The sequence below is a fragment of the Microchirus variegatus genome, assembly GCF_963457635.1.
Source record: "Microchirus variegatus genome assembly, chromosome: 19".
Taxonomy (NCBI): domain Eukaryota; kingdom Metazoa; phylum Chordata; class Actinopteri; order Pleuronectiformes; family Soleidae; genus Microchirus; species Microchirus variegatus.
Window position 1 is genome coordinate 19,643,275 of NC_139820.1, and position 144,179 is coordinate 19,787,453.

General features: G+C 41.5%; 4 protein-coding genes and 1 long non-coding RNA gene across 5 annotated transcripts; 4 read left to right on the top strand and 1 right to left on the bottom strand.

Annotated features, from left to right (window-relative positions):
* Positions 1-25,182: 25,182 nt before the first annotated feature.
* LOC310941027 (uncharacterized protein) lies at positions 25,183-77,542 on the top strand (the record flags this gene model as incomplete). The annotated part of the gene is made up of 14 exons (XM_083906098.1): positions 25,183-25,187; positions 26,423-26,601; positions 65,324-65,418; positions 66,496-66,530; positions 66,804-66,893; positions 69,871-69,960; positions 72,127-72,216; positions 73,163-73,241; positions 73,385-73,610; positions 73,694-75,497; positions 75,594-75,767; positions 75,882-76,055; positions 76,170-76,390; positions 77,016-77,542. The coding sequence occupies 14 exons, from the start codon at positions 25,183-25,185 to the stop codon at positions 77,540-77,542; spliced, it is 3,789 nt and encodes a 1,262-aa protein (XP_083762224.1).
* A 13,124-nt stretch (positions 77,543-90,666) lies between these two features.
* cfap96 (cilia and flagella associated protein 96) lies at positions 90,667-94,013 on the top strand (the record flags this gene model as incomplete). The annotated part of the gene is made up of 7 exons (XM_083906099.1): positions 90,667-90,766; positions 91,201-91,420; positions 92,453-92,590; positions 92,831-92,906; positions 93,372-93,557; positions 93,657-93,820; positions 93,959-94,013. 7 exons carry the CDS (start codon positions 90,667-90,669, stop codon positions 94,011-94,013), a joined length of 939 nt encoding a protein of 312 aa, XP_083762225.1.
* Positions 94,014-95,418: 1,405 nt separating this feature from the next.
* On the top strand, positions 95,419-96,560 carry LOC310941362. The gene is made up of 4 exons (XR_014593083.1): positions 95,419-95,464; positions 95,792-95,838; positions 96,141-96,205; positions 96,458-96,560. It is a non-coding gene; the product is annotated as an uncharacterized lncRNA (long non-coding RNA).
* Positions 96,561-97,596: 1,036 nt separating this feature from the next.
* On the top strand, positions 97,597-101,789 carry hvcn1 (hydrogen voltage-gated channel 1). Its single transcript, XM_083906518.1, has 6 exons — positions 97,597-97,622; positions 99,554-99,761; positions 99,861-99,965; positions 100,028-100,259; positions 101,506-101,618; positions 101,702-101,789. Exons 2-6 carry the CDS (start codon positions 99,585-99,587, stop codon positions 101,756-101,758), a joined length of 684 nt encoding a protein of 227 aa, XP_083762644.1. The 5' UTR covers positions 97,597-97,622; positions 99,554-99,584; the 3' UTR covers positions 101,759-101,789.
* Positions 101,790-102,302: 513 nt separating this feature from the next.
* On the bottom strand, positions 102,303-109,572 carry tctn1 (tectonic family member 1; the record flags this gene model as incomplete). Its single annotated transcript, XM_083906100.1, has 14 exons — positions 102,303-102,449; positions 102,529-102,660; positions 104,809-104,962; positions 105,042-105,179; positions 105,317-105,405; positions 105,531-105,656; positions 105,771-105,905; positions 106,876-106,896; positions 107,042-107,154; positions 107,534-107,636; positions 107,731-107,882; positions 107,969-108,102; positions 108,295-108,412; positions 109,326-109,572. 14 exons carry the CDS (start codon positions 109,570-109,572, stop codon positions 102,303-102,305), a joined length of 1,809 nt encoding a protein of 602 aa, XP_083762226.1.
* Between the last annotated feature and the right edge of the window lie 34,607 nt (positions 109,573-144,179).

Consider the following 144,179-nt stretch of genomic DNA (forward strand, 5'->3'; position numbering starts at 1 on the left):
TACTATAGTAATATATTATATCATATATATATATATATATATATATGATATAATTCCTGGACGGCTGGGTAAGCAAATTGAGTGCACCTTTTTTCCCGTGCACTAAAGTAACGATGGCTTCGTCACTCTGTGCACAAACTGCTCTGAAATCCCCCAAAAACTCTGCGGTTTTTAAGAAGCAGAAAATATGGCCGGCACAACGACGACACGAGTGGGATAATGAGATTTATAGAGACACTATCTGTTGCTCTGAACATGTTTCCCGCTGCATGCTGTGCACACAGATGGATGGCGGAAAGTAAATTGACATGCATCTACAAAAGTCTGCGTTGATCACATCACCGAATGGCAGAGTGACACTCTCGTATTTACAAGGAGAGGGTGTATACTGGAACATATGGCGGCGGTAATAAGCATGCACATATATAATGCTGCATGCCTACTACATACAGGGACCGCTAACATTTGAATCGACTACAGACGGATTGATTTTCCTTCAGGCAGGAGTTTTAAGTACAGGACAGATTGCAGCCCACATTAACGGCCTGATGCAGCAAGATCCAAGCCTGAATACCTTTATTACAGAAAGAATAAAAAAGAAAACACTACTGAGCTCACTGTGCAGGTTCAGTCCCACACTGCGAATCACTCGTCCCGTAGCTTCCGTCCATCATCCGAGAAGCTGCATGTTAGTACTGGCCTGATACAGTAAATATAAGTTCAATAGAAACGTGTTCAAAGTGGATATGTGTTAACAGCCTGATGCCATGAGAATTACTCCCGTCAAACTGTGATGAGAGTGAGTCCAAGAGTGTTTTAATAGAGCCTGTCAGTGTGGGACTGATGAAAACACACTGATATCTGAAAACTCATTTGATGTTGGCACAAAGAAAACAAGTGCACCCACACAGGCTCAAACACCAGCAGATACACGAGGGCATTTCTATGCTTGCAAGGACCTTCCATTAATCACATTCACTGCCTCATCCCTGAACTACACAGTCAGAGAGAATCCTCACCCATCGCCTCTGATTCCAAACCTACAGAAAGAGTGGAAAATCATTATTTAAAACAGAATGCAGAGATTTACCCAATTTTGTTAACCATGTTCGTGTTGGTATAGTTTTTGTTACTTTGAAAAATGTCAATTCACTGCTGGTCTTGTGAATTTGGTCAGATCCCATAAAGGTGAGCTAGAAACTGTCCATCTCCTGCTCCTGTCCCTGCTGACCTGCTCCTTCACTCGCCTCCATCTACCTGGAGGTAGCGTCACAGTTACTGGGGCAAATACACCAGCTCTGTCTGGCCGCGGCTTCCCCTTTACCTGCCCGGAGGCAGCGTTGCAGATGCTGTGGCAAATGTGGTGGCTGGAAGCCTACTTTGCGTTGTCATCGAGGACCCTTCAGGATCAACGTGGATAAGGGTCTTTTTCTTTGTGTTTTCTGGATCCCATGTGCACCGATCTTGTACCAGTCGCTGGTGTTGTTATCCATATCGGGCCTCTGAATCTGCTCAATCTGAGGCCGGTGAACTGGGTTCCTCTGACTACCTCTGTTCAAGCTCCGGTTCCCATCAGGACGACCCTGGTAAACGGCAGATCCTTAACCAACCTTTGGATTGTAGATATTTTAATGCCCTGAGGAAAAGTGACTGTTTATAAGAAAAAGATTTGTTGCATACATTTCTTGAATTCTTCTTTCTGTAGTTTAGAATCCCTTGTGTTTGGGATTGTTTCAAGAGAGGTGGAAGCCAGACAAAAAGTTTTCTTTGGTGGTTTATCGTCTGGCATAAGCAACAAAAGAAAAAATGTGTAGTGGCACAGCGTCACAACTGCTGTGAATGCAGTTGGGTCAGAGAGGCGCACTATGGCGGAAATTAAAAAGAAATGGTCCGTCATAAAGGTGGATGTTAAGCGGCGTGTCACATTGACAGAGTGTGGCAGCAACCGGAGGGCGTCCAGTCAAGTGCCCAGAGTTGATGCCACATGAGGAGAGGGTGGCGGCCATCATTGGGGAGACGAGTCTCACTGGCATTCTGCCAGCACATGAAGGCGATTCAGATGCATGTTTTACCCAAGGTAAGTACATAAAGCACATCCCCAGCCTTCCATTTGCAACCCGAGTCAGGCAGAGTCTGAGAGAGGGGAGGACCGTGCCTGTGAAGCTGGGACTTCCACAGCTGACTCTGCGCCATGCGTCTCGTCTGCAGGGGGGAAGCCAAGTGGTCGTGTCCTCACCAAAGAGGTTCTGGACAAACAAAAATTTGAAAGATATTTGCAGGGAATTGCACAATACAAACCAAATACTAGCAGAAATGAGTCATACCCTGAAAGAACTTGTAAAGAAATCATTAAATTACACTTTACCTGGTTTCATATCATCTGTATCACATCTAAACGTTGCTCTATTGCTGCTGCATGTGCAGGAATGTTTGCTGGTTCCAGTTCAGGCTTATCCATCCTCAGCTCCTGGGGCACAGGCTCTCCACGTCTGACTCCACATTGTGTAGCACGCCGCATGCCTGCACAATGCGACATGTCTTCTGTGGACTGTACAGAAGAACGCCGCCACTGTTTCTAACCAAACAGCGCCAACGTCCTTTTAATTGACCTATGGTCTGCTCCACCACGGAGCGAGCCCGAGCATGGGTGTCATTGTAGCGCATTTCCTGCACAGTCTGCGGGTTGGTGAGGAGCCAGGTTTGAAGTGGGTAACCGCGGTCACCTAGAGGTTCAGATTAGCCACATTTCAAATGGAATTTCATGCGTAATGACCTTTTGTGTGGGGGGGTGGGGCGATGACAACAATGGCCTGTTGTCATTTTACCACTCTGCCACTGAGAGAAGACCTTGGATAAGTTGGTGAGGAATATACTATTTACTCTCTTGGCCTCTACCTCTACTATATTGGCCTCTGCCTCTCTTATGGACATCTTCAGGCGGGCAGCCAGGACTCTAAAGTTTTGTCTCTCGGGCCTCAGGATATATTGTGATGGCCCCCCTGTTGTACTTTTTGAGTTTTTCCTGGTTCTTGTGTGTCCGTCTTGTTGGTATCTGGGCAGAGTAATTAGCACAACTGGGAACACAGGCCCGTCTCCCTGTTGTGCTTAAGACCTGGCAGTCACACTCATCACTCTCTGATCACCACATATCATTCTTAGTTGACCTTTTTTCCTATGCTTTGTGTTGCTTAAATACACATTGTTTGATTGTAATTCTGTTTGTTGTGTCATTTTACTTCATGTACTACCCTCCCCTTCCCCGAGTGTCGAGTTTACTCACCTGTTTTCTCCCCATTGTCTTAACTTGTTCTTCTTATGAATATATGTCAGTGTTGCAGCAGTGTCCTCTTAAAGCTCCCATAGAGTGGTCCTGTTGCACATATATGTTAGTTATGGAGGTCTACTTACATATATTAACTTGTTTTTATGGTCAAAAACCTCCTAGTTGCTGTAAACGAGCCGATAGAAATCTCTCCTTACTGAAGCTCTCCTCAGCCACGATGTTTCAGAGTGAACTTTCACCCCCAGAAGACAGAGGCTTGTGATTGGCCAGTACTATTCAGCACACCTGCTCTCAGAAGCACAGCTCCCCCCTCTGGAACAGTGGATGCACTGCTACTCATTATCAAAACATTGTTTTAACAGTGTTAAAAATAGCTTCTTCACGACTCCCCGCCGCAGTCCCTTTGACGACCTTTGACCCGGAGTCAGAAGACACTGTCGCTCGTGAAACACCTCCACAACAGACCTTATTCTTCTTCTGTGGTTCAATGTACGCAACCAAATGTGCCCGGACTAGTGCCCGGAGCAGGAGGATCTGCTGCTCAGGAGAACCGCTGTTTATGTAACCGGACCGGGTTTTTCAGAGATCTCGCTGAGCCCGAGATTACAATAAAACACAGCGTTCTCAGCAGTGGCTGAACTGTTTGTTTTGAACCTTCAGGGCTTCTTAAACAAGGTAATGACGCTGATACACACTAAAAAAACTGCGTTAATAGGAACTTCCGGTCGAGTTACGCTTTATGTACGATTGTTTGCTGATCCGTTTACTGTTGCTCAACATTTTTGGATACTGTTGCCTCATCTGACTGTCATGAACCAAACCTGAACCAAGCTGCTTGAGGGTCCTAACCACTCTAATCTATAACAACAATTAGAGTTACATATGTGAAAATCCAGACACATGACACACATATTATACTCCATCATATAACGATACGCAGTCCATTATTTTAAAGGGTTATCTTATATCTATTTACGTATGATAATGATGACTCAGCTTGTACTCATGGGAGCTCACTGATTCCCATCTAATCAAGCGTTGCCGTGCCAACCCTGACTTTTCCATTTAGATGCACTACCTCCGCAGGGATGAACCTGCATTTCTTTGGTCACTCCCTCTTCAGCAGCTGCCCAGCATCACATAATGGTTCAAACATTTATGGCCTCACTACAAACGTCCTCTTTATCATCCTCTTCCTCAGAATCATTACTCTCAGTTTAAGATACTGGCATGAGTGGTGACAGGAAGAGAGAGTGGGCCGTCTGCTTTGTTTACCTATGATGTCAGGTTTTGTCATTGTTGGAGTGGCATTACCGGATACTCTGAAAGCCGATATGACAAAGGGAGCCTTTTTTTAACATAAATACTCCAATATGCCCTAATGCTGTGTTGATGTAATGGACTGTAAACAACATTAGGTTCTCTTTTGGTTTCTTTTGGAGGGCACGTGTCATAGATTAAATGAAACACATTATGTAGAGGCACAAAAAAAGCTATTTTATTTCAAGTAGACCATTAACAAGAAAGTGAAGACAGCCCCTGCAAGTCATGTGTCTGCAGTGTGAATTATTATCATCCACTGATCACTGTCATTATGTCCACAGATAGTGACCTCATCCTCTATTAATTCACATTTGCTGCATTTAGCAGTGGTTCTCTTACAGCTCCAGTAGCACAGTAACTAAATGGTCTGTCTCATGAAAAGATAATGACGTTAAAATGGCAACTCTGCACATCCATCGGCACAAGGACGTCTATCAGATATAGCTCCTCTTTGCCCTGGAAACACTGATTTCACTGAAACAAAGGGGGGGGTAATATGATTGGTCATCACCAACATCATCAGCTGTTAACATATCGAGGCAAAATCCCATGTTTGCAACTGTGCCGCAGTAAGGCCGTGCACCTCCGGCCAAGAAAATTACCACATTTCACTCGCCACACCCTGTGCTCTTCTTACACTGTGCACCATTGATTCATAACAATAGAGCCTGAGGTGTTTGGAGGAGCGAATATGAAAGCTTTCATAAAGTGGGTTCTGGTTGAATTCCCACTGTGGTGCAGCAGCTTTTGATGAAAAGCAGGATTTGAGCATTTATTTGTGTGTCATAGGTTATTATGACCAAACAGGTTTTCTTGAAGGTTTTTATTCAGCCAAAACACACACATGGACACAGAGCTCCTTGTGAGGTCCATTCTGAGCTGATTAAATAATCAGATGAGTTTCTGCCCCACTGGCAAAAATCAGAACCGGCTGCTCTTCAGCAACGTCTGTGTGTGGCCACTGGTACATGAACGCAGGAGGGGGGGGGTTCATTATATGTCTGTGTGTGTGTGAGTGAGAAAGAGAGAGTGTGTGTCTGTCCCTGTGTTGTTTGTTTCCTCCAGTGCTGCCATTCAGCCTCTGAGGAGCAGCTCTCGAATTAGCGCCGAGTATTTTGAGCCTCTGCAGCTCATTCCGTTTATCTCCAAATCCACCTCCATCCCTGTGATTTCATAGGACTCTACCCCCAGGCTGCTGGCACAGAATATTCAGCCATTGGAAGGATCAAGAGAAGCAGCGTGGTTATCACCATGCTCTTGAACGAGTGGACCATTATTTCACATTTGCTTCTTTTGAGAAAGGGTCATGGCATAGTCCATTCTCATCACCATCACCCTTTACATTACAATTCATATATCCTTGAATCCTGAATGTTCCACATTTGTACCAGCGTGTCAGTGCAGAGCCGTGTTGCTGATCCGCTGCCTCTTGTGCACCTGTTGTTTACAGAAGTGTGGTCTTGCAGACGCAAATCAGGAACCAGTTCTAAAAGTAAAAGGTGCAAACACATCGATGTAAACCGTATCAATATAAATGCGCTGTGAACCAATCAGTGTTGCATCTTTTATTGTTATGAATCAATAGCCGTTAGCTGAAGGTATACAGTATCTTCATGAGCTAAAGCTTTCCTGCTTTTTAGAGCTCTGTATGTATGTATATGTATATGTGTGTGTATATATACATATCGCAGTACTTGACAGACTGAATATATCTGTAAGTGGGTAAGTGACGTTGGGTAATGTCCAGTGTAATGTACAGAATGTGCAGTGCAGACTTGTATGTCAGTTAGACTGAGTCCAGTATTTACAGAGAGTTAACCAGGAAATCTGTTGTTTGGGTTTGTTTCCAGTCTTCTTCTGCTCGCTTGTGAGCATGTTTCATAGCAGCGATTCACCTCCACTGTCTCTCTGAATCTGTGAGCCAGTAAAACTCCCTCCCATTATCCTGTCTCCAAGTTTTTTTCGGCATCCCGGGGCTCAACAGCGATCCACTATCTTCACTTTTATGATGAAAACAACTGGGGGATAAGATGAGTTGTCTGATTTATGTGTTGCATATATTTAGATCTATAGAGGTGAACAGCGTAGTATCCTGCCAGAGGGCATCACCTTGGTTTGTGACACGTCATCTACGGCAGCTCTATTCCCCAGAATGTGGTCTGGAAGCACAGGAGAGGTGGTTTCTCCAGAGACAATGATGGAGCTACTCAATCTGGAAGAGTCTGGAGCGTTTATTTCTTCCCACTGGCACAGAAGATGACACGTACGGGATATGCCTTACTTTGGGCTTTACCATTCCACACTATACCACACTGTGACGTGAAGGAAACACAGCAATATGTCACGATCTCACCTGCACCTTCCTCTCATTTTTATTGTTAGTGTTTTTTGTTTTGCTGCTGCTGCTTCTTTCCTCCCTCACTCTGACTCAGCAGGGGGGCGTGGCTGACCTACTTCCTCCAAGACGCCGGTGATTGACTACACCTGCGCGGCTCCGCCTCACCTGCTCCAGATGAGCAATCAGCGGGGCTTAAAAGCGGAGCCTTTCCTCGTCACCGGCGTCAGATCGTTTTTCATGCTACATGGTACCAGTCATGCTAGAAGTCAACTCGCTGTACTTACCTGCCTTGAATACTCACCTGCTTTTCTCGCTCCAGGTTGCCACGTCTCCTGCTGCTCCATGAGCTCACTGGTCTTGCTCCTGTTTCCCTATGCTCCTGGGATCCTCGTCCCCAACTGTGAGTTCGTTCCTCGCTGGAACCCTGCCTGTCGAGCCACCCCCGCAGTAGCTGCAAGGACAATTTTCCCCCTGTCTCTATATCTGTCCCCTATCGCTTCCTCTAGTTTTTGGAAGTCGCTTTTTGTTATCTCGTTTTTGTAAATAAATACTCTTTTTGTTTTGAAATACCTTGTCTCCGTCTGCTTCCGGGTCCAAACCTAAACGAACTCTACGACACAATAAACAATTGTCTGAGTCACTTTTTGTGATACAGATGCTAAACATGACATCACAATGGGATGAGCAAAACCCCACAAATCTTTTTTAGTTGAAACATCTAATGTTAAAGTATAAATATTTGTCATGCACTGTATGAGGTCAGTGTTGAAGTGCTGTTAAAGGTGCCATGTGTAAGAATGTGTGTTACTACATTCAAATTCAAAATACTGAGGTCTTTTAGGTTACGTTTTCTGATGTAACTGGCAACCCGTGGTTGCTCGGCAGCTGAGACTCTACTGACTGCAATGATTGGTATACGGCGGTGGGTGGTGCCACATGACGCCAAAACATGATTTCAAAACATAAACGTTATTTGCAGTCTGCAAAAAAAATATTTAAAATGAAAGTACTGTTGTTGTTGGTGAGTTCAGTTTGTTATGTGAACATTATTCCTGAGTCTGTGACATATTAGGAGGATTTTATGATTTATTACATAATGCACCTTAAAGGTCAATAAAGTCAGAAGTTATTTGCACGTCTTTCACAGGAAGTAATCCTCTACTGTATTAAATGTGGCTGTTCAGCGTGACCATTAACCACTTCCACACTGTGTCAGTATAGCTGTGCTTTGCGTTTGTGTCTGTGGAGACACAGAACGACGTGTTTTCCTTCATGACGGTTGCAATGCCAACGAACTTGAGTGAGGTGAGCATTTTTTGGAAAGAGAACTTTAGTTAGTAAGATACAGAAACAAAATGTGGGGATATGGAACTAGAGTCATCATTCCAGAAAGCTCTGCAGGCTCACCTGAGGTGTGGGTTTGACAACAGAAGTTACACACCAGAGCTTTAATTAATGTTGGGCTTTACAACAGCCTGGTTTGTCGACCATTCTGCCGGATTATTACAACCACCGTCTTGTATTTGAGTTTGAATGAGAGTGAGAGAATCGTTCGCCTGGATCTGATGCAGGACTGCTAATAAGAGAGTCCATCTGGTTTCATCAAACTGTAACCGCCAGTGCTTTTAGCTGACTGTTAACCAGCTGGAAGGAAGGGGATCATTTTTCATTCTGAGGCCAATATACTATGCTCGGAAACTGTGTCAGGCAACTTTTTGGCTCTGCAGTTTCCCTGATGCTTGAAATGCACCAGTTCATTTCACATGTTGCTCAGCCATGTCTAAAGACAAACGTCCTAAAGGGCTGCAATAGGAGGCAGGAATCCGTGAATCCGTGTCGCTTGATCATTTGTGTTTACGCGCTTGAGATTAACCACATCTGACGACTACTTGCCTGTAGTGTCATGTAGGCGCCCAGTCCGCGTACAAGATACTGAGAATAAAGTACATGTTAAAGGTGAAGTAAGTAGTTTATAGTGACATCTAGAGGAGAGGCTGAAATTTACAACAAAGAACTGCTCCTCTGCTCACCCCCTCCCTTCCCTGAGCGCTACGGTGTCCTCAGCCGGTCAAATCTCGTCCTCGTCGTCTTTCTCTGTGCTCCTCCGTTCTAAACGCGTAAAACGATCCGCTCGGGTCTTCCGCTACAAGTAAAGCGACGCTTGATTTGTTCTCTCTGGTTTTTTCCTTACAGGCTCCCGTAGAAACATGGCGTCTCGCTGCTAACAGTGGCAATGCAACAGCGGCCCGCGACCATGTTATTTTACATGACTTTTTGAAACTTCTACGAAAATGAAACAAAAACTATTATACAGCGACTAGACAATGCAGGAGCACATAATATGTATAAAAGATTGGATTTTGGGTTATATAAACCCATAAATACTACGCAGTGACCCTTTAAGTACTCAGAGAACTACAAACATAAAGGAAATACCTGCACTCAAACAGAAACTGAGACAAATTATAATTAGAATTGAACATTTCAGTTTAAACAAATATAGAAAAGCTTTCTGATACTACTTAATTATATGTGTGTGTGTGTGTGTGTGATGGGCTGCAGGTCTGCCTGTTTATCCTTGGTCCTGCACAGGAGGTGAACCCAGGATTTGGACGAAACACCGGGGCTAATGCTGAAGCTAACGAACAGCTAGTGTGGCCAATAGCTTTAAAATAGCTGGAATGGCCTATCACAAAACCCAAGTGACTGAAACAGCTGAGGATGATTTGGCGTTGCATGACACACGTGAGGTGACTAATCTTTTCTGCACAAAAGATACACTGTTCTGTGGTTTTTTTTTTTCATAATTTTCTAATGTCCATCTGTCCATGCATACTGGTTGTCCTTTGAGGGTCACTCATGGTATAGCGGGAGCCAATCCCAGCTGACAGTGAGCAAGTGATATAGAGCACACTGGGGACAGGTTGCCATTCTGTTACTACCTTTTCTTACCTACAGGCAATTTAGTCTCCAATTAACCCGCATGTCATGTGAGAGGAAAAACGACATAAGAGCACACACTCAGGGAGAACGAGTGTCCTTCACACACAATGACCTTAACCTGTGTTAAAATGAGAGTCAAGGTCGTTCAGAGATACCTTGAGCTCATTTTGTTGATGGAAACAAAAGGATTTGTATTGCGGAAAACTACATTTGAACATTTGGATTTTCTTTACATTTTTTAATGTATGTACTGCATGGTTTATGTACAGTCTTCAAATTACACTGAGACATTTGGGGGAGTCCAACACAGTGAAAATAAGTTCTAGACGGAAAGTAACACGTGCACCACCATGCAAAGGTGGCTACAGCAGGAATTGTGTTTGTTTCTTAGTGGAGACATTGACAAAATTCAGAAATTGGTATGTAAAGAGCCACATAGTTGCCATAGTGGTTAGCGCTCTTGCCCTTTGCAGCAAGAGGACCTGGGTTCGAGCCCTGCTGGTCGGAACAAGGGTCTTTCTGCATGGAGTTTGCATGTTCTCCCTGTGTGTTTGGGGGTTTCTCTGGGTTCTCCGGCTTCCTCCCATAGTCCAAAAACATGCAGATTTGAGGATTAGGTGAATTGGTCACTCTAAATTGACCGTAGGTGTGAGAGTGTGAGTGAATGGTTGCGTGACCCTTGCGATGGACTGGTGAACTGTCCCGGTGTACCCCGCCTATATCGCCCGGTATGTCCGGTGGAGGATAAAGCGTTAGATAATGAATGGATGGTAATGAGTGGATAAACATATTGTTATTTTACTATTAATAGGTTTATTTCAGGGACCTCATTGTACAGAAAATCACAAAATTCACGAAAAATGGACGACATTTCAGAGCTCCAGGGATATTTTGACTTTTAACAGATTCTGAAAGTGTTATTTCTAAGCTTTCCAACAATGTAACACATGTAAACAGATAATATTTGAAGAAGATATGGCCATTGAATGTAGGCACTGCTTTAGGGAGAACGTTAGCCTCAAATATTTACACCTTCCGAGAGCCAAGAGACAGAATCATCACATTTACGTAGAACAACCCCCTCCTGGTCTAAGCTGTCAGGTGAAACCACACCCTGCTCTGTATGAGCTCCTTCTCATCACATAAAAGAATCACAGTGGCTACATGGTGGGCACTTCTCTCTTCATGATTTATGATTGTTTTGGGAATAATGTAGTTCCTTTGTACCGTAAATCTCGACGTCAATATTCCACAAAAAAAAAAAAAAAAAAACGTCCCAGCGGCCGCAGTGAAAACGAGGATTATCAGAGATCAATATAAATGCAGGTGGCGTCATATTTTTTAATCACCATTACGCTGTGCATCAATTTTAAAATTCTCATGACAAGTTTAAGCCAAGCACAACAATCTCTTTCTCATTGCCTCATCACACCAAAAGGATACGACACTGTGTTTATCATCGATGTCAAACCCATTATTTCACATCTTTCTGATATGTTTGTCTTAATTTTTGCTTATTTTTTCACTGTTTTACAAGAATATTTGCTTTGTTAAAAAAAATCAGGAACATGAGGGGTTATAAATGATTTTATTATATTTTACAATTGACTTATCACTTCTTTTATGTCCGCGACTGCACAGCAATATAGTCTTATTATTGTATGACCTTTTTATATGATACGAATAACGCATTATATTTGGAGGCGCCTTTCATGACTCCACACTCTGCCCTCGGATCAGCAAACATATTTTTAACAAGAATTTTCACTCTTTAAGCCAATTAAGTTTCATTTGCGTCATCCCAGATCACCTCAATGTTCTACTAATATGGTTATTCAGAAAGAGCAAGCACTTGTGATGCATTTATTCATGCTTTCTAATTATGTTTGTACAAGACATTACTTTGAACTCCATTAACAGCTTTTAAATTGTCCAATCGCACTATAACGTACTATGTATAAAGCCTGTTGACCTTCAATACAATGATTTAATCAGACTTGAATATAAACCGGCTTCTTTTCTTCACTTCCATCATCTACCTATAGACAAAAGTGATCCTCCAGAGCAGGAGGAGAGCTGATGGTGAGCGAGGGGAGGAAACAAAGTAAAGCTTTTAATCTGTAAATGGAGAAGGGTAATGGTCATTTAAGCATTAAGATATCCCCTCTGTCCGTCTGCTCCGTTTGCGTCTCCTTAATGCTCCTTAAACATTTATGAAGGCTGATAACAAAGAAAGACCGTAGCTACACACGGTAATCGAATCACTGCTGGTTATACGGCTCTACTCGGAAGAGAGGGAGGGAGGAGCTCGTAATTAAGGGGTGAACATGCAGTGACAGTAATAGAAATAGAATCAGAGCTGCGGGAGAAGACGGAGAAAAAATATATTAGCTCTCAAAATAGGCGTCTGGCAACGTGCAAATAAACTGCAGTGTGTTTCCGTCACGGAGGATCTACGGCGACGTACGGTGCACTTTGACTAAACACAGCTCTCTGAGTGGGTGCCTTTAAAAACACTGCACGTGGAGTGTTTTCGCAACAAAAAAAAAAAAAATCATGACTTGCTACTTTTAGCTGCTGAAAACACAAGGTTTTCAGATGAAGTTACAGTTTTATAGTGGTACACCGCGGCGCTGCGTCAGCAAATAATTAAACGTATTGACTCGAGGCCTGCGAGACCTTTTTGAAGGTAGGACACGGACTGTTTACAGTGAGCACGAAAAACACGTCTTTAAAGTGCAAGGAAATGCACAAAATATGAATCCACTAACATTATCATGTAAAAATATGCAGCAAAATAACTGTGTGTAATTTTAAAATAATGTTTCAGATTACTCCACATTTAACAATGCTTTAGAAATGCAGCATCAGACGCAGGGCCGTAACAAGCCTTTATGGGGCCCCCAAGCAGAATTTGATTTTGGGCCCACCTCCAAACAACTCTTTTGTCTCCAAATGAGGTCACGGACCTGCAACCACCGTGTCCCTTTGGGATAAAACGTATGATTTTCTTTATACACTTTGGTGTGGGGAGTGAGCAGTTTACAAACCAGCTCAAACTTCACTTTCCTGCAGGATAAAGTTACATTAATTTGGTAAAAGAACAATCAGTTTAGCATGACTAATGTGTGATCACCCTGATTCCCCTGGTTATTAATCCTCTGTGAATGTGACAGTGTGGGTCACTCTACATTTAAGGGAAGTAAATCTACCTTATCTGACTTTATTATTATTTATTTCTCTTTTTATCATTTATTTCTTTATTTTTTTTGCTCATGGCTCCATATCTCAGTTTTGACCCTGATATGAGGAGATGCAGAGTAACAATTACAACATAATAGATGTCACTTTCTACACGATCTGGCACTTTCTAATGACTTCCTACCATTTACTCCTTCTCAGTGTGTGTGTGTGTGTGTGTGTGTGTGTGTGTGTGTGTGTGTGTGTGTGTGTGTGTGTTCTTGTACTTGCGGCATCCTGATGACCATTGAGGGTTTTTAACCAACAAAATGAGGTCATTTTTACAGAGTGAGGACATTTTGGCCGGTCCTCAATTTGTTTTCATTGAAATCACTTCCTTAGGTTGCTATAACATGCTATACTCAATTTGTCAAAAAAAAACAATGACTTTTTTGTCAAATTTTGGACCAAAACCAACAAAAACAAAAAATCGCAAAAGTTTTCCAGCCCTTTTTGCTCTGGGGCTCCACCTGCAGACATTTTATGGTACTGCAAACCAGTAGTTCTTTGTAGATGTCATTCATGAAGTAGATATTTGTAATTGTGTTGATTTATAAAGTGGAAATGCTGGTCCTCGCTTTGTCAGCAACCCAGTCCTCAGTATGCAGTGTGTGTGTGTGTGTGTGTGTGTGTGTGTGTGTGTGTGTGTGTGTGTGTGTGTGTGTGTGTGTGTGTGTGTGACCGACCTGCTGACGGGTTCTGGTTTCTGCTGATTCACAGTTGCTGGGGCTGAGACAGCACGGCCAGGTAAGTGCCAAATGTCCGGGAAGATAGAGATGAATTCACCTCTCCAAAGCAGGTAGAGATAAAAGGGGGAGAAAATGGATTTATACAATCTGTACAGTTTGGTAACAGCTCAGTCATCCAGCTGGATCTGGGCGGGGGGGGGGGGGGGGGGGGGGGTTACTCAGGGTTAAATGGAGCCAATCACTGACAGAAAAACAGCATTACACACCACATTAGGCATCATCTCACCGCTCTCTCTCTCCCCCTTTCTCCTCGTCCTCCCTCACCAGGTGTGCGGCTCGCCGATAGCGTCGGCTCCATCCGCACGTTCGCTTGAAATTCTCCAGAACTAATAGATTCCTCCAGATTCAAGTAACCCAATACTGCTGATCTGCAGCTTATTATTATGAACGACCGGGCCAACTAGACAATCACTCAACCGACCAGTCAACCAGCGCGCCGAGGCGTAAATATAATATGGATATGAACTCTGCATCTGGTGCATAATCTATAAAGTCAGTCCTTCATTATTGTTTTACGATAAGCTGAGGCGACGCACAAAGCTTAATAACGTCTCCTGGATGATTGCATGCTGCATGGTGAACACTCTCAAACGAGTGTATTAATATTATATACTGCTGTGCTCCGGTGGAGATACGGCTCACCTGCAAATCGTAGGAGGGAAAAAATACTGTGGAGATCAGCAGGCGTTTTGTGCACTTTCCTCCGTAATAATGAGGGAAGTTCCACGAGTGGTGACACGTACATGAAGTCACATGTAACAGTGCATGTTAAACTGTACGCAGTGAGCTGCTGTGCCTCTGTGAAAGGGTTTTGCAACAAAAGGAGAGTTTAGTTTGGTGTAGATCAAAGAATGGTTGGAACTTTAACTAAAACATACTGCGCACTGAGATAATTATACTGGTCAGGGGTCTCTGAGATACTGTATCATGCAATTTGTTCAGCTGTTGTGAAACCTGCAACTGCAATACATTAAAGGTGCATTATGTAATAAATCATAAAATCTCAGACTCAGGAATAATGTTCATACAACAAACTGAACTCACCAACAACAACAGTACAGACAAAATATTTGCATTAAAAAAAATCTTTTGCAGCCTGCAAATCATGTTTATGTTTTGAAATCATGTTTTGGCGTCATGTGGCGCCACCTACCGCCGTCTACCAATCATTGCAGTCAGTAGAGTCTCAGCCGCCGAGCAACCACGGGTTGCCAGTTGCGTCAGAAAACCAAACCTAAAAGACCTCGGTATTTTGAATTTGAATGTAGTAACTGTTTTTGGCCACATTCTTACATATGGTGCCTTTAATAACGTCATCTACTACAACATTAAATCAAAAATTGTGCACACTGTCAATGTAAAAACAATGCAGTGTAAAAATAATAATGCACTCCAAATCATTCTCACAAAGCCTTCCTGTAAAATTGGGATTTGAGTGATTTAAAGATTTAGCTGATGATCTCAGCTCCTCAGTCAGCGAGTTCCATAGCTGTGGATCTCTAAAACACCTGATTCCCTTCAGTGACCAGACAGGCTGTTGGTCCTGTCTGAGGAGAGTGGTGCAGTGGCTGTAGCTTCATAAGGTTCAGACAAAACAATCAAAAAGGTATTTTATTTATCGACCAAAAGACTAAAGACAGTTGGAGGTCACAGGAGGCTGACTGACTGACTGACTGGAAAACAAAGGAGTGACAAAAGGGGGAGGAAGAACCAACAAATGGCATAAATAATTCATGCTGGTCTTTAATTTACTGTGCTACAAACATTAAAAAACACCAATGCATATTGGCTGGATGTAAAAGGCGAAGACGACGACGACGACGATTTGCTTTCTCACAGCGGTGTGGAAGTGCACCTCGCACACTGAGACACTTCCCTGATCTGTATCCTGTAATAAAGAGTGTATTTTTGTCACCCAAAAAATTGTTCTCAGTAAAAAAAAATCCCCAATTTTGACAGTGCAAAGAATAAAATCCTAAATTCTAAAACAGCCCTCCCCCGTTCCTCTTTTAAACCTGTCCTAGCCACACACTCAGTGCGTTTACATGCACACTAAAAAAACGATTACTGGCAATAATCGGGTCAATGGAATAAACCGTTTAAGGCAGTGGTTCTCAAAGGGCGGCCCGCGGGCCAATGGCGGCCCGCAGAAACATTTCTGGCGGCCCGCAATGAATTACAGTTGATAGTTTTAATCCAGGTACTACTACTTGTTAAATGTTTATTGGACATTACTGGATACTATAAGTGTAGAACTGCAATCTGGTCATTAAAATGATTACAAATGGGATTTATTTCTGTTCTTTTCCTCTTTTTTTTTCCTTTGGCGGCCCTCAGTCCAATGTTGGGTTCCTAAATTGGCCCTCAGGTATCAAAACTTTGAGAACCCCTGGTTTAAGGTGTATACGTGTCTCTAAGAAATCAGATTATTGACAGAAACCTTGGTGTGTTAAACTACAAAAACCCAAAAATATATATTTTTTTAGTGTGTGCATGTAAACACACTCACTCACTAAGGAAAGTAGCTGTTGAAGGTAAAAGTTGCTAGAAGGCAATAATGTCATTGCCTCATTTGCATCATTGACCATGTGTATGTCATTCCGGTATCCATCCATCCATCCATCCATCCATCCATCCATCCATCCATCCATCCATCTTCTACCGCTTTATGCTCCACATGAGGGTTGCGGGGCTGCTGTGCCGATCTCAGTTGAGCCAAACTGTGTAGGAGTGATGGTGATGAGTATGAACACCAAATCAGGTGGTTGGTAACAGAAAGGGTTAAAAACCATCACTAACAAGAGAGAGGGGGCGGAGCCACGACCATATGGAGGTTGGTGAGTAATGGGAACCAGGTGTGCCTTGTCAGCCGGGCCACGCCCCCCTGCCAAAGGACATCGGGAGAACAAAACAAAGGAGGAAACTGAATCCTCACAAAACAAATCTAAACGCTGCATCAGGAACATGTTTATGAAACACGAGAAAGACTTTGTTGTATTTCCCTTTAGAGGATTAGAACTGATTATCTGTACTGCAGTAAAGGTTTACTTCTTACTAAGGTTTTATTTATACCTGCACTGAGTAAAATAGGTGTTGGGTTGATGGGTGGTTGTAATGGATTCATACAAATCTGTGTGAGTGGAAACTACATTACCTATGGACTGGATGAGATTGCATTTATAAAGTGCTTCCATCCCAGAGAGCTGGAGTATTCTTCACTTCAGTTTTTATTGACCTATTCATACAGAGCAGCGGTGTTCAATTAAAGTTCAGACAGGTCCAGATAGAAAGAGAAAACATTTTCCTCAATATCATCGCATCTAAATGCAGTTTCATGATTCAGTGCAACAAACAGTGTTTTAATATGTGCAGCAGCATCTCTGTGTAGACAACAGCTGACGTTAAAAATCAAACAACTGCATTCTAACAATATGTTTTGCTGAGTTTTGATATTGAATAAAAATAAATAATTAAATCAAGTCACAAATAAGATGAGGCTACATAAGAAACAAATACAATGTGCATGTATTTAAATCAGACCTAGACCGGAAGTTCCTATTAACGCTGTTTTTTAGTGTGTATCTGCGTCATTACCTTGTTTATGAAGCCCTGAAGGTTCTAAACAAACAGTTCAGCCACTGCTGAGAACGCTGTGTTTTATTGTAATCTCTGGCTCAGCGAGATCTCTGAAAAAACCTGGTCCGGTTACGTAAACAGCGGTTCTCCGGAGCAGCAGATCGTCCTGCTCCGGGCACTAGTCCGGGCACATCCGGTTGCGTACATTGAACCACAGAAGAAGAATAACGTCCGTTGTGGAGGTGTTTCACGAGCGACAGTGTCTTCTGACTCCGGGTCAAAGGTCGTCAAAGGGACTGCGAATGTTTTGATGATGAGGAGCAGTGCATCCACCGTTCCAGAGGGGGGAGCTGCGCTTCTGAGAGCGGGTGTGCTGAATATGTCACTTCCGGGGTACTGGCCAATCACAAGACAGTTGGGAAGCCACTACGATGGCTGGCCAATCACAACACACTCTGTCTTCTGGGTGAGAGTTGAGTCTCAAATATCGCGGCTGGCGGACAGCGTCAGAAAAGATGATTTCTATCGGCTCGTTTACAGCAACTAGGAGGTTTTTGAGCATAAAAACAAGTTAATGTATGTAAGTAGACCTCCATAACTAACATATATGTGCAACAGTAGCATGTAACCTTCCAATATCAACTTGAGAGTTGAGTTTTGATTTAAAACTCAGTTTCCATCTGTCTGTTTTCTCCCCTTGGTCTCACTGGTATGAGTCTTCAAAATGGTTTGGGTTGTTGCCTGGATTTATATGTTGTTTTTCTTCCTGGTTGATGTACAATTCCTCCCTCCTGACTGTCCATGACTTAAAGGCAGGGTTGGAGATCATGGCTACATTTTGAATTAAAAAATCCAAGCCCCTTTCTTCAGACTTCCCTCTGAAGCTATGCCTCCAGAGCACAGGAACGCACAACGAACGTAGAACTTTTTTGGATACTTGTTTAACTGACGACGTATTGATGAAAAACAACAAAGTACTCTAGACAGAGTTTAGCTGCGTTTTATTCCAAACCAAAAGACAGTAAGTTGAGCATTTGAATGCACAGACCACATTTTGACGAAGTGACTGTTCATGTGTGCATGACAGCTGAGTTTCTTCATTCAACAGGCTTTTCTTTGTATTTGGGACGCATAGTCACTGAGTGACGCCGCGAGGCATGAAACCGATGAATTACACACAGATGAATCACACACGCAAGAACTCTTGCGCCATATTCTCAATTTTAAACAAAGCTCTAGTCATTTTTCCAACAAGGCATGACTATGGAAGGTATTTTTAAAACACAGGAGAAGCCACTAAAAAGGCAATGAACAGAATTAACATTGCCAGTAGTTGGTCTGAAGTGCGTCATGCGTCTGATGGATGTCACGTTACAAGTCAGAGGGAGAACATCAACATCACAATGGAACTCAGTGACAACGTTGCAGTCATAGTTTGTATCTTTAACTTTGGTCGCTCATTCAAACCCAACAACTATTTATAAATCATTTTTAGGGGTTGATAAAGAAACCCATGGCATAGTTGAAACATAAGATTTGCTTATAGCTGGAGGGTTGCTGGTTTGAATCCCAACAGGTCTAGAGCTGGGGTGTCCCTGAGCAAGGTACCTAATCCCCATTGCTCCGCATTGATTGGGTTAATTGGGCACTCAGCCTAAGCCTAAATGGTAAAAAGTAATGTTCGCCCAAACACATGCATGGCTAATGACTATGCTAATGGCTAAAAGGTAACTGTGAGCATCACAATTCACACCACGGCTAAAAATGAAGCTGACAAAGAAGAAATTAATGCATTCACTCGAGTCTTGAGGTCCCAAGTCCCCGAGTTCCCAAGCCGATAAAAACCCTTTATGCGTTGCAGTCATTGGACCAGGGAGTGAATGCTGATTTAACACATTATCATTGACCAACATTTAAAATCAGGATTACATTGGTTTTGGTTTTATTGAGTAGAAATAGTGTATAAACTTGACTCATCTGTCTATGAATCTATTTTTCTCAATTCTGCATCAAGATGACTCAAATAGTCCATTTCAGCCGAGGCATTCAGCTGCTATTCTGTATTTTGCCAAGAGCAAATGGTTTGATCCGTCTCCACCATATGTCTTTCAATGGTTCAGCTGTGCCGTGCCAGTGAATTTGTTACCAGGGGAACTGCTCAACATGACTCAGCAGAAACATTAGTTTTTAATGTCGCTGCACAGAGATATATTTAGGAAAATAACGAGTGGTGCATTTTAACATCATGGAAGTGTCTTTATACATCGTCTTCATTCATCCATCCGCCATCAAAGAACCTGTGAATTTCTTTATTTTTTTCACCTCTCCTAATGTATTAATATTCTTTTTTTCTTTTTCCTTGTTGATTGTATGCTATTTCTGTGCAAAAACTACGGTGGCCCTGAGGTGCAAAACGCAAATCACAAAACACAACACAAATCAAAAACACAAACGCAAATCAAAAAACACAAATTAAAATCAAAAAACACAAACGCAAATCAAAAAACACAAAAACATTAACTCACAACGCAAACACAAATCACACAACGCCAACAAAAAAGCATGTTTTTGTGTTTTCTGCTTTTGTGTTTGCGTTGTGAGTTAATGTTTTTGTGTTTTCTGCTTTTGTGTTTGCGTTGTGAGTTAATGTTTTTGTGTTTTCTGCATTTGTGTTTGCGTTGTGAGTTAATGTTTTTGTGTTTCCCGCTTTTGTATTTGCGTTGTGAGTTAATGTTTTTGTGTTTTCTGCTTTTGTGTTTGCGTTGTGAGTTAATGTTTTTGTGTTTTCTGCATTTGTGTTTGCGTTGTGAGTTAATGTTTTTGTGTTTCCCGCTTTTGTATTTGCGTTGTGAGTTAATGTTTTTGTGTTTTCTGCATTTGTGTTTGCGTTGTGAGTTAATATTTTTGTGTTTTCTGCATTTGTGTTGTGTGATTTGTGTTTGCGTTGTGAGTTAATGTTTTTGTGTTTTCTGCTTTTGTGTTTGTGTTGTGTGATTTGTGTTTGCGTTGTGAGTTAATGTTTTTGTGTTTTTTGATTTGCGTTTGTGTTTTTTGATTTGCGTTTGTGTTTTTTGATTTGCGTTTGTGTTTTGCACCTCAGGGCCACCGTAAAAAACACTAAACTGATCCAAACCAAACCAATACCATGTACCTTACTACATATAGTAGTGTATACTATATGTGTTAATACAGAACGGCTGAACAGTATTTTGCATTTTTGACATTTATTGTGTGTATTTTTCTTTGCACAACATTTTGACAGAGGCAGAACTGACAGAAAAGACGTGGGCTGTGTCTCAAAATTACCCAGTGGATCTTTATTGTAACTGTACAAGCGTTTGCTTTGCAAATCTGGCATCAAATCTGGCATCTCTACCACAGACAACAACGCTTTACACTTACAATTTTTATTTTTTAACATAAAAGAGCTTCAGTATTAATCTTTTCAATGGAGAAACTTATAGTCATACTGTCTTTCTCGTCTCCCTGACTCAGACTTTCAACTACAGTTACAGTTTTCTCTCCCTCATGTCATCTGTCCTTTGAGTTCCATGACATTTTTTGTATCGCAGCCTTACTCTGTTCATCTCTCATCAAAACATGCCGGATTACTAATCTGATCCTCGGGGGGATTTCAAATTGATCTTACGGAACATGAGCTCGGGCGCCTGTAGCTCAACTCACAAGTGCCCAAATTACATCCAATAAATAAGATCCAGCTGAGAGACTTATTAGCTTAACTCGGCAGGAAATCTGCTCCATGTCTAACCAAACAGAAGGCAAATTCATTCATTTTAGAACTTACATCAAGGTTCCTCGTGACACTCCTGACCTGACAAAAAGTCAGTTCATGCACTGGAAATATCTGCTGTTATCTGCTTCTATACCAAGGGCATCCAAGTGTTTCCATCATTCACAGATGTTTGACCATTCAATTTAATGTAAAACTCACAACAGGGTCCATAGCAGATACAAATAAATAATCTCTAATTAAACCAAAGTTTAGAGGGAGATTTTCCAAACTTTTATCAAACTCCATTTCTCATCATCACATCATGATTACAGTGTTTGAAGACTCTAACACATCCCATGACGATCTACTTCCTGTCTGCTCAAAATAAATGTATTCTTACTTCAAAAAGCCCCGTCCTTTTTTCCTCCCTCTATTAGTAGCTCTTTAATGAAATGTTGGAGATAAATGAAAATGCTGCAGTGGAAATATGTTCCTGCGACAAAGCTCAATTTGTCCAGTTGAGAAATGGAAACGAGAAGAAAAAAAAGAGTAGAGAGTAATGAGAGATGAAAAGCCACAGATGAAAAAAAAGGAGTGAGGAAAGAGGGAAAGAAGAGGGAAGAAGAGTGGAACGTGACGCAAGTGAAGACGAGACGAAAGCAGGTGCAGGTAAAAGAGGAGCAGAGGAGTGGAAGAAGGCGAGGGGAGTGTAAAGATGTAATGAGGGGGACAGCAGGGAGAAGAACGACTACAACGCTCATTAAAGAAGAGACGAGCTCCATTAACCAGCAAACTGTCCGTTTGTGTGTGAGTGTGTGTGTGTGTGTGTGAGTGTGTGTGGGTGTTTATGCACTCCAGTGGCCGCAGGGCTGTTGTCTGTACCTCATAAGTATAATGATGGCACATAAAGGAACGTCATGCACTGTGCTCACACACACACACACACACACACACACACACACACACACACACACACACACACACACACACACACACACACACGGCCGGTCTAGACTGCAGTGGCTCCTAGCTTCTAATTACATATTGATATAGCAAACAACACAAAGCTCGTCTCTGCAAGCTGATCATAAATGAATGAAACGCAAGCCGAAAGAATCCAGTTCAGTCTCACTTAATCACACACACACACACACACACACACACACACACACACACACACACACACACACACACACACACGCACACACACACACACACACACACACACAAATTCTTGTACTCACTGCATACTGAGGACTGGGTTGCTGACAAAGTGAGGACCAGCATTTCCACTTTATATATCAACACAATTACAAATATCTACTTCATGAATGACACCTTCAAAGAACTACTGTTTGCAGTACCATAAAATGTCTGCAGGTGGAGCCCCCCAGAGCAAAAAGGGCTGGAAAACTTTTGCGATTTTTTTTTTTTTAATTATTTTTGGTCCAAAATTTGACAAAAACGTCATACTATACTATGTCGACCAAAATTTGAAAAAAAAACATTTGACCCAAAAGTTTTGGTCCAAAATTTGACAAAAAAGTCAAACTATACTATGTTGTCCAAAATTTGAAATTCTTTTTTTTCGACAAATTGAGTATAGCATGTTATAGCAACCTAAGGAAGTGATTTCAATGAAAACAAAGTGAGGACTGTCCAAAATGTCTTCACTCCGTAAAAATGACCTCACTTTGTTGGTTAAAAACCCTCACTGGTTCTCAGTATGCCGCAAGTACAAGAACACATACACACACACACACACACACACACACACACAGATACTCAAACTAGCAGCAACTATTATAATAACCCAAAATTAATGAGCTGAATTGGAAGTGTAATATGAATACGGCTTTGCCTCCTGACGAGAATCCATAAAGCAGATCCTTTATTATGGTTGTATGAAGAAGTGAAGCATTGCAGAAAACTTAATAACACTATTTGGCTGACTGACTGCCTGCGTGCCTGACATCTTAGCTGCACGGAAAGAAATATTGTGATTGAACTACTCGTGTTCAATCTCAATTTTTTTTCTTTTCTTTGTCTTGCCCCAAATCAAGTGAGGCAAATTCAGAGTGAAAATGCAGCCTGGAAACAAACTTTAATATCTATAACGTTCCAGGGATAAAGACTTTAAACATCCGGAGCCTTCTGTCATTTTTTCTGGGATCTATGAAGGTGGATCGCTTATCGTGGATAGATTTCACCGTGCGTAGTTAGACGACAGTCAGTAGTTACTGGCTCATATCACTGCTGATTATTCGGATTATTTAACGTTTAACAGCATTTCAGTAAGAAAAGGCATTGAAATTATGAGTGAGTTAAAGAGTTATGATTATAAAATATAACATTTTTACAGGCTAAACAGTATTCTTTGGAGCTTATAACATGAAGTCAAACCTATGCAGTAGATTATTCCATTATAACAGAAATCTCTATTCTGGAAATCATGTTGCCCTCTTAGGAAGTAATTACTAAAACACTCCCACTGTTTCTCCATGGCCTACCATTTCTCTCTCTCTCGACCTCCCCACTCACACTCACACCTGAATTATTTCTTTTTTCCATGTGAAGTGTTACCCATCCAGACTGCATCCCGGACACTTGGAGCTGCGTTGTGCCGGAACAGCAGCATATGTGATTGCCACTTGCAGGCATTCAGTCAGACAGTTGTATTTTTAATATTAAACAATCGCTTACATTTAATCATGAAAAGCCTTACTACTGAGTAATGTTCATTCAGCATTATGTGAACTTGTGACACCTACATAGACACCTTATGTGTTTTTCTATGGATTTTAGCAAGTGTACATCTCTTACTCTACCACAAGGAGGGCTGTTGGAACGGAGGTCACCACTTTTTAAGTCCTGAGCAGGCAAGAAGTACTTATATGTTGCCTCCCTCCACATCACTGGGTTTACAGCTGCTCGTCAGAATGCTATTACGGACAAACTGGTACGCTTTATTAGCAAAGACATGATGCCGATTAATGTCTTGCAGGGGTCTGGTTTCAAAGCCTTCATCCAAGAGCTTGAACCCTACACGATTCTTAGCTGCGCGACCATCAGGGACCATCACCACACATTTCATTGACGAGAAATGGGAGCTGAAATATTCTCAAAGTGTACGCATACATTACAGTTAAATAAGAACTGTGCACAGTCTGATTCCATGTGGAGCCCGTGTTAATCCATCCACACAGGGCTCGACAGAGCGCAATCCCCAGTGATCTGTGTTGGCATCTTTTCTGTTTTCTGCACCTTTCAATATGCAAATCTGACAAGAAAAGACTCACATCATTTTTTTATTTATTTTTTTGCTTTCTGCTTCACCCTCTGTAGGGGTCGCTACATCAAATCACCTGCTTGGTGATCCACATATTTGATATGGTAAAGATTTATTTTATTTATTTATTTATTTTGTCCTTCTTGATGCAATATTACAACACGCCAACACTAGGAGTAGACTGGATGTGCCCCTCCCCATGGATGGGGTCAATATACAGTGTCCAATAAACCCAATGGGGAGCAGTGGAGATTGTGTACCTTGCTCAGAGGTACCCCAGCCCCTTGACCTGTCAGTATATTCAAACCAATTCCCCCTTCCAAGATACCATGGGCTGCCCCACAGGACAATACAAATGTGTATCCCTTGTGTATATTGCTCTTCCTCTTACTCTCCACTTCATTCACCTCATCTCTCTACTGTATCCATCCACTATATGAGTGGTACCTCATGCTGTTTTTGTGTGTTTTTCCAATATTTCTTCAGCGACATGCACAGGTGCTATGGACAGAATCACTGACAGACGTCAGCAGAGAGTGGTTCATGCCCAGAAAGACGGTGTTCCTGTCTAACATTTAAGCACAGCTTCATTTTTAAGGCGGACAATGCACACCCACTAATCAGGCAAATTCAGGAGTGTTCAACAGCACTGTGTATAATAGACAATTAAAGCTGAAATAGACACTTGTTTGTCTTAAACTTGCCATTATGAGGTTAGAAACGATTGCAATGTATTAGTGATAGAGCAACTGACACCGTCTGCATTTATTTTGATTGAGTCCCCATTATCCAAGTCATGATCCCCCCCTTCATGACACCAGTCTGAGTTTGTGTATATTTTCTGTCTTTTCAGTGGGTGTGATAAGTAGTGGAGGCTCCAGGCTCCCAAATATACTGGAATGGACACTGTTTTCAACTTTCTTTCCCTGTGAAATATACAGTAGATGTCCACTGTGCTTTAGTTTGTAATTGTTCTGCATTTGCAAGCGGTTGCACATTTCAAATGTACTGTATATATTAAGATATAAACAGTTCCCTTATTTAGGTTAAAGGTGCATTATGTAATAAATCATAAAATCCTCCTTATATATCACAGAGACTCAGGAATAATGTTCATAACAAACTGAACTCACCAACAACAGGAGTACAGACAAAATATTTGCAGACTGCAAATCATGTTTTGGCAGGTGGCGCCACCTACCGCCGTCAACCAATCATTGCAGTCAGTAGAGTCTCAGCTGCCGAGCAACCACGGGTTGCCAGTTACATCAGAAAAGGAAACCTAAAAGGATTTTGAATTTGAATGTAGTAACTGTTTTTGGCCACATTCTTACATATGGCGCCTTTAAGTTACTGTTTCGACACTGCAAATCGGTACTTATTTATTCATTTATTTTATATATGACACATAGGTAAAATGTTTTGGTAAATGATCCAAATTATTTTTTATTTTCATTTTTTTCTTATATATATCATATCTTAGCTAATATCTTAATATAGACTTGGTTGGAGTAGCTGTAACAAACGCGACAAAAGCAACACAGGGATTAATGAAGTATTTCTGATTCTGACTAAATGAATTGTATTCTATAATATTTGTGTTTTGAACCAGTATTTCCAACAATGGTTGAAGTGTGGATAGTAATAATAATAATGTCCTCTTCCCTCTGTTGATTCCAAATGTTATTATCTGCTAATGAAAAGTTGTTGAACATGGTTTGATCCAGGGACTGGGGACAGAGGACACACGACGCTACAAACACAGAGAAACTGTCAGTTTTCTGTCCTCCATTCCCATAATGTCACCTCCCTGTCTCCACACACCTGCCTGCCATCAAACCATCACCTGCCAACTCCACCAACAGCCAGCCCTCACCGCATCATCATGCAGTCCTTGGGTTTTCATGCTCTGCCACAAAAGAATCAGTTTGTTTTTTCCGTGTGCCAGTCTTCTCCTACACCTGTACACCTTCTTCATGATCACCAGTCTGCCAGGACCTGTCAGCCTGCTCGCCTGTGTGGGCTCCTCTCTGCCAAAGCCTCCCATGGATTACTCCTCCTCATCAATCTCCCACCTGCCACCATTCTCCCCCTCATCATCATCATCATCATCATCATCTTCTACCTGTGAGTGAAAATGAAGGACAAACTCTGTCAACCCACCTGTTTGTCGTGAGGCTGCACTGGAAATATAACGATCACACCAGGATTTGTGTGAGTATCTGGACAACAGTGGTGGAAGTTCTTATATTTTCCTTTTACTTAGTGAAAGTTAAAAGTCTGATGAGCTAAGTAAGTATAACCATTTTTTGACACCTCTGCTCTGTGCCTTCACTCAAAACAACAAGCAGCGTTAAAGCTCCCATAGAGTGGTCCTGTTGCACATATATGTTAGTTATTGAGGTCTACTTACTTATATTAACTTGTTTTTATGCTCAAAAACCGCCAAGTTGCTGTAAACGAGCCGATAGAAATCCTCTTTTCTGACGCTGTTTCCCAGCCGCGAGATTTGAGACTCAACTCTCACACCCAGAAGACAGACCTGTCTTGTGATTGGCCAGTACCCTGAAGTGACATATTCAGCACACCCGCTCTCAGAAGCACAGCTCCCCCCTCTGGAACAGTGGATGCACTGCTCCTCCTTATCAAAACATTGTTTTAACAATGTTTAAAAATAGCTTCTTCACGACTCCCCGCCGCAGTCCCTTTTATGACTTTGACCCGGACTTTGTACGCAACCGGATGTACCGGTGGACTAGTGCCCGGAGCAGGAGGATCTGCTGTTCAGGAGAACCGCTTGTAACGAGTAGGGAGAATGGACAAGGAAAGGAGTGGTCAATCAAATTTTTCACCTGAGCAGGAAGTAAAGGGAGGCGGGAACTGATAAAAAGGTCACACCTGAGAGCTGAGGAGGAGGTGGGAACACACAAATGCAGCTGGCAGGTGGAATGAAAGCAGGAGAAGGAGTGCTGACCGATTAAGGAGATTTGGAAGTTTTTGGACAAATAAGAAAAGTAAAATGAAAGACAGTTCGGTGTGTAACGAAAAACGAGAGGAACAAGCTGTTCCTAGGAGCAGGAGACCGTGAGGATCTTAAAAAAAACCTGCCTGGATACAGTGGCTGACGTCTCAGTTGGACAACACCTACCAAGGGCAGATAAGTCCAACTTTTCTGGAACTCTCCTGGCTTCTCCTGGCTTTCCCCCCCAAGCTACAGATTCTCTTAAACCCCCCCCCCCTCACTCTCTCTCACACACACACACACACACTCTCTCGCCCCCCGTGATTAATTCAGATCCCCCTGAAACGGCACTGATGCGAAATGACTGAGATATCCAACCCCCGATCACGTCTCTCTCTCTCTGAACTGACTGATACGTCATGTCCCCGTTTTCCCCTTGTCCTCCTCCTACTGAACTGAACTGAAAATACTTTATTAATGAGAAGCATTTTTTTACATTTTTCCTGTTTTCTCGGATTGTTGATTTTGAATTTTGTTTGAGTTTGTGGATGGTCCAATTCAATTATTGATTGAATGTTCTAATTTTGTATTGACTTTTAAGGTCTAATTCAGTTATTATTTCTAATATAATTTCCATGAAAATATGATGATTGGTTGTCTATTTATTTGATGTTGGCATCTTTTGTAGCTTAGAGACAAGCTAACCGGGTAACCTCTCCAAAAAAATGAATATTTAAAAATTATAAAAATTGACAGGTTCGACTTTTTAATAGTCCTGTCTGGCGCCCAAACTTACTTTCGTTTTGAGAGGCTTCTGCTACGCTACACGCTGTTTACGTTACCGGACCAGGTTTTTTCAGAGATCTCGCTGAGCCCGAGATTACAATAAAACACAGCGTTCTCAGCAGTGGCTGAACTGTTTGTTTAGAACCTTCAGGGCTTCTTAAACAAGGTAATGACGCAGATACACACTAAAAAACAGCGTTAATTGGAACTTCCTGTCTAGGTTCGCTTTAAATAGCCATAGATTCAATGGTGTCTGACTGAGGTCAGTTATATCAGGTAACACCAGTTTTATTGTTTTAAATCGATTTGCATCAGTTTCAATAATCCACCTGAATTTAAATTTAAACAATGGCTGTCTACACGTGTGATTAACAGCTGTTTTTAAATTAAAAGGAGAGACTCTTCTGTTAAAGATGCATCAGTGACTGATTGACACAGTGTTAGGAAATGAGAGACTATGTAAATACATTTGTGCTGTAGCTGCGTGTCAGTGTGATATAACAGCGCGTTGTTAGTCGCACTGAAGCATCTAATCTTGTCTCTCATGGCCAAACCCTTCGCTAATGTGCTGCGTCAGCACCTGAGAGCCATTATCATTACACTGTAGTCTTCTTTAAAGTCATCGCAGTTGCTTTAATGGTGGGTGTGGTGGAGGTAGAGATACATGATTTGGTGGAACTGGAAATCATAAAAATGATGATGTTTATTATTATAAGTTTTACTAAAAGGTAATATTGTTAGCGAACACACACGGTGTGTTGCTGTTTTCTGTAACAAAGGGGATTTTGAAAAACACACATGAGACAAATCAAAGTGACACAGAGTGCAGGTAACTTCACAGGCAGTTCAAAGTGTTCGCGATAATATCAGCTCATGTTAAAACCCCCTGGTTGCCACTCATGTAACATTCCTCTTGTCAACAAACCTGTTTAATCCACCATCATGCACTCAAATGAAAAGTAAAATGACCTTGGAATGCATATGAGTTTTTAATTACTTCAGTTCCAAATCAGCATTTGATGGAATTGCAGGACTCAGGTGAACACAATAATTCCATAAAGCATGTAAAATTGCCATGAGTGACTGTGGGAAAATGTGGGTTTGTCTGGCAAGGAACTGGAGAATCTCCTAAAAACGAGGGGAACCAATCACAAGCTAATTTTTTTTCCCATGGCATTCTGGAGGTGGGCTTTTCCCGAAGAGCTGCTGTCTTTCTATGTGGCTGCTGCTTCCATTTTATGTGTTAGAAGTAGATTGTTCCTACTCCAACAACCACATTTGCACATTGGTCTGATCGTTTGTAGCTCTAACCAGTTGCGTACAAAGGAATTTTGATATACGTCCATTGATCACCCCTCTTGAAAGTGGCAGGTGACGACACCTTTTTCCAGACTGGAAAGTACTCTGGTAATCTTTGGTGTCAATATTATACGTCATATAAACATGCCAAACCAAAAACTGACCCAATACAGCCCGTTCGGAAAAAACATTTTTTTCCGAACGGGCTGGTATATGCCGATTTAATTTTGTGTCCATGTAAAGGATGGAATTGTAAATTCCAATCAAAATGAATCTATGTGGAATGAAAAAACTTCCAAAAATCTTGGCTATACCTGCCAATATTAGTGAAAGAGCGTTTTCTGGCAACTCATGTTGCCGAGGAGCAGAAAACGACCTGGTTGGTGGCTGAGGCCAAGGATGATTAAACGAAGCTGGTGCTGATGAAAGTGCATGTATTTGTCATTAACTGGCAACATTATTTGAACAAACGTCTGACACCACAGGCTGTTCAAACTTTTTTTTATAGTTGGTGTCTGAAGGCGGTGCCCAAACTCTTCTATGTGGCTATGGTTTAATGTGTTGTTAATGGTAAAGGTAATTAAGCACATCGACACCAAAAAAAAACAACACATTGCTCATTCTTCCATTATGATCATTAAGTGTAATTCACTGCACAAGAACCATTATTCACGTTATTTCTCTTAATTTCGTCCCGTGACATTACGTCACATCAAAGACTGTCTAAACACTGCAGGACAGAGAAAGTTTCCTTGCATCTAAATTCTGGATCTAAACACCATACTGCAGATATTTAAAGTTACATGCTGAATGCATTATTTAATCCAAACCTGACTGATTGCTTTGATGCCATTCCTTTTTTATGGCACAGTTGTCTCCCCCACAGGAGACCACCTGCTACGTTATCTCCGAGTCTTCTATCGTGAGACAGAATGAAGGGATCGCTGTGGCAGGAGGCTTAGAGGAGACAACGTTCTTTGGCATCTTATTATCTCTGTTTGCTCGCTGCGGTGCAAGTCGTCCGTTTCAAAACAGCCGTTCTCCGGGGGGGTTTTGTTCTCCAGCTCGGTCCTCAAACTGCAAGAATGTTGACATTTCGCATAAATGGCATTGAAATAAAAGCTCAAAGCTATTGTTTTGGTTTAACCGGCAAACCACAAACAGACGACGTACAGAACATAGAGGTGTGAAAACATAAAAATAAGACATAATATCTAAGGAACTGTAGGTCTTCATTGTGCTGAATTTTTAACAGATAGGATTTATAAAGTAACTAAGTACAATACTTGAGTCAATATGTACTCAAGTAAAATACAAAATCCTGATTTTAAATTGTACTTAAAAAATACAAAAAGTATTCAATACAGTAACTTGAGTAAATGTATTTTGTTACTTTCCACCTCTGCCAATTAACCAAATCAATGGGGAGCATTAGAGATGGGACACCTTGCTCAGGGGTACCGCAACCCTTGACCTGATAGGGATTTAACTGGCAACCCTGCAGTTACAAGCTCAATTCTCTTCCCAAACCTTAACCAAAAAACTAAAAAAATAATCTTATTGTGTCAAAACACTTTGCACAGATTCATATGATCACGGTTAGTGATTGTGATCCAGCTCGGTTACGATGATCCGCTTTGGGCACATTTACCAGATCACGTTTTCCTGCATCACTCCAGCTTGTGTTTATGGCTCATTTGATTTGTTTGAATTTTATTTTTTGGGAAAAGTGACAGCTCTATTACACTTAGTTCAGAAAGGATTCAGGTAAAGTGCATGGGTTCCTAATACTTTTCCACTACATTATTTCCTCCAGCATTTATCTGTGGTGGGCACATTTCTAGGAAATACATCCTCCAGTCAAGTTTTTTCTGTATTTTATATATATTTATATATATTTTCTGGGGCTGAAGTGGTGATGTGCCTATTGTAAAGCAACCAACCTGCCTAAAAAGAGAGAAATATAGGAAATAGTCATTCAGATTGATGTGAAGTTTGCCATTGCAACTACGAGAGCAACCTCTCAAAGAGACATATAGTGGGGAAAGAGCAAAGTAAAGAACAAATAAGAATAAGGAATTTAACAAACTCAAGGAGGAGAGATAGGTGGAGAAAGAAAATCTAGGACAAAAGGGATGAAAGATGAGAAAGAGATGAAGAGGAGACAGGCAAAAATGATTGGGAAAGGCATAAAGAGAGCATAAAAAGATGAAAGTGACAGGCGGAGAGTGTGTAAAGGGGTGTGGGTCAAACAGAGTGGAAGACGGGATGAGTAAATAATGAGATGGAGAGGAGAGGAAGCGGGTCCTTAGCTAAGTCAGCTGGCATCTACTGTAAATCCCTCCGACCTGTAAATAATTCATACACACTTCTTCCAATGCTGATGAATGCTTTTATTTTATTGCTCACATCCACTACAGAGTGAACACTTGACTCCTGAACTTAGAGAAGCACAAATACTTTGATGCTCGTCATTGTGCTCTATTCTACGCCAACTGCGATCAACATGTTCTTTTTATTTTTACCCGTATTCCTTTATTCCTCTCACTCTTTTTCTACGACTTTATTGATCTACAGCATATTCCACTGGGTTCTGTTGTCTCCTTGACCTCCTGTTGTCCTGGATTTAACATGGTGAGACATGACTTTACTGACGCTTGGTGGAGATGGACTGAACATGACTGGACCACACCGGATTGTACAAAATAATAAAAATAAGCACAAAAAGGCTAAAGGCGGATTTCCACTGGGCGAGTTACGACAACGCATCGGTATTCGTGGAAGATCACGCGATAAACCTGAAAGGACGCGAGATCCGGCGATAGTCTGTGTGTTTAAAGGAAACAACAACAACAACGCAGCTTCTTTCATTCTGTTGATCTGGTGTAAATAAATGATTTTATGTTTCTCCACCCCAACAATCAGTCTCTCGTCGTACATCATGACTCTCCGAGACGCTCACGACGTAATGTTGATGTCAAGCTGCGACAGGCTATATGACCTGCGAATTGTGTTTTATTTTGAAAGGGGGGGGGCGGAAGTGTTTTGCTTTGAGTCTGTGCCGGACTTCCTGTCTGGTGCGATCTGCTCTGTTGAGCTTGGCGCAACTCAGCAACGGCAAAAATAGAACTGCTACCTATCGATCGGCAACAGCAGCTGTAACGCGCCCGGTGGAAATCCGCCTTAAATCGGACCTAGACCGGGAGTTCCAATTAACGCTGTTTTTTAGTGTGTATCTGCGTCATTACCTTGTTTACGAAGCCCTGAAGGTTCTAAACAAACAGTTCAGCCACTGCTGACTGAGAACGCTGTGTTTTATTGTAATCTCGGGCTCAGCGAGATCTCTGAAAAAACCCGGTCCGGTTACGTAAACATCGGTTCTCCTGAACAGCAGATCCTCCTGCTCCGGGCACTAGTCCGGGCACATCCGGTTGCGTACATTGAACCGCAGAAGAAGAATAACGTCCGTTGTGGAGGTGTTTCACGAGCGACAGTGTCTTCCGGCTCTGGGTCTGACTCCGGGTCAAAGGTCGTCAAAGGGACTGCGGCGGGGAGTCGTGAAGAAGCTATTTTTAAACACTGTTAAAACAATGTTTTGATAATGAGGAGCAGTGCATCCACCGTTCCAGAGGGGGGCGCTGCGCTTCTGAGAGCGAGTGTGCTGATTATGTCACTTCCGGGTTGAGAGAGTTGAGTCTGAAATATCACGGCTGGGAAACAGCGTCAGAAGAGAGGTTTTTTATCGGCTCGTTTACAGCAACTAGGAGGTTTTTGACCCTAAAAACAAGTTAATGTATGTAAGTAGACCTCCATAACAGGACCACTCTATGTGACCTTTAAGGTGGAAAAGAAACACAGACCGTGCGAAATGTAAATGATGAATAAATAATACATTATTGTGTACCCCAATTAAACCTGTGTCACCGGGTTAGAAACCTGTGTCACCCTAACTCTAACCCTGTGACACGAACAGCACGTCCAAGCTGATCCAACAAGTGTTTGATGTTAGGTCAGAACTGCAGGCCATTCCATCCTCTCCACTCCCAAATTCTGGAGGAAGAATCTGATAAACCCCGATCTGTAGGGGCGAGCGTTGTCAGATTGGAGATATGGGATCGCCACTGGTTGCAGAATCTCATCTCTCTGCATTGAGATGGCCTCCAGTGGTGATAAGGGAGATGCCGCACAAGAGTCAATAGCAGAATAATCTGTTTGGCATTGGCAGAGAAGATTTGGCAAGTTTCTCATGGACGCAACCCACATACTCAACTCTGCTGCCCCACCCACAAATGCATTTTCCTTACAAACGTGGCACCATTTAACAGGGAAATAAACAGGGATTTCCACTGGTATAAGATTTATCGCCAAGAAGTATTGAAATAAGAAGAAATAATCGACCAAACACAAATGGCTTTTTGTGCAAAGTTTATATAATCGGTTAAGAATGTTCACGCCAAAAAGGCTCCTCCTCGGCCAGCATAGAAACAACAAATGACAATTAAAGGTGTTGATGTAGACAAACCTGGTTACATGAACCTATTGTTAAGTATGTCAAATGTAGGTGACATTGTTTTCATTTGGCTGAAACTGAATATAAAATAACTATACTTACTGTGTTTTTTGTGTGTTTTTTTGTGTTATTTTTTAGTACACCAGATATTCAACTGCACCAGTAATTGCTGATAGAGTATACCCACTGTACATTTCAAACTAATCATCAATAAGAACACTTAAAGGCGCCATATGTAAGAATGTGGTCAAAAACGGTTACTACATTCAAATTCAAAATACCGAGGTCTTTTAGGTTTTGTTTTCTGACCTAACTGGCAACCCGTGGTTGCTCGTGGTTTGTCTGTACTGTTGTTGTTGGTGAGTTCAGTTTGTTATATGAACATTATTCCTGAGTCTCTGTGACATATTAGGAGGATTTTATGATTTATTACATAATGCACCTTTAATTTCATTTTAAACATGTAAGAGTGTAATTAAGCTAGAAATAACTGGGTTTTTTTTTATCTTAACGTGAGTAAAACAAACGGTCAAAAATACTCATTGTCTCATATAATGCATGCACTTTTGTCATTAGTGGTTAATTCATGAACGTGGATTGAGGAGAGAACAGCGAGTACAGTGCTGCTCCAGAAAATGGCACCCTCATCCTTGGTTACATACATTTTATATTTACCAGACTTAAAATGATTGAATCATTTCATTGTAAGTAATAATGCATACAACAAGTTCAATTAATTTCTCACTCCTCTAAGCATGTGTTGCTCCTTTATATGTGGAATTTACATCTAAAGGAGAGGAAAGTTTGTAGCAGATTCATTATTTTTGTTTGGTGGTGTGCAAAAATTTACCTTGGCTCAAAAAAGGTTGAAAAACACTGAACCAGACACTTCATATTGACCGTAGGTGTGAACGTGAGAGTGAATGTTTCGCCCTGTGATGGACTGGCGACCTGTCCAGGGTGTACCAAACTTTTGGCCCCATGTGGACGAGGATTGACTCCAGCTCCCATGATTCTCAGTGTCCTGAAGGGAAATGATAGTCAACTCCCCAACTGTCCAACTCCTTTGGAAAGCACCTGCTCCCCCATGTGTTCCAGCAGCAGCGGTCCTTTAGCAGCTCCCCCATAATTTGCCCTCTTCCTCCCATCACTATCCTCCATCTTGTCCTCCCAGGGCACATTTAACTCAAGACGGATGAACTGCTTTGAGGTGACGGAAAGCAGATGTGCAGTTAAATCCTCAGCTGCCTCTCCAGGTCAGCGGCCATCACTCAGTCTTGTGTCATGGAGTGCTAAACACCATGTGTTGCTGCTTTTTTATTGCTTTCTCTCCTTGACTCTGTCGTCTTATTCCTAACTGAAGTCTTTCTGCATTTCAGCAGAATAACACCTCACTGAGCCACGCTAATAGATAACATCTTCACTAATGACTTTGAAACAACACAATAAGCGGACTATTAATACGTGATATCAGTGACCACCTTCCTGTTTGTACAGTTTATGTTAGCAATTACAAGGACAATAAGCCGGACAAAGAAAATGGAATATAAACTAGTGGTGGGCGCGTTAGCGCATGAATGCGTTTCCATGACGACTGACCGGAAGCAGACGTGCGCAACGTCATGTTTATGTGACTCCAGATTGTTAAAATGAGTCTCTAAAGTAACGCTAAACTTTAAAAACAGAGGCACACATACGCAGTTACACAGGTACGCTGGTTATTTGTAGCGCTGCTCTTTTTGTTTAATAAACAGACCGCTCCAGTTCCACTGTAGGCGTGCTAACCGGTGCTAAAAGGAGCTAATGCAGCTAACGGAGCCAACTGGTAAACGGTGCCTGGACTCCGGTGTCGCGGCACGTGAACATGACGCCACGCGCGTCTTTTCCGGTCAGTCGTCATGGAAACGCATCATGCTAACGCGCGTTAACCTAGTGCCCAGCACTAATATAAACAGATGAGAACGGAGGACTCCGTGAATGCACAAAAAAATGATCTATTGGTGCAAGACTGGGACTCGGTCTACAAATGAATTGACACGGATGAATACTTTCTTAACAATATTTGCATTTCCATATTGCAAAATAGTGCAGTAAGAATAGTCCAGAAGGCTGGAAATCGAGAACACACAAATTCATTTTGTTTTAAAGTCAAAAATAATAAAGTTTGTCGGTATTATAGAGTTAAAAGCAATAAAGGGATTTTCATAAAGTATAAAGAGGAAGAAGGTACTCCATATAAAAATGTAATATAGAAATAATAATAATAATAATAATTAAACTTTATCTTTACAGTATGACATATATCACTGTGCAAAATACAGGGGGGTCTGGGGGGCTAGACCCACCTGATTAACACTCGAGACCCCCCGAAAGCCTCAAATTCAACATTTGAGGGGGGTCTAAACTAAGGCTGGACGATTAATTTAATTTTATTCATGATTTTGATTTTGGCTTTGTATAGCGTGTCCTTAATTAACGAACTTTACGGCCTCGTCATTGACCACTTTATGACTAAACTTTAAGTGACTGAATACGTTGGTCGTGTTGCCTTCAGGAGCAACAACACGTGTGTTTCCAAATGTTCCCTCCTCATATTATTGGTCCACACACGTCACCCCCTAGCTGCATCTGCACGTAACACTGGTGCATTCAAGGTGTTTTTGTAGAAATTTACATACACGGCGCGCCATGCGGCGCATTAATCGTTTTTCTTCGATTATAATCTTTTTATGATCGTGAGAAGCCAAAAATCTAAATCATGAATAAAATTTAATTAATCGTCCAGCCCGAGTTTAGACCCCCCTCAAATGCTGAATTTGAGGCCGTCAGGGGGTCTCGAGTGTTAATCACGGGGGTCTAACCCCCCCCCCCCAGACCTCCCTGTATTTCGCACAGTGCTAACCACCATATATGAGAGTCTGGATGTAAATACCTAGACACAGAGTTGGGGATGTGAGTTGATTTGTTTTTTACCGAGAAGTTCTGCCAGCTTCCTTTTCATTTTTTTTTTTTTTTTGTCTCCTCCGTCTGTCGATGCACTGGGACATCATTCTGCTCCAGGTCTGCCATTATCCTCCCTTGAGAGCACATCTGCAGAATCACTATGCAATAATGAGCTTGACACTGCAGTGGGTGAGATATGATGGCGGTGATGCGATAACCACAACAGCCCTAACCTGTGTCATAAAACAGTGTCTTAAAACTGGATAATGCAGTGTCATTTTTGTGACAAAGCTGCTGGTGGACAAACACTAAACTGATGCGTGGCCATTGATGCTTTATAGATGATTTTCTACTTGAGGGGGATACACGTAGAAAATCCAACACACTCAGCAGGGTTCATATAGGATGTGAGATTACTTTAAAAAAAAAAAATGAGGACCATGAATATTAACAGTAAAATTTAATGGCAATCTGACTAGAGGGCCTGAAAATAGTTGAGACATTTAGCAACGGAGCGAAGACAAACATATGGCATAATAAAGACGGCGCTCTCTACTTCCTCAGGCCTCGCTGCCACTTGGTCAAGAAAAAAAAGAAGTTGATGTGTTTTTGAGTGAGGTTGCTGATTTCTTTGGAGGTAGGAGGCAGAAAAAAGTTCCTTCGTCGGAGCGTCAGAGCTGTCCAGACACAAGTGGCAAATGTCCCCGCTTCCCTCAGATGACCCATCCACAAACAAATATGAGAAGGCCATAAAGAGCAAGTGAAACTTAAGTGGTGCTGCAGGAGGAGGAGGGTGGTGGTGGTGGAGGTGGAGGTGTGAGGGGGGATGAATGAGTGTTGCAGAGAGACTGCGAGGAATGATGTGAGGCCTGCAGGTGTTTTCATATCCTAAAAGAGATCGATATTTGCGTTTATTCTGACGCCGACTGTACCACGCGGCTCCAAATAAATAACCATAATCACAAAAAAACGCCTCAAGATTGACTCTGGATAGAATTATCATTCTTTTCTCTTTGGCAGATTTGGATATTGCTCCTTCGGGGTTCTCAAATGACTTTGTTGTCGAGTGTGTTGTGTGTGTGTGTGTGTGTGTGTGTGTGTGTGTACATACTTGTTTATCTGCGTGTTGGGAGCATTTAAATTTCACTGAGTCAATGAACTATGGGCGTTGTATGAAGTGTGTGGGCAATCTCATGACAGTATATAGATCTCATTTGTGTGTGTGTGTGTGGCCACGGGCTGTGAACAACAACAGGCCACAGTAATTGAATCTTCATTTGAGCCCTCAAGTCTAACCATTAGACACTGATAGCACAACACACACACACACAGTCTCATTACAGTATCAGAACAATATAGCAGTAGCTGAAGTGCACAGCAGTAGGTTTCATCTTTGATCATTAACAGCTGACGGCCCACTGTGTTTGAGCGCTGTGAGGGTGGAGAGACACAAGCGAAGAAGATATGACGAGGGAAACCAGGGAAAGTTAATGTTTTTAACCAGCCATTAATATGTCATTTATGTAAGAACCCAGGGAAAGATGTGGATCCAGTCGTCATGAGAAGACAGTACATGTGTAGGGAGGCTCTCATTAGGGCCAACCAGGCCATGGAATAAGGATTTGTTGTGTATTTTAAAGATAAAAGACATATATAGATAGAAAAGATTTTTAAGTATCAAGTGCCACCGATGAAGATGGTCCTCCATCTGTCCGTCATTCATCACTATCCAACAAAAAATGTGCACATTTAATTGGTCGTCCGATTTACTGCGAGTCGTGTGTATCGTAGCGATGGCGACGTGGCGGCGACATGGAATTTAAACTCATATTTGTGATACATAGAAATATTTTACTCGACTGTGAAAGGCACATTTCCCCATTGAATCCATGCAAGGCAAGTTTATTTGTGTAGCGCCGTTCTTACACAAGGCAATTCATAGTGCTTTACAGGCAGGAAATGCATTTGCAGTTAAAACACAATCAATTAAAAAATCAGTTATAGATATAAAAACCATTTAAAACATCAAACAGTTTGAAATCAAGCAGAAATGAATGCAATTTAAAATCAAGCGGAAATTTAAACACAATAAATTCAAAAATCAATTAAAAAAATGAAACAATTTAAGATCAACAATCAACAATTTAAAACATTAAACAACTTTAAATCACGCAAAAAAAAATTACGCAATTTAAAATCATTATTTAAAAATTATTAAAATCATTAAAAAGGAAAGTTAAAGTGGTTAAAATTGGTAATATTAGAAAGCTGCATCATGCATCTACATCATGCTTTATAGCATATACTTCATTCTCACAGTTCATTCACACCTAATAGTCCCTGTTAGACTATGTTCATTTGAGGGTTGCAGCATTCAACCGTTCCAAGTTTGCTTTCACACTTTTGCACTTTAGTGAAACAAACAGAACCTTTTGAATAACCTATTCCCCTCCTCGCCTGAGGCGGCGCTGCAGCAACATTCACTGAAGATGAAGACAAGCCCAACAATGATCACAATGCCATGCTGCTTCCTGACTTCATCAAACTAGGTATTTACTTCTTGTTTTGATTAAGAGACCAGAAATGATAAATGGTGCATTTTAATGAGAACACATGCATTCATTCATTCATTCATTCATCGTCGACCACTTTGTTCTCCACATGAGGAGGTTTGTGGGGTTTCTGGTGCCAATCCCAGCTGACATAGGGTGCAAGGCAGGGTGCACCCTGGCCAGTTCACCACTCCATTGCAGGGTCACACAGAGAAACAAACAATCCTTCACTCACAAACATGTAAACGCCACACAGAAAGTCCCAGATCGAAGAAGTAATGCTCATTAATGGTGGGAACGTGCCACAGTCACAGGTAGAAGGGTGATTGTCAGTAACAGTTGAGACTGTGTTTTTGCTCAAGGGCAGATGCCGTCAGCACGCGTACTGGAGCGTAGTACACAAAGACCCTGGGCCTGTCCTCAGTGCTGAGTAGTGTGCTGCTGACTCATAATTCTCGGTCAGAGCTGTCTCCTCTCTGCTCTGTAGTCAACCACAACTTTAACGGTTGTTTTAATGGAGCTGTGCACCCCCCCACTCACCCCCCCCCCCCCCAGCCCCACTCACCCATCTATCTCCCCCCCACTTCTAATTCAGCCCCACTCTGCAAAAAGCAATGAAATGGAATTGACTGATAGCCACAAAATGCATTACAGCTCATAATAGAATATCAATAATAATAAATAAACAAGAGTCTAAAACAAGTCCTGCTAGCGGCCCCTAGAGGATGTAAACTATATTAGAGCTCGTAATATAACACTGTTCAGCTGAGGAACAAGTTTTACTTTACGTATGTAACGCCCCCAAAGATCAACGCTTATATTGATTAGCTTATGTTTATAAAGCAGTTTTTCCAAGTAGTCCAGACACAAGTTTGATGAAATGTGCGTTGTGTTTTTCACTTTAATGGCAAATATGTGTGCAAATAAAAATATGAGGTATTGCAAAAAGGGCTGTCAAAATTAACGCGTTAACGCAGGATGATTCATTTGTGGAATTAATTAATTTTTTTTAACGCATTAACGCACTTTCTCACTTTCATCGCGCTACGGGTAGACGTGCAGTTTATGAACATGCAAGGCGGGCAATCATAATATTAGCGTCAGAATGCTAGCTGATGCTAACTAGCTGATGAGGAATTTCCTGCTGTCGGTTTAGTAAGAAAACTAGTTAACTTCTAAACGTTTTATTTGTTTATAGTGTGAGTTATTTACAGTGCAATGTATAATTTTTAAGTTTTTAAAAAAAAGTTATTTACAGTATTTTATTATTTCTATTTATTATAAGACAGTTCTTTACAATTTTTTTTAAAGTTATTCACAGTATTTTATTCTTTACATTTATATTTTCACATACTTTATTTATCTCTCCGTTCCAACAACATAAAGAGAAAATTAGAATTTTTCTGGCATATTTACGAAACTATTAGCAACTGAACGTCCGGTTTCTGTAGCCTTAAAACAAACCTTGTTACATTAGGCAAGGGCCTTGCTTTATGGAGGCGGCCATCTTGTTTTGCCATGTTTCGGCAACTGCTCAGAGAGGCTTTTATTTTCAAGGAGAAGGCCACTGGAGTTCGGGATGGTGAAGTGTGAGTTTGCTGCAATCTGCACTCTCACCACTGGATGTCACTCTTTCTTACACAGTGGAACTTTAATGTTTTCTTCTCCAGAACAGTTCACATCAATGAGATAACGTTGATGTCATTATTATGCACTGTGGAAACTACACTTTCTAAATACAGGCATTTATTTAGGCTATTTTTTACTTTAGACGCACATGCACGTCTATTTTTGAAATTTTTCACACGCGACAATGCGCTGTTCTGAGCTAAAATAGACAGACAACAGATCTGATGATATTGATATTCATTCTACTATCAATATTACATGAAACTGACATCCGTCACTGTAGTTTTAGTGTCTAGACTGAAACTGAATACACGAAAAACATAAATATTACATTTCTAAAACTCTTTGAGGAGCTGAGCAGAGTCTCCTCCCCCAATCATGGTCCAGGTTTAATGCTCGTTCTCCACATTACGGACACAGAATGCCTGTTTCTTGCTCAGTGTTAAATGGTCAAAGCTGTTCACAGCTGCGTCTGCTGGCCTCCTGCCATCACCTCTGAACACCCAGACAACACTGCAGTGACCCCAAATGTGGTCCAAACGTTTCCCGAGAAATGTGAGCTTTTTGGGGGCAGATGGTTGCAGCGGCGTAAAAGGCCTGAAAATGCAATTTTAGAAACACACACACGTGTTAATCTGACTGAAATGAAATTTAACAAGTCTGGATTATTGTACCTTGTGAGGAAAGCAGTGGATGAGGTTAATGAGTCCATGAGACCGAGGAGCCAGTAGCAGATAAGAGACACTGGCTCTTCAGTGATGTAGAGATTGCCTCTGACCGTCTGTCATGTATGAAACAAGAGCATTTTTACTGTAGCTGATGAGGAGTTCAGGTCAGAGTTATTCTTGATTAACCTGTGAATGAAATAAAGTCATCTTTCTTTCCAAAAACCCTGCATACTGCAGCTTTAAACGACAGCACCAAAGTGTCATCAACACCAATCATTGGACTGTACTTGATGGACGTTTATGTGATTTTGGGGTTTTTAGTTCTTTTTTCCTGTATCGATGTTTCCTTGTTTTACTGCCTATAATTGTAAAGTTTCCCTCTGTGTTGATGGTTTTCCACCTGTGTTCAATTATCTCTGTCACTGTCTGATCATTTCTATGCTGTTTTATTCATTTCCTGCTTCCTGCACCTTGTGTTTCCTCAGCTATTTCATATTGTTTTGTTGAAGTGTGTTTACAGCACATGGCTTTAATTCTCTCTGGTTCCGCTGCTTTTTTCCCCCCTGTTGAGTACAAAAAGATAAGAATCCTAAAGCTGTTGCTTATGGCTATCATTATTATATTTTATTATTATTTTTAAACAGCTTTAACTGGTGATGGCAGATCAGAAAAACACGAGCAGGTTGTTCTTTATGACTCTGACAATTTGTGTCATAATAGTTTAGACTAGATATCAACCAACAATTTGGGAAAAAAAAAAAAAGAACCTTTTCTATTCAATTAAAAAAACTTTATGCAACCCTAGGGTGCCATTAAAAGTCTGCATTCCATCTCTTAAAATCACATCTACAATTTAAATATTTTGGCATTATGTATAGTAATAAAATAATAGTCATCCTCGTTTTATTTTGTAGCTCTATTTTTACTGTTCTGGGAGTTTTCCTGCAGCTGTTGCCGATGTTCAAAAGACAAAAACATGATCATATAGATACATATATAAATAAATGTACATGACTGACATCTGTGCTGCAACCGAGAACATAAAAAGAACATTCACATTTTATTAAATTCTCCTGTAACACCACACTGAGATCGTCCGACAGTCTGCAGCCTCTTCATCAAAGTAGCACGGTTCAGCAGGTTATTAATTTATTATGTTTATATTATAAAAGCAGAATTGTCTGGTAGTAGAGGCTCACGTTTGTTCCGCAATCAATAGTTCCCTCTGCGCCGCTCTGTGCTGCATTGTGATGAGCGTTATTGTTGTTTTAATGGCACTGTGGAGTGTGCAGTGCAGCTGGACTGCACGGATTAAACTAGAAAACAATCATGTATTTCTGGCAGACCAGTCCAACAAATTAACCATGTCACTGAAAGCTCTTGTCTCCAGCTCAGAGTTATGTTGTGCAGATATTAATATGATTATTTCCCCACTGTTCAGCCTAAAAGTACCAAATGTTAAATGTTTTATTTAGAGTGTATCTGAATAGTTATCTGATTCCACCAATGTGGATGTGATAAATGACCCCAGGACATGTATGTCACATCTGCTGTGCAGATTATGCGATGTTTTGCAGAAAAAAAAATAGAATTTGTCTTTGAAATCATATCACATAATCCTCTATAACCAAATAATCAGAATAAAACATTGTTGAAAAAATAAAAAAGAATAGAATCATGGATGCTGGAGTGCTTTTACTTTGAAACAGGAACAGGTCATGTTGTGTTTGTGACATATGTGACAGATATTCACAATATAGGGGGAAAGTAACAAAATACATTTACTCAAGTTACTGTATTGAATACTTTTTTTGTGTATTTTGTATTTTTTAAGTACAATTTAAAATCAGGATTTTGTATTTTACTTGAGTACGTATTGACTCAAGTATTGTACTTAGTAACTTTATAAATCCTATCTGTTACTGAGTAAAAATAAAAATTCAGCACAATGAAGACCTACAGGGGGAAAATATACAGCAGAACCAGACCAATGATGACGTCATTATCACCAGCACTGGCGCGTGAACATAGAGGGCGTGGCCAAAAGTGATGTCATATCCTGTGTGAGCTCCAAAATAGTTTTGGATTTCTGACCTTGTCATATTTCTACTACCCTCACACCCCACGCAAAGTAACTAAGTAACTTTTAATTAAAGTACATTTCAAATGAACTACTTTTTACTTCTACTTGAGTACATTTTCAGATGATTACTTTTACCTCTACTTGAGTAATATTTCAAAGTATTGGTACTTTTTCCACCTCTGTATCCGATCCAGTGATTTTTACCATTATCGGACAGAGACAATATTATGTATCATATCAACTCATCCCTAATTGTGTATTAAGGAAGCACTGTATTACTTTATTATTATATTTTATGCAATGACAAAGCTATTATATTACATTATATTATATTATCATGTGTATAAAATATAATTTCCTTCATTCTCTTATATTGCATGCCCGTATCTGTATGAATGACATTGAGAAAGCATGATATAAAATGAAACTCCATCAAAAAAGAAGAGAAAGAAAACAAACTAAAGTAATAACTTTCTCTCCTGCTGCTGCTCTGGAAACTATAGCAATTGAAGTGAAACCTGGGATTGTTTGAGTAAAGTAAAACTGTTATTATGCAGTGATATTTCTGACACCACGAGGGAGCTGGTATTAAGGTGTGTTTGCATGATAGGCTCATATGTGTTTTTCTAGGAGATCAGCTCTTCACTCTCTTCTTCTCTTCATCCCTCTTTCTGCCACATGTCTCTGTATTTGATGTGTGAGTGTGTGTGCGAGTCCCTATTTGGAAGAGGTCTTAATCAGATTGTGCAGCTGAGTGAAATATGAAGAGCTCTGTGATTTCATTAGGGCCGTGGAGTGATGGAGCTCATCACGGCTCGCAGACACCTCGGATTTCTCTTTATTTATCCTCAGCATTAATCCAACAAAACAATTCACATAAAAGCCTCTCTATATCTTTCACACTCTCTCACCTCCCTGCATTTCATGTGACTGTGGCGATGCAGGCAGCCGAGGCGTACGCTTTACGTCTCGCTGCTTTGTTCCGGTGTGACGATGTAATCAAAAACAGAGAGGGACAGACAGAGAGCAGATAATGTACGTATATATAACTGCTTTATTTACTTGCTTTCCCTCACATCTTTTTTTTCTGTACACCAGGAGGCATGACGAGCTGTGGCACAACAAAAATAATAATCATAATAATGATAAAAAAAAAAAACAAAGCAGCAGTGGAGGATTGTGGAGAGGATGGCAGACAGAGACAGATAGACAGCAGTGTGCGTGGAGAGATATCTCCAACAATAGACCACGACAATAGTTTGTGTTTTCAGCAGCAGACTTGACTTCATTGGGCTCACGTCCACGGCAGCTAAGCCTGCAGTGCCGCAGGCTTCTATAAGCACATGCACACAAAGCTATTGTTCAACTCAGAGTCAATACGTGTCCTGTTGTAGAGCAACACAGTGACTGAAAATCAAAATTTACTTATGGAGCAATTAAATTTAACGGTCACTGTTTTGAGTGCTGAGATTCTTTCTGTCTTTGCTTTAAAAACTGTTTCTTCTTCTTCTTTTTTGATTTGAAGCCTTTTCCAAAGAACTCCAGGATAGGACAATTTACTCACACATTTGCACAGCAGTCACAGTCTCTAGCAAACATGTGTCAAACTCAAGGCCCGGGGGCCAGATGTGGCCCCGCCACGTCTTTTTATGTGGCCCGCGAGTGATAAATCGGTCTTAGAAAATCTGCGTTAAAATAGGTCTATGCTGCTTTAAGGCGTGCGTTGACCATGAACTACATTTCCCATAATGCATGGCGATTGCGTTACCCGCAAAGTGACGGCATCATGAAGGTGTGTGAGAAGGTACCAGACTTTTAAAACTGTTAGTTTGTTAAGAAACACCATCACGGACCGGTTAACTTCATATTTGTAACTTGAATAAGTAATAAATACAGAAAGTTATTTAGCAATATGTTACTGAGTAGTTACCTTTATTTTACATTATCCATCCATCCATCCATCCATTATCTACCGCTTTATCCTCCACCAGAGGGTCGCGGGGGGTGCTGTGCACAGTTTTATCCCCACATCCAGACAATGATCTTTATGACGAGGATCAGGAGTACAGTCGCGATAAAGTGCAGGTGATCCGAGGAGATTTTAGTAAAACGTGCTGACAGACTCTGAAGAGCAGAGCGCACCTTTCATTGTTTTCACTCCGTGGTCTCAATCTTTGTGTAGAAGACGCTTTAGTTCTGCAATTAACGGAATAACAGATGCATCAGATGAGCTGTAGTCTTTAGTTAACTGCTCAAAGAGAGAGAATGTTCTCCGGTGGGAAGTGAATGTCGCGGGGAAACTGCCACGTCACATTAAACTCGGCTCGAGCTGAGTCGAGATGAGTCAATCGTGTTAATCTAGTGACTAATGATGACGTCAGTACATTCTGTGGAAACAGTGAGTGTGATGTCAGCTCTTATCTCGCAGGTGAACAGCCAGAAAGTGTTGACCTGCAACATCAAAACATACTATATAAATAAAGTAGTGGAAATATATTTCCAATACTTTAGTAATAATAACATGTTCTGAATTAATTACAGCTCTGACCGACTGGCTATTGTATTGTTGGGATCCATCAAACGCTCCAGACTAGTGGAATAAACCTGAATTCTCAGAGAGAAGGTTGAAGCCAACAGCAACACGTGCTATCACTTTATTGCCAGTCATGTGGATGTTGTTAGTTGAGCAGCGAAGTACAACAATGAGAACGTCCAATAAAAGCTGCAATGGCAAAAGGAGAACAGCTGACATAAAAAATAAAATATGGCAAAAATAAAATAAAGATTTCCAATAATAGAATCATATAACAATACAACTGTAAAACAAAAGCAGAGCCAGTATTCACACTGTCAGGACTGTGTGTGTGTTCTTGAATGTGTTGCCTCTTTAGGACCTTTTCTGGCACAAACACTGACCTTGTCAGGACCAGTAGTCCTCATCAAGACCCAAACCTGGTCCTAATGAGGCAGAACTGGTCATGTTTAGGGCTAAGATTTGAATTGTTGTTCGGTTAAGGTTTAGGGTTAGGTTTGAACTGGTTCTGTCCAAATAGTGAGAGCATATGAACACATGCAGACAAATATGCATATGCAAGCATGAAGGGCTTAACTGTATTCTCAGCCCACACACACACACACACACACACACACACAGAAGACGCAGCTGTATTGATTACGATGAGTCCTTCATCCTCTCAGGTTATTAAATTATTGATCACAGACAAAGACTTTTAATGGAATCCAAATGTCATGGTGTGTGTGTGTGTGTGTGTGGGTGTGCGTGTGTGCTGACAACTCAGTTAAGCCCTCAACTCAATCATCTATGTCTGACTGATTACACACACACACACACACACACACACGAGTTTGAAAGTATAACAACAGTGAACACCAGGAGGAGCTAATCACCTTCTCTATTTTCTGCCTCGGTTTATCTCCTGTTTTCTGTATTATCTCTGACTGAGCTTCTCCTCATGTCCTGTCTGTTGTCTCGCTGCTTTCCAATTGGTCAGACCTCTCGCTATCACAACAACAACAACGCTGAGATAAGAAAGGGCACAAAGATATAACCCATCGGGGAAGGCTCTGAAAGGTAAATAAAGGCTTTCACGTTAAGAGCGTGATCAGTTATTCACAGGACACAATTCTATTATTTACCATAATTTTCCTCAGGCGTCCGACCAACTCAGTTCAGGTGTGGAGGAATAAGGAGGCCTCGAGCTGCTCTGAGATAGCGGTAGCAGTGCTGCATGCTGCTTAATTTGCTAGCTGGGTGGACTCACTTCCCTCTGAGGGTGGAAAACTACATCAGATATGCAAAGAAGAACTTCAGATACTGCATACACATACGGGGAAAAATGGTTTATGTTTGGGGTTTGAGCCTGCATGTCAAATGATGGCAGTGAGGAAAAGAAGAGAGTTGAAATGTTAAAGCTCACATAGAGTGGTCCTGTTACACATATATGTTAGTTATGGAGGTCTACTTATATACATTAACTTGTTTTTATGGTCAAAAACCTCCTAGTTGCTGTAAACAAGCAGATAATATCCTCTTTTCTGACGCTGTTCCCCAGCCGCAATATTTCAGACTCAACTCTCACCCCCAGAAGACAGAGTGTGTTGTGATTGGCCAGCCAGCGTAGAGCCTTCCCAACTGTCTTGTGATTGGCCAGTACCCGGAAGTGACATATTCAGCACACCCGCTCTCAGAAGCGCAGCTCCCCCCTCTGGAACGGTGGATGCACTGCTCCTCATTATCAAAACATTGTTTTAACAATGTTTAAAAATAGCTTTGTCATGACTCCCCGCAACGGACCTTATTCTTTTTCTGCCGTTCAATGTACGCATTCGGATGTGCCCGGACTAGTGCCCGGAGCAGGAGGATCTGCTGTTCAGGAGAACCGCTGTTTACGCGAGGTTTAAACATCGCATGTTTTATCGCCTATACTTACACTAAGTGGAACCACTAAAACATGACTGAGTCTTGTTTTTCACATTTTGGGGACTGGTATGGCCCCCTGAGTCCCAAATATCAGTACTAAAACGATTAAAAAGTTGATTTTGCACAATATGGGCCCTTTAAAGGTGAAGAGAAGATGGGAGTTGGGTAACGTCACCTTCAGTTAGCGTAATCCTCTGCTGCTGTTGTGTTGATGTTTGAACGCAGACGCTGCGTGTTTCCTGATACTGTGTTGTCAGTGTGGGTGTTTGTGTACAGAGGTAAACGTGTCCGTGTTAATACCTTTGTTAGGGTTGTTTGTGCTGCTTCGTTGTCATTCTACTGAGAGTTAAGCACTTTTAATTATGCCACAGCAACACTGCTCATAGTTTCTTTGTCTTTATTTAATTCCCTTTTTCCCCCTAATTTTTATCTCCCTCTCTCTCTCTCTCTCTCTCTCTCTCTCTCTCTCTCTCTCTCTCTCTCTCTCTCTCTCTCTCTCTCTCTCTCTGTCAGCATCATCCTCCCTTTCTTTATTTGCTCTCACCCGCCCACTGCCTCTTTCTCAAATTCCATTTCAGTGTCTTGCTTTGGCAGGACACGCTGAGCTAGTGCCAAGGCAATAATGAGAACTGTCAAGCAGCGACAAATGAACAGGTGAGAGAGACGCTGGGAGAAAGAAAGAGTGAAGCGAATAGAGAGAGGGATGAAGACACAGAGGGAGAGAGAGAGGAGCATGAATATGAAGTACTGGCACTGCTGTGACTACTGACAGTCCATTCACACACACACAAACACACACACGTCCCAGCTCTCTGAGTTCACCGACAACGGCATCTACGACCGATACAAACTCACAACAAAGCTGCTGGTTCACTGCTGGTTTTATCAAAAAACTTATCAGTATCAGTCGTTCACCACTTAACTGCAGATTTCAATGTGTTCCATTTATTTATGGTCATTTATTTATATTAATATTTGAATTATTTGACCCTTTTGTCAAAAACGATTTGTAAACCATGTAGAACCACAACTTTATTCAGGCAGTGTTGAGTCATTCAGAAATACATGCAAAGGTTCAGCTCAGCCGTTCTTCTGTGTGGATTTTGAATTAAAAAAATACCAGTTGCGGTGCTGAAGAAGTCTTCAAATTGAAACAAACCTGTAGCAAAAAGAACAATTTGATTGGATTGCCAAACTATAAATACGTCATATCTTAAAGCGGAACTAGACCGGAAGTTCCTATTATCGCTGTTTTTTTTGGTGTGTATCTGCGTCATTACCTTGTTTATGAAGCCTGACGGTTCGAAACAAACAGTTCAGCCATTGCTGAGAACGTTGTGTTTTATTGTAATCTCGGGGCTCAACGAGATCAATGAAAATCCCGTTAACGTTACGTAAGCAGCGGTTCTCCTGAACAACCGATCGTCCTGCTCCGGGCGGTAGTCCGGGCACATCCGGTTGCGTACATTGAACCGCAGAAGAAGAATAACGTCCGTTGTGGAGGTGTTTCACGAGCAACAGTGTCTTCTGACTCTGGGTCTGACTCCGGTTTAAAGTCATAAAGGGACTGCGGCGGGGAGTCGTGACGAAGCTATTTTTAAACATTGTTAAAACAATGTTTTGATAATGAGTAGCAGTGCATCCACCGCTCCAGAGAGGGAGCTGTGCTTCTGAGAGCTGACGTGATAGATTACGTCACTTCCAGATACCTGGCCAATCACAACACAGGTGGGAAGGCTCTACGCTGGCTGGCCAATCACAACACACTCTGTCTTCTCGGGCGAGATTTACGGCTAAAAATAGCGCGACTGACAAGCGCTTCGAAAAGTACAGATTTCAATCGGCTCGTTTACATCCACTAGGAGGATTTTGACCATAAAAACAACTTAATATATGTAAGTAGACCTCCATAACTCACATATATGTGCAACAGGACCACTCTATGTGACCTTTAACACACACAGCACGTTTAGACTGTAAATTGCTAATTTCTCGCCTCAAATTATCTTAAAACTGCGTTCCGTGACACAGAAAAGTGAGAAACGGCCACTGTTTCAACAACAACAGTCTTTCTCTCTCGGACGCCATCGCTCACCATTGCCTCGTTTCCTTGCGATGGCATGGCGTCAGCTCCTGGAGCTCCATACACTACATGCTGAGTGTGTTTTTAGTTGAGGTGATGTCAGACGGTTTGAGTTGGAGAAGTAGTTAATGTGTGATGAGGTCATTATTTCTATTCATGAGAAATATCGATCAATGTCAGGATCTTTTTTATTTTCTTTTTTTTTTTAAATAAAGTACAACACAATCTCTCAAATGTATGCTTCAGCTCTATTGTTTTAGACATAAACAATGAAAGGCATATCTGCTATATATGAGGAAGTGTCAGATGAAGGAAATAAGCATTTCCAACCCTAACTGACAGGAAGTGCAGCTCCTTTTGTACAGTATTAATGACTGTTGGATGGGATTTAAATGGTTGTTTATCCGTTATTACACTTGTTAAAGCTATGTTGTTGACAGATGGCGTCATGGTACAGTTTGATTTGGAAAAGTACAGTTTGGAATGGGTCAGGCTTCCTTTTCGACTAAGACCTGTACTTTTACTTGGTAGTCGGGGTGTGGCCGCATCAGCGTGATATGTCGCTTGATGTCGTATTGTGGTGATGACAAACAACATGAGTTGTGATGTTTTTCTGTCGCCCAATCAGCTGAGTGTCGTGGCTGGAGCTGACCGTACCATTTTACTCTGGTACCCCCAAGGTCCAGTTGGGGCTGGTTATGACCATTATTGTATCAAATCAAACCGTTTGCAATTTGACCAGCAGTTCACAGATTGGATGACAAGCTTTCAACCACACTGGTGTCTCCGTGGTTACGCAGTCGAAAGGAAAAAAAAGTTGCAGGAAAATGTTTACTGATGTAAATCAAGTGAGAAGTAGAAGCACATTCTTTCATAGACTTCCATTCAAGCATAATTGGTCCTCCCCGGTGGCTAACTGCTACTTCCATTCTACTTCCTGAGCTCCACTTTCAGTACACAATAGTAAACTTGATGGGGGGAGGAAGCAGCTACAAAATGCATTCAAGGAACCCTGTAACTACACTCAACAACAATATATATGGTGAAGGAAACTGTTCTCACTGACATCTTGACTTTCTTTGTAGGAAAGCCCTACATTTTTAAGTGTTATGATGGTCGGTCTCTCTTCCGTTGTTAATTTTTATGGTAACACTTTTTTCTGCAGTACAATACTGTTCAAATGACGCTCACGAGGGTGTGGTACCACAGTGTGTTCCAACACTACTTTTATGCAGACAGAGGCGGTTTTAAGTAATCAAGAAAAGTTTGAACACCTGTAGGAATTGGTAGCACCAACTTTCAAGGCTTGATCAACCTCCATTTAAGTTCTTCACCCATTTCTTGTTCCCTAAGAAAGGTAATTCTGAAATGTATATTGTTTTTCAGTTTTGGGTAACCTTGCCTTTTTTTTAACCTCTAGTAGTTCACTACTTACCTTTGAACCATTTCAAGCTATTTACTGGACTTAAATGGCTTGAATTTCAATTTTAAAAAATGGGGTGTTCTTTTTGACCTGTAGTTTATGTCAATGAAAATTTAAAATATTTTATCGTATTGCTTCTTTTAATGGGGTTCAGCTTGTGACTGACGTTACTCCTTAGATCTTGTGTTATCATGTGGTCTATCTCTATAGTCTATAGAAGGCATTTATTTCTGACCATCTGCCTGTGTTATTTATTGTTTCAATCCCTTGCTCAAGGGTTAAAAACTATGCTCCCTCCCACTGCCAGCGCATGATAAAACCTCAAACTACCATCTTTAATGAATCTTATTTGTGTTGCACGCTCTCTAACATGTGTGCTCCTTGTGCTGATGAGCTTTTAGCTTGCTTTGAATTATTATGCACAAAGATCTTGGATTCTGTTGCCTCTTTTACAACTAAGCACTTTCACAGCCAGGGCTAAACGACTCCATCCGTGCTCTCTGACGCGCATGTGGACAGGCTGAGGGAAAAATGGAAAAAAGACAAACTTCACATCTCTCATCAAATTCTGCGTGATTGCCTTTCAGTTTACCAGAGAGCTTCTAAAATGGAGCCTATGTCTAATCTAGTCTCCAATACCAGCCATAAGCCCCAGGTTCTGTTCAACCTTTTCAACTCTCTTATATATCCATGTGATAACTCCCCTGTGGTGCATTCTTCTACTCTTTGCAAAGACTTTAAAAAACACTGTTATTGACAAACTTCCTTTAGAGCCAGTACCTCTGTTACCCATGTCACTCATCCCTCTGACCTTCACCTGTGCCAGGCTGTCCTCCAACAGTCTGAGCCAATATCCCTTTCCGTTTATGCATACTGTCCTGTCAATAACATCCCATCTCACCTGCTTAAAAATGTCTTTGACACTGTTGGGTCCACTGTACTCACTTTAATAAACACCAGTCTTAGATCAGGATGTGTTCCAGCTGCTTTTAAACACTGCTGAACACACTCTTATCAAAAAGAGAAACCTGGACCCTGGACTCAGACCCATCTTAAAACTACCATTCCTGTCTAAAGTTCTAAAAACACGTTTCAGACTGGTTTTAACCCTTTATAGTTCCCCAAAAATGTCACTTTCAGAGGTCTTAATTCGAAATACATTTACTGCAGCATTACTCACTTGTAATACCATCCAAATCTCCTCACTCCGTGGTGAAAAAACTGAAGTACTAGCTGTGTTGTTAGATCCAGCATTGAGGTACATGATCGAGACAGTGGAAAATGGACATCAGAAAATAAGTCCTGACAGGGAGACTTGAAGGGAGTTATTTTGCAACTGTTTGTCGTTTCTTCTCTGTCTTTGTTCCGCCATCCTTGCAGCTGCTTTCCCTTAACCTCCGTACTTCATGAAGCTATCAAGTGATGATTGGTTTTCAATCTCAATCTGTCCCCCTCCTAACCTCCTTATTGTCACATTTTCCTAGTAGTTTCCTTTATTAATCAAAGATGCCAGAAGGTTGTTTTCCATTTCTTCTCCTATATAAAACTGAACTGATTTTACAGAAGGGTTAAATAAACACGCCCAAGAACGCTTACATACTGGAGAGAAAAAACCAGGCTCTCAATGTGTGCTGCAAGCAAACAATATATGAGCTATTGAGAAGAGGAAGAATCCTTGAATCATCATTCAGACAAGCTGACAGGAGGAGGACAGAAGGTGGAGGGCGATAGGGGGAGATAATGAAGGGGACAGCGCAATGAAAGGAGTGGCAGATTAGAGAGGAGGAGAGTAAATTGAATGTATTGAGTGACTGGGAGAGTGTTGGACGGTGGAAGAAAGAAGTAGCAGAGAGTGAGTCGAGTTGGCAGTCAAAAGAGGGATGGGAAACGGGGGGGGGGGGGGGATAGAAAAGACGAGAGTGTGGTGCAGGAGAGATGCTTGAAAAGCCCATAGAGAGGTAAAGGTGAGAGGAGGAAGCAGAGGAGAGACACAACAAAGAGGAGGAGCACAGATAAACACCTGAGAGAGGAACAAAACACCTGCAGCACATACCACTGACTTTTAGGAAAACAATATCATTGTGTTTCACAGTAAAAAGCCCTCACAGTGCCATGATAGAAGGAAACTCCTATTACTGGGATCATCTGGAATGAAGACAATTGATATTTCACCCACAACTCACTAATAGACAGTGTGTAAACCTAGTGATTTATTGTTAAAATTCCATAAGGAGGACGTTGCATATTTAGTGACACTGCAGGACTCTGCAAATGTGTTAGTTGTGTTTTGTTTTGGGAGTCACGTTTCTGTCATTTCCTGTTTTATGTTGGCGACAGTATTTCTGCACAGTCGCTGTCTTTACCCTGGTCCTATTCCCTGATTGTCATCACGTGCCGATTCCCTCTTCCCTTCTAAAGTTATTCGTTTCCCCTTGTTCATTGTCAGTGCGTTGATCATATATATATATATATATTGTTCCATGCCTAAATTTAGACTCTAGAAGATCAAGTTTCTGTTTTTTGTCATAGTTTACTTTATTGCCTTTAGCTCTTGCCCTCATGCATTCCTTTTTGTTCCTGTTATTTATTTTACGTCTCGTGCCTTTGGATCCTTGCCCTGTTGTTTGCATCCTGAACAATACGCTCGTTTTTCACCGTATTATTTCCACAAACATTTTGTAACCTAAGTATCTGTATTTCACACTATTTTGTAACTTTGTTACAGCAGTAGTCTCTTTTTTAGGAACATGAGAACCTATCATGACACTGAAAAAAAATCTATTTTTCAAGAGTGATCGTCCAAAATCACACAATGTGCACATCCATCCACATTTGTATATATTTTGCATTAAAGCTCCACGTTAAGTTTCTCGGAATATGAAACCATTTTTCCATAATTATTGCAATGATATCATGACTTACAATTCTTTTGGTCAGGTTGATCATTACAGGACATTTTCATATCCTCACAGGTCTGGTGGGTTCATAATGACGGCTTACGTAATAATTAATTAGTGTTGTTGATGTAGAAGAATGTAATCAGATATCTGTTCAGGGCCAGAGTCATTTCAGGGCCTCATGATACTTTCTTCTCATGAATTGTTTCTGTGAACCTTTCAAACTGTCTTTTTTTTTTATTACTTGATGTGGGAAATAAAATTATTATCTGGCAGATTATCCAGAAATATCTGCTTTTTTAGTTGGTTTATACGTAGTGTGTTAGTTAATAATATTCCAGGCTGGAGCGTCTTCTACACAAAGATCATTATTGATCCTCCATGAGGGAAATTCAGAAACTCAATTCTTTGACATCAAATGTGTAAGAATAGTGCTACCTGATAAGCTTTTCCACATCTAACCTCAGCATTATCACCTTCTCCATATGCTGTTGTTAATACTCCATGATATACAAAGTGTGTGTATTATGATGACTTTGGTGCATGTGTGTAAATCCTGTGTGGCCACAGTGAACTAAGCCAGGAAGCCATTCTTGCATCCTCTTATCTATTATAGAGGTGTATATATATATATGTAGGATAATAACGCGTCAGGATGCACATACAGTATATGACCCACATACAATCGTTTACTCTCTTTAGGTAGAAGAGATATTAAAGGAAAGAGGATCTGAGCATTATTTAGCTGCTTTGTACCATTCAGTCATTTTTTTCTTATTTCTTACATTTATTTCTTCAGTCACGATTGGCATTAACGTGTGCAGAGAACAGTGGCACTGGTCTTCTTCATCCTCTGACATTCTAGACTATATAGATTGCTGGAGTCTATATATTTAGATTGAACACTCTCTGCCTGCCCTTTTCCCCCCGATTGCAAGGTGGTTACTTTGTACATTTAAAGACATTCTCATACTATATCTATTATACCCTCACATGCTATTTGTCTTATAATGTAGGGCTGTAACTAAGAAGTATTTTCATAATGGATTAAACTGTCGATTATTTCTAATCCAGTTATCGTTTGGTTAATAAAATGTGAAAAATGTTGAAGAAGTTTGATCATCTTGTTTTGTTTTGTTGAGTTTTTATGATTTCTTTGTTGCAAAGAAACCAGAAAATGTTCACGTTTAAGCTAAACAGAGGTGTTTTGTAGCATGTGTGACCGCTTATTAAAAAAAAACTAAAGAATCATGAAGAAACCCTCTAAATCCGATGAATGAATTATCAGAATAGTTGACAATCAACTTAGTAATTGAATAATAATCAAATATTTGACACTTCAATTCTGTTTCTGTATATTGTTTTAAACATTTGCTGACATTTTTTCTCCATTTTGTTTGTGTCTGTATTATTTGTAGTGCTGGGCGCTTTAACGGCGAATAACCAACCTGTGTACTGCACAGGTACGCTAGTTATTTGTAGCGCTGCTCTTTTCCTTTAATAAACAGACCGCTCCAGGTCAACTGTAGGCTAACGCCAACGGCGCTAAAAGGAGCTAATGCCGCTAACGGAGCTAACTGCTAAACGGTGTCTTGACTCCCGTAAACATGGCGTCACACGCGTCTTTTTCCGGTCAGTCGTCATGGAAACACATCATGCGTTAACCTTGTGCCCAACAGTAATTATTCTGTTCCTAATTTGTTCTTTTTTTAGTAGCTTGTCTGTTGTTGTTTTCTTTGGATTTTTACCACTTATATTGTCTGGATAAAGACCCATGGAATATCACGATACACGACCAGCGTCAGTGTTTGAACTGGCAGAGAAACCCGGAGAAGCCGTTGGTTTTACTGCCGCCTTTGTCGTGTTCGTGTGCATCTCTCAATCTGGTTCCCAGCGTAGGAGGTGAGCCGGGGGGGCATGATGATCCAGACACGACAGACTTCTCATGGTGAGGTGATTAGTGGGAACATCAGGTGTGCTTGATTGGAATTGTGAGCAGGTGTGAGGACAGCAAGAGAGCAGGAGGGGGGGAGATGGAAGAAAAACACAAGCACACTGTACTAAAGACACCGAGTCTTTATTTCTCAAACATAGAGGAACTTTAAAGGTGCATTATGTAATAAATCATAAAATCCTCCATAAAATGTCACAGAGACTCAGAAATAATGTTCATATAACAAACTGAACTCACCAACAACAACAGTACAGACAATATATTTGCATTAAAAAAAATATTTTGCAGACTGCAAATCATGTTTACGTTTTGAAATCATGTTTTGGCGTCACCTACCGCCGTCTACCAGTCATTGCAGTCAGTAGAGTCTCAGCTACCGAGCAACCTCGGGTTGCCAGTTAGGTCAGAAAACCAAACCTAAAAGACCTCGGTATTTTGAATTTGAATGTAGTAACTGTTTTTGGCCACATTCTTACATATGGCGCCTTTAAATACAGAGCATTAAACCAGGAATCATCTGTCCTTCATGTCTTGTGCATTAATTCTCACCCCATGTCTCACGTGAACCTGTTGCCCAACTTCCCAACTAAAGCCTGTAAAAAAAAGGATAAATGGATTCACGAACGTTAACAAGTTCCACACATCTGTGTGTGTGCGTGGCACATTGTGTCCTCTCTCTATTGACTCGACTGCAGTGATTCTGCATTCCAACCGCATGTCGAGAAATCCAGGAAGTGTTTAAAGAAGCGCGTATCGAGGCTTGTATCGTACATGGTGAGTGACGTCATCGATGACGTTTGAAGCTTCATTTCCCTTCTTATTTTCAGGCAGTGCATGAAACAGCCTCAACATTGATGAGGTATTATTGCTGTAGCCCGACTCTTTAGCACACAACAGACATTTCACCTCGGAATAAAAGAAAACACTGTGAAAAATACAAACTGTACATGTTTTAATATGAGTATACTTGGGGTTATTTGGAGAGATTTCATTTTTCAAGTACATTACACGTTTTAATCCACACTGTCCCACTCCTTCCAGCACACTTTTACAACAAGGCAATCAGAGATGACAGACTTCACCCCCATTCACGCAACAAGCCTCTGGCGGCCTCTGTTGGTCACATTTGCAAGAGCAAGTGTGGAAGCACAAACTAAAAAAAAAGACACACAGACAGACAGAGCCACTAAAAGCAAACTTGAAGATTAGCTTTGTTTCCACGAAAAAAAATAACGTCTTGTTCAGTTGAAACACTGATAACTCGCGACACTAAGTTGAAAATTCATAACTCATTATTTCATGTTTAAATCAATTAAATGACAGTTTAACTCATACTTTAAATCAGCTGAAGAGTTATTTTGCACCATCTCACACCATCCTGCACATGGTCTGTATTGTGTTTTGCAAGTGGCATCACCCTGCACACCATTTGCTGCTTCAATCAAAGGGTTTATCATCTTCCACGTTTTGCCACATGACAAAACTGCTAATCAGATAAATGAGAGATTAACAGAGTATTAGAGAGCATTTAGATATGTTTCACTGGTGAGCTGCACTGTTCACACAGTTGGATTAAACGGCCCTCAGGAGGTCATGGAGAAGATTACATTGTCAGCACTACATCAATGTATTCTTAGTATTATTATTATTATTGTGTTAAATGGACAAAATTAGAGTCATTTTACTTACTCGTGAGCAGCTGCATGACACTTTTTTGTTTGTCCCTGATCATCATCAATCATCATTTATCATCTTGTTCTCATTTGAGTGAATAAACTATGATTATGTAGACTGTACCGTGTTTTGTTTTGGCAGTATGTATACTTCTTGTCAAAGAGCGTAGCGCCAATAAATCACACCATAAATTAATAAATAAGGCGAGTGGAAATCACGAAAAAGAGAGAATTTCAGTACAATGGGGTGGAGATGTACGAGGACACAAAGAGACATCGCTGACAGCGACGAATAGCAGCGCAGGAGGAAAATAGCAAGGTGAGGAGGGGAAGGAAGGGATGGATGGAGAGGGAAAGGGCAGAAGAAGAAGAATGATGGAGGACGGTGGTGGTGGTGGTGTGTGTGTGTGTGTGTGAGGAGCAGCCGATGGCGATGAGAACATTATGGCTGGATAATGAAGAGGTTCCACGCTGTCAGCCAACACCATTCACCCTGCATGGCTCTGACCCCAAAGTGTCAACAAGCTAAACGACCGAGCAGCAGCGCATTACAGTGTGCACGCACGTGCACGCGCGCACGCATATACACGTGCACACGCACAGATGGACAGACGCACAGATGGAAAATAACTAGTGTGAATGCAAACATCAACAGACGTGTGAATAATGCAGTAATAGTGATTACAATGTAGTCTGTATCCACACGAGATAATAATTGACAGATACTGATTCACTCGTGTCTACCTCACTCACACACACACACACACACACACACACACACACACACACACATACACACACATTCTTGTACTTGCTGCATACTGAGGACTGGGTTGCTGACAAAGTGAGGACCAGCATTTTCACTTTATAAATCAACTCAATTACAAATATCTACTTCATGAATGACATCTGCAAAGTATTACACAAAAACGTCTTACTATACTATGTCATCCAAAATTTGAAAAAATCTTTGCCAATATTTTTTTGGTACAAAATTTGACAAAAATGTCATACTATACTATCCAAAATTAGATTTTTTTTTTTTTTTTGACAAATTGAGTATAGCATGTTATAGCAACCTAAGGAAGTGATTTCAATGAAAACAAAGTGAGGACCGGCCACTTTGTTGGTTAAAAACCCTCTCTGGTCCTCAGTATGCCGCAAGTACAAGAACACACACACACATACACACACACACAGCGAGAGAGACACTGGTGTTTGCAGAGTAAATATTCTTTATTGGTATTCAGAACAGTACAATTCAATAAATGGAGTCAACAGAGGTTGTTTCTTAAAGCTAATCTCTGCTCACACAACACAGCCCCACAGAGGAAATGGAGTTTGGAGCGACTGAAACCTGCCTCCCTCTATCTCTTTGTCTCACTGTCTCTGTCATGTCTCTCTTTCTTTCCGTGTCTCCCCGTATCTGTGGACCAGCCCATCACTTTATCACACATTTGCACACAGGCAGCACTTTCTCTGGTTTTTTCGCTCTTCTGTGCTTCTGTGTGTCTCTCGCCCTCACTTCCCCTCCGGCTGTCTGATGCACAGCACACACAGTCTGTCTGTCACTCTCCCTCTGTTTCAATTCAAAGGCCATTTTATTAGAAGACAAAAGCCTGTGTTGTTAAATCACCTCCCTATTGACAGTGTGGTGTAGACTGGGTGACGGACAACTCACTGTCATTGTAGGAGATACAATTAAGACAATGCCACCAGAACTCATGCTCATGTGCTGTAAACTGTGGTGCGTGTTCCACCAGTGGTACGCAAGCTTCCTGTGGTGGTGCTTTGAGGAAAATCAGAAATACTTTTCTACTGTTTAGACCAGTGTATGAGTGGAGCTATACTAGTGTGTGAAGTACATGTGAGGAGGAGGAGGATGTATTCCTGTATCGCTGATAACATGAACACATTTCTGTATTCCACTCTTTAAACCCACACTCTAAACTCATGAAGACGCTTCTTTCACCTGTTATTTTACATCTTGTGTATTTCTACTTTTCTCTATTCAGTATGAGAAGCGTCTAGAAATAACATGTATTATTATTACTGTAATTGCTGTATTATAAAAGAGCATTTCTATTTTAACTGGTGCAATTTTTTAACCCTTACAGTACTAGAGTTATGCTGCGGTCACACCAAACGTGAAATTTCGATTTGAGTCCCGCCATTAGCATCATTCACGCCACAGGATCACTTTATTTGCATTTTTTTTGAGCAGTCCAGTTGGTATATTTTGGCCAGAAGACAAGACAGGAAGCGTGGGTACGTGGCTGAACAATTGTGGATTGCTACCTTTATCTTTTTTAAATGGTCTCTATAGATAAAACATTGGGTGTCATACAGCTGTTTGTCCACCAGAGTTCACTTCTTTGGTGCGCCTCAGAGTTCGGTTGCACATTCACACCTCCCCAAACAAACCGGACTTTCTGAGCAAACGAACTCGGATTCGATTTAGAAGGAGCTTGTGTGAATACACCTGAAGACTATAAACAACAATCATATTAGTAAACTGGGGCCACACTGGATGCATGAGCAGAATGTCTGCATTGCTTAAAGGTACATTTTGTAGTATTTCTGGGAATTTACTGTCATAAAAGGAACATCTGTGTTGTATAATCGCTGTATAATAATTAACCTCTTCTTCCCTGACTCTCTTTTTGGAGTCCCTGCTCGAAAATGACATGGATTGTTTTCTCTCGCCTAAAAAAATATTGCATTTTAAAGCAAATATCACCTCTTAAATATGCAGTAGGAGCTTAAAAACACATGGAGGTCGCGTAACAACATGTGGACATGAGCTGTGCAAAGTCTGATGCTGCTGAAGTGAAGCAGAGTGAAATAACAGAGGTTTTAGTAAAGAGATGTCTAGGCGTTCTCTCTGTTGGCACAGTTTGGCACCATCTGTAGATGGATCCTTACTGTAGGAGTAAGTTGTAGTGGAGGTGATGCAAGCGTTTTCGAGGATGGAGGGTCATATTATTGTGCTGCTGAAGAAAGAGCACCAGCACCTTTTCTACGTATTCCTAAGTATTAATTAAATAAGAGTATTTGTATCCTTTGTATACAGCATTGCTTTGCATGATGCAGCCAAGTGAAGACCAGAGAACAGTGGACCACCAACAGCATTTCCTCACAAATCCATGATGATGTGTAAACAACACTGTGCCCTTTTAATAATGTCAGGTATTATTTCCGTTCCATGTATGCACTGAGCAACATCTGATGTTGATCTTTGCGAGCAGGGGAGGACTGTGATAGAAACTTGCTTGTGTTTCTCTTTCTCTTTTTATTTCCAGTCCTCTGCAAATGAAAATGATAAGGTCTGTGAGTCTGATCCCCTCTGATATGTCTCTATATCAACAGAACACCTGCAAACAATCATGTCTTTGTTTGCCTTCTCCAGTCAGGTACTACTTGACCTCCTGTGTGTCCCCAAACCACTGCTGCATCCCTTCTTTAGAAACAGGGCATTCACTCGTGATTTCTTGCTGTCCTACTAAATGTCACAGAACAGAGAAAGTGAGACACATGATTCAGATTCATTAGTTCTGTGTGTGGATTTGTCAGAAAACTCAAGGAGGTGAGGGTGTAAAGTCATCAGGTAACAGCATGAGAAGAGCCAGGGTCAATTCTGGAATTCATTCTGGAATAAGAGAAGGAGAAAGACACTGGCAGAGATCATGAGACACAGTAATGAAGATGGAAAAACAGGAGCAGATTATTTTAATAAGTGATTCATCTGTTCTCAATTAATCAATGAGTTGTTTGGTACAGAAAATGTCAAAATGTTGGTCTTTCCTAATCCTCGTAATGATGATGTTCACAAATGTCTTGTTTTATTTAAAAAAAAAAAAATTGATTTATTCAGTTTTAATGATTTCATTGTTATGTGGAGCAAAGAAACCAGAAAAATATTAACATTTAAGAAGCTGGAAAAAAAACTGACAACTTTAATTATCTAAATGAACCATTGTAGCCCTACAGGACACAAACTACACATAACATAAAAGGAAATACACTAAAAATATGGTGTAACCAGCATGGAAAACTAGGTTACTAAGCCTGTATTTGTCATTTAGACAGTTCTAGTAAACTCCCAGTAGATGGCAGTGTTCTCTTGTTAGTGTTTGTATTCACCGTGAACCTCGATCAGGTATCGCGTGAAGTCTGCACCTGAGAGCAGACGCCATTTTCTCTGAAGATACGGGCAACAGAGCAGACACCAGACAGTGCGTCTGTAGCAAAAACAAAGCAGACATGTAGCAAAGGGTAGCAGAAAGCTGCGGATAACAGCAGAGACGTCCACAAGCAGACCCGGTAGTCACGGGCGAATCCAGCTTCAACCCGATAAGCCGTGAACCGAGGAGAGTAAAATGCACAAGGCTCCGGTGAGTTAGCACACAGTTAGCTTCCAGTTCGGTAGCCATTCAGACGGGAAAAAAATATTTATTGTGTCATTAACTTGGTTTAAGTTGCTTGGAATAAACCATATGATGCCTTTCAATGTTTCTCTGTAACTTTTGTGCATTTTCTACCGTAGTTTATTGTTTGTAAAAGAAAGACAGCTAGCTTGAAATGCTAATGCTACTAGCAACCGCGACATGCTAACCGCAAGCTAGGATTGCTTTTCAGTCCATTGTTTATGATTAGTCATGCTAATTGCTGAGCTAAATCGAAGTTCCGTGTGGTTTTATAATGAAGATGCAGGTTATTTATTTTTGTGTGCAGTTCAAACTGCTTATTTGTGTCACTAGCCACTGCAAATGGTAACGGCACCATTCTAGGTCTAGTCTATTTCTTTGTTTTGGTTAAGAAATTGCACTTTTGTGTATAAAAAATGTAACTAGAGGTTAAGAAGATGCATAAACTGTGTCTGTTAAAAGAAATACTGTTTTTGATATAATCCACAAGTAGTTGATTATATTTATGGTTAGAACTAATTGTTTTAATTCATAATGATTCAATGATTGTTTTATTGTATTTCCTTGATTTTTGGTGATATATTTTTCATGGTTGAACTGAGAAAATTATGGGATCTCATGAGATAAAGAGACAAAATCAGATTCAGTTTCTTACAACTATACACTCTGTGTGTAGGTTGTGTTTTTTTCCTGTGCTAGTCTGAACTACTGTCTGAGAAACAGAGAAAATGACGATTAAGATGGCGAGCCCAGCCCAACAATTCTGAGAGAGGGAGTTGGAGAAGCAGTGTGGCCAGCTGCAGAACCTACGTACCTCGACGACTCTGGAACATCTGAATCTCACACTCTGAGAGCAGATAAGATACACACACACACACACACACACACTCCTCACCTACCTGGGTAGTAGTAACAAAAAGACACTGAGAACAAAGAAGCTCAATTGACATTGAAACACAGAACACACATTGGATCCCCCTGAACTCACCAAAACACTGAGCAGGAGAGCTCAGTGTCCCAGGACTCTTCTTTTCTTTTTTCTTTTCTATTTTTTTGTTATTTCAGTGCCTTATTTTGGGTAACAGTGCACAACCCAGCTGTAGATGTTCTTTTATTTGTTTCTCATTGATATTAAAATATCACCTGTTCAAACCACTCCTCTTCTTAAAGCATTTACCCAACTCCTACCGAACCTAGAGAGATGCGAGTACCCATTGATTTTCCAAGCTAGGACTAAAGGTGCTACATAGTATACTATACCAACTATACCAAAGTACAGAACAACAGAAAACTAAAGTCCAACTACAAGTTCAGAGAGTCATGGAGGAAAAGATCATGGCACATTATTCTTTACCTTTGCTCCTGCATATTGTGTTGAATGTATTTGTTTTACTTTGTTTTTGTGGTTATTTCTCATTTTAGTTTTATCACTTGCAGTTTTGGATCCTGGTTCCACTGTGGGTAAGTGACTTCAACTTCAACCAAAGTCATTTTCTGGTAACTTTTTCTCTAATTTTCTTTGCAGACAGGACGTGTAGGTTTGGTAAGTGTTTGCATTCACTGCTAACAGTCAAGTTGTGACAGAGCAAAATCAAGAAGCAATTTTATTTTTGCCTCTTCAAAAGTAAACTATGCCCATGTTCATAAAGGAGAAGGAATTGTTTTTCCTCATCTTGTCTCCCAATCTCTTCCCTTCCAAAGTATAATGTCTAATATATATATATTACTCTCCACTGCTCTAATTGATCTATTTTCCACATGGTACTGTATATTTTAATACACATGAATAAATACATTAAGTTAAATATTTAAAATGTGAAAATAACAATATATATGCATTTATTAAAAGTATTTTATATGTTCATTCATTAACACTGTAGGTGGCAGTGTTGAGGCTTATGTGCTTGGCACCACCCGTCATTCAAACAGTAGAACAAGGAAGTAAAGTGCTGTTCGATTGGAGAGATCGTACTCGTGTACTCCCGTACTTGGCAAGTATGTACTTCACAAGTATGCAAGTATGTACTGGCATACTTGGGTATTGAGAAATGGCCAGAGTCATGCTCATTTACTTCCTGTTTACTGATCACATGCACGACATAACTTCCTGTTACTGACATCCTGTGACTCTTTAAGTGACCGCGAAATACACAAACACTTAATTTAACAACCAGATTTTCAGTGACTGATTTCTACAGATCAAGTTATCTGGACGGTTAGCAACATTAGCAAGCTAATAGATGTTAAAAGAAGAAGTTAAAATCTGGGGAAATGTAAACAGGGCACCATTATGTTGGGGGACTCAACTTGATAGGTTTGGAATTTAGAACATTAATAATTAAATAATTATGGAATAATTAATTAATTATTTAAATAGAAAACATCGCCAAAGTTCAATGACCCTGTGACACCTGTCAGTGAAGGGGGAGGAGTCTAGACAGGTATCACAGGCTGATCTGGTTCTAGTGATTTATTTAGACTTTGACTCTGAATGTGTGAGGACGTGACTCTGTCCTCAGATCAGACACAGAAAGACATCAGGACAGATGAGGGACAATCGTCAGCGTCTGGTGTCCAGGTGAAGGTGGACAGTGACCTGAGCTCAGTTCAGCAGGTGAGAATCTTAGCTGACAAAACGGACTCTATGACTCCGTGTAGAAATGTCTGCAGTGTTCTCTGCACTGTGATTGGCTGCTGCTCATATAGATTCATGTTATTCAGCTCATTTCTATGAGTGACATTGATTTTCATGGATCCTGTGATTGTGTCCTCGGTAAAATCACTGCTGAATCTTTAGAATCTGACTTTCTGTTTTCAGCATTCCTGCATGAAGAGTCTGAACTGGTTTGACAGCTTCATCAACAAATCAAGTCTGACCCAGTTTATTACGCTTCATAAGTCTCTGTCACGTCTGCACTGTTTCAATATTAAACCACGTTAGAAATCAGATGATCACGTTTCTTTCTCTGGTCAAAGATTTAACAAACTGGAGTCAGAAAAAAAAAATCTGTTTGAGTTTGTGATCAAGAAATTTAAAGCGGCACAACGTCTAAAATGCTCTAACATAGTGGACTGTACCTGGTCTGAGGACAAGACAGACAAATGTACATTTTACTGCCACATATATTTTAGGTCAGTTGTAACAAGCCATACCGTTTATAAACTGTAGGGGGCAAATCCTATGTGATCATGTGACTTTAATCTAACACAAACAACAAACTTTCCACTAACAAGATGAGTGTTTGGATTTGATCAATAATGATACTTATTAATATGAGTCTATGGCCCGTTCTCACTATCCATATTTGTCCGTACTTGTGAAAACATCACCAGCGGAGAACAGTTGCAGTTTTGAACTGTTAGTTTGTGAGATGTTGCTTTTTAATTTGTCCACACTGTCTTCACGTGACATGTGAACGACTCCTGACGTCTTCTGTATGAACTTAGGCGAGGAGCCAAGTGCACAGCCCCATCCTGACTGACTGACTGACTCCAAAAAAAAACACTGCCTGTCAAGTTGCTGCCGCTGACAGACACAAATCTGGTGTTTCTGGCTCTTCTTGGTCCTGCTGGACCTGATGATGATGATGATGATGTTGTTGTGAGAAGCCTGAGGTCCAGTGGACAGTTCCAGGGTCAGGAATGGTCTGTCCCTCTCACTCTCGTCCTGGTTCATGTTGTTCCTCAACAGCTTCTGCAGCCCCTGCTGCTGGACCACATAAGTCTGTCAGTTTAGTTCATTTGAAGCCTCCTCTTCTAATGACTTTAACACCAAAGTAGATGTTTGGTGGTTGATGGTTTATGAAACCGGGTTTACTGATTAGCTTTGGTGACTCAAATCTCACCAGTCCAGAGCCCACCTAATAACTGACAGTCCATTATTAGCATAAACCAATGGGCTGTGATTGATCAGTCAACCAGTGGTGGTCATGTCGGCCAATTCTGTGATTGAAAAAAGTTAACAGAACTTGTAATGATTGTTCTGTGTTCTCCCAGCAGGTGGCGCTCTGCAATGAATCAGATCAAGGACAGTGAAGAGGAAGCTCTGCCCTCTGAAACCACTCTGAGTGAGGAACATGAGGGTCAGAGGTGAGATGAGGATCTCATGGACCATGTAACTCGTCTCCATGTCACAGCTCAGTGTTTTATTTACACATCATGTCCTGTGTTTGTAGGAGTATCCATCAACAGAGACCAGACTCTGCTGGACCTGGACCTGGACCTGGACCCAGCTGTTTGTCCATGAAGAGTGACCAGTCTTTTGATCGTCTTATTGACTTCAGAGAGGGTCAGAGGAATCCAAGGTAACAAAACATTCAGCCTTAACCACTTCTTCCCTGACCCTCTTTTTGGAGTCCCTGCTCGAAAATGACATGCCAAAACTAAATAGAGTAAATCTCTGCAGTTACAAGTAGGGATGCACCGATCCACCTTTTTTCACTTCCGATCCGATCCCGATATCTGATTTTAGATAGCTGCCGATACTCCGATACTATTCCGATATGGATGCTCTGTTTGCTTTAATATTATTATCATTGTTTTTGTCATCATTTTGATTATAAGGCTTTAATAAACTCCTTTATACAGCCAAGTGTGATATGTACGACTTTTACAACGTTTACAGCGACTTTACAGACCCCTGGCGACACACACACACACACACAGTGAGCGCATAGCAGCGCACACACGAACAGAGTCACAGACACACACACACACACACAAACGGAGTCACAGACGAGCCGTGAATGTTCAATCTCCAAACACAACGCGATGCCGGCGTTTTAAATAAATAAATAGCGTCTCCGTGTTAATCATTGATTTCACCGGACATTTTGGCCGGCGATATTTTTTTTCGGCAGCTAAATTCACGTGACAACAGCCAAAAACCGGCATATATACCGGCTAACATGAACCCTGGCTTGGAGGAGTGTGATTTTCATTGTTTTTATGCCGCTGTCAGAACTGTTCTCCTCAGCGAGCAGACGTTTGAAACGGTGACGGCTGGGATTACGTCGGCTCGGCTGCAGGTTTGCGGAGCTGAACTTCCTGGTTAACTCCTTGTCAATCATGCTCGCCTGCTAGCTGGCTGTAAACTGTGGAATGGATTTCCTGAACGGAGTCGTGCATCATTACTCCGCGTCTCATCGAGACACGCCTCAATTCAGGAAACCCATTCCACTTTTTACAGCCAGCTAACAGAGCAGTCAGGGAATCACTTGTGGAGACATTTCAGCAGACACACACACACAGACGGATCGGAAATTTCCGATCCAACTATACAGATTTCCGATCCGTCAATTACGTCTGTATCGGAACCCGATACCGATACTGGATCGGATCGGCCCCATCCCTAGTTACAAGCTCTATGTGGAATATCTTGATATCAAACTACAGATAACACTTGTGAGATTCCCAAAGCATGCTGGAAAGTGTAGTTCTTCATTAGAAGCGGTTTTGTTCCGGTGGAAATAACTTGTTTTGATAAACAGCAAAGGTAAGGCAACATTTCTACTTGTATTTCTTGAAAGTCAGTTGTTTTGCTATAATTTTGGGGCTGGATCCGTGAATCTTGGTAGTAGAGTGATAAAAATGGTACCGATGGAATCTGTAGATTCTCCGCTGTCCAGTCGACACGCGTTTTTTTTGTTTACATAATCACGCTGACGCTCCGGTGCCGCTTTTCAATGTGTTTGCTGTCACACAGGTTTACAATTTGCAATCAGTGCGTAAGCATAAAAGAGCTCTTCTGTTTTGTACGTAGACCACTGTATGTGCAACTTTGTGTTGGTTGCGTGCGTGCGTGTGTGCACTTGTTGTACAGTCTAACAGCTGCAGGGAGGAATGACCTGCGCTAACGCTCCTTCAGACATTTTGGATGTTTTAGTCTGTGACTGAAGATGCCCAGTGCTGCGATGATGTTCTGCAGTGGGTGGGAGAGATTGTCCATCAGAGATAATAGCTTGGTAGCCATTCTCCTCTCTCCCACCACCTCAACTGGTTCCAGGGGACATCCAAGGACAGAGCTGGCTTTTTTAAAACCCAGGTATTTGTAAGATGTCACCATCTCTATGTCCATTATAATCCATCTGATTCGATGGCAAAAGAGTTTTTAAAGTTACTTCTGGTTTGGATTTTGAACATGTGACACAGCCGACTCACAACAGAGGACACCCTGGATTTAGTCCTCAGCTATGGCCTGTCAGTGACTTTAATCCAACACAAACAACAAACTTTCCATTAACAACTAGAGATAAGTGTTTGGATTTGATCAATAATGATACTTATCAATAATCACATTGATATGAGTCTATGGCCCTTTCTCACTATCCATATTTGTCCGTACTTGCGTACTCCCGTACTTGTGAAAACGTCACCAGCGGAGAGCAAAGTTGCAGTTTTGAACCATTTGTTTGCAAGATGTTTCTTTTTAAATTGTCTACACTGTCTTCACGTGACATGTGAACGACTTCTGACGTCTTCTGTATGAACTTAGGCGAGGAGCCAAGTGCACAGCCCCATCCTGACTGACTGACTGACTCCAAAACAAAACACTGCCTGTCAAGTTGCAGCCGCTGACAGACACAAATATGGTGTTGCTGGCTCTTCTTGCTCCTGCTGGACCTGATGATTATGATGATGATGATGATGATGATGTTGTTGTGAGAAGCCTGAGGTCCAGAGGACGGTACCAGGGTCAGGAATGGTCTGTCCCTCTCACTCTCGTCCTGGTTCATGTTGTTCCTCAACAGCTTCTGCAGCCCCTGCTGCTGGACCACATAAGTCTGTCAGTTTAGTTCATATAGAAGCCTCCTCTTCTAATGACTTTAACACCAAAGTAGATGTTTGGTGGTTGATGGTCCGTCACACCAGGTTTACTGATTAGCTTTGGTGACTCAAATCTCACCAGTCCAGAGCCCACCCAATAACTGGGTGACTGATAGTCCATTATTAGCATAAACCAATGGGCTGTGATTGATCAGTCAACCAGTGGTGGTCATGTCGGCCAATTCTGTGATTGAAAAAAGTTAGCAGAACTTGTAATGATTGTCCTGTGCTCTCCCAGCAGGTGGCGCTCTGCAATGAATAAGATCAAGGCCAGGAAAGAGAAAGCTCTGCCCTCTGAAACCATTCTGAGTGAGGAACATGAGGGTCAGAGGTGAGATGAGGATCTCATGGACCATGTAACTCGTCTCCATGTCACAGCTCAGTGTTTTATTTACACATCATGTCCTGTGTTTGTAGGAGTATCCATCAACAGAGACCAGACTCTGCTGGACCTGGACCTGGACCTGGACCCAGCTGTTTGTCCATGAAGAGTGACCAGTCTTTTGATCGTCTTATTGACTTCAGAGAGGGTCAGAGGTATCCAAGGTAACAAAACAGAAGTTTGTTGATTTTAGTAAACATCATTTTCTAATCGGCTGCTAATACGCATGTGCAGAGGAGGTGAGAGATAGCACCTGCTTTTATCTGGTTTTAAACATTTTTATACATTCAGCCTTAACCACTTCTTCCCTGACCCTCTTTTTGGAGTCCCTGCTCGAAAATGACATGCCAAAACTAAATAGAGTAAATCTCTGCAGTTACAAGCTCTATGTGGAATATCTTGATATCAAACTACAGATAACACTTGTGAGATTCCCAAAGCATGCTGGAAAGTGTAGTTCTTCATTAGAAGCGGTTTTGTTCCGGTGGAAATAACTTGTTTTGATAAACAGCAAAGGTAAGGCAACATTTCTACTTGTATTTCTTGAAAGTCAGTTGTTTTGCTCTTATTTTGGGGCTGGATCCGTGAATATTGGTCGTAGAGTGATAAAAATGGTACCGATGGAATCTGTAGATTCTCCGCTGTCCAGTCGACACGCGTTTTTTTTGTTTACATAATCACGCTGACGCTCCGGTGCCGCTTTTCAATGTGTTTGCAGTGCAAATTGTAAACCTGTTTGACAGGTGTTTTCCCATGTGATGAGTCAGTTTGCATAGTAGGGAAATTAACTTTAGAATTTTTAATGACAGTGTGTTCCTTGTGAAAACAAGAGCTTGTCTTCATGAAAATTGTGCCAAATGCAGAGAATTGTGTGTAGTGTTTGAAAAAAGTGTGTTTTACAACTGCAATTTGAGTGTAAAGCAGGAATTGTGCTTGTAGTTTAGCAGAGTTGGTTCAGGGGGTTGGTGCATGAGTTACCTGTTGTGGTCATTGTGTCTCAGGTACCAGTATTTGTGTGTAAACAAATTCGTGTCACAAATTCACAATTTTCATGAAGAAAATCTCTTGTTTTCACAAGAAACACACTGCCATTCAAAATTCTAAAGTTAATTTCCCTATTTTGCAAACTGACTCATCACATGGGAAAACACCTGTCACACAGGTTTACAATTTGCAATCAGTGCGTAAGCATAAAAGAGCTCTTCTGTTTTGTACGTAGACCACTGTATGTGCAACTTTGTGTTGGTTGCGTGCGTGCGTGCGTGCGTGCACTTGTTGTACAGTCTAACAGCTGCAGGGAGGAATGACCTGCGCTAACGCTCCTTCAGACATTTTGGATGTTTTAGTCTGTGACTGAAGATGCCCAGTGCTGCGATGGTGTTCTGCAGGGGGTGGGAGAGATTGTCCATCAGAGATAATAGCTTGGTAGCCATTCTCCTCTCTCCCACCACCTCCACTGGTTCCAGGGGACATCCAAGGACAGAGCTGGCTTTTTTAACACCCAGGTATTTGGCATTTGACATGTGAACGACTTCTGACGTCTTCTGTATAAACTTAGGCGAGGAGCCAAGTGCACAGCCCCATCCTGACTGACTGACTGACTCCAAAACAAAACACTGCCTGTCAAGTTGCAGCCGCTGACAGACACAAATCTGGTGTTGCTGGCTCTTCTTGCTCCTGCTGAACCTGATGATGATGATGATGATGATGATGATGATGATGATGATGATGATGATGTTGTTGTGAGAAGCCTGAGGTCCAGTGGACAGTTCCAGGGTCAGGAATGGTCTGTTCCTCTCACTCTCGTCCTGGTTCATGTTGTTCCTCAACAGCTTCTGCAGCCCCTGCTGCTGGACCACATCAGTCTGTCAGTTTAGTTCATATAGAAGCCTCCTCTTCTAATGACTTTAACACCAAAGTAGATGTTTGGTGGTTGATGGTCCGTCACACCAGGTTTACTGATTAGCTTTGGTGACTCAAATCTCACCAGTCCAGAGCCCACCCAATAACTGGGTGACTGATAGTCCATTATTAGCATAAACCAATGGGCTGTGATTGATCAGTCAACCAGTGGTGGTCATGTCGGCCAATGATTGTCCTGTGCTCTCCCAGCAGGTGGCGCTCTGCAATGAATAAGATCAAGGCCAGGAAAGAGAAAGCTCTGCCCTCTAAAACCACTCTGAGTGGGGAACATGAAGGTCAGAGGTGAGATGAGGATCTCATGGACCATGTGACTCTTCTCCATGTCACAGCTCAGTGTTTTATTTACATGTCATGTGCTGTGTTTGTAGGAGGATCCATCAACAGAGACCAGACTCTGCTGGACCTGGACCTGGACCTGGACCTGGACCTGGACCTGGACCTGGACCCAGCTGTTTGTCCATGAAGAGTGACCAGTCTTTTGATCGTCTTATTGACTTCAGAGAGGGTCAGAGGTATCCAAGGTAACAAAATACAAGTTTGTTGATTTTAGTAAACATCATTTTCGAATCGGCTGCTCCGTGAAACAACAAGATAGCAACTGCTTTTATCCGGTGTTTTAAACAGGTTTTTAACATTTGTATACATTCAGCCTTAAGCAAAGGGTTATTTTAACCTTTGCTTTTACTGGATAAACTGGTTTTAGCCATCGGACTTTTGGATTTTACGCTTTTTAGCGAGAAAGCTAGCATCCAACCATGGACGCCATTACTGTGGACAATTCCTCACCTGCAGAGGTAGTAAAGCACCTTAAAAGAGCTCTTAAAAAGATTGCTGACCTGTTGGAGGATATCAGGCAGCTATCAGACGAGCTGCAGATAAAGGACTCGCTGCTGACCGCCTCCTGCTCGCTGTAATACTCTTGACTGTTTTTTTTTTTGTTTGTTTGTTTGTTTGTTTTAAATGGCGGGTTTGATTCTTGTGCTGGACGTCACGCTCATGACTGTCTCAGTGACAACCAATCAGTGTCCGGCAGTCTGTTGATGTTACATTTTAGTATCGGCTACACTTGCTTGGAACCTCATCAGAGCAGGTACTGAAACAAACACCAGGTACCAGGTTCTATCACTGATGGAAAAGAAAAAAATTGTCAAGTTCAGGTGCAGCACAGTGAAAACCTGGTAGAAACAAATGATTGTTTAGTAAATGACACTGAATGTTTTCTCCTCAGAGCTGATCAGCAGAGGACAGAGGTTCTCAGTGGTCAGTCTGTCCAGCAGCATGGAGCAGACCTGGACTCCATATTTAAGGTGTGTAAATGTACAAACATGACACTACTGTTAATATTGAAGCAGAGTCTAGGTTCTGACAGTCTGGATGCTGCTCTGTGGACCTGCAGGACTCCACTCTGTCACTGATCATCTCAGGTTAAACTTCACATGTTCTGTTCCAGCTGCTGGAGGAGAACATCATCTGCTTTGTGAAGAACGAGCTGAAGAAGATCCAGAAGGTTCTGGCTACAGATCACAAAGAAGACTCAGAGAGTCAGAGGGAGGATGAGGAGGTGTTGGATGGTGAAGATGAGGAGCAGAGGAGGAGCAAAGAGGCCTTTCTGAAGATCACAGAGAACTTCTTGAGGAGGATGAAGCAGGAGAAGCTCGCTGACTGTCTGCAGAGCAGTAAGAGGACTTTTAATGTGAAAGGAAGAACATCTTATTTTCTCAATGATTCACTCACTGGTTATTTTCTTGTGTTCTTTCAGAAACCAGAGCTGCAGCTTGTCAACATGAACTCAAATCAAACCTGAAGAAGAAGTTCCAGTGTTTGTTTGAGGGCGTGGCTAAAGCAGGAAACCCCACCCTTCTAAATCAGATCTTCACAGAGCTCTACATCACAGAGGGGGGGACTGGAAAGGTCAATGAAGAACATGAGGTCAGACAGATTGAAAGAGCTTCCTGGAAACCAGACAGAGCAGAAACAACCATCAGACAAGAAGACATCTTTAAAGTCTCAGCTGGAAGAGACGGACCAATCAGAAGAGTGATGACAAAGGGCGTGGCTGGCATTGGGAAAACAGTCTTAACACAGAAGTTCACTCTGGACTGGGCTGAAGACAAAAGCAACCAGGACATAGAGTTCACATTTCCCTTCACCTTCAGAGAGCTGAATGTGCTGAAAGAGAAAAAGTACAGTTTGGTGGAACTCATCCATCACTTCTTCACTGAAACCAAAGAAGCAGGAATCTGCAGGTTTGAAGACTTGAAGGTGGTCTTCATCTTTGATGGTCTGGACGAGTGTCGACTTCCTCTGGACTTCCACAACACTGAGATCCTGACTGATGTCACAGCGTCCACCTCAGTGGACGTGCTGCTGACAAACCTCATCAGGGGGAAACTGCTTCCCTTTGCTCGCCTCTGGATAACCACACGACCTGCAGCAGCCAATCAGATCCCTCCTGACTGTGTTGACATGGTGACAGAGGTCAGAGGGTTCACAGACCCACAGAAGGAGGACTACTTCAGGAAGAGGTTCAGAGATGAGGAGCAGGCCAGGAGGATCATCTCCCACATCCAGACATCACGAAGCCTCCACATCATGTGTCACATCCCAGTCTTCTGCTGGATCACTGCAACAGTTCTGGAGAACATGTTGAAAACCAGAGATGGAGGAGAACTGCCCAAGACCCTGACTGAGATGTACATCCACTTCCTAGTGGTTCAGTCCAAAGTGAAGAAGGTAAAATATGATGGAGGAGCTGAGACAGATCCACACTGGAGTCCAGAGAACATGAAGATGTTTGAGTCTCTGGGGAAACTGGCTTTTGAGCAGCTGCAGAAAGGAAACCTGATCTTCTATGAATCAGATCTGACAGAGTGTGGCATCGATATCACAGCAGCTTCAGTTTACTCAGGAGTCTTCACTCAGATCTTTAAAGAGGAGAGAGGCCTGTACCAGGACAAGGTCTTCTGCTTTGTCCATCTGAGTGTTCAGGAGTTTCTGGCTGCTCTTCATGTTCATCTGACCTTCATCACCTCTGGAACAAATATGTTGTCAGAAGAACCAACAACGAGCCAGAGGTCCAGACTGTTTAGACACAAACCTGAACTGAATCATCTGCACCAGAGTGCTGTGGACAAGGCCTTACTGAGTCCTAATGGACACCTGGACTTGTTCCTCCGCTTCCTCCTGGGTCTTTCACTGAAGACCAATCAGAAGCTCTTAAGAGGTCTGCTGACACAAACAGGAAGTGGTTCACAGACCAATCAGCAAACAGTCCAGTACATCAAGAAGAAGATCGGTGAGAATCTGTCAGCAGAGAGAAGCATCAACCTGTTCCACTGTCTGAATGAACTGAACCATCGTTCTCTTGTGGAGGAGATCCAAGAGTCCCTCACATCAGGACATCTGTCCACAAAGACGCTGTCTCCTGCTCAGTGGTCAGCTCTGGTCTTCATCTTACTGTCATCAGGAAAAGATCTGGAAGAGTTTGACCTGAAGAAGTTCTCTGCTTCAGAGGAGGCTCTTCTGAAGCTGCTGCCGGTGGTCAAAGCCTCCAACAAAGCTCTGTACGTGGATCAATATATAAATATTAATAAGACATATTCTAAAGAGCACAAGATAAACATGTTTAACCTTTTGTTCATCACTGTTTTCTACCTTAGACTGAGTGACTGTAAACTCTCAGAGAGAAGCTGTGAAGCTCTGTCCTCAGTCCTCAGCTCTGTGTCCTCTAGTCTGAGACACCTGGACCTGAGTAACAATGACCTTCAGGATTCAGGAGTGAAGCTGCTGTGTGATGGACTGAAGAGTCCTCACTGTTCTCTGGAGACTCTCAGGTCAGGACTCACTTTATTTGATCTTTTAAATCGTGATTTTGCTTCTTTAGGTTCTTGTTGATGAAGATGTTCAACATCTGAATCACTGAGTTCATCATATCTTCTTAACGCCAGTCTGTCAGGTTGTCTGGTCACAGAAGAAGGATGTTCTTCTCTGACCTCAGCTCTGAACTCCAACTCCTCCCTCCTGAAAAACCTGGACCTGAGTAACAATGACCTTCAGGATTCAGGAGTGAAGCTGCTGTGTGATGGACTGAAGAGTCCTCACTGTTCTCTGGAGACTCTCAGGTCAGAACTCACTTTATTTGATCTTTTAAATCCTGATTTTGTTTCTTTAGGTTCTTGTTGATGAAGATGTTCAACATCTGAATCACTGAGTTCATCATATCTTATTAACTCCAGTCTGTCAGGTTGTCTGGTCACAGAAGAAGGATGTTCTTCTCTGACCTCAGCTCTGAACTCCAACCCCTCCCATCTGAGAGAACTGGACCTGAGCTTCAATCATCCAGGAGACTCAGGAAAGAAGCTGCTGTCTGCTGGACTGAAGAGTCCACACTGGAGACTGGACACTCTCAGGTATTCTCCTCCTCCTCTTCCTCTTCTGCTTCATGTTAAACAGCAGGATTCAAACTTGTTCAGGTTCAGGTTGAAGATTATTCTGCTGTCCTCTGAGACAAATGTGAATTGAAAAAGTCAGTGAATATAACCAAATGAGTGAAAGATTTTAAACACATGTTCTTCTTCTTTTGGCTCCTCCCTTTAGGGGGCGCCACAGTGGATCTGCCTGATAGATGTTGTTCTTGTTTGACAATAAACATAAAAACTAGAAACAAAGACTAGACTCTTGTGAGAACGAGTGGATGTCTATTTACAGTATACAGGACTTAAAAATGTATATACAGGAATCGTCTTCTGTGTTGTCCACTTGGTGGCGCTGTTAAGAAAATGCGTAGTCTCCTGAAATTGTGGTCTCTGGTTCTGCAGACACTGTTTTCTTTTTGAACCACACCTGTCCTTCATCTGACACCAGGGTGTAGTTCATCATTGTGTCCACCAGAATGCGTCATTAAGACAACAGTTTGGACTCATGTTGGACAGAAACTCATTCAGACTGTTTCTTCCTCCAGGATGGACCATGCTGGAGAGCTGATGTTACTTACTTACAGGAAGTGTAAGTATGGATTTACAGGAAATAACAACATATCAGCTGATCATCAATAAACTGCAGCTGTATCTTGTCTATATCAGATTCACGTGAACTGGAACTGGACACAAACACAATGAGCAGAAGACTCAAACTGTCTGAAGACAACAGGAAGGTGACCTGTGTGACAGAAGATCAGTCGTATCCTGATCATCCAGACAGATTTGAGTTCTGGCCTCAGCTGCTGTGTAGATCTGGTCTGACTGGTCTCTGTTACTGGGAGGTCGAGTGGAGAGGAACTGTTGATATATCACTGAGTTACAGAGGAATCAAGAGGAACAACAAAAGTTCTGACTGTTGGTTTGGATGTAATGATCAGTCCTGGAGTCTGAGGTGCTCTGATCGTGGTTATTCTGTCCGTCACTGTTGGACAGAAACATTGATCAGGTCGTCCTCTGTCTCTGACAGAGTATCAGTGTATGTGGACTGTCCTGCTGGGACTCTGTCCTTCTACAGAGTCTCCCCTGACTCACTGATCCACCTCCACACCTTCAGGACCACATTCACTGAACCACTTTATCCTGGGTTCCTGGTCTTTCCTGGTTCCTCAGTGTCTCTGTGTTCTCTGTAGGACATGAAGAGACAGCAGCTTCAGTGGTGGACGAGGTCTCACTGTTTATAATCTGATGTTAAAGCTCGCCTCAGTAATTCATTGTTGAAAGACTTTTGAATTCTCTTCACGTCCTGATGACGTCAATAAATAAAGACTAAATGATGATACACATCAAATGTAGGCAATGTTCTTCTCCCTCACTGAGAGGAGGGGCTAGCTTGGCATGCCCAACATCTTGTCCATGAAGCTGATGAAGTGGTCTTTCAGTTCATGCTTCTTCTCAAAGTTGCGCCTGAGAGACATGAGACGCTTCAGTGCTTGGGGCCTGTTGTTGGGGATCCATTGACGTGGACACTTAAAGGTGAAGTAAGTAGTTTATAGTGCCATCTAGAGGAGAGGCTGAAATTTACAACAAAGAACTGCTCCTCTGCTCACCCCCTCCCTTCCCTGAGCGCTACGGTATCCTCAGCCGGTCAAATGTCGCCCTCGTCGTCTTTCTCCGTGTCAGCAGATGAGGTTCGTGAGGCGAGGGAGAGGGAGAGGGAGAGCCACCGCGGCCGTAGCAGACGAAGCGGAGAGATTGGCGGGATTTCTTCCGCTTGATTTGTCTTCTCGCGTTTCGTTTACATTGTCGCAGTCACACAGCCTCAATGACGTACAATGACATACAATGACATACAATGACGTACAATGGGACGTGTCAGGAGCTGGTCCAGTCCTCTAACATCCAACTCCACTATAAATCCAGCTCACAGTGCTTTTCTTTCTTTCTTTTTTGCTTCCTGTTACTTCTTTTTTGAATACAATTGTGTGTCTGTCGTATCCACCCACTCCTCCTTCATCCTCTCTTTCTTCTCCTCCCACTCTCTCATTCTCTTACCAGATCTCTCTTTTCTTTTCTCTGTCCTCTTCCCACTCGCAGTCCTGTTCCATATGTGCTTTTTTTAGGTGGATCATTTACAATCAGTCAGTTTTCACATATTTCCAGTGACTCCATTAGTTTAGTAAGATAAGATGTTTTTGTTGACTTTTTTTTTTATCTCTTATTTTTTTATTATTATTCTCTGTTCCTCCTGAATGTTTTTGAATCCAGGTTAAAAACATTGTCTTTACACACAAACACAACAACATTAACTAAAGCACAATGACATTAACATAAAACACACACACACCCAATAATTTTTTGTGACGATGCATTCATTAATTGATTACAATCGGGTTGATTACAAGTGTGTGTGTGATGCACTGGCTGTAGAAGAGGAAAAGCCTCTGATGGCTCCAGTCACTTTCCCTTGAGTCTGCTGTATTAACTGGGACACACACACACAAATAAGACATATCTGTCCAAACATGCACAAACACACACACACAGTGTTCAGATTGGTCATCGTGTGTTCGATTCTTGGAAGTGTAGCAGTGGCTGTTTTTAGTCCTGGACATTAAATATTCAAAGGGACCAATCACACGCTTTAATTGAATCTGAGGCCCCTCCCCCTGGGGGCGATGGGCTCGGATCACAGCCAATTAGAGGCAGATGAGTCTGACAGTAATGGCTCCTATCTGCTGCTGTGTGTGTGTGTGTGTGTGTGTGTGTGTGTGTGTGTGTGTGTGTGGACATGATATGTCCATGTGTACATGTCCAAGTATAGATACACAAAATGTCCCTTCTTCAGCAATAATCATATTTACACTGTGTGTGTGTGTGTGACATGCAAATCTGAGTTAACCTAATTATTCTGTTGGTCCCCTGTGTTTTCTCATTAGAACTCACTGCCAGCAGGGACCACGGGGGGGGGGGGGGGGGGGGTTGAGCTTTAATAAAGAGCCTGAGCTATAAATGAACAGCAAACAGGGGAAAAATGGACTGATCCAAATAGATGAGTGTTACAGAGACAGCTTTTTGAAAGGTGCGACTCATGACGGGGGTTTCTCACCTATTACACTCACAAACAAACACACTGGTGTTTTCTCATACCTTCATTCACTGGCTACACGACTGTAAACATTTACAGCTCTGCCATCTGGTCCAGTTGTTGATGTTGAATTTTATATTCCCTATCCAGAAAACAATACAGTAAAGCCACTTTAATATCACTGTAAAGATGTAATAATCCACCCATAACACAGTGAGCACAGCATAAAACCCAAATGTCCACATGAACATTAAAATCATCTATGGTTTCTTTGATCGTTCCACTTGTTCCACATCACTTCATTACCTCTGCTGAGGTTTGTCTTTCTGTTGGTAACTTCCTGTCTACACTTGTGTTGATGGGTAAGTGATCACACTAGTGTGTTCCCATTAAAACTGGGTAAGAATCCACTGATGATATCACACAGAGGGTAGAGTGAAGGGCAAGACATGGGACACAGACTGTTTGAGGGTTAAGCCCAATACTCCGGCGTAAAGTGCTCTACATAGGTTACAGAGACCCCTCTACGTCGACTGATAGCCTGTCAGAGAGCCTCTGCGTCGTCTCCGGCTGCACAGAATATTTTTTAAGTGTCCGTCACTCCGTCAAGGAACAACGGAGACGGCAAGGGCTGCGATTGGTCCTCAGGACAGGCGAGCGAAGCTGCTCTGTGCCGGCTCAAAGTGCGCACCGAGCCCACAGAGGCGGAGCTGAACACCACCGACAACGTCGCTGCCAAACTATAAATACGTCATATCTTAACACACACGGCACGTTTAGACTGTAAATGGCCAATTTCTCGCCTCAAATTAATCTTAAAACTGCGTTCCGGGACACAGAAAAGTGAGAAACGGCCACTGTTTCAACAACAACAACAACAGTCTTTCTCTGTCGGACGCCATTGCTCACTGTAGCCAAAAGCACAACAACCTTGCATAGCGACCCCTGATGATCGGGTGGGAAATTGCAGTGCGTATCTGTCCACGACGGAGAACTATGAAGGCTCGAGGGGTCTCCGTGGTTACGCAGTCGGAGAAGCATAATGTGGCCTTTATATTCAGACTGATTATGGGGCCCAAACAGGTTTATCTGTAGTTTCCATAGTGTGGAACATAGTGTTCCATGTGGGGCTCAGGTTACTGGGACCATTTGCCTCTTATGGTGCTTTTCCATTATACAGTATAGCACTTTTTTTTGCTTTTCCATTAGGAATAGTACCTGGTGCTTTGTTGGTACCAACACAAGAATCAAACCGAACTGTAGATCAGTCTGGTGTATTTAGCGACACACACAAAGTAGTGACTTGTTAAACAGTTGTTTTCAGTCTACTGAATCCGTTAATTAATGAATTAGATTTGTTCACAGAATCGTTCAGTACTTCCTGCATGACCGGACCACAGACTCTGTTTGACACAGACACTGAACTGAAATACAGTGGCAGAGGTTGTGTTGAGGCTGGTTGTTCACCAACGAGATTTTACACATTTCCTTGCTAAATGTTGGAGATGAAGTCTTTTCAATTGATCTACAGTTGTTAAGGTTTGATTCTTGTGTCGGTCGTCGTGCTTGTGCCTCTTCATGTGATATGACTCAGTTTGCTCACCAGAGAAGGTACTAAAAAAGTACCAGGTACTGTCACTAATGGATAAACAAATAAATGTGCTGTGCTGACACGATCAAGTCGTGCTGGGACCGTGTAGTGGAAAAGCGGCATAAGTGGTCATGGGCTTGAAGTGGGTCCATATTGTCAGCCCAAATATAACCCTCCTGGATGAGAACCATGTGTGAGAGCAGGTGTGGGTGCTTTCACATCCAGTGTAACCCATGTGCAAAGGGATTCTGTTAAAATAACTGGGGAAGGTTCTTGCCCTGGGAAGAAATTAACAACGTTTGGTGTTGATATGGACTCAGATCTGGATCCAGGGTCTGGGCAGGGATTTGCACTCTGAGCCCTTGATATAGTTTATAATTTGCTCTGTGGGTGTTAATCTGAAACCTTCTTCACTTCTAAAGGTGTCATTTATTGCATGGCGCTGATCATTTATCATCACAGTATAGCTTTTAACTCACTTGACAACAAGTACATCGTTTTTATTTTATAGCGTGTGCATGAGCGTGTGGAGTGGGGGAATTTTGAAATGGAATACATACTAATCCATAGGGACACACTGAGGGTGTCAGCAGTAGGTGTCGCTGGGCAGATAATGGCAAGGTGAAAGGTCAGAAGCTTGAGGGGGGCTTTAAGAATTAAGAGGTTCAGTGGGGGGACAGCACTTTGCCTGATTGGTTATGGTCTCATGGGATAGGGGGAGGCGATGAGACATGACATCATACTGTCCTGAGACACCAGGGGAGCAGGAGAAAGAACCGGTGAAGGTCAGAGGGTCATGGAGACGCTGACAATAACACCATCTGCATGAGGTCAACAACTCATTATGATCAAGTTTCCTGGTGAAATTTACTGTTTGAGCCTCTGTGTTTCTTTCTCCACTGTAGGAAATCTACATTACTTAATGTAATTAATGGTTTTAAGTGCTCCACACTTTCTACTACTCCTGCACTGAGTTTTACATCATGTTCAGGCCAAACACTACTTTCTGATCATTAGTCAAAGGTGAACTTACATTGTGAGGCAGAGTCTTTGCACCTGAGCACAATTATGTTGTGTTTCCATCACAGTCTGATTTTAGTAATAGTGAAGCCCTGTGTTTTGTCAAGATGTCAGGCTTTGTTTGAGAATAGACTGTGGGCGTAGATTAAATAATAACAATAACAACATATCTGACTGTCCTAATTTGTCTAAAGTGTATTTACCTTGCATGACACTAGCTATCTGTCATTGGTGTTCAAGCCCCAATACCATGCCGTGCTTTATCTTCTATTTGACTCTAAATGACCTCAAACTAGTGATTAAAGCCATAAAAAAAATATTTAATAACATTAGAAATCAAGCAAAAAGTAAGCTACTTACATACAAACCAGTGGCATGGCTCCTTAATGGCCGTTCAGAGGTATGAAGGTGTCTTCTGTGTTGGATTAAAATCTTCTGTCCAGGAGACTTTGTCCATTTGTGTGTCCAACAATCACCAAAGCATCCAGAAAACGGTTATCTTCAGTTCTTGAAAAGTCGTTAATTGTCTCCATCGTGTCGATTAACTTAGATCCAGTAATGTAACTACATTATTACTACTCTCGTTTAAATAGCCGAAGAAGCTTTTGATATTTTATTACCACCATTATGCTGTAAATCAAACCCTGTCCACTGTTGCTATGGGACATCTGAACAGAGAGGCCATCACCACTAACTAACAGTATGAATAGTTTAAAAAAACTGAGTTTTACTACAGCACGTAAAGAGGGGGAAATGTCAGTGATTTTTCATTTTAGGCCACATTGTGTCCCTCAGGGCTACAACTACTAAAAGACATTGTAAACATTTTGTCTAAATGTAAACAGAAAAGGAATTTAATGTTGAAGAGGCCAAAAACATGACCTTTGGTCTCTCAAAACAGAACATGTTTGGCTAATTTGAAAAAGATCCTCTTGAAGCATTTAGATAATTAGATAAAAAAGTCCAGTTGTTTTTTCCTCGCAAAATTCAAAAAGATTCTCCGACACACAGGAACGAGACGGTTGGAGAGACAACCCGAGAACATAATGGCCCTCATTTATCAAACTGTCATAGAACACAGTGCACATCTGGGCACAGAAATCATCTTTGACAAAGTTCACATGTGATTCATGCATTTTTGGTGTCTCACCCGTCTTAGCATTAGAATGATCAGACACTGATAAATGTTGCTGCTGAAAACAACCATCATTTAAATATCACGCCCCTGTATATGTTGTTCTAGTATTATTTGGCAGTCTGAAAAATGGAATCAAGGAAAGTCATGAAATGCAGATTGTAATTTAATCAAAGTTGCCGTCAAAACCCAGCCAGCATATCCACGTGGGCCCCAGAAGCCATGGTTTGCATAGTGGTATCACCCGTTTTTGCCATGTGGGCTGAAATCATATAGGAATTGCAACATTTAGTCTCCACTGATACTGGACAAGGGCTTGAAGTGGGAAAACATGGAAATCATGGACAAACCGGCATGGGACTCATTTAGTCAGCTTTAATATAAACCTTATGGGAACCACATGCTATGCTATGCTATGCTATGCTAAACTTCAGGTGAGGTTGAAAAATCAGTTGCTTTTGGTCACTGTTGCCTGCAATTGTAAGACTTGATGATGGATGATGGATGATGGATGTATCAGAGGCAGCTTTTGAAAGTTAGCAGAGCTGCGTTTGTCATGGATGACATCGCAGCTAATGTTGCTAATGTGGCTAAAGCGATGGTGACGTGGGGCCGTATCTATGTTCTCCGGGTCCTATGTTCCCCGCTTTGTATGTGACCGAGGAACATAGAACTCTTTTTCTAAAAAAGGGTTGTATGTTTCCCGGTCACATAACCGCTGTTCGCCCAAACAGCGAACAGTGGGGAGCATTGAACCCTATGAACCCTATGTTCCCCCGCATATTGTTCTATACCAGGGAACATAGAACCCTTTTTTGTTCCCCGGTCACATAACAGCTGTTCGCTGTTCGCCCAAACAGCGAACAGTGGGGAACATTGAACCCTATGTTCCCCGCATAGGGTTCTTTACCAGGGAACATAGAACCCTTTTTTGTTCCCCGGTCACATAACAGCTGTTCGCTGTTCGCCCAAACGGGGAAAAAACGGGGAACATTGGACCCTTTTTTTGATCGGGGAACATAGGTACGACCCCAACACACCCAGCAATGATATACACCCCCCTCGCCAGGGTCGTACCTATGTTCCCCGGGTCCTATGTTCCCCATTTTCCCAAAAAAGGTCATATATTCCCCGCTTTGTATGTGACCGGGGAACATAGAACCCTTCCCCGGTCACAAAACAGCTGTTCCAAACAGCGAATAGTGGGGAACATAGAACCCTATGTTCCCCGTATAGGGTTCTATGTTCCCTGGTCACATACAAATTGGGGAACATAGGACCTTTTTTGATCGGGGAACGTACCTATGTTCCCTGTTTTTCCAAAAAAGGTCCTATATTCCCCACTTTGTATGTGACCGGGGGAACATAGAACCCTCTTTTTGAAAAAGGGTCCGATGTTCCCCGGTCACATACAAAGTGGAGAACATAGGACCCGGGGAACATAGATATACGGCCCCGGTGTGTTTGCCAGCAACAGTGAGAGCTGCCTTGTTCTAGAGCTCTGTGTGGACGGTGAACACTTTTAGAGGAAAGCGTCGTAGGCTAACACCTGTGCGGGACTGTATTTGCATAACGTGATTTGATGGGCCGGTGCCCATGCTGTCACTTGGAAAGCTCAATATTTCTCAACTTCTGCCGCACACAGCGTGAGCAAAGTGAAGAAACTGATCCATAATCTGGTTACGGTGCACATGACAGAGCCTCATTCAACATAAATGAGCAGCAAACAAAGTGAGCGCAGCATTACTGATCTCAGACGAATGTAAAACTTGGAGCCATTAACAGTTTTTATCTGCAAACAGCGACTTAACAACAACCTCATTTTTCTGTGTGGCCTGTGGTGACTTTTAATTACATTTGGAGATTGATGCCAAAACGCAATCACTTGACATTGGATTCTTCAGTGATTTTCCCTCTTGGTCTGGTATTGGCACATCTCTGCTGCTTTGTGCTGCACGTCAATAATGTTTGGAGAGAGAGAGGGAAGTAATGAGAGCGGTGTCAGTATTGTTGGGATTCACACAACTCAGTCTCTCAGTTCTCCAGTAAAGACACTTGGTTTGGAATTCTCTTTGAATGTCTCAGCTCTTTAACTTGTCGTTCAGACTTTGGTTTCACTTCATCGTGACAGAATGGCATCCCTCTCGCGTCCACCATGACGGTCATGTTGGCTGTGACTGCTGGTGGAATGAATCACCCTCTCTGACATCAGTGAAGAACCCCCAGACCATGACACGATGCTGGACAGTGAACGCCTCACATGAGGAGCATGTCGCGTTTTCACTCATTGGACAATACCATCTCCAACTCAACAAATATCCACTATCTTGTGCTGTATGGCTTTAAATAAAAAGGCGTAGCAATATATTTTACATTTCCAAATGTAATCAGAGTTAGTGACTGCACTAATACTATCAGGGCGCCAACTGAAAATCAATTTAATATTGATTATTAATATTTCCATTAATGTCCTAATTATTTGTGATGCTAACATGTTACTCACAAACATAGTCGCGAGATACAATCTGGATATGCTACCATCCATCATCTACCACTTTATCCTATACCGGAGGGTCACAGGGGGTGACATAGGGCGGGTACACATGGACCAGAGCCGTTTCTTGCTATATGTGGACTATGCAGCTGCATAGGGCCCCACAGCCACCAGGGGGCCCCCAAACTGCAAACTCAGGCTCATATTTTATTCCATTTTTGAGAATTAAAAGTACCTGTCTTTATTTGCATGTATTCATTATGCACATATTTGCAAAGCATGTAAGTGTTTGTCGGGTAGTCAGAAAAAGTTAGGAATCTCTACCTCGAGTTTGAAAAAAAATAGGGGGCCCACAAATAGTGTCTCGCATAGGGCCCCCAAAACAACTAGAAACGGCCCTGCCCTGAACAGTTCGCCAGTCCATTGCAGAACCACATAATAGAGACAAACAACCATTTACTCACACCTACGGTCAATTTAGAGTGTCCAATTTACCTAATCGCCATATCGCATGTTTTTGGACTGTGGGAGGAAGCCGGAGAACCCGGAGAAAACCCACACACACACACGGGGAGAACATGCTAACTCCATGCAGAAAGGCCCATGTTCCAACTGGGGCTCGAACCCAGGGAACCTGGGTCTTCTTGCGTGGGCCCATAATCTGGATATGCTTAAAAATCTAATTTGCACTACAGTTTAAACACTTTACAGATAACTGAATAATGTCTCCCACTCACCATTAAACCTCCTTTTCCTAACTGGAAACTGAAGACTGCCCTTGAGAGCAGGTCATTTCATGTTTCCAATGTCCTACTTATGTTATCCTGCTGGGTTGTTAATTCACATATAATCCATGCAAAGCAATGCACTGCGTATCTCATGATAAATATGAATTAAGGCTCAGATGAAGCTGTGGAAAGTCTTTCTTTTACCTGCTTGTGCGACGTCCTCCTGCTCCGGAGATCTGAGGAGTGTTTAATGAAAAGAGACGCAGCTGTCGTCCCGTGGAGTCGACAGCTGCTGCAGCTCCACATGTGTTTTTGGGACATGGGTCTGGAAAAAAAAGACACTGGAAAACTTTCCACTTGTTTGTTGAGCACTACAGCGTAAATGCTAAAAATCTGTTTATCAATCTATGCTAGAGAGTCTGATTTTAGACCGAAGACAGCGTTTAAGTTCCACCAAACAAGGACTTGTCAAGTTAAACAAAAAAAAACAAGTTTCCAGGTTTTACATGGATTCATTTTTATTTATAACCAATCATATTCAATTCTTTTCAAAGTGTCTTTTAATTTCACGCCTACTGGGTGCACACGAGGCAGCCGAATAATACTGATTATGTCAAGTATATTAAGGACAGCCATGCTCCAGTTCAACAGTTCATAGAATAACTGGGTGTACTACGGTGGCCCTGAGGTGCAAAACACAACCACAAATCAAAAATCACGAAAACATTGACTCACAACTCAAACACTGAGTAGTGAATGTTTTTGTGTTTTCTGCTTTTGTGTTTGCGTTGTGAGTTAATGTTTTTGTGTTTTCTACATTTGTGTTTGCGTTGTGAGTTAATGTTTTTGTGTTTTCTACATTTGTGTTTGCGTTGTGAGTTAATGTTTTTGTGTTTTCTGCATTTGTGTTTGCGTTGTGAGTTAATGTTTTTGTGTTTTCTGCATTTGTGTTTGCGTTGTGAGTTAATGTTTTTGTGTTTTCTGCATTTGTGTTTGCGTTGTGAGTTAATGTTTTTGTGTTTTCTGCATTTGTGTTTGCGTTGTGAGTTAATGTTTTTGTGTTTTCTGCATTTGTGTTTGCGTTGTGAGTTAAAGTTTTCGTGTTTTCTGCATTTGTGTTTGCGTTGTGAGTTAATGTTTTCGTGTTTTCTGCATTTGTGTTTGCGTTGTGAGTTAATGTTTTTGTGTTTTCTGCATTTGTGTTTGCGTTGTGAGTTAATGTTTTTGTGTTTTCTGCATTTGTGTTTGCATTGTGAGTTAAAGTTTTCGTGTTTTCTGCATTTGTGTTTGCGTTGTGAGTTAATGTTTTTGTGTTTTCTGCATTTGTGTTTGCGTTGTGAGTTAATGTTTTTGTGTTTTCTGCATTTGTGTTTGCGTTGTGAGTTAATGTTTTCGTGTTTTCTGCATTTGTGTTTGTGTTGTGTGATTTGTGTTTCCGTTTTGAGTTAATGTTTTTGTGTTTTTGATTTGCGTTTGTGTTTTTTGATTTGCATTTGTGTTTTGCACCTCAGGGCCACCGTAGTATACAGGTGTAAAACGCTGCCTGTCTTGAATAACTTTAGTTACTATAGTTAGATACAGTTATATGGCCTCCACATGTGGCTCATCGCAGATATGATGGATTAGAACTTTCTCCACCAAACAGCTGTGGAAGACGTGCGCCGTCATCCAAGAATGAAAAATTAACATCATACAGTCATTTAATAATGTTATATATTGATCGATCAGAGCTGGTAAATGAGGTGATGTGGAGCAAAGTGTTATTTTCAGACTGGATCTGCCTCTATATTAGTGAATGGGACCTAGAGCCAGTCGACTTCTCACTGTAGTGTTGATTATTCTTTTACATTTACATGTATTTAAACATGTAAACATCAAAAAATGATAAAAGACTTGAGAAATTCTCAGTGAACTACGTAGATTTAAATTTAATTTTGAGGAAAGTGGTTCATTAAAGTAATTAGTGCTGGTCACTAGGCATGACGCCGTTTCCATGACGACTGACCGGAAAAAGATGCGCGTGACGTCATGTTTACATGCCGCGACACCGGAGTCCAGGCATCGTTCACCAGTTAGCTACGTTAGCTGCATTAGCTCCTTTTATCACCGTTAGCGTTAGCCTACAGTGGAACTGGAGCGGTCTGTTTATTAAAGGAAAAGAGCAGCGCTACAAATAACTAGCGTAGCTGTGTACTGCGTATGTGTGCCTCTGTTTTTAAAGTTTAGGGTAACTTTAGAGACTCATTTCCTGGTCAGTCGTCATGGAAACGTGCCATGCGTTAACGAGCGTTAACATTGAAGAGGGTGTTTTACTGAGCTTGATCCGAAATAGGCAAGCGGATTTTGCGGCGGTGGAATGTAAGACCACTTATTAAGAGTCGTCCCATTAATAGGGAATATTACTGGTTGTTGTTGTTGTTGATGATGAGAGAGTTTGGTAAGCAGCAAAAATCAATACTTTTGTATGTTCTCATTGGGAACTCTGTGTCTGATGACAATAAAAAGACGTGGATTAACCCCTCACATGACAGGATAAAACTAAAATTCACCCCCACAACGAACAATGATCCTCTAGAATATACGTTTGGTTGATAGTGCCTTTCCTCTCCATTTGACTGACAGCTACCACATCTTTCCTCTTCAGCTCTTATCGACTGTGTCATGACGCCTTTGTCTAAGTCGGTTTGCAGTTTTCACACAGTGTTGGTCACACAGTGCTGACACGTCTATTTTTTAGACGTGGTGTCGACACAACATGCTGTCGATCAGAGTGAATATGTTTGATTGATCTTACAAATGGCCTCATAAAAAAGTTTTTATTCATTGTTATTATGATTGTTGTTGTTCTTTAACTTAACTAGTTGTTATATATAGCTGTGAGGACAGTGATGTTGTCAGGGACTCACAATTTAGGGCTTTATTATAGTCAACACAAGGTTTTATTATTATTATTGGTAGAATTATGTTAAATTTAAGGAAAGGGGCTGAGGAATTATTATAATAAGTATGAGGTGTGTGTGTGTGTGTACATTTATAGTTAGCGTCGGTAAGTTAGGGATTAGGGAATGTATTATTTCTATGATGTGTCCTCACTAAAATATAAAAACAAGTTGGTTTGTGTGTGTGTGTGTCCTTATTTTTGTACCTTTGTGAGGACCATAACATAAACCATAGGGAGTGAGGACATTTTGTCTGGGCCACACAATTTAAGGCGCTTTTGGGGGTTAGAATTAGGTTTAGGTTCAGGGTTAAGCATGTTCAGATAGTTCAGGTTAGAGTAAGGGGTATGGGAATTCAGTATGTCTATGCTAATGTCCTCACTAACATATAAAAACAAGTTTGTGTGAGTGTTCTTAATTGTGAGTACCAAAAAACAACAAAAAATAAACCCCATAAACCATAGATTTTATGGCCTTGTTTTAGTGTCAGGGTTGAATTATGTTCAGGTTAATGGTTAGTGTTAGTTATGTAGTGATGGTTAAGGTCAATAAGTGTCCTCAGTGAGAACGCTGCACCAGAATGTGTGTTTGTGTGTGACATTTACATCCTGTGAACTCTAAGGTTAGACTGCCACCTTGTGGTAGAAGTTACAGTTTCTTGTACAAAGCACAAACAACCAACTGTTTCTATCAGTTAGTTTGTTACCACTGAAGAAAAGAAAGAAAGTCGTTTCAGTAATAATAGTAATAATAATAATAATAATTTTAAATGTAATATTGTTTTTACATGGGCCTCCATCAATAGGAAACTGCATGTTGTAATTTATAGTAAATACATTTAATTCAAATTTAAAAAGACACCTGATGATTTTAAATAAAACAATGGAAATGCTTTAGATTCCATCTGTGACCAAAAATAAAAGATAAAAAATAAATGGACAAATGTCATACTTTTATTTTGAAGGCACGGCTACCGTTTCCTGGAAACTATCCAATGCTAATGAACTTGACACCGTTTCCTTTCTCCAAGGCAACACAGACACACAATGTAAACAGTTGCATGGACCAACATTAGTGAAGTGAAGACACTGAATTCCACAAACAACCACCACAGGTATGTCTGTAAAACTGTTTAACATGTTTAACATTAGATTATTATTGTCAAATGTAGATTTAAAATGCAGATTGTGTCAACATTTATTTAACCTTAATTTATAAATGACATTAAAGATGTCTTAGGTCAAGGCTATTACATTTTTAATGTATTTAAATGCATTTAAAATTGCTTCAAACTGAATGATGTGTGTTTCCAGTGTGTCAGGATGCCTTCAGGTGAAGGGAAGATGGACATGGAGCGTCTGGGCATCTTTAAAGAGATGAGTTACATCTCTATAGGAGACAAATACACGTCACTCACCAACCGTGAGCATAACATCCCTTTATTTATCACAATAAAAGCATGTGATTGTACATATCAGCTTGTGGCTTAATATGATGTTTAATCTGAGATGATGTCCCTGTTTTAAGAGGCTTTATAATGACAAAGCTATAAACTTGTTTTCCAGGTTCCTGCAGTAAATTATTGTCACGCCTGGGGGAATCCCCCCCCCCCCACACACACACACACACAGTGTTAGTAAACCATATAATGCAGCACCCAGCAGTATGCTTGGTGCTGAAAGTATAATAAATGTGATTTCCAATCAGTCGCGTACCTCCATGTTAGCAGTTTGCATGTTTTTTTGTTGTTTCAATGCTTTTTATGTGAGACTCAGCATGCAAACGCTTTAATAAACACTTTTACAGCCTATTTAACAAACATTAAGTTGACACATTGTTTTCCTAAACAACCCCAGGTCCGTTCAACGTGTCGGCCCATCGTGGCCGGCAGATGCAGGCGGGAACGACGAGGCAGTGGTGCGCCCTGCAGAGCGGCTTCTTTGACAAGTCCTACAAACGGGTGTTTGAGCGTGAAGCCCTGAGTGAGCCGGTGAGACTGGCCCGACAGCAGCGCATCCTGCAGGCCAAGAGGAACCTGGGAAAGGCCTTCATGCCCTGTGACGGCATCAAGAGGCCGTGAGAGAACACACACACACTAACCACTAATGACACAGCACAAATGGAACCATCCAATAAAGGGGTGTCCAGCTCAGATGACAGGACAATGGGCATCTAGGCTGGTCAAGAGGGGCGAAAAAAAGTGTGTGGGGGGCAATATGAGCTTAAAATTATTCCATAATAAAATTGCATTTAATATTTTAAATGTACATTATGAATAAATGAATTAGGAATAAATTATTCTCCACAATAAAAGCACATTTATGATGCAAAATAAATCTTTTAATATCAAAAACAGCAAAATAAATATGGATTTAATTGCAATTAAAACTCCAAGCAAACCTATTAATAATCTAGTAATATAATCTAGCCCACCACTTAATATCAAGTTATAATGAAGTTCATTTTCAATTTGTATTATATACTTTACTGTACACAGATACTTTTGTTTTGAAATTCTGCAGAAGTACATATATATTTTATTGTGATATCATGACGGAATATTTCATTTGAAAAGTTGGATTTTAATGTAAAAATGTAATGTTTACAACCAAATGTCTAATAATTATTATGACAAAAATATTGCGAGCAAACATTTAAAGTATTAAAGTTTAAAATAGAAAATGTGTCCAGAAGGTGGCACTACACAAACATTTGACTTGACAAGTCAATGAAGGATGCTAACAGATGCTAATTCTACAAAGAACTTAGGCCTCGAGATAGAATTTACAATGTGAAGTATAATATCTGCAGTGGCACTACCCACAATCCTTTGCACACGTTTTGTTGGGCATTTTAAAATGGCGAGCGTAGCAACAACAGAGCTAATGGTGAAATATTCACCTAAACTTTGTCATAGCTGCGAATCACAAATAAAACACACAAATGCCTGGATCAGTTGACATTAATGCTCTGCTAAAACTGCGACCTTATGAATATGTTTTTTTTAGCTATAGCGCTAGTTAGCATAAATGCTAAAGCTAATGCTAAAGAAGTTGTGACCCTATTTTCTCCCTCTTCTTTCACTGTGACGTGTGTGTTTGTCCTCAGCTGCGGCTCAGGCAGTTTCTATGGCACTCTGTCAGGACCGGTCCAATCCCTGAGTCCACTGACAGTCGGACAGAAGTCCCGTCGCTCGCCTGGACGCAACATCCTCACCTCACCTGCAAAGAAAGGCAGTGGATACAGGTTCATGGCAAGAAGTCACTGACACTGACACTTTACTGAGCGTATAGTGTGTACTTACTTATCTGAGCACTATTTTAGGCCACATTTTTAAGATAATTAAATGGTAATGTGCTTGCTTGGAATCCTTCATGCATTCAAAGTACATGTTTTAGACTGTTTTTAAATATAGTATTTGAATAAACTTTGATATTTGAATGTTTTTTTATCAATAAAATAGTTGTATTTTGTTATCTTCTGCAGCTATCCCAATGTAACCCTGTCTGACATGGAGCTGTACGCCTCTGAGCCCTACGACCGTCCTAAAGAAGTCCTGAAGGTATCACTTATTCTGTTATATTTATGTAGCATTTTTAAAAAGTTATGTACATGATTAAAATACAAATTGATAAAAGAACTACTGCAAACCTGTTAACTTAAAGGTGCATTATGTAATAAATCATAAAATCCTCCTAATATGTCACAGAGACTCAGGAATAATGTTCATATAACAAACTGAACTCACCAACAACAACAGTACAGACAAAATATTTGCATTTAAAAAAAACATTTTGCAGACTGCAAATCATGTTTATGTTCTGAAATCATGTTTTGGCGTCATGTGGCGCCACCTACCGCCATCTACCAATCATTGCAGTCAGTAGAGTCTCAGCTGCCGAGCAACCACGGGTTGCCAGTAATGTCAGAAAACTCAGTATATTGAATTTGAATGTAGTAACCGTTTTTGGCCACATTCTTACATATGGCACCTTTAACAAAAATGTGTGTTTACGTGTATGTGCAGAGGGAGGCAGCGCTCCATCGCTCCAAGTTCAGAGACGGTCCTTTTAAGCTCAACCTTCACCCCAGAGCTTTCTTCCAAAACAATCCGTACCACAGCAACAAGCCCCTGTCTGCACCACAGCAGCCCCAGCCTCCTGCACACAGGGGGGCCCCTGTTCCCTTCAAGCCCTCGTCCCCCAGCAAACGGGTGATCTGCCTCTGTCTGCTGCACTCTCTGCACTGGTTCTTACTGTACATACGGTATGAGACATTCTCTTCATATCTGTGTTCTGGTGTGTTGTGTTAGCCTGGAGGAATGAAGGCCGGGACGTTTGACACTTACCCCTCACATTCTGCTGATCCGTTCATCGCTCGCCGCTCCAAAGCCACCAATCACGAGCCGGTGTTCCACCCCCCGCCTGGTCCTAAGAGCACACCTGTGAGCAGTATAATCACTTTCAATGTGAACAGGTATTGTCTGGTTTTCACTTCTTAAATTAGCTAAATAAGGTTTAAAGTATATAAAAAAGAAGTATAGTGACACCTATGACATATGACATCTTGTTTGTTGTTGTTTTTATTTATTTATGTATTTTCTTGCTGTTTTAGGAGTGTGCACTATGCAAACTACACTTCAACCATCCCGGCTGTGATGACACTCTGACTACACCACCCTGTTTGTGTTACTGTTAACTGAGTTGTGTTAACTGTGTGTGTTTTTCCATCACCTCTCATCCTTGAGATCCACACTGTTGAAGACACAATGACCTCAATAAATACTGACCTGAATGACACAGACAGAACACTTTTATTCCTACATGTAGCCCATCATGTATTCATCGTCATATTCACATCTGTTTCTTCCTCCTTGTGTATAATTAGCTGTGGATTATATTATGCTTAATGTATCAGAGTCATTACCTTCTGTAAATGAATGTTGACAATATTTCAGAAATGCATCAAACATTTTGAATATTTTTACAAGTGTTTAGCTTTAACTCAAGTAAAAAACGTCACTGAATATATTTACTGTAAACTTGAAACCACATTAAAGAGAAAATTGAGCGTTGGTTCTCTTTTATGTCCAATGAAAAGCGAGTGGTACATCTGCGTGTAGGACGATCTTTGAATGAGCTTCCTTTCCCATAATGCACAGCGGCGCACTTCATAAAGTCAAGCGAGACTTCCGCTCCATCTCTTCCGCTGCTGCAGCTCGAGCTAAGATGTCGTCTGCGGGACTTCACGTAGATCGTGGTGAGCGTCTGAACTGTTAACATTTGATTGTTTAACTAATATATAATTTTCAGGAAAAGTTGTAGATAAATAAGTTCCACGTTATTTTGAGCACAGCAGACGTGGCGTTTTATTCTTTTTTTTTAAGGTGAAATGGTTTCTACTGCTAAAGAAAGCGTCACATGCTAGCAGTAAACACGTGGGCTCAGCGTCTCTTTATCAGGATACTTTCTCAACTTTATCATAAACCAGCCTGACCTTTATAATTACCTGACCAAGTAAACTGCTAACAGTTTAACCAACTGTAGAGTTTCAGTTAACAACCGCCTTTTGTTTAGTAATTTTAAATTCTCCATTCTAATGATATTTGGGCTTGTTTTAGAACAACATCATTTGGTTGTAGCTTACATGCAGTGCTTGAAAAACTAACATCTTAAGTAGCTGCTGGTGACTTTTTCCATATTGTAAAGAAATTGCTCGAAGGAAACTATGATCCAACTGTGGCTCAGTGAAAACTATAATAAAGGTACTAATCTGCTTTGATTGGCGATTAATTTTCAAACTATTGCGAAGGCCTCAAAGTTCAGTGAATCATTTAGTCACAAAGGGCTTTGAACCAGCCACGATGTGAGTCTGGATTAACATTTGGCAGCAGCCAGGTCACCAATTGATGGCTGTCAGTGCTCGATAGCCTGTCAATCATCCTTCGTCTTATTGCCAATATATCAGCCAGTGCACATGCACCAAAACATCTAGAAATGACTTCATGTTTGAATGTGGCCATGATTTTTTTAACTTTGTCGTTCTTGTCTTTCAGAGAGGCCGTGTACCCTTACAAATGCTGTAGCAGGATGACGTTCTATGGAGGCGTCTTGGAATAAGGTAAACGGAGCCTAAGTGACAGGTTTTGCAGATGGAGTGTCTGCCTCCTCCAGTACTAAGTCAGCTGACCAGGCGCTGTGTGCTTGGCTCAGTGTTACAGTTCTGGTAGATGAAGTCTCTGTTTTGGCCTCGGCTCGGCAGGTTCTGTTTTAGAGTCTGCTGCTGATGTGTTGCTGCAGAGCACGGCCCAGTGAGAGTGGCTGGTTCTGGTTCTTCAGGACTGGCCTAGTACAGGGCCGCACATTCACTCACTTTACAGTTAGGTTGAATTAAAATGACCTGTGACGGTGAGCAAACATCTGATATATCTTTATTTGTTTGTTACAGGAGTGAATCAGAGCTTCTCACAGTGTCATGCTGCAGGCTGAGTGAAGGTGAGTGCAGTAGGGCCAGTTGCACATGCACACAGGTGACAAATTAAATGGAAATCTTCACACTTTTACTGGTGTTGCTCCATTTGCCATCAGAACAAACACCTGGTGGTTAAATGGCTGCATCTCAAATGGTTTTCCTTTTTTAATTTGTTCACCTACAAATGTTTCATGCCGTGATGAATACTTAATAACACATCATGCTGACAAATCACCGTGGTGACCTTTAAACTCCTGAGCATGTCACTCTGTCAGCAGTGATCACTTCTGTGGTTCTAGTTTCACCCACTGTCCTCTCCCTACAGGTGCTTGAGGAGCAGCTCACCTGCAGGGGGCAGCAAACGCCTGTAATGGACTTGGGAGACATTAGGTATGTTTAATGCAAGTAAACTGTCATTTATGTTGTGCAGAAAGAAACCAATCTCGTACTCCCATGGCAGAGGCCTCCTCTCTGCTGTGGAATCTAAGTATTGGGAGAGAAATTCAGGACTTTTGGCACAGGTTCACGTATGACCAGTTACTACAATCTGACTAAAGACCTGAAACATGCCACGCTTGTACTGTAATAGCCTTAGTAGTTGTACTCTGAGGTGTATGGTAGTAATATTCCTTTTTGTTACAGGCTGCGTTGAAGGAGAGGGTAAGATCTGCAGTATAATCAGAACAGCTGGTAATGATTGTATGGCTGAAATGTAAAGTGTTGAAATAAAATGTTTTGTTGCACCACATTGTGAAGCGTTTGTTTTTATTTGAGGTTAATTCATTTGTTGGTAAATGGTAGCCATTTCAACTTCAGACCGTACTGTACACTTCTGCGTCTTCTGAGGCTATTACAAGAGATACTTGCATTGCTGACCAACACTCCTGGATGTCCTCACTCTGCCTCCTGCCTGATGTCCAGCCTCTTCACTCACAGCTCCATGTTTCTCTGCAGCAGCTAAAATGATAGTTCAGACTAACTGTAGACTCGTGGATCAGTGTTGTAGGACGAGCTGCACAGTTGACTGAATTAAACGGTTTGGCCCCAGAGGATGAATCTTATTCACGTAGAAGTGTTTTTTTTTTGATATTGCACTCGTGTAGTACAGGGGTAAATGCAAAAACATGTTTATAAATATATATTGATGTTTGAAACAATTTGTTAAAAGACATCTTGGTAAGAAATATGAGCATATTTTATTCTGTCTAAGAATTGGAATACTTTGACATGACAACGATTTTACTATATTTCTATACCAAATGTTAGGTTACTTTTATCTTGAATAAAAACTGTTTTATGCGCATTTATAAGTGTTTTAATATCTGATAAATTCTCTTTAACCACTTTACTGAATACAATGATAAAACTGAAATATGTAATCTTAGTTTCGTCATACCACAGTAAGTTCGGTGATTAAAATAGAAATATAATGTAAACTAACTTCCAGTTTAATAATTCTTTTGTAGGTATTGAATAAATACTAAATAAATTAGGTGATCTATGTTTTGTCAGTTAAGGGAAGGAAAGTGTGTTTAAGCGGTTTTTTTAGTGTCTATGAATGATGTAAAGTCAGAAACGGTGTCGATTAAAGTGAAGAACTGAAATGATGTCAGAGTTTAAAAAGAGCTTTTCACTTCTAAACAATTGTTCTTTATTTCCGTTTCCGCCCTGTGAGTCTGAGTGGGCGGGACAGAGGAAATGGAGGAGGAGTCAGATATGGAAAGGGGGCGGGGTTTAACGCTCCAACTTTCTCTACTTCAGGAGCGTCTGGTGATAGAGAAGGATTAAAAGAGTCACACGACACAAGGTAAGTCACGTGACTGCTGTCAGGTCCCGAGTGATGATGATGAATGTTGTTGTTCTCTGTTGTCATTTGTTGTCTCTGTTGTTAATTATTGTTGTTAATGTTGTGTCTCTGCTGCTGATGTCAGTGAAAACGCTCGGTTGGCAGAAAAAAGAGCTGCAGACGGATTGTTTTGATCACGAGTTTCTGCTGCTGTTCAGTCTGTGCTCGCTGTTCTTATCACTGACCTCAGATCAGATGTTTTATGTGCAGGAAAATCTTCATCCTGAGTCCAGTGTGTGTTTCTGCAGCTGCAGGTTTCAGCTGAACCAAAACCTCTTATCCTCAAACAGTTCACCCCCAAAACTTCACCACTATTATTCCACATTTGAACTCATCAGCCAGAAACTTAAAACACAATATTATTCTTTAATTATAACCTGGTTCGTGCATTTAATGTTAAAGTTGCAGATACAGAACATGACATCAAAGTTTTGACCACTGAATTAGTGCTGGAGAACAGTAATGATATATTTTAATACACAAGCAAGGACATGACTAAATGAAGTAACAGATTTTAAATAACAAATTTAAGAGTTAAAGAAGGTTCTGCATCATTAGGACCAGGTTTTGGTCTCCATGAGGACTGCTGGTCCTGATAAGGAAATGATCCTTAGTGTACATTTATGGCCTTTTATCACCGTTTCATTCCCACAAAGTGCAAACTCTGGAATTGTATTAAATGTGTGCATTTGAAATCAATTTTTTTTTGATTTGAGAGAGATTCCTGTGTAAATGCTTTGATTTCAGCTGCTTCCTGTTTATATATGGCAGTGTATGTTTGCTCTGCAGAGTCTTCAGATGATCCTGAGTGAGCGTTTGAAGACAGAAAACAAAGCTGTGCACGCTCATGATGCTGCAGCAGCAGCTTCCCTTTCACTCCATTTCTCAATAACATCTTTAAAGTAAAAAAAAAAGCAGAAGTGGACTCAGATTGAAGAAATCTGCAACAAACACAAACACACACACATGATGCACAAACCTGAAGATGTCAGTGAACACACAGTCTTCTGGTTCCCACGGTGAAGTTAACCGGCAAGTAATAGCCACCAGGGGGCGACTCCTCTGGTTTTGGAAAAAATAATTGGACTTGAGTGGAAGTCTATAGTGAAATCAGATTGATGTGATCGCTCAGTGCATTTACATGCACGGTTTAATCGGACTAAGGCTGTAGTCTGACTAAGAGGGGCCATCAGACCACTGGGCAGGAGCACGTTTGAGGAAGTCTTCATATGAAGCTGTGAACGACACTTTTGAGTCATTTCAAAGACGTGATTCTCCAACTGTGTCACAAACAGAGGCGATTCTAGAGTCTGTAGGGGCCCTAAGCAAAGATTCCCAGGGGGCCCTTCCTTCCAACCAGTGTTCATCACCATTATGTTATAAATAATCTGACACCAACGAAAAATGAATGAGTTCAAAATAATTCTTTTCAAAATGAATGAAATAACATGGAAAAACCTTGTAATTAAAAAGTATGTGAAAATATAAATGTAAAGAACAATAAAATACTGTAAATAGCTTTTAAAAAACATATATAAACTGAGTAAAAAAGATATGCATTACACTGTAAATCCTCTTCATTTTCCAACTTGCAGAAGGATAACTTCACACAGGTTAAAGGTGGGGCCCCTTTAGGGAGGTTTCCTACTGAGATGTCAAAAACAGCCCTCAGGCTCCGAGTGACGGGGGCCCCCTATCAGCTCGGGGCCCCAAGCAGTTGCCTGCCTTGCCTGTTCACCCCTGGTCACAAATGAACAGCCCAAACATGACTCAGCTAAAATGCTTTTGTGGATTTGTCTGTACATAGAGAAGCATGCGACGTGTAGGATGTTTGGATTGTCTCTCAGAGCAGAACATGTTGATGATGGTACGATCCACGTGTGCCCTCTCAGGTGAGCTGCAGTGGGACGTGGGCCTGCTGCGATGGCTCACTACCTGAAGTTTTTCACCACCGTGGGAGACGAGCAGCAGTCGGTTCACATCGAGGACGAAGAGCTGCACGTGACGAGCGAGGAGCTGAGTCCGGCCTCGGGACAGTTCCCCACCAAGCCGACCTTCAGGGACTCGCTCAGAAGACTCTACTCCTCCGAGCGCTTCCAGGTGCGTCCGAATCCTGCACGGTGCCGCTTTAAATGAAACGCCGACGTCAAATGTCCGTGGTGGGAGTGCTCACTGCTGATCCTCTGCTGCTGCTTTCAGGTGTTGGTGGTGTGCTTGGTCGTCCTGGACGCCATCTTTGTCCTGGCAGAGCTGCTCATAGATCTGTCTGTTATTAAGCTGGAACATGACCACATCGCTCCTGAGGTGAGTCCAGCCCCACAGTTCACGCTCCCACCTTCGGTCTCGTTGAGCATTTGTCGCTGCAGGTGTTCCACTACCTGAGCCTGGCTCTTCTGACGTTCTTCATGGTGGAGCTGGCCGGGAAGCTGTTCGCCTACCGCCTGGAGTTTTTCTACCACAAGTTCGAGGTGTTTGATGGCGTGGTGGTGGTGGTTTCCTTCGTGTTGGACGTCGTCTTCATTTTCCACGAGGACGCCTTCGATGGGATGGGTCTCCTCATCCTGCTGCGACTCTGGAGGGTGGCCAGGATCATCAATGGTCAGTAACTGAGTACTGAACTGTCAGTGTCAGTAGAGCAGCTTTGGTGTAGGAGAATGCGATAAAAGTTTCTAGTAGGAAAAAGGCTGTCTGATGGCAAAATACTGTACTTGCATACACCTAAGCTGCTTTCAATTCTACTAGGACAGCCTCTTTTTTTAAAGGGATAGTGTTTTTATATAGTTCGCACCGTTCCGTCCGTCCGTCCGGACTAAAATGAATACCTTCCTGTGCGCGTACGTCCTTTACATTTTGCAGGATTGTTTAGTGGGTGAATATCTCCAGGCGTTTTTTTCGTTTTGTCCAAAAACCTTTTTTTGAACTTTTTCGTGAATTTTTACGCGTTTCTTTTGCGGAGAAATGTAACGAGAAATGTGTAAACGGCACTTTACGAGCTTGTCAACACGATAACTTGACAAATAATCGACACATTGATGTCAAACTGGCACTGTCCATGCCTCTTACAAGTATCTTGGACAAGTTTGAAGATCGGTGACCTTGACCTACTTTTCAAGGTCACAGCTGCACTTGAAACTTGAAAAATAGCCAAAAACCGGCACTTTTCAAGCTTGTCAACGCGATAACTTGACACATATTTATTGTATTGCTGCCAAACTGGCACTGTGGATGCCTCTTACAAGTATCTTGAATAAGTTTGAAGATGGGTGACCTTGACGTACTTTCCAAGGTCACAGCTGCACACCACATGTCCAAAGTGGCCTATGCAAATTTTGCTTTAAAATTGGCATAAAAATGTGGGCGCATGGACTCAGCGCGGAGCATTAGTAGTCGTCGACTATCACCCCTCTAGTTGCCCCATGCAATTGATATAAATCCTACTTTTGAACATAAAGTAGTAGTTTACCCAGTAAGTCACATTTGTCATAATTCACTTTTCCATCTCATATGTCAGGATTTTCCTCCTGAGAGCATTTTGGTAGAATTATCCTGACGGTCCATCTGTTCCTGCAGATTTATGACTTTGATTCTTCTGTATCTTCATGCGACGTCACAAGTTCCTCAGTTTTAGGATGTTTTATCGTCACTATTACTCCATACCTGACTGAGCTCTTCGTAATTGAAAAGCTGGCAGACGACTTGCTCTGTTGCCCGTTTCATAATGTTTTTGAACCTACCAAGAAAAATAAACCCATCATCGTGTTGAAACCTCTTTAAGTTTAGGAACGGCTGCTTTGTTGTATATTTTGATGATGGGTGATGGTGTTTGACTGTAAATGTACGGCAGGAATCCTGTTGTCGGTGAAAACCCGCGCAGACCAGAGGATCCACAAGCTGAAAGAGAGCTACGACCACCTGGTCCAGAGAGTCACGGAGCTGCAGGAGCGCGCTGATAATCTGGTGAGGCTTATTCACTTTAACATATGAGGTCACCGTTCATTTCAGTGCATTTGGTTTAAAAACGTCATTGTCTCCATCTGTAGGAACAAGACAAACAGAGGCTTCAAGACCTCCTGAAGAAACACAGCATAGAATACTAACTTCAGTGAAGCTTCATTGTTGTTTCTATACCTTTTTTGATGATTGAGTGTTTTTGTTCTTTGATTTATTTCAGCTTCGTCATCATTTTGAGGTTTTGGAGACACTGATTATGACATTTGTTGGACTGAAAAGACAGATTCTACGATTATGAAGATAATTGTTGGTTGCAGCCCTATTCTGCACCATACTTTATTTTATTTTCAAACCTTACATTCCATCATTGGCTTCCATTGCAGATTTTAGAGTTACTACTTATTATTAAGTGTGGTCGTTAATGGTTGTCACATTAGTGTTAGAAACTCATGAAAGTCAATTATTCACATGCAGATTAAGACCTTAACTTAATCTGTAAATAAGATTAATCGTACATCTGCAGAGTGACATTTAAAAGAACAGTATGTTTTGTAAAAAGTAAAAGAAATTTTTTTTTTATACACACATGAAAAAAGTGTTTTAGTTCATTTATTAAAAAAATATTCTATCGCCTAACAGAAATCCTATATACATTATTCACAAATCTGTGTGTGTGGATCCAGTCAAGGATCAGACGAAAGGGAAATAGAAGTCGTATGGTAGCTTAGCGTCGATGGTGGGCGTGGCTCTGTAACCAGGAAGTGCAGGAGCTGACACTGGTACGAAGGCCACGGACGTCGTTATTGACGCGATGCTGCTGCCACCGGACAACAGAGTCTGACAAACACAGTAATATACGTCAGTTATGAGACTGGATTCTTCTCTTGTGTTTGTAATAAAGTAGTGTGTTTCTCACCAAGCTGCTGCTGTTGGTTTGGATGATTTCTCTGATGCTCACGATCTGGGGCTGGGCGTTCACCAAGGATCCGTACTTGGTCCATTCCATTTCCAAATGAAGGGACAACGGAATGCTGCAACTCTGGGCTTCCTGTGAACAGCAAACATACGTAGATCATTTGCTGCAACGTGCTTTACTATAATTACTAGTATAGATATAGAATCAATTCTTAACCGAGCGCTACACCAATTTACATACTGATAATCAATTAAATTGAGTTGTTTTTTTTTATAATGCTTGATTTTTCAGCTTCATACATGGGAATGTTTTCTGGAGGAGCAAAACCAAACATCTACAGAACAGATAATGATCTTTAGTTTCAGGCATAATAGAATAACAAAGTATTGATTCATTATTTTTAAAGATGTATGTAATTGTCAAATCCAAGGCGTAAAAACCTGTTGGGTTTAACAATCCTTAAATGGTTCGACAATGTCAATATCAGTGTTACACAGACAGTTCAATGACAGCATATTAGGGGCATAATATTAAAATAATAAAATAAATCAGATCCAGATGGAGAGGAGGTAATACTACAAGAAAAACGCTGATATTTTAGACATTAAATCATCAATTTAAGACACACTTTGATTGGAATTACGTCTTTGAGTCTTCAGATCTGGTGTCACATGGCTGGGGATTATCTAGAGACTTGCTCTGAAGCTATTGACGAACACCTGAACATGGGTCAATATTCCCTCAGGTCGCCTGTCAGGTGTGAAACACGTGCATCTTTCTGTGCTAATCTGGTGGGAGGGGCTCGGTTAAAAGATACTCTTTGATCACCTGGAGATGAGACTCAACAATCAACTGTTTGTCTACAGATCCAGATGATGATCCAGGGACTATAGAGCTCCGGACGCCATGATTCACTTTCTATGAACTGCCATGTTGACCAGTGTTGTTTTCGTCAACGATGACGATGACGAGATAAATATGACTCTTTGATGGCGAAAACATGACGAGACTTGTGTGAGTTTTCGTTGATGAGACGAGAATGGACGAAAATGTCAGTGGGTGGTCTGTCAGACGTTTGAAACGCATGACATTTCGTTTTTTCGGCCAATCACCTGACGGTCACGGAGAAAGCACATGGCTACTTAATATGCACGTACCCCGCTACTGCTTCTGCAGTGTGTGTGTGTGTGTGCGTGTGTGTTCACCGTTGAATGACGATGGATAAGGAATCCCACAGAGGGACTGAACTGCGGCTGTACTTCTTCTAACCCGACACTTATGTAAGTGGACTCGTTCGCATTTTAAGCTAGCGATCTTTATGCTAACGTGTTGGCAAACAACAAACAGATGGATTATTATTTCTTTAGCAGCATGTTTAGCCATGTTTACATTCAGTGATGGTGTGGTCATCTCTTTGTGTGTAATAATAGCCAATCTGCAAGCTCACAGTGTGTTGCAGTGTGTTGAACTTATAGATCTGCTGCTATTTTCACAACTTATGTGTGACACAATGTGCCCAACAACAATCCCAGTCCAATGCTTATTGACCTAAATACATTTGTTAAAAGACTAAACTTCTTTTTTCGACTAAAACTAGACTAAAAAGTCTTTTGAGTTTTCGTCGACTAAAACTAGACTAAACCCCTTTTGAGTTTTTGTCGACTAAAACTAGACTAAAACTATCACATATAGAAGTGACTAAAATGTGACTAAAACTAATAGGCATTTTCGTCCAAAAGACTAAGACTAAATCTAAGATGGTTGTCAAAAACAACACTGATGTTGACAGCCTAAGATGCAGCAAAAATGAACGGGACCGGGATTTATTATCATTATTATTAACATTATTAGATATACTATATATATATATATATATACCGTTACCGTGTTTCTTACTCTCATATCACACACACAAATGCTGTTGTTTGTAGTTTTTGTTGGTCTGTATGTCTTGTATTGTTATTGTATTGTCATATTGCAAGAAAACAAAACAAAACAAAAAAAACTTTGCTGTGCCGACTAGCGCTTGGTAAATCTAGTCTGAGTCCATGATTTACCAAGAGCTCAATCTTCTTCTGCTCACTGTGAGCATGTTTCATAGCAGAGATTCTGACTGTTTTGGCACAACATCTATCCACCACCTTTACTTTTAGGATAGAAAACAGCCTGAGTGATGTGTTGTCAAGTGCATACTGCATGTCTACAGAGGTCAGAGGGCGTTACCTTGGTTGTATGACATCATTTACTGGAGCTCTGTACTGTGTTTCTAAATGTGCTCACCCCAGGACTGAAGTTGTTCTTGATTTGCACCCAGTCCATTTGATTGCTTAGCGGTGTGTTTCCAAAGGAAGCCACATACAGTGGATAGTTTGGTCCTCTCAGAATGTCCAGAAGCTGCTGGGAGACCAGCGAGCAGTTGACCACATCCTGCAGTCTGCAGGAACAAGACACGTTAGCAAACCCATCAGGAAGATACACAGGAATTAGCTTTGCTATCTGTGATGTTCTCATGCCTTAATGTGCAGCCAGACACAGAGTCGAGACCAAAGAGGACAGGAGAGCGCTGGTGTGGTCCTTTCAGGCAGTCCTGGTCCACAGCAGTGTTCAGAAGAGACAGTGTTTCCCTGGGATCAACGCTTCTGACGATCCCAGTGAGGATGACGGTTAAGGACAAATCCTGAACATCATCAACGTCTCTGCAAATAAACCCAGATCCAATTCACACTGCACACAGCCTGTAAGCCAAGGAAAAGTCAGTGACATCCATCATTCAAGAAGTCAAGGATATTCTGGTGTTCTTGATCCAGACACAAGAGGCAGTCCAACCACGTACCCTGGATTTCCACTGTAGTGAACAGGCACCGCCTCACCATCCTGCTGTTTTTGTACATAACAAAACATCAACGCTACATGTGGAGTATTTCCAGGTACAGAATCTTTATTTAAATACCAGATAACACCAGCATCATCATCATCATCATCATCTTGTTGAGTGACATTACCTGAACAAATGTGATCTCAAACTCTTGGTTCAGGGGCAGCGATGATTCAGGGACAAATCCCAGCACAAGAGAAACGGTCACATTCACGATCTCACCGGCTGGACTGTACTTCATCCCATAGACGACCTGAAGATACAAACGCAAGACTTTCTTCATCATCGGCCCTCTCTGTGTGCAGATCAAATACCTAAGTGTGTTAAAAGGATGATTTAATCCACACATATGAGTGGTGACACACACCTTCAGCACCACATTAGCACAGAGGCCTGAGCTCAAGAGAACCGGAGCGAGCGTTTCTCCTCCGTTTATCTCCAGCTCAGTCTGGGTCCCAGCTACAGACTGAAGCACGACTGCAGCGAGCTCCACAGGAATCACCTGCAACAACAACAACAACAACACACATTTCATTTATGTAAGTTGTCAGAGTTTTATTCTGTAGCGTTTTGTTGTCTACACATTGTTCTGGAGGTTTTTACATGTGTTTATTTCAGGCCACTGGTTCCACGTTCACCACCGACTTGCACAGTCGTGGTTTATGTTAAACGAGTATGTTACTAATATGTTACTCAGTGAACAGTGAGACGAAGCCAGTGTGTTGTCATTGCCAATGTGAAAAGAACTTCCTTTTTTGAAAGAAATTGAGAAAAATTTCATATTTTTTCTGACTTCCCATTGCAGCACTTGACCTCAAACTTGTGTTTACTTGTTGCATCATGTGAAGACATATTTTGTGGTACGCACAAGAAAGGACCGGGTCTTGCTACATTTCCTGGTCAGGCAGCGGCTGTGATGGCACATTTTTGACCGCCGCTCTTTTGTCGCTGCCCTTATTCGTCATTTTATTTATTATGTGATCATGTGATGGTCATCAATAACAACCACGTGTCCCTAAAAGGCACTGTGCATGTGACGTACTAATTTAAGTTGTTTCAGACTAGACTAACAGTCTAGGTCAGGGGTGTCACATCAGCATAATGGTTCCCCTAAAAGGGCCAGATGTAACTGTCATACAGAATAAATGTAGCTAAATGTATCCAAATATAATAGGTAAAGTCCAATAAAGGTAACTACTCCGTGACATATTGTTAAATAACTTTCTGTATTTATTACTCAGTGCCGTCACTTTGCGGGTAACGCAATATCCATGCATTGTGGGAAATGTAGTTTATGGTCAACGCACGCCTTAAAGCAGCATTGACCTAATTTAACACAGATTTTTAAGACCAATTCATTTCTCTCGGGCCACATAAAATGACGTGGCGGGCCACATCTGGCCCCCCGGGCCTTGAGTTTGACACATGTGGTCAAGTTGTTTCAGTTAAAAGATATAATAGTGAATACTTACTGCTGCATCTTTATTCTTCCCCTGTAAAGTAAAAAAAAAGTGACTTTAGTCTTGTACACCATTTTAAAGCTAAAGCATCTGTCGATGTACCTATAAAAGAACATGCTGTGGTGCAGCATTTCTTTAATTACAGAAATGTTAAGTTAGAGAAATCGTGCAGACTCACAGCAGAGAGCTGGATGTTAGTGTAGGTGTCCATGTTGAGTGCCGGCAGACTCTGGCAGTCCTGATCCAGGACCAGACGCCGGGAACACGCTCGGATCTCGTCTTTCAAAAACGCTGTCAAGACAAAGATGTTCGAGGTGAAAATGAACGCAATGATAAAAACCTAGAAATACGTTATAAAGTTGGAATAAGAAACCCTTTCCTTTCACATAGCAAAAATGAGTACTTTAGATCACCTTCAGCTGAATATATAACTGTGTATATGTCACAGCCATAAGGCAGGAAACGTGTTCTTTCACTTTAATATTGTTTGCATTTTGTAACTTGTTTGTACTCGGTTGGCGTGACCGATGATGATTGTGATTTTATTATAATGACATGTTAATTCCAAAGTCATATCCAGGCGTTGCTGTAGGCTACCTTCACATTAACATGTCTGGAACAGCACAGTATCACCATCTGCTGCTCAACACGAGCGATGAGTGGAGGATACCTGCAGGACTTGTATCCACACAGTCAGCAGTGACACCAGGAGCTGGAAGCCACAAGATCCCTCTGTCTCCATTCTGTCCTGCTGTCACCATCTCCTCTCCATACTGACAACAAAAAGCAGTCAGTGGAGAATGAGCACAACAACATGAGTTTAATCCATTTAAACAACACAACAACACTGCTGCAGGATATATGCACCTTGTATCCAGAGGAGGCCTGGAGCTCTTCAGTGGCCACGCGGTCACTGTTCTCCTCCACACCGAAAGTAAAGGAAGTGAATTGTTTGAACAGTGTATCAAAGTTGCTGTCGGTCGGAAGAGCAGGTGAGGGATGAGAGAATCCATCAACACCTACAAACAACAACAAATATGAGGCAGGCGCAGTGATGGAAAAACGCGATCGCGGTGATAAATAACAGCAAGAACTGATGACTCACGGTTTTGTGACTGAATGCAGAAAACATCATAACTGCTCTCCCTCCTCACAGATGACTGCAGCTCTGAATAGCCATATTTGGTGGTGCCTAGAGAGTACGATGCCACAGTGGGGCTGCACAGCTGCTTGTATGCACTATGAACAAAGAAGTTTAGAGAAGGTTCACTTAAGCTCACCTGTAAAGGTTACAGTGCATTTTAGGTGCGTTCTGAAACAGAATGCAAAAGCCAAACACCCCTAAATGTTTGTGAGTAGTGTATAATAATAATGAATTAGTGATGTTGACCTAGTGACATACAGAGCATTCAGATCAGCAGGGAGACTTGCCTGACAGTGGTCAGGGAGCAATGGGTGAACAGAGCCACTTCCTCACCACAGTCCTCATCACAGCAGCAGTTCATGTCACACAAGCTGCTGTGCTCATCACAGGGACACAACCTGCCAACTGACACACACACACACAGCAGAGGTCATGTTAGAATGACAATCACAAAACAAACCAGATGTCTTAAACTTAAACTCGAGAGGCTAACTTAACAGTATCAGTGTACAGTAACAGTAACAGTGTGTAACTGTAACACTATCAGTGTGTAACAGTATCAGTGTGTAACAATAAGGGTGTGTAACAGTAACAGTGTGTAACAGTAACGGTGTGTAACAGTAACAGTGTGTAACAGTAACGGTGTATTGCAGTATCAGTGTGTAACAGTAACAGTGTATTATCAGAGTAACAGTGTGTAACAGTAACAGTGTATTATCAGAGTAACAGGGTGTAACAGTAATGGTGTCTAACAGTATCAGTGTGTAACAGTAATAGTGTGTAACAGTAACAGTGTATTATCAGAGTAACAGTGTGTAACAGTAATGGTGTCTAACGGTATCAGCGTGTAACAGTAATGGTATGTAACAGTAACAGTGTATTATCAGAGTAACAGTGTGTAACAGTAATTGTGTACAACGGTATCAGTGTGCAACAGTAATGGTGTGTAACAGTAACAGTGTATTATCAGAGTTACAGTGTGTCACAGTAACAGTGTGTAACAGTAATGGTGTGTAACAGTAACGGTGTATTATCAGAGTAACAGTGTGTAACAGTAACGGTGTATTATCAGAGTAACAGTGTGTAACAGTAACGGTGTATTATCAGAGTAACAGTGTGTAACAGTAATAGTGTGTAACAGTAACGGTGTGTAACAGTAATGTGTGTAACAGTAACAGTGTATTATCAGAGTAACAGTGTGTAACAGTAATGGTGTCTTAACAGTATCAGTGAGTAACAGTAACAGTGTGTAACAGTATCAGTGTGTAACAGTATCAGTGTGTAACAGTATCAGTGTGTAACAGGAGCCGAGGCTCACCGTCAGGAGCAGGTACCAGCAGGCTGCCGGACTGTGGAGCTGCCGTTAGCAGAGTGGTCTCCTCCAGGCTGCCGGAACTCGTTGTCGGCTCTACGGCCGCGGGTGTCCCCGTATTACCGTCGATAACGTTCAGTGTGACCGTGTTAACGTCGGTGCTCGTTACGGTTCCCTCTGTATTTACACTGTTACACGACAGAAATAAACATATCTCTACGAAGGACCATAACAAGGCAGCTTTAGCCGCCATGTTTGTTTTAGCCGTTACTATGGTTCTTCCTCTTCTTCGTTTGTATTATCACTCGGTTCAGTGAAACATTATCGCCCCCTAGTGTCGGGTTATTAGAACACACCCTGTGAACTGTGGCCCTCTGCTGGGTCTTTACGGTATTGCAGTTGTACATTCATTCTTTTATCAAAAATAAATGAAACATTTCATTATTATCCCGCGGAAAAAAATATCTTCATTAAAATGTTGAATAAATATTATGTAAATAAATTAACCTGACACGTATTGTTATTAGTATTATTATTATTATTTTATCAATATTTAATATATCATATATTGACTTTAATGTTGTGCTACATGGTGTCGGTGTGGGCCTATGAAGTGGGCTTTGATTCTCTTTTCTAGTTATTTTTGTTGCAGTTAGAGAGAGAAAAGAGAAAGACAGGAACAACTGTCTGATATTACATCAAAGTGATGTATCCAGTGAATTTACTTTCAATTTATTTTGTGCATTTAATTAATGTTTTCATTCATTCATTGTCTATAATTCAGCGTTTCCCAAAGTCAAACTTGAAATCCCGATCCTAAACAGAAGAAAGATATTATTGTGAACTGCATCTGCTTTAATTTATTTAATTTAATCATGTGTTACTTTAAAAGACTGATGTGACTTTGTCCACTAGATGGCAGCACAGGATCAGTGAACACATGGCTTCAGTTTTCAAAATAAGTTTCAAAGCAAATTTGTGATGAATTACATTTTTTAAAAGGTGCATTAGCATGAAATCCAGAAACTGGATTAAATCTACGTGTCCATGGACGACCTGGATTATCTGTCCAAACAAAAATTTTTTTTTCAGAATAAAGGCTCTGAATTCTTGATGAGATTGTTGTTTTTGTGAAGATGAGCAAATATATATAATTTATATATTTATATATATATATATATATATATATATATATATATATATATATATATATATATATATATATATATATATATATATATGAGTATATAAAATGTCACTTCTGTTTGAGCACACCCAAAGCCCCTGACCAAACACAGACGTCCTACCGCCCTCGTGACCTTTGACCCTCCACCTCTCTCACCCGTTGATGAATCCTGTGAAAGTCAAAGACTTTTCCTGCGTGACTTTTTCTCCCGTTACTGACTGACTTACCACTGATGAATATATTCAAATGAAGCCTTTGTGGATATGATCTAAGTGTCAGGGGGAGGCACACATTCACCAGGGAGGGAAACGTGTGTGTGTGTGTGTGTGTGTGAACACACTCTTTTTGTGCACGTATGTGCAGAGTTAGTGCTGAGGTGGAGCACGGCCATTGAGCGATGAACACACAGGTTATCACAAGGTCACCATCTCACTTGTGTTAAGGTGTGTGTGCATGGCTGCATGTGTGTGTGTGTGTTAACGTGTGTGTGTGTGTGTGTGTGTATGTGTGTGTGGCTGGTTGGGTCGCAGTGAGAAGGAAGGAGTCTAATTAGAACATTAATTAAGAGGCAAACGGCTTATTGAATAAATCCTGTGCTCATTAAGAGCTCTCTCTCTCTCTCTCTCACACACACACACACACACACACACACACACACACACACACACACACACACACACACACACACACACACACACACACACACACACACACACACACACACACACACACACACCTCCCCTCTGTGCTGATGTCACTGTCACTGTGCTGCAGTAACTTTGGACTAATAGACCACTTACTTACTCTGAGCAGAGATGGGAGTGAAGTCACAAACAAGTGCAGAGTCAAGTCATAGAATTAGCGAAGACGAAGATGATTTCACAGATATTCCACATTTAAATATGCTAAACAATAGCATAACTGCTGATTTAACTGATCTACAGTTCAGCATTGTTTGATTTCTGTGTCGAAGTCACTCTGACCAATCAGTGCACGGCAGAGGCTCAGATCCCTTAGAACCTGACCAGAGCAGGTACTAAAAAAAGTACCAGGAACCAGGTACTCTAAAAAAAAAAATGACGAAAAATAAAAAAAAAATTGAAATATTGAGTTTCAAAGTCGAGCTCTCAAGTTTCCAAAAAAAGTCGAGATCTCGACTTTGAAACTTGAGATTTAAATTTTTTTGAGATGAAATGTCATTAAAAAAAACAAAAAAAAACTAAAAACAGTACCAGGTACTCTCGTACGGAGGCCCTGAAGTGACATGAGAAAGAAAAATGCAAAAAATAAAAATAAAAAATGTAAATCCCGAGTTTCAAAGTCGCACCAAGACTTTGGTGCAGGAGAGTGAGCTTTTTCCAGCCAGGAAAAGCTGTTCATTCTGTATAAAGTGGTCATTTATTCAGTGAGTCTTTTGTAAAGAGCCTAATATATTTCCCTTTCTCCTCGTGCCGCTCCTGGCAGCCATGTTTTCACTCAGGTCCAGGCTCATGGAGCATGCTGAGCGCAGTCAGCTCTATGTGAGATGCTGACGATGCAAGTATCTCATGCAACTATACTTTAAAGAAAGAAAAAACTAAACTATCGCACAGAGTCTTTTTTAACAATGGAGGTGGCAAATGCACAGTAAGCAAGAACCAGATATAGTGTCACAACATGGGAGGCGCAACTGCAAATGTGAAAAATAACCGGAATCGTCCTTTAACTGCTGACCACATAGTGATACTAAATAAAAGGTGACTTCCTGTGTGCCCTTCACTGCGCCGCGTAGCATGTAGCGTAGCTTCGCGGCAAGCAACTGTGTGTCCTTTGCTGTAAATCAGTTATATTTCCTGATGTTCCCTCCTGCTTTCAACTGGCTGTAAGTCACTGCAGAGGATGTGTGTGTGTGTGTGTTCTTGTACTTGCGGCATACTGAGGACCAGTGAGGGTTTTTAACCAACAAAGTGAGGTCATTTTTACGGAGTGAGGACATTTTGGCCGGTCCTCACTTTGTTTTCATTGAAATCCCTTCCTCAGGTTGCTATAACATGCTATACTCAATTTTTGTCAAATTTAGGACCATATTTTTTTTTTCAAATTTTGGACCAAAAATTTTGGGTCCAATTTTTTTTTCAATTTTGGACGACATAGTATAGTCTGACGTTTTTGTCAAATTTTGGACCAAAAAAAACAAAAAAGTTTTCCAGCCCTTTTGCTCTGGGGCTCCATCTGCAGACATGTTGTGGTACTGCAACCAGTAATTCTTTGTAGATGTCATTCATGAAGTAGATATTTGTAATTGTGTTGACTTATAAAGTGGAAATGCTGGTCCTCACTTTGTCAGCAACCCAGTCCTCATTATGCAGTGAGTACAAAAATGTGTGTGTGTGTGTGTGTGTGTGTATCATGTCCCAGTGCTGCAGAGCATCACCTCTGCTCCACTAATCCTCTCAGCCTGTGTCTCACTCTGTTTCTGTCTCCATTTATCTGTCCATCTGTCATCAGGTCATCGTCTCTACTGTCTCACCTCAGACATCATCTCCCTCTCTGTGTTGATACGACTTACAAACAGATCACAATACCTTTGCATGGGTGGTGCTCAAAGTTCTCAAATGGACCCTTTAACACTTGCATTGCCGATAACCTCCATCCACGTTCTGCCGCTTTATCCTCCAGAGGGCGATAGACGAGGGTCACACCCTGGACAGTTCACCAGTCCATCATAGGGACACACATATACACTTGGCTTGTCCTCACCGGAGAACCCTTTTGGCTCCAGGTAGAACCTTTTTATAAAGGTTGCACCTGGAAGTCTATTTGGAGGGTTCCACTAAGAACCATTGAAAACCCTTTATTCGGGAAAGGAGTTTTAAAGGGTTCTCTGGATCAAAATGGTTCTACCTGGAACCATTAGTGTTACCAAGAACCCTTGAAAACCCCTTTCTTCGGGAAAGGGTTTTTCAGAAGCAAATGGTTCCAGGTAGAACCTCAGCCCTTGTAGAAGAACCCTTATTTCTAAGAGTGTACTTTCTTAGTTAGTGTAACTAACCCTAACCCACTGTTAGATAGACACTATACACTCTAAGAAATGAAAGTGCTCAGTAGAACCATATAAGGTTCTTCAGCTTGTCCCCATAGGAGAACCCAAGATTCTACCTGGAACCCTTTTGGAGGGTTCCACCAAGAACCCTTTTAAAACCCTTTATTCAGGAAAGGTCTTTTAAAGGGTTCTCTGGATCAAAACGGTTCTTATTGGAACCATTAGTGTTACCAAGAACCCTTGAAAAACCCTTTATTCAGGAAATAGTTTTTCAGAAGCAAATGGTTCCAAGTAGAACCTCAGACCTTGTAGAAGACCCCTTTTGGAACCCTTATTTTTAAGAGTGTAGAGACAAACAACCATGCACTCTCTACAGTCAGTTTAGAGAGTCCAGTTGACCTAATCCCTATATCGCATGTTTTTAGACGATGAGAGGAAGCCGTAGAACCCAGAGAACCCCCCCACACACATGTGGAGAACATGCAAACTCCATGGCCCTTGTTCTGACCAGGATGTAACACAAGGAATTAAAGTGATCTCAATGGAGTTTAACATCAATGAGATGCTGATATCGTTGGTGAGTGGTACATCTTTTGGAACCTTAAAAACCTGTTTGATTTTAAAATATACAAATCTGAAGATCGGCTTGATTTCTTTAGTTGTCTCAGCTTTGGAATCAACTGACTCTATGTTCTCTTTTTTAATGGACCAAACAGCTTCTGTAATAGCTATAAAAACACCCCCACCATTACATGCAGATTTATTTACTGCATCCGTGCATTAAGATGATAAAAGATATAGACGGTGATTAGTGGAATATTCATCTTATCTGGTCTTTATCTCTGACCCTCCTCTGTTCTCTATCTCTGTCTTTCAGTCTGTCATCTCTCTATCCTGATGGTATCATGTTATCTGCTCTCCAAATGGAATCACTCACACTATCCTGCTGCTGTGTAGGTCACAGGCTTTTGTCCTGTCACAAAGGTCAGTATGTGTGTGTGTGTGTGTGTATATATATATATATATATATATGTTTAAATGTGAATTAGTGAATATAACCATTAACCTAAAGAGCTTAAAGGCCCTAGCATAGTTCCACGCACATGCCGTGTGCGCCGAAGTGAGCGTCGGATATCGGGGGAACCTGGTGTACTCGCGCGTCAGGGTCCTGTAGTATCTCATTTCACCACCGGGTGGCGGTAAAAGTCTGGATGCAGGGAATAGGACGTATTCCTACCTAAGAAGAAGAGAACAAGGGCAGGGGGAGTCAGATGACTGTCTTTGGAGACAACTAATTCTGTTGTCGTCGTGGTTTTTGTGCTTGGTGAGCGGATCTTAATTCGGGAAAAATTCGGGGCCAAACACGTGTGCGGAAGTATACCAGGGCGTTCTATGTTCTCCCTTAGGCCCACTTTACGTTGCGCTTTTCGCGTCGTCTTTAGACACACCGCCAGGAAATCTGGCAGGACACCTGCAGGACACCCGCGGCGCTTACAACTTTGCTCTTTACTTTGCTCGACTATACGATCGTAGCTGGCCTCCCGCATCCGCTGTTGCGTTTCTTAACGTCGGCCATCTTGTTCCTGGATGACTCCAGCTTCTTCTGGATCTGACCAGATGCTGATCAGGCACTTGATTTCTGAGGTGATCCACGTACATCGTCCAGCGCCATCCTTCACCCCCACCATTTGTCCCGCGGTATATGCTAATTAGCGCGCGCTATATGCTAATCGCCTAAACTCTCTCTGCCAACGTCCTCATCAATGTCTGAGTGATGTGTCATGTGAAAACACAGCAGTAGAAACTCTGGAGATTTGTTGCCCCATTCACTAACGTTTAACTTCATGCAGCTATCTCCGATAAATGCCTCATTTTGAAAAATGCCAAGAAGTGGGCTGAGACCTGTGAGTGAGGAGAGGAGCAGCTGCTCACAGTGCTTTTGGTGGTGAAATAGCCACTAGCTAAATTTGCAGTAGTGGATGTTTTATCGTTGATACGCTGATTTTGATGTATAATTTCATTACTTCAAAAACGTCCATTCATCCAATTCAACGAGTTTACTGATATTTCTGACAGAATTTGACAAGATTTGACATTTAAGGAGATTTCTTTTCACTTCACTTCATATGGTTCAAGGTTTCCAAAGCTTTGTAAAGCACTGTGCATGCAGCAACTGTCTGATTAGAATCACTTCATGTCAGAGGTGTCCCATAGACAATCTGTGTTTTATTGATCAGTTCAATAAATACATAATCGCTCCAACTGCATCACATCAATCAAACCCAGGACTGAGCACATACTATTTTTAATATCAGGACAATTTAAGTTCCATACAGTGGTCTAACTTTAATATACATACAGTAGGTGTGAATTATCCATCACCACAAAGACCTTGGCTTTGCCAGATTTCCATCCAGTTATTACTGGTTATTACCGCCAATGAAAATATGAAAACCCAGCAGCTGATTTATCCTCAGTGTGTGTGTGTGTGTGTGTGTGTGTGAGCTCAGCTCATTTCAATCACAAACAGCAGCGTTGTGATTTACACTGACCACTCTTTTAATAGAGCTTGCCGTGGTCAGATTTAAACTAGCCAGATTAATCAACTAAACATTCAATATCTCCCATTCCGCAGGCGAGCGCCGCGCTCCTCGCGCCTCCTCCGCATGAATTTTCCGGGAGATTTCTCTATTGATCGACAGGCGGATGATTTGTGAGATACATTGTGTGGAGCGATCGATACGCATCCAGTCAATCGCTCTGAGGGGAGAAATGAACTGTGGTGACACGGGAGGCCAAAAAGTCAAGTCTGCATGTAGTCTCACACAGTGAATGAAGAGGTTCCAGCTGTGCCAGGGAATAGAACCGGCAACCTTTCAGTGTTAATGCTTCAAAAAAGCCAAGGAGATTTAATAAAGGAGGGAGGCACAGAGGCTGAGGAGACAGCAGGGTGGCCATTGACTTTTACAGCAGTTATTTCACTGGAGTTCCACTTTGCTGCTCTGCTCTGTAGGGAGACCTCGTGTGTGTGTGTGTGTGTGTGTATGTGTGTGTTCTTGTACTTGTACTTGCGGCATACTGAGGACCAGTGAGGGTTTTTAACCAACAAAGTGAGGTCATTTTTACAGAGAGGACATTTTGACTGGTTTTCAATGAATTCACTTCCTTAGGTTGCTATAACATGCTATACTCAATTTGTAAAACTAAAACTTGGACGACATAGTATAGAATTACATTTTTGTCAAATTTTTGAGCAGAAATTTTGGGTCAATATTTTTTTTTAAATGTTGGTCAACATGGTATAGCATGACGTTTTTTTTTTAAAGTTTTGGACCAAAAATGTTGGGTCAAATTTTGGACAACATAGTATAGTATGACGTTTTTGTCAAATTTTGGACCAAAAAAAAAAAGTTTTCCAGCCCTTTTTGCTCTGGGGCTCCACCTGCAGAGATTTTATGGTACTGCAACCAGTAGTTCTTTGTAGATGTCATTCATGAAGTAGATATTTGTAATTGTGTTGATTTATAAAGTGGAAATTCTGATCCTCACTTTGTCAGCAACCCAGTCCTCAGTATGCAGCAAGTACAAGAATGTGTGTGTGTGTGTGTGTACATGTATAGTGTGTGTGTGTGTGTCAGCGACACAAGCCAGTAGGTCTGGCTGCGTGTGAAAGAACAGTGAGGTTAGAGCAGTGTCAAAGCCGAGCGGATGATGAATGGCGTTGGTTTAGTCTGTCATTACAGACGGCTGTTTCATGTAGGGGTCAAGTCTAATGGAGGAGAGGAGGATTTTGAGGGCGTTAAATTAAATCTTTAACTAAAAGTCCAGAGTCCTGCTCGCAGCCCTCAGAGGATGCTTCAGAGTGTCAGCGCTGCAGGGCACAAACAACTGTTCATTCAAACTGAGGGTTAATGTGGTGTTTGCCCTCAGGATGACACTGTAATGTCACTGAGCTCAGTCTCTGGTTCATATAGAGAGCTTAACTCTTAATGTTTTTAATTTTAAGTGGAATATTGTGCTCAGTGGACATTAGTTTTAATGGACTGGTCCTGAATGTCTTTGTCACAGAGATGGAGAGACCCAGTGGAGGAGAGTAGGGATAAATAAGTGGGGGAAAGAGGCAGGAAAACAGTGTTAAAGGACATAATCCCTGTGGCCCTGTGGTCACTTTGGGTGATGGGGCATGAAAGACCCTACACACACACACACACACACACACACACCCTGTCAGGCTGCTGCTGCTGCTGAGACGAGCAGGATATTTAAGTCATTTCCACCAATCAGCTGCTGGTCAGTGTAATACGAACGAGGGAGAGTGTAATGTTTGAGAGAACAACACACTGAGACAAAGAGAGAGGGAGAGAGAGACAGATCTGCTCTAGTTGTTTTAAATTACAGTCTGCTCTCTATAGGTGAATAACCCTTCAGCTACACACACACACACACACACACACACACACACACACACACACACACACACACACACACACACACACACACACACACACACACACACACAAACATTTCAAAGGACACTACATTGACGAACATTATTTTTCTTAATACTATCCCGACCATAACCTCTATTGACCTTTTGCTAATCTAACCTAAATCTAGCCTGATTCATGGTTGCACACAGGGCCGTTTCTAGCTGTTTTGGGGCCCTATGTGAGATACTATTTGGGGGCCCCTATTTTTTTTCAAACTCGAGGTAGAGATTCCTTACTTTTTCATATATTCTGTGATGATGCAGCAGTTTCTTACATTTTAAGAGGAAAGCAGGCTAGAGTACATAGACAGGTACTTTTAATTCGGTTTTATTGGCTTTTTAATAATACATTCATTATTTATGGGTTAATGGGCCACGGGCCGGTCCAAAGTGCTAGAAGGGCCGGTTCTGGCCCTCGGGCCTTAAGTTGAATAGCCTCGATTTACGCAAACCATTGTGAGAGAAAATACTAATCTTCCTATATCTATCGCTCTCTGATTTAATACTGATAAATTCATATAGTCAACTTTAAGTTAAAGCTAACTAGCTAACTATCTAGCTAGAGGCAGAGTGCTTCGAGAGAGTATGCCCCTTCATGTAGCGCTACGTGACGGGCAAACCCTCTCGAAGCACTCCGCAAATAGCCGCTAGCTAGCTAGCTCCGCTACATCTGGGTAGTTTTGTCAGTGTTTTGGATGTGTGTACCGGCGTTCACTTCAACACAAATACCCTGGACTTGTCAGATTCCAATGACATTTGTGATATAGCGTTTACGAGGATCGATGAAAAATGGCGTTGACGGACGCAACAGGCAACACAACAGCTAGCATGCTATGCAAAAGTGCTAACTGTGGTGCTAATCCCCCCCAAAATTGGCAATTCCTGTCAAAATAATCACAATTAGATATTTATTCAAAAGCAGTTTTCCTGACTCAAAATAGTAGCATGCTGTACCGGTAGAATTGTCAACATGTAACATAGGTTAGCACGTTCGTTTCGGTAATTTGCATATAGTGGTGTCCCAATTCCATAGGGAAGCCGCTTCGCTCAACGAGGGGAATTTACTGTTGAGGGCCCTCCAAACCAAGTGGACTTGACAGACTTTGTCAGTGATCTCCAAAGCTTTCAGGCTTCACGCTCACTACAATACGTCTTCACCTTATAATGGAATGGTATGAAATTTATGGGATTTTTTTAGACCCTAATAGACTGCACACACACATACACATGGTCCCTGGCTGGGCGCTGTGAGACATGCAGGCGACCAGGCTCTGTGAGCTGCTCTGCTGGCTGACCAACCTTGTTATTAACTCACGGTGGCCAAACACAAGCACACACAGCAGCAGTAACCCCACAGCAGTGTGTTCCCTGCAGGGCCAACACCAGGTGACACCTCCATGTGTTTTTAAAGCAGCAGCAGCACTCAGGGGAAGCAGGGCTACACACTGTACATGCATGACACATTCATTCATTCATTACCACTGAGTAACTGGGTCTGGCTCAGTGGTTCCTCAGAATCAGCTGTTGATAAAACATGTAACCAGGATCCAGTATGGAAACTGGAAGTGCAACCTCACATCTTCTCTATTTACATTATTGCTATTGCATCATGCTGAGCTGACACCAACATCATTTTCATTGGTGTCAGTACCAAATGTCCCTTTCTGTTAATTCTGTGACTAACAGGTCATAAATAGTGTCTGTGCGCAGACAAAAACTTGAATTGGAGGGAAGTTGATCTGCACAGCTTTCCTTCTAGGGCTGGGCGATATGGCCAAAAAGAAAATCCCCAATTTTTTTTTTATACTAGATCCGATTTCCGATTTTAATCTAATTTTTTATTTTTATTTTTTTTAAAGGAGTCATATATCCAATTTCTCCAAGTTAAACTAGTTCCCTGGTGTCCTAATGAACATGTCTGTGAAGGATGAAGCACCACAGCAGTTCCCTCACCCTGACAAAACAGTTTAGTAGTATCTCTTTAGGTCCACCTTAAAGGTCCACCTTAAAAAAAAGCACCAAACTTAAGGGACAGGAAATGACATCAGCCACAGAGGCTACTGGGAGCTAACAGCAGTTAGCATTTGTAAAAGTGATCATTTGCAGCCGACAGATGACAGATAAATCCTCTGAGGCTGAAGTTTGTGTAGAACTCTGTGCTGCACTGTGGAGACAACAATAAAACTTTTCGCTGACTTCGGGTTTTCGGATACAAACGAGTGTCTCTTGACTTGAAAAGTAGTTCATGGGATTAGCACCACAGTTAGCGATTGGCATAGCATGCTAGAGGCAGGTGACCACTTTCACTTTCATGAATATATCATTATTATGTGCTAATGTTTAAAACCAACCGGAGGTATAATAGAGTTTGAGAATTTTGAGAATGTGGACAATTTTGTATTCTGTGTGGATCATTGTCTGTGCTAATCAAACTAGTGCTATGTGTTAGCAATTGGGCTGTTGCTATACAACATGTTACTGACATATGACCTGTGCTATTGCTATACGCTAGCTAATGCTACAAAGCTAAACAAGTTAATTTTTTCTACTTTATTTGCACTTTGAACAGTATTACTTCCTGTTCATATTGTACATTTGTTTGTTTTGTTGTTGTTTAAAGGTGCATTATGTAATAAATCATAAAATCCTCCTAATATGTCACAGAGACTCATGAATAATGTTCATATAACAAACTGAACTCACCAACAACAACAGTACAGACAAAATAAGAGAGAAATATTTTGCAGACTGCAAATCATGTTTATGTTTTGGAATCATGTTTTTGCATGTGGTGCCACCTACCGCCGTCTACCAATCATTGCGGTCAGTAGAGTCTCAGCTGCTGAGCAACCACGGGTTGCCAGTTACGTCAGAAAACAAAACTTAAAAGACCTCGGTATTTTGAATTTGAATGTAGTAACTGTTTTTGGCCACATTCTTACATATGGCGCCTTTAACATCGTCTTTCACCTTTGTTTTCACAGGCTAGTTTAGCTAATGCTCTCCAGCTCTGTTGGCTGACCTGAGGTGTCGCCCCACAACATGGCCGCCACAGACCCTCTCATCCTAAAGTCCTCTATATTGGCCCTGAATATTGCCTCAGCCTTAAGGGAGGTGTGTGTTGGTGTGTGTCGGTGTGTGTCCAGGGCGCTCCGTCGGTCAGTGTAATGTTGTGGGTTCAAGCGCAGCCCTCAGCTGGATGTCATCCCCACTCTGCCTGCTGAGCTTCAGCGAGGCTAACCTCTGCCTACGGTGGGGCAACAGGGTCAATATGGTATTTTACCAACAGGAAAGTGATTCTCCGCAGCTGTCAGCATCTATCAAGCTCAATCACACACACACACACACACAGGTCAGCCACTCAGCCGCACACACACACACACACCAGTGAAACCACTGGGGTCAGACACTCATAAAGCCGTAAACAACAGAAAATGGTGTGTGTCTGAAAAAGTGTCAGCTCAATTGGATTGTGCAAACACTGCTGTGTGTTTCCACAGCTCCTTTATTCTCTCTGTCCATGTTGATATGTCTTCTGTCCTCTCTGCTCGCCTCCAGCTTTTTACTCCATCTAAAGGCTATCTGAGCTGCTGATGCTTATGGCTGTGTTTCCCCCCTTTTACTCACCAGCTGAGCTCCATTTTCTGTCTTATCTGTGCTGCGAATGTGAATCACTGACCAAACGATCCTCGATAGTTTTTGCCACTGATTTGAAAAGAAAACGTGTCCCTGTGACTAAAGCAATTAGGAAAATACAGGTGTACATATATATATATAGATATATATATATCTATATATATATATGTACACATAAAGACAAGTTTACTCCATCACAACCTCAGGCTTTTAAAATATTGTGAGGCTCTAAATTAATTAAATGAGCAAATATCTTTATTAAGGAGTGTTTGTGTCCAGTGCTGTGTGTGTATTTTTTGCAGGATTTGCATATATTTATACACTATTTATGTACATTTGGCTACAATGCACTTAAAACGTGTGGGAAAGTAATTTAAAGGGGACAATAATCGGTGTTAAAGTAATTAATAATCATCTTAAGCTAAACGTCAGGTGTAATTTATAACATTCACACCATATTTGATGGCTATCTGGCCAATAGTTGACATATTTCCTGTTTTGTGCATATGAAAAGGGATTTTTAATCCAATTAATGAAGATTACATTAAAGGCGCCATATGTAAGAATGTGGCCAAAAACAGTTACTACATTCAAATTCAAAACACTGAGGTCTTTTAGGTTTGGTTTTCTGACGTAACTGGCAACCCGTGGTTGCTCGGTAGCTGAGACTCTACTGACTGCAATGATTGGTAGACGGCGGTAGGTGGCGCCACATGACGCCAAAACATGATTTCAAAACATAAACATGATTTGCAGTCTGCAAAATATTTTTTTAATGCAAATATTTTGTGTGTACTGTTGTTGTTGGTGAGTTTAGTTTGTTATATGAACATTATTCCTGAGTCTCTGTGACATATTAGGAGGATTTTATGATTTATTACATAATGCACCTTTAAGCTTCACTAAGGAGTGTTTGTGTCCAGTGCTGTGTGTGTATTTTTTTGCAGGATTTGCATATATTTATACACTATTTCCATGCATATTTGGCTAGAATGCACTTAAAACGTGTGGGAAAGTAATTTGAAGGGGACAATAATGTGTGTTAAAGTAATTAATAATCATCATCACACCATATTTGATGGTTTTATTATTTATATTTCCTGTTTTGTGCATATGAAAAGGGATTTTTAATCGAATGAATTAATATTATTTTAAATATGATTATATTTCATTATTTTCCATGTTGTTCTCAGAATATCATGATAATGCATAGATGAACGCAGCATCACCTCACTGCTGTGTAATTCATGTGTGTGATGATGAAGCTCTGTCGGCACGTTTCACCTTTGACTGCCGTACGTTTCCCTGCTGCAGCATCACGAGCAGTGAGCTCTCACAGATCACTATTTTCCGTCCTATCACATCTTTGCGTGACACGCGGCTGTGATTTCTTATTGTACGCAGCACAGTGTGTGTGTGTGTGTGTCTGTTTTCATAGAAGTGGTACACGGCACAGACCTGTGTTGTCTAATGGGATGAATTGTGCTGCGAGAGTGTGTGTGATTTAGATGTTCAACCCTATATTCTCTCTGCCATCTTCATTGTTTTATCTCAAACACACACACACACACACACACACACACCTGACAGGCCTATCCAGGCTAATAGATAGTATTTTAAATCATATTACCTCCATTACAAACTGTTTTATTGTCCGTCTACATCTGTCAAGCCGCTGAGTGGCTGTGATGCAGAGCTGGATCCTCTCTCCTCTGCTCTGATGCTATCTGTTAACAGGGAATTGAAGCCCGGCTCTAAGGAACACTGTATATCAGACGGAGGGAGGAAAGAGGGAAAGGCATAAAGACACAGATGTGAAGATTCTTTGACACCCAGCTCATGGTTGAGTCAAGGGCAACCGGACGTCAATCAATCAGTTTTTATTTGGAAAACAAAATGCAACGTCCTGTTTTCTTTACCCTCATTTTTTGGCGTTAAACTGCCAACAATTAAAAACCTCTTTGAGCAGAAAATGCAAACACGGAAACTTTAAAGCAGAACTACATTGCGACGGTTCAAACGGCGATATTAGCAGAGGCGCAGTTTGTGAACAGGCAACTGCTTGGGGCCCCGAGCTGATAGGGGGCCCCCGACACTCGGAGCCTGAGGGCTGTTTTTAGTGAAATGTGCAGTGAGCAGCCGCCTCCTCGTCCCCCTTAAACAACAATGACATCTCAGTAGGAAACCTCCCTAAAGAGGCCCCACCTCACTTTAACCTGTGTGAAGTTATCGTTCTGCAAGTTGGAAAATGAAGAGGATTATTTTCAGTGTAATGCATATCTTTTTACTCATTATATATGTTTTTTTCAGTTATTTACAGTATTTTATTGTTCTATATATTTATATTGTTTTATAATGTGGGTTCTTTACAGTGTAGTGTATTTTTTTACTAAGTTTATATCGTTTTACCATTCTTTGGCACCCTTCCCTTGGGATACCAGAGCTAAATGCTACGCTAAAACCAGCTCCGCTGATGAGGCGACAGCAAAGCATTGTGGGGGAAACAGAGCTGCTGGATCTCCTCCTTTGTTGTCTGTTGTGTCAGACTGTCTTTTGGTGCAGGAGAGTGTGCGGTTAAAGAACAGGGTTTCCCAACCCTGATCCTCAGGGAACGCTGCCCTGCCATGTTTTAGATGTTGCCCTGCTCCAAAAACACCTGATTCAGATGAAACATTTTTTGATTTTTTTTTTTAACAAAAGTTGAAGCATGAAATGTTTGAAGATAATTTTGGCAAAGTTGAAACAATTCATTTGAAAAGAAAAAAAAAAAACATTTATTGTTGAAAGTTTTTTTTTTTTTTTTTAATTTGCAAAAGTTGGAACATTAATTTAAAAAAAGACAAAACATTACATTTTTGGGAAAAAAATTGACAAAAATTTAAATATATATATTTTTTTGTTTTTAAATGACAAAAAGGTTAAAACAAAAAACATTTTTTTTTTTTTTTACAGAAGTTGGAACATGACATTATTTGGGAAAAAAAGTGCAACATCTAAAACATGGCAGGGCAGCGTTCCCTGAGGACCAGGGTTGGGAAAACAGAAGTCATTTTCCAGTCAGAAAAGTGTCTAATGTGACAGTTCACAGAAATATCAGGTTCATTTCTTAGTTTCATTCATATCGTCCTTAAAAGAACCTGCAGTACCTGCACCTCAACTACAGTGAGGGACATAAAGGTCGCAGTAAACCATAGACGCGTGTGTTTCAGTGCTGAGGTTACAGAGAGCGCTGATTTAACCAGTGCATCCAGCACATACCACTGGGAACCAACAGCCCCTCGACACGGAGATGGGGAATGCATCAGTGTGTTGATGCATAAAGCTACGATGCAGAACACACTCTGATGGGACTCACACACAAACACACACACACACACACACACACACACGCTCGCACGCTCCGATACACACATCCACGTTTGGCTCACTTCATCCAGAACGTTCTCTGATGGCTTTATCATTCTCCCTGCTCCCGTACACCCCGCTGACCTGTGTGTGTGCGTGTGTGTGTGTGTGTGTGAGAGAGTAATATAGAATAATATTCATGGGGAATATTCAGATTTATTGTTGGGTTATTAATTGCGCCAGCACTTTAAGTTATTCCTATTTTATGGGGCGGAAAGATAATAACCTAATAAGTTTCCCCGCGTGTGTGTGTGTGTGTGCGTGCCAGGGCGTTGCATGTGTGAGGTCAGTGAGGTCAGTGTGTGTTTGTATTGTTTCCAGTCTGAATATTTAAGGCTGAACACATAGCTCATCATTAACAGCAGCACTGTGTCACTGATAGCGACTATTAGCTCAGTCCAGAGCTCTAAAGGGACAAAGCACTTATTTTAAGAATGACTCATTGTCACTGTTGATAGTGCGGAGCGAGCCTATCAGTAACTGTGAATGTGAACAACTGTCCTCTGCGGGACGTCACACTCTGCTAAGGAATAAGGAAGCATTATGATTACTTTTACAGAAAATAAGATGGAAGCCTTTTATTGTTTCACAAAAATAAAGCCCATCATTTATTTTATAGCCTCTTAGGTTTGAGTCAAAGTGTTAGTGACGGTGAAGAGCAAAAATAAAGAATAAATGTTACTCTCTGGGTCACGTGTCGTCCAGATTCTTCGTTTCACTGGAAGATTTTTTCTCTTCTACTAAATATAATGCTTCAAATGTTCAGAGCAATAACAGCAACGGTGGGTTTCAAAATAAAAGCACATGCAGCATGATAAGTATCCAGCCAATCAGAAGCGAGGGCTCAGATCAACTCAAACCACCTGAAAATACAATAATAATGCAGCGTTATTCACTAATGTGTAAAAATCATAAAACCTCTCCCTATCCCTCAAATTACGAGCAATAAATTCTCAGTCTAAAGTAAATATGGGTCAATTCAAAGCCTGACAATGGTAAGTTACTTAGTTAGAGAGTTAGTTAGTTTAAATGTTAAGCATGTATAAAAAAACATCTCCATGACGCACCTGAGAAATAGTTAGCATCACTCCTCCTTAAGCTCTGTAACAATTTATTTTATTGTTTAATTGTTTTACTATTTTTTAACTGTGACGACTTCCTGTCAGCGCTAATCTACGACGACAGTTGTGGAATTACATTAAAATGTGTATTTTTATTATAAAAAAAACTGCTAACGACAGTTGTGGAACATGAAATGAAATGTATTTAATTTTCTTTTTATTCTATTTGACAAGATTCCAATTGTAAGCTATGTTTATTGTTAAGTGGTAAAAGTTTTGTATAAATCAGTGGCTCTTATTTTGAAAGGGGGTGCGTGGTTGATGTCAACTGTACTAAAACGTCCATTTTATGACTAAAACAAATCTTTCTTCATTTTACATGATTCGAAACCTCATTTTTAAACACTTTTCGATTGTTTTTAATCCTTCTAATTGGACACAGTGATTAGTAATCACAGCTTCCTGTGTGTATTTTTACGGCGTTTCATGCACTTTAACTGGGAGCTGTGCATTTACAGCTCAACAGACAGAGCCGAGCACGAGCTAAATGAAGATCTATCGACCCAATACTGTCAATGCACACGGTGTGTACTGACGTTACTGCTGCTGCTGCTGCTGCTGCTGCTGCTGCAGACTCACACACATGCAGACAAACACACCTCTGACTCTCTATAAAAATGTCACCGTAGTGTTAAAGAAGAACTCGCTGATATACAGATGCACTTCAGTCACCTGCTTGTTGTTTTTATCGAGTGGGATATGTAAATGTGTGTGTGTGTGTGTGTGTGTGTGTGTGTGTGTGTGTGTGTGTGTGAAGCGGGTCAAGTGTCCTTCTGGCCTTTCCATTTTTATTTGCTCTGTGATGGGTTCATTAAATTGCTCTAACACCCTCCCCAAGCCACTGCTATCTACACACACACACACACGCACACACACACACGCACACACACACACACACAGAGATGGACGTCCATGACGGATGCGTTAAAAAACTGCTAATTTGATCAATACTTAATTTTTCCTCCTCGTTGGTTTTTTCTCTGCTAAGCTGTGATAAGCGGAGGGAGGGGGCGGGGCTGTGTGCTTTAGTGTGTGTGTGTGTGTGTGTGTGTGTGTGTGTGTGTGTGTGTATCAGGGCTAAGAACTGCCACAGTTTCTGGCTGTAATTTCCACACGGCCTCCTATTACCTGTGTGTGTGTGTGTGTGTGTGTGTGTGTGTGTGTGTGTGTGTGTGTGTGTGTGTGTGTGTGCGCGTCTGTGTGTGCGTGCGCGCGTCAACACTATCAGGCCATCTGGTAAATGGATAGGTTGGTGAGGTGTTGTCATGGCAGCCAGTTAGCCGGGGATCCAAATGATGTCATCCCTCACCGCGGCAACACTTAAAGAGATAAGTTCCCTAAAGAGGCGGCCATTTATCAGCAGCCAATACACTGATACACACACACACACACACACACACACACACACACACACACACACACACACACACACACACACACACACACACACACACACACACACACACACACACACACACAGTGGGTTAAACGCACAAATTGAAACAAAACAACACAAACACGCACACCTTATTGTTGAACTGTGTGACTGCTGTGGCCCCTGTTCTCCATTTGTAATCGGCCTGTCATGGCAGACACTGAGGGGGGGGGGGGGTCACATCACCTGTGAGTGTGTGTGTGTGTGTGTGTGTCTTATATATCATTTTATTACCTAAACTACCTGAACTGGCAACCTCTCAGTTACGAGCCCAATTCCTAACCTCTTGGCCAACACTTGCCCGTCACACAGTTATTCAAAGTGCACAGTTAGGCTGCTTTCACACCTACATCCAGGGCCGTTTCTAGCTGTTTGGGGGCCCTATGCAAGATACTATTTAGGGGCCCCCTATTTTTTTAAACTCGAGGTAGAGATTCCCACGAACACTTGCATGCTTTGCTTTTTTTAATGAATGCATCCAATACATGCAAATAAAGACAGGTACTTTTAATTCTCAAAAATATAATAAAATATGAGTCTGAACTTGCAGTTTGGGGGCCCCCTGGTGGCTGTGGGGCCCTATGCAGCTGCATAGTCCGCATATCGCAAGAAACGGCTCTGCCTGCAGCGTTTGGTCCCTTGGTTTGGTTGGTTTGCGTTGGTGTGGCTGTAATCTGCTGTAATCTGAGACGGCAGACTCACATGAGGTCAGTGTTCTGCAGAGAGGTTTGTGTAAATGTGTCCCTGCCTGTGAAACATGTAATATCTCTGTGAAACGCTCCACGCTCTCGCTGACTGATTGCAAACGGCGTAATATGAACCAAATGTGCTGCCATTTCTCTGCTCCGCGGGCGTGCACACGGCGTTTTTGTATTTTTTTTTTTCCCAGCATACACTGGGGTCCCCTGATAGCCCTGTGTGTGTGAGTGAACACGTGTGTCAGCGGCAAGATGGCCCCTCTCTATTAGCTGTAATGGAGTCAGACTGAAATGTCAACGAAAACAGGCTCTTATCGAAAAGTGAGGAGGAAGAGGAGGAGGAGGAGGAGGAGGAGGAGGAGGAGGAGGTGGTGAGCCAAAAGGTTTGGATGAGGAGAAGAGAGATAGAGATGAGAAGATGGAGAAGATGGAGAAGAGAGGCCATTCACACAGCTACATGTTCATCATGTGTCATTGTGACAGCAACAGCACTCCCTCGCCTCCTCTCCTCGTCTCCTTGTCTCCTTTCTCCTCGTCTCCTTATGTCCTCTCCTCTTTGTGTCTCCAGTGAATGGTCCTAACTCAATCCTGAACTACCAAAATAAAGTTCCGCCTTATAGAACCAGAAGAGGGCGCTGTGACTGCATAACAGATAACGACACATCAAATTAGTCTCATCATTTCATTGCTGTAGAATCATTGAATTACATTTTATGAGTCAATTAAATGTAATTAATTAATTAATATAATGAAGTCAAACAGCCTCCAACACGTTTAAAGCTGCACTTGTTGATTGTTTGGCCACTGGGGGGCAGCAGAGAAACACCAACAATAAATACCTCGTAAAGTATTTACTCTGCTTTTAGCTCGGTTGTTGGTCACCTCCGTTTTCTTCCGCTGCTAAATGCTAACGGTGGCTAATCGTCTGTCGCCTGTGAGCTTTTACTCTGAAATCAGCTGCTACAGGAAGTGATGATGAACACAGGTGATTTGAGCTGAAGGACGATAAAAGAGGAGGAGGGAGACATGTTGTTTTTTCTAAAGATATCTGGATTTCGTTAATATGTTGAAATGTTTTTTTCAACATATAAAATTTAAATAAAATAATAAATAATACAATTAAAGAAATAATTTGAATTTCACAAACAAACAGCAGTCTTTATTTCAGCTTCTCCACATCAAGACTGCAGAAACAAACCTTGTTGTTAAAGGTGCAGTTCACCAGATTTACATCGACATTTTATATATCAAGTTCTTTATACATATATATATGTTTATATATATATATATATATAAACAGACATTTTTATATAATTTTCAGACAAAACCTTTTAACAAATCTGTTTTCTTATCCGTTCCATCACTTCATTTATAAGTTTATTAAGTGTTTATTTCGTTTAAAACAAGTCATTTCCACTGACTTGTCACTAATCTTTTAATATTTAATAATATAATATCATTATTAGTCCTGTCAAACGATTAAAATATTTAATCGCGTTAATGTAGTTAAATCGCGATTAATCGCACATTTTGATCTATTCTAAATGTCCCTTTCCCTCTTTTTGTTAATAAAGCATTTAACTTTATGCACTGATACTTATTTATTATAGTATATTTTTGTGGCTAAAGGCATGTGTGTGTGTTGTTTTATTGACACCATATTCACCTTCTTAGTATGTAGTATGTATAATGAAGGACCCCATGAACGCTCACATCCATCAGGAGCACTGTGTCTGGCCCGAGGACACGTCAGAGCTGGGAATCAAACCCACAACCTTCCAGTAGAAAGACGACTCTCTCTAACAGTGAACCACCGTGACACACTGAGCATCGTCACATTACTTGAGTTGATATGATGTTGTTTTAGAGCAGAATCATTAACATCTCTGTTTGCAGAACAGAGTGGAGGTGAAGCGGCCTCACCACCTCCTCCCTCACCTCCTCCTCCCTCGCTCCCTCTCTCCATATATCGTTCCCTGGGCTCGGTGCCACGCTCCTCATCATGTTTGTCTAGGCTAATCGCCCGGTGGCTGCCTCCTCCCTGCATTAACTTTGTTAGAACAGAGACACCTCGTTAATGACGGCGCTAATTGAATGAAATGGCCATACTAACGAGCATAAAACCTCCCACTCACATTTTGCTAATTAACAACACACTGGCTTAATTACAACAGTAGAAACACGTGCGGCGCTGCCTCGTTACTGTTAATTGCCACGGCTAACAGGGATTTATGGTAATTGGCTGTATAACCGTTGTTAACGAGAGGCTGAATTAGCGAGACACACACAGACAAGAGCAGAGCGGAGATGTGCCAGCGCTAATTAACAGAGGGCAGACTGTGCTGCTGCTGGCTGCAGTGGTGGAGGTCTGCGCGGCTGCTATTGATCGTCTCATTGGTCAGTTTGATATCATACTCTGCTCAAGTACAGGATTATGTGTAATACAGTCCAGTCACGTACTCGCGTTTTTCTATTACTGTCTTTAAACACAAACATAGAACAAAACATGAATATGTGACCTGTAAACACACAGGATGTCCATATAAGGAGTTGTGTATTATTACCATGGGTCCATGCTGCAAAATGGAAAATTTTACTTTATTTAACAGAGAAAGCACATTTTAAATGAGTGCTGCACTAATAATCATTAATAGTGAATATTAGTGGATGCATTTCACAGTTTTTATTAAAACTTTTTATACACATTATTACCTCTGCCAAGAAGGTTGTTGGGTTTTGTTTTTGTCTGTCTGTGGGCAGCATACGACTTGTTGACAGATGACACTGGTTCAATCGATCTTATTTTAACATATTTGTGTAAAAGGAGCTTTAGAGGAGGTTTGCACTGCTTTTATTTTGAAGAACCAGAATCCTCTTTATTGCCATTTTACATTAATAATATATTTATTTGAAAAACATCATATTTTAATATTTTCCTTCTACTTTTGAACCCTTTAAGAAAGAAAAAAGCAAAGGAAAAATTATGTATTTGCTTTTTTATTATTGTTGTGTTATTTTATTTTATTTACCTATGATAACAATAATGACAATCAATATATATATATATATATAATAATTTTTTTTTTTTAATTAGCTCCTACAGTATTTCAGATGCAGACCTCTACCAAACGGTTGAGACGTCTGTTCATAATAAACCTGGTTTGCATAATTCATAAAGTACAACATTCACATTAAGTGTTAGTGAGTTCAGTTTGATGCATTTTCCAATGACATACAGTGACTTAAAGTGTGGTCGACCAAATAGTTGAGTAGTACCTTAAAGTGTTAACATGTACAAGTACAACAGTACAACACTCACAGGTGCAGCTGGTGTATTTAGTACTGCAGAGCCTCTAATTTGTCCGACGTGTGTATTTAAATAAAAGAATAACTTTAGTCTTTCTACAGTGAAAATAATTGGAGGATGAAATGATGTGTATTCCAGTTCAGACGTGTTCACATACAGCAGCTCTCACTGACGTTTATTTCTCCCTCCCCTCGCCTCACTCGCCTCATTCCTCCCTTCCTTTCTTCGCTTATTAATTTACTCCTTCCTCCTCCCTCACTCTCTCACTCCTCCTCCTCCTCCTCCTCTTCTTCTTCTTCTTCATATTCACTGGCTTTTATTCTCCTCCCTCTGATAAAGTGATTATGGTTATGTGTTCAGTTGAGGAGCACTGAGCCAGACACAGTCTAGATTGGTATGCATGTATTATTATATTGCAGTGTGTGTGTGTGTGTGTGTGTGTGTGTGTGTGTGTGTGTGCCAGATCTCTCACAGCTCATTGGTTGTGTATGAGGGAATGTCAGTTAGTCATTGTAGTCATTGGTTAAGAGATCTGGTTAGCGTCCTTAATGGCCTCTTATTACTTCCTACACCCAATGAATACAGATATCACTGTGAGTGTGTGTGTGTGTGTGTGTGTGTGTGTGTGTGTGTGTGTGTGTGTGTGTGTGTGTGTGAGAGAGAGAGAGAGACAGAGCGTGAGGTGGAGTGACAGAGACAATGAGAACACTGACAAAGAATTAGATGTTGATTTGTTCAAGGAAGATCTCACTTCTGTCATTTATTCACTGAATCACAGACCAAAACCTGTGTGATATTAATTCATGGATTAGCTTTGTGTGCGACATCATTAACGCAGAATTATGCAGGATTCTGACCCTAATTCAGTCATTGTGATGGTTTAGATGTCTTGTTGTGGCTGTCTCCACTGCCCCCTACTGGATGTTAGTGGAAAACTAGCCTTGAAATGATCAGGGACCGTAAGTCGTCAGAATCTGGAGTTCTCGTGATCTGGACTGAAATACAGCAGCAGTGTGATGACGATCATGGACCAGACTCCTCTGTTAAAGGTGCATTATGTAATAAACCATAAAATCCTCCTAATATGTCACAGTGACTCAGGAATAATGTTCATGTAACAAACTGAACTCACCAACAACAACAGTACACACAAAATATTTGCATTAAAAAATATATTTTGCAGACTGCAAATCATGTTGATGTTTTGAAATCATGTTTTGGCGTCATGTGGCGCCACCTACCGCCGTCTACCAGTCATTGCAGTCAGTAGAGTCTCAGCTGCCGAGCAACCACGGGTTGCCAGTTACGTCAAAAAAAAGAAACCTAAAAGACCTCGGTATTTTGAATTTGAATGTAGTAACTGTTTTTGGCCACATTCTTACATATGGCGCCTTTAAAGATTGAGATTTTAGACATTTCCCTGGTAATTGTTGGAGATTAACCCACATTTTTAGGATTGATAAGCATTTTTTAACTGATCTACAGATTTAACTGAGAGAGTGCAGATTCATTTTTTTTACACCGTCAACAAACAAATGTCTCCGATTGTGATTTAAAATCGATGAATCACACACAGCGTTCTAAGCAGTGACTGAACTGTTTGTTTAGAACCTTCAGGGCTTCATAAACGAGGTAACGGCGCAGATACACACTAAAAACAGTCTAAGGGAGCTTTAAGATGTATCATGGATCCATCTCCTGTGGCCACTGTGACCTCATATACGACAAAATGTTTTTACAATAAATATGCAAAGTGTCAAGTGAATGAAGAAATAAAAACACTAGGAGCAGGAGCATGTTCCTGAAGATGCTCTCTGCAGTGACTCTAAAATAATCTTAAAATCCACTAAGGGAATCAGGATTGAGACTTTGCTGAAGCTTGATCCAGGCTGAGGAGGCAGAGTAGGAAACAGAGGAGACAGTAAAAGTGATGACGTCCTGAGAACGAGTATGTAACATAAGGAGAATAAATATGTGGGAAACAGGCCTAGGATTGATTTGTAAATGAAATGATACCAGTGCAAGTGTCTGTGCACAGACAGTGATGGACATCTGACCAGAGAGAGGCCTACAGCCTGTGATGAGTCTTAGAGCTTCATGGTAGACGGCATTCAACAAGAGGAGAGACTGAGCCGAGGCATTAACTGTAAATGTACCAGAGAAACCCACGTGAATACAGCACACACACAACACACGCAAAAATCCACATTGCTGCTATATTGATATTGAACATTGTGTATTTGATCCGTATTTTATTGCATCTTATTGCTTTTATTTTTTTATTCTTGTGTATTGTAAATATTTTTATATTTATCTGGAAATTTTTCTCAATTAAAATTTTATTTTTATTATATTTTATTTTATTTTATTTTATTATATATATATATTTTTTTATTATTATTATTTTACTAGTGCTTCACAGTTGCACAGAGGGGCTTGTTTTGCAATGTCATTTCACTGGGGTGTACTACATCCACATGTGACAAATAAAAATCTTGAATCTTGAATCTTGAAATGAAGGTCTATGCAAGTTTGAGTTAAGTTACTCGAGGCTCCTGAAGAGGTTCAAAGATGTTGAATAAAATGAAAAAACAAAAATGTAACGACAAATGGAAGCACTGACTGCACTGTGACACATTTAAAACGTTAATGCACAAAGGTCTCATTGAAGTTGATTTTGATGGAGAATGGTTGAAAATGCTAAGAAGCCTACATGTCTACAGGATTATTACACAGTGTCTCAAGAGTAAAGTAGGGCGTCTAATTTCTTATTATTTTCAGCTAAAAGTCTGGTCTGGACGGAAACCGTATTTCTTAAACCTACAGTTACCGTGGTTGTACTTTCTAAATAAGTTCAGGTTTAATCCTACAATGCTGGTTCACTTCTTGTCAAGGTTAATCACCATGGTAACTGATTCTAAGCATGCTGAATTCAAGAGCTGTCAAGACCTACGAGATCTATACTAGAGCTCCTAAAAGATAAAATACACTTTTAAATTGTTTTGTAATCTTCAGTAAAACACAGTGTACAAGTTTTGGCTCCTCGTGCTGGTTCAGCCCCTGATGACGCACGAGCAGATTGAGATTAAGCAGAAATAAAGATTGAGTTTGTGTAATTAGCTTCTCTGTTACTGTAACAAATGCAGATTTCATGACATTTTTCAAGACTTGTACTTTTTCTCTGGGTACAGTGAGTGTGTGTGTGTGCATATGCAGATGAGCAGTGTGTGTGTGTGTGTGTGTGTGTTGCATTGTGACAGGGACTAATGTCTAAATCAGCCAGACTCCATCGCCCTGTCGCCCCGCTCCCCTACAAATGTCACCTGTTCCCGGCCAGTGATTTGCATAATGCAAAGCTTCTCAGTCGTAACGGTCCGATTAGCGGCGGGGAGTGCCAGGACCATTCCTGACGCACTAAGCCGTTAACGGCTCCTTTTGCCGGGAACAACTGTGATTAACTAAAGGGGTGATGGAAGAGGTGTGTGTGGGGGGGGGGGTGGATGAAAGGATGGAAAAGAAGGGTAAAATGGACCAAAGAGGCATTTTGTATGAAGGGAAACATTCTGTTTATTTCCTTTGTATTATATTGGAGACATAAGGAGTCTATCTATCTATCTATCTATCTATCTATCTATCTATCTATCTATCTATCTATCTATCTATCTATCTATCTATCTATCTATCTATCTATCTATCTATCTATCTATCTATCTATCTATCTATCTATCTATCTATCTATCTATCTATCTATCTATCTATCTATCTGGAGTTTTCCAGTTTGTGAAAAATTAAAAATCCCATTTAAACGATGAGAACACCGAGTGCTCAAAAGTTGTTCCCTGAACACAAACATAAACTCTCTTTAATGCTTATTTTCTTTATATCCGGGCTTTAAATGCCATCCCTCCATCCCTCCATCCCTCCCTCCCTCCCTCCACCTCTGTGTTTGACAGATGAGGCAGGGATGAGAGGATGAGAGGGGAAGATGTGTTGCAGCTCACTTCTCTTTCTAATGTCTCTGGCTGTTGGGAAACCATGTGGAAAACTAAAGACTATTAATGCCACAAACAAATCTCCCCCAAAACGGAAGCTCTTTTACATGTTTTAGTGCACGGGCAGGCTGAAGGCTTAATGACATGGAGACGGGAGGAAGATGAAGGGAATGAGGGAAAGTGAGCAGGGGAGGAGGTGGAGAAGTAGAATAACGACGAGGGGGCACGGAGAGTGGGATGAAGGAAGAAGAAGGAGGTGAAATAAAGAACGACGAGGAGGAAAAGATGTGTTTGAGATGCACAGATACCACTTTACTGAGTACAATACTTTGATTTGAGTCAATCTTTAATTTTGAACTTAGGCCGACTTTACATTACGTTTTATTCTCTGCATCTCACACACATATGTGTCTCAAAAGTCTTCATATATAAGTAGGTGATGAGAGGATTGTTGTTAGCGTTAGGCAGCTCACAAATGTAGGGTTAGAGACGTTTTTAGGCACTAGTGACCAGGGCCGGCCCAAGTCTTTACTGGGCCCTAACCAGAATTTCTTCCCCCACCACCACCACCTAGAGTCATTATAGACTTTTGAAACTAAGGCCCAGTTTACATCACGCTTTTCGCGACAGTGGGAACCCCGTGTAAGGAGAATTCCCGATGTCTTCAAATTTTCTGTGGTCACCATTTTTTTTTTTTTGGAACAAAAGTCACGCGGTATAAGCTAATTAGCGCGGGCTATATGCTAATCACCTAAAAAATGACCTCCCGCGGTCCCAAGCCCAACTCGTTCTCTTTATACGCACTTTGAAGTTGTCGGGGACTCCAGCTGAGTTGTCTGAAAAAGTCTGAAATGACTATCTGGGTGGTGGTGGGTAATTCTGGTTAGGGCCCCGTAAAGACTTGGGCCGGCCCTGGTCACTAGTGCCTAAAAACGTCTCTACCCCACATTTGTGAGCTGCCTAACGCTAACAATAATCCTCTCATCACCTACTTATATATGAAGACTTTTAAGACACAAATGTGTGTGAGATGCAGAGAATAAAACGTCCAAAAAATGCTCTTAACAGACTTTATTTCCCTCTTTTTGCACAGATTTGAGAACCACAGCTTCGTCTTATACACAAACATCTAACCAGTGTGTGTGTGGTCAGAACTGAAGTATTATTTATTTTATGAAGGTCCAGGTGTGTTGGCTTGGAGCAGATTCATGAATCATCCACCACATGCAGATTTGGATCGATGGTAGACGTTGAACACGGCCCTGACGCCTCTGTCGCCTCAGTCAGGTCTAATCCCTTTTTATGGCTTCCAGAAGTGAACAGCTCTCCCAGTTATTAACCTGCTCCACCCGAGATAGCCTCAGCCAAGTAGTCCCAGTCTTAACCAAGCCTTCAGCGATAGCATCGCGGCGTTGAGTGAAAAAGAAGCGCTCCCATTAGATGTCCAGCTAGATAAATAGACTATAATGGGTTGCCGGGGATGCGTTTGGTCGTTGGGCCTGACGCTCCCATCAGATGTGATCTCAGGGTCGCTGCCATGAATCAGGCAGCGCTGCGACGTCATTGGTCATCCTGACAGCCCAACAAAGCCCGGCAACTGGGGAGGGACAGGCGCCGCTAATGGAGCCAGATTAGGATGGCTGTGCTTTGTAACTTGTGCTGGCACTGTCGCACTCTCAGTGAGACGTGTGGGGTCAGCGACTTCTTTATGAGGTACCTGAGCAAAGCATTGTGGGCCAGCGGTGCCCGCGGCGCTGTCTGCGCCGTGGTGTGCTGCGGTACGCACCGGTGATTGTTTTTATGATGAGTGTGTGTGTGGTGATGTGGTAGCGCTGCGGCTGATAAGAGGCAGATAAACCTTTAAGGGATAATGATTTCCACTAATGAGAAAACTGGCTGTGATTATGACAAATAGGTGGAGAGCAGCGGCTAAGCAGCGACACACAGCAGCTATTGTGAGGCAGCCGAGACTCAGCATCTCATTACACCTCCTCCTCCTCCTCCTCAGATCTGGGCCTCCTGACCAACCTTCTCCTGGTTCACCTCCTCCTGATAGAAAGAATTCTCCTCCTCAGATCTGGGCCTCCTGACTAACCTCCTCCTGGTTCACCTCCTCCTGATAGAAAGAATTATTCTTCTCCTCCTCAGATCTGGGTCTCCTGACTAACCTTCTCCTGGTTCACCTCCTCCTGATAGAAAGAATTCTCCTCCTCAGATCTGGGCCTCCTGACTATCCTTTTCCTGGTTCACCTCCTCCTGATAGAATTCTTCTCCTCCTCAGATCTGGGCCTCCTGTCTAACCTTCTACTGGTTCACCTCCTCCTGATAGAAATAATTCTCCTCCTCCTCAGATCTGGGCCTCCTGTCTAACCTCCTCCTGGTTCACCTCCTCCTGATAGAATTCTTCTCCTCCTCAGATCTGGGCCTCCTGACCAACATTCTCCTGGTTCACCTCCTCCTGATAGAATTCTTCTCCTCCTCATATCCAGGCCTCCTGACCAAGCTTCTCCTGGTTCACCTCCTCCTGATAGAAAGAATTCTCCTCCTCAGATCTGGGCCTCCTGGCTAACCTTCTCCTGGTTCACCTCCTCCTGATAGAAAGAATTCTCCTCCTCAGATCTGGGCCTCCTGACTATCCTTTTCCTGGTTCACCTCCTCCTGATAGAATTCTTCTCCTCCTCAGATCTGGGCCTCCTGTCTAACCTTCTACTGGTTCACCTCCTCCTGATAGAAATAATTCTCCTCCTCCTCAGATCTGGGCCTCCTGTCTAACCTCCTCCTGGTTCACCTCCTCCTGATAGAATTCTTCTCCTCCTCAGATCTGGGCCTCCTGACCAACATTCTCCTGGTTCACCTCCTCCTGATAGAATTCTTCTCCTCCTCATATCCAGGCCTCCTGACCAAGCTTCTCCTGGTTCACCTCCTCCTGATAGAAAGAATTCTCCTCCTCAGATCTGGGCCTCCTGGCTAACCTTCTCCTGGTTCACCTCCTCCTGATAGAAAGAATTATTCTTCTCCTCCTCAGATCTGGGTCTCCTGACTAACCGTCTCCTAGTTCACCTCCTCCTGATAGAAAGAATTCTCCTCCTCCTCAGATCTGGGCCTCCTGACCAACATTCTCCTGGTTCACCTCCTCCTGATAGAATTCTTCTCCTCCTCATATCCAGGCCTCCTGACCAAGCTTCTCCTGGTTCACCTCCTCCTGATAGAAAGAATTCTCCTCCTCAGATCTGGGCCTCCTGGCTAACCTTCTCCTGGTTCACCTCCTCCTGATAGAAAGAATTATTCTTCTCCTCCTCAGATCTGGGTCTCCTGACTAACCGTCTCCTAGTTCACCTCCTCCTGACAGAAAGAATTCTCCTCCTCCTCAGATCTGGGCCTCCTGACCAACATTCTCCTGGTACACCTCCTCCTGATAGAATTCTTCTCCTCCTCAGATCTGGGCCTCCTGACTAACCATCTCCTGGTTCACCTCCTCCTGATAGAAAGAATTCTCCTCCTCCTCAGATCTGGGCCTCCTGACTAATCTTCTCCTGGTTCCCCTCCTCCTGGTTCCCCTCCTCCTGATAGAATTCTTCTCCTCCTCAGATCTGGGCCTCCTGACTAACCTTCTCCTGGTTCACCTCCTCCTGATAGAATTCTACTACTATTTTTAGTACCTGGTACAAGCTACTATTATTAGTACCTGGTACATTACCTGGCCACATTCTTACATATGGCGCCTTTAACAATCCTCAAAACGTGGGTTACATACTACAGCTTTAATTCTCTGAGAAGAGCCTGATAATAGTAACACTATGAATAGGGAGAGAGACGTTGATATAGTACATGATATAGACACACTGTAGGACCAGGACTGTCATTTATTTAATTTCAACAGCTGATCTGTCTGCAGTAAAACCTCAGCTGTGTGCTTACATGATGTTTGCTGCTGTAGAAACACAAGCTGGAGACAAATAAGGAAAGAAATAATCACCTGACCATAAGTTATTAAGTTGTTTGAGTGCAGCGCTTTCCTGCATTTGTGTTCCATATTAACATAATTTAACAGAGGTTGAAACTATGCGTTATATAACTATCTTTTTTTTTTTTAAATCTTCCATTTAAGCTAAAACTCAAACCTTTTGTTTTTTTCCACGAAAATGTCCGTCAGCTTGGTTTTGTGCAATAATTGGAGCGTCATGTCTGAGTTTGCAGAGCATTCATTTTCTTAAATACCAGCAGTTGGAGTATATCAATATTCCTTAACCTGCTCTCCACCCTGAAAATCCCACCAGCACCTCTTCACCCTCTCTCTCCATCATCTTCCTCTCTCCTCCTCCTCCTCCTCCAAACTCATTTCAGCATGAGATTATAAATGGAGCCTTGGGAGAATGTGATAAATCAATTAATCATTTGTAGCCGTGTAGCTTAATGAGTGAACTGAGGTGTCATAATTAGTTCTCGCCGTATCAATCATTAAAGTGCAAGTTTGCTGATAAACAGGCGGCTGATGAGAGTGTGCCGGTGTTTCTGTGTGAGAGAAATCACACCATCACAGCGCTAAACGTGCATTAATGAGCTGCTTTTATCTCTGCTGAGCCTCACTTACATCTCAAAGGTTGTATTTCTGTCACTGGGCGTGAACCACAGCTCAGAGCAAGACTCATGGTACTTTACATTTATACTCCTTCTCATACACACTGCTAATCCCAGTAATTAACCCATATGGTACTGCTTTCAAATCTGAAGTCTGTACATTTTACACAGGTAACCATGACAGTTTTTGCAACCTGAAATTCAGCTGTCGAGTGCAACCACAGCAGCTGGATCAGACCAATCACACTGGTGTCCACTCTTATGCTCCATGGTTCATCTGTTCTCTGCTAAAATGGGACAACAACTAGTGATTGAGAGCTTTAACTCCTCAAGGAAATGTTTACTGATGTTATAAATCAAATTAGAAGTAGACTCATTTTCCAATACTTCCATTCAAATGGAGTTCAGTTCTGCAACCATTGGCGTCGCCCCCCTGGTGGCTTACTGCTATTTCCTGCTATCACGGTGTCCTGCTGCATGTTAAAGAGCAGCAGAGGCGATTCTAGAGTCTGTAGGGGCCCTAAGCAAAAATTCCCAGGGGGCCCTTCCTTCCAACCAGTGTTCATCACCATTATGTTATAAATAATCTGACACTAACGAAAAATTTATGAGTTCAAAATATTATATTTTTTCCGAAATGAATGAAATAACATTGTAATTAAAAAGTATGTGAAAATATAAATGTAAAGAACAATAAAATACTGTAAATAGCTTTTAAAAAACTATATAAACTTAGTAAAAAATACATTATACTGTACAGAACCCACATTATAAAACAATATAAATATATAGAACAATAAAATACTGTAAATTACTGAAAAAACATATATAAACTGATTAAAAAAGATATGCATAATCTTGATAACTTCACACAGGTTAAAGTGAGGTGGGGCCCCTTTAGGGGGGTTTCCTACTGAGATGTCATTGTTGTTTAAGGGGGACGGGGAGGCGGCTGCTCACTGCACATTTCACTAAAAACAGCCCTCAGGCTCTGAGTGTCGGGGGCCCCCTATCAGCTCGGGGCCCCAAGCAGTCGCCTGTTCACAAGCTGCGCCTCTGTTAAAGCCAGGCTCCACCCCTCACATTCGATCATCATTTGGTCAAACATTTGATCTCCGGACATTACAGGAGTTCATTTCAACTCAAAGACACTGAACCCCACGCTGCTCCTGTTTTTGTTCTACAGATTTAATTTGCTTTATAAATGTTGCTTTATCGTGACTAAATTATACATACTCAAGTGTAAATGTCAAAAATCCCACTTGCTGTGTCGAACACAGTGAATTATCAGTGACTGATGATGCGTTTCAGCAGCCTGCGCTCACTTCACTGGTCACAGATCAGCTGATCTATTCCCTGACCTTTGTTTGGCTCAGATTACGCTCATGTCTAATGATGAGCACAGTGGCATGTTCTAATCTGTGATCAGTGACTCATTTGTCCTGACAGGAAATACCTCAAGATCAAGAAAACACTTCGACTAAGGATACACGATAGTATCGCCACAATATCTGTAATATAATGTGCTTTAAAATGTGTTATCGGTAAAGATCTCCAATATGACTCATGACTAAAATAGGATATGCTGCTAACTCCTTGACTTTTATAAAGTAAGTCTAAATCTACATCTGCTGCAATTTAATTGAGTAAAAGATGATGTTAATAAAAATGTATATATCGGTATCAGTTACCACATCACTCCCTATATAGTGGCATATCAGATATGAGTACAGTCCAGTACAGTGGCCTGTAAAACAACAACAATAATAATAATAACAAGCTTGTGCTATTACAACATCACCTATGATAACACTGTCTGTACTGTACACATCCATCACTGTTGACACACTGAATCCATCATTCCACTGGACAGCACTCATGTCCAGTGTAATGATGATGGACTGATGGTGACAGTAAGACTTTCCTGCTCTCAGATCACACTGATACATTCATTCATTCATTCATTCATTCATTCATTCATTGTTTTGGTTCCGTTCAGACGTCAGTGATACGATTGGCTCTGGCCTCACATGACCTTTATTCAAATACATGATGGCGTCATGACTGCAGGGATAGAGAGAGACAGGAGATCAGAGGATCTCAAGTGAAGCAGAACTCTACTCACGCTGCTGTAACATGTCTCTCAGCTCAGGATTCCCACTGAAGAGCTGGACCAATTGGCCGGGGAGAGGGAAGTCGGGGCTTCTCTGCTAAAGTTACTAATTCCAAGACCAAGAAAAGCAGGAGAAGATGGATGGATGGACCCATTAGACAGAAGAGATCATATGATGAGCAGTGAGATTGTCCGTGCATCCTTAAAAAGTCTGTTGTGACACAGCCACATGACGTTTCCAGTGTGATCTAAATTTACTAAGTATGTGTAAATGAACGTGGCCAATTAACATAATGTTTTAAATCCTTGCAAGGCTAATGTATTTGTTTGTGTGTGTTTTGCTGATGCTTAAAGCTTTACATAATGCAGGCTACTGTGATTTTTCAAAAGGTGACTTTAAACCTCGTGACCTCAGAGGACAAGGGGAGGAGCTACGGACAGGTACCAGGAAGCAAGTAGTGAAAAAAGGCAGAAATGTTTGGTGTGGAGGAAGAAGAGATGTGTGGAGTGTTTGAGAGTAAATACTGGAGTCTTTAAGCCTCACTAACATCCTGAGAAGGACACAGTGAAGACACATATAAAGAGTTAACCTGGGATTAAAAGGCATCACTTGGATTATCTGAGTTTGAGCCAGCCTTACCGGTGAGATCTCTCCATTTTTTTCCTACTTTTTGAGCAATGCATTTCTATTGGTGAAATACTTGTTGGTGTTTTTGGACTTTGGACTTTTGGTGTTTTTTTGTGAGACTTGGAGGAGGAGGAAATGGAAAGAATCTGAAAGCAGTGTTTTGGTTTGAAGTGCATAGTGTTTTTGAAGCTGCTGATGATGTGATTTAACAAACTAATACAACGTTTAATGGGAAACATTTTGTTTGTAGAATTATTTTGTTTATTCTTTGATTATTTCGGGGTATGTGTTTATAGGGGGTTAAGATAAGGTTTACAATACAACTTAAATATACTGGTGTAGTTTTTAGTTTTTTAGTTTTTAGTTTAGTAATTGAAGGAGAAACATTTTGATTGCTACAATGTATCTAAAATTAAGGCCTTAAAATGTCATAAATTCATTAAAACATCTTATATGCTGCACTTAAATACATTACTCCAAGGTCTTACATTTTTCGGGGCAGGATTTAAAGGTGCATTATGTAATAAATCATAAAATCCCCCTAATATGTCACATAGTCGCACTCTCTAATTGGTTTGAATTGTTCAACTTCAAATGAAGTATTTTCTTTGTTAATAGAGATATAAAAATGATCTTAGTTTAGGCCCAGATTATGGATTACTAACGTCATTGTTGCGTAACATTTATTTTAATTTTACCATCTTTTGTCAACAGTCGGCCGGTGTGGTTTACTTTTCAATAAGTCGTGGTGTGTGGTAACTGTCAGCTGAATATTTGTATGAGTATCATCTTATAACTAACTGACAACCTAATAACTTGACTGACAAACGGATCGGAATAAATAATCCTGACGTAAACGTGTTCTTCTTCTTCTTCTTCTTTTTTGGAGTTGACAGACTGGACGCAGCTTTGGCGTTATCCTGCCCCCTACAGTCTGAAGACATATCTGCATTTAAGGGGTGTCCCATTTCTAAGTGACAAAATAAGCCTCAACACTTGGTTTTGAGGCCAGTTAAGATTAAGGGTTGAGCTTGAGGGTTAAGATAGGAATTGGAATTGGCCCAAAAACTGCAAACTGTTGTGCATGAAGGTAACGTGTTCATCTAGCACCTGTGCTGGAATCTTTGCATGATATTTCATCAGCTGGACATTTGAACATCTTGTAACTTCTGCCACAATAATCTCATTCAAAGTGATTGTGGGTGAGGTGTAACACACTGAGCAGCGCTCCACTGTCAGCCTCTGAGTGG

Bases quoted from the DNA above. Each gene is read 5' to 3' on its own strand.
- hvcn1 (XM_083906518.1), top strand. From the start codon at position 99,585: ATGGCTCACTACCTGAAGTTTTTCACCACCGTGGGAGACGAGCAGCAG. The intron at 99,966-100,027 runs GTGAGTCCAGCC...TTGTCGCTGCAG, and splicing joins ATGACCACATCGCTCCTGAG to GTGTTCCACTACCTGAGCCT. The intron at 101,619-101,701 runs GTGAGGCTTATT...CTCCATCTGTAG, and splicing joins AGGAGCGCGCTGATAATCTG to GAACAAGACAAACAGAGGCT.